Consider the following 124,871-nt stretch of genomic DNA (forward strand, 5'->3'; position numbering starts at 1 on the left):
TATTCAACGCTGGAATATAATGCAGAGATATAGTCTTAGTCCCCTATGCAGTATACTGCCGGTTAGTGTAGTTTGATGGGCTTACTCTTGTACAGTCTTCGTAGATCTTCTAAAGGCTTGTAGATTCTCCTTGTAACCCAAAGTAGAAGTCTCCGTCTGATCCTGTCTGCCTGCTCCCCGGCTGGAGCGCCATGTCCGGTGTTGAATCTTCTCCAATGGATCTACAGCTGTCAGGGTTTGGTAAGGGAGGAACTCAAGTGCAGACAGGGATCACAACACACAGGGTTTATTAAATACAAAAGGGGAAAACAAAACCCACGAGGGGGAAAACAACGGCTAGGCCAGAAACTAAACAACTTAACAGGACAGGATTGACACGATAAACAAACTCTTAAATACTAACTACAAACAAATACTCATGGTATACAAAGACTTCAAAGGTACAGAAACATCTAGAGACAATCACGATCTGGTAAACACTCACAAATGTGGAACAATGAACCGACGAAAGACAGAGCACACTAGGAGATCTAAATAGGGGAACAATTAAGACATGACAGGTGGCACAGATAGGACAATCACGACAAGACTAGGATAACAAGGGGGGCGGGGCAAGGGAACGAGACAAAACAAGCACATGGCCCAAAGACCTTGTACACAAAACACGGGTCTGTCATGATCCTGCCTCAAGACTAAGGAAAAATCAAGGACACGAGGGCAGAATCATGACAGAACCCCTCCCTTAAGGAGCGGCTTCCAGACGCTCCTCAAGGGAACATCAAACACGGGACATGACTGACATGACAGACTGGGACACAGACACAAACCAACAAGACATGACAAATAACAACGAAGGCTGACGACGAGGGGTCCGGGCAGGTCTGGGTGGTGAGAGGTGGGGAGGGGTCTCGGGACAACTGACAGAGGACATGACAGGAGCAGACACAGGACGCGGGGCAACACTTACGGGACACGGGGCAACACTTACGGGACGCGGGGAGACGACAGCTGGACGCGGGGAGACGACATCTACGGGACACGGGGGGACAACAGGACACGGGGAGACAACATCTACTGGACACGGGGAGACAACAGCTGGACACGGGGAGACAACAGCTGGACACGGGGAGACAACAGCTGGACACTCGACGACATCAACGGGACACGGGGGGACAACATCTACTGGACATGGGTGGACAACATCTACTGGACACGGGGGGACAACGGCTGGACACTCGGGATTTCTGGGGACAGGGTCTGGGGACAAGACAGGACTGACGGGGACTTCTAAAATCTGAACAAGACGGGACAAATAATCAGACAAAGACTTTGCAGCAATAATAATGGGCATCTCCTTGCGAGATCAGACAGACTGTAGTAAAGTTTCTGCTGCAGAGTCGGCCGCGGCTCTCTCCTCCGCCCTCACGACTGCAGACCTGAAAACAGTTCTCTTATTCGCCGATTCGGGTTCAAGAGTCACCGCTGCTGGCTCGGGCACGCTCACCGCTGCTGGCTCGGGCCCGCTCTCCGCTGCTGGCTCGGGCACGCTCACCGCTGCAGGAGGGGACAGAGTCGCAGGACCGGGAGACCCCTTCTTCCTCCTCTTCCTCCTAGGCCGCGGTGTAGAGGTCACTGCTGGGACAGAGACGGGTTGGGGAAGTTCGGTCTCAGACAGGGCAGACTCTGACGCCGACGATTCTGAGGCTGACTCCCACGAAAACCGTCTCCCTCGCTTATTGGGGAGACTGAAGGTAGTGGGAGGTGCCTCAGGATTCTGGGAGGGACTTGCCTGATCCCCCAGGGTTGCCACAGCTAGGACACGACCCTCTGGGATCGCTGGCAGCTGGGCTATCGGTGGGGACCTCGAGGGGAAAACCTGCGGCTCTCCCTGGGATATACTCACCCATAGCCGGGCATAGTTTTGAAGGATCCACTCACCCTCGGGCGAGTATGGGAGGGTGACCCCCTTCCTGTCAGTGGAGGATGAAGTCCAGCATTGCCTCCGGAACTCCGCCTGTCGCTGAAGCTCGGAGGCCCTCCTGCCTGCTGAGTTCCTTGGGGGTCGGTTCATTCTGTCAGGGTTGGCAAGGGGGGGAACTCAAGTGCAGACAGGAATCGGGTTACACAGAGGATTTATTATATACAAAAAGGGGAAAACAAAACCCACGAGGGGGAAACAACGGCTAGGCCAGAAACTAAACAACAGGACAGGATTGACACGATAAACAAACTCTTAAATACTAACTACAAACAAACACTCATGGTATACAAAGACTTCAAAGGTACAGAAACATCTAGAGACACTCACGATCTGGTAAACACTCACAAATGTGGAACAATGAACCGACGAAAGACAGAGCACACTAGGAGATCTAAATAGGGGAATAATTAAGACACGACAGGTGGCACAGATAGGACAATCACGACAAGACTAGGATAACAAGGGGGGCGGGGCAAGGGAACGAGACAACACAAGCACATGGCCCAAAGACAAGGCCATGTGCTTGTACACAAAACACGGGTCTGTCATGATCCTGCCTCAAGACTAGGGAAAAATCAAGGACACGAGGGCAGAATCATGACAACAGCTGGTTTAACAATACGCATCCGGAATCCTCTGTCCACCATGTCTCTAGTTGCCTCTGCTGCTGAGTTGTAGAGGCATGTGTCTTCCTCATAAGCCGCATTTCCACTGTCGGGCTAAAAGCAGACGTGCTAGTGCATGCCAGGGACAGTCGCGTTTCCACTGTCACTTCCGGTGCATGATCGTGCATCGTCTGGGCTTCCTTGGGGCCAACGGCAAGGTTTTTTTGGCCCGACGAAAACCTTGGGCCAAAGCGGGCCATCTGGGGCTATAGAAGTGGTTATGAACAAAGTCAGAGTTTCTCCACGTCTTGAGAGCGTCAGCGGTGTGGATCATTTCAGAAAACTTTTTAAAATAAGTTGAGCTCAAAACTCACTCTTAGTCAGCAGCGAGTGTTGGAAATAACTTGATCCGGTGTGGATTATAATCACTAAACAATGCATGAATATTTATAAGCGATGTAAAAGACTATGCACGCTAAACATTAAGGTTACCATAGTAAACATGGCAAATATCACAATCGTGTATTTAGTAACATATTATCTGTCTTAAGTCTTGTCTCGAGATTTTAGCTCCTTGTAGCCTGTCATAAAAATATAATAATGTTTTTTGTTCGGGAGCTTTATAAAAATAGAGATATTATCATTCATTCTAAATGTGATAATATATGCTACTGTGGCTACAAATGAACAGAAACAGACTCGACTGAATAAGCAGGCTATTTTCATATGCGTTAAAAATAAATAAATAAAATAGAAATAAATGTATTTCTGTGTGATTAATTTTGAGTCCTGATAAATTAATTCATTATGATCAATGTATTACTTATTCAATATTAAAACATCAATGCTTTTGAATTTTAATATTTAACAAACCATGCAAACAAACGGACATCGGTTATTAGCGGTTATTAGCCCTGCCGGGCCCGTTTTAAGCCCTGGCTCGCACTGGCCCGACAGTGGAAATGCGGCTATAGAAAACACGAAACTTTGCGGGAAACAGAGTCTGGAATCTGATTTTGTTATCTCTCAGTACTCTCTTTGCTTCAGCGTATTCCTTTCTCTTTTTCATCACTTCTGGTGCGTAATCGTGATCCACATACACTCGTTTCCCTTCGAAAAGAAAACCTTTTTTCTCCCATACTTTCTTGATAATGTCCTTTTTACATTTGTAGCTTGAAAATGTAGCTACTATGGATCTTGGTGGAGCATCATCGGATGGGCAAGGTCACAGCGATCGGTGGGCTCGCTCCAGACTGAGCTGGTACGCTGGAGGCAACTCTAGCTTTTCTCTAAATAAACCTTCCACAAAAGCCCCCACTGACTCTGCATCATTTTCAGCCCCCTATTTGATCCCATGCAAACAGCCTCGCCCACTCCTGACAGCGAAATGGATGGATTTACTGATTAAAACATGTTAAACACTTAATTGTGAGAAGGGCACTGTTTTTTTCACCTGCCCCCTAAAATGTTTGTGCATGGCCTTAGACAATAGCAACAAATTGGATGTGTTTTATTAAACATTATCTTGTAAGCTTCTAATAAATAAACTGCATGGGGCCTGATTATTATTATTTTTTTACTTGGTGAGAATCTACATTTTTGTTTGTGGGTCAATATCATAATACATAACTAACTCTGGGTTCTTTGGGAAGCTGAACATGGTAAACCTTCCCTCACATCTAAAAACACACTTATTTGGAGAAATTCTCAAACTAATTCTATGCAGCACTGCTGACGATTTTGAAGCGTGTTGATGTGCGTGGTCTCACTCTCCTCTGGTCAATGTGTGCGCGCTTTTATGGGAGAAATGCTCATATAAGGACCGATTCCGTCTACGTCATTAGATCCAAGATTGAAAAAATCGTCCGAAACTTGTACTACCCAGAAGTAAGATTTTTTTTACACATAAATTCTCCGTCATTCATCCAAATTATTTTTTTTTTTAAATTTGCCCATGTTTAGCATGAGAATCCATCTCTTTAACAATGTGAACAACTCTGAATACACGAAACACCATTGTAGCCCCCCTTTAAGATTTCTGTCTATTCCGTAGTAAAATTTTGTCTCAGCAGCTTTGTGAATAGCTTTTATGAAAAAATCTCTTAGCTAAAAACTTTTACTGCTATTTAGAAGAACTCTTAATGGTAAGATAAAATGTTTCGTGAATACGGGCCCTGATTTTCACCAATAAGAAAAAAGTGTTTTTGTTTTGCTGAACATCACAGTTATAAATGACATGAGAATAAGGCCTGGAGTTAGGAAGACCATTTTAAGGAAAAGACCATTTTAAGGAAAAATAATTAATATTCTAATTAATATTCTCATAATTTTGTCTGTGGTGTAAAAACACTCCTGGCCAAAACCCCTCAGAGGGCATCACTTCCCACTTTGATAATTACTGCGGAACATCACATCCCTTCTTTTTTCCCCAGATGTAATGGACGAATAAAAATATTTGGACTTTATAAAAATTACCTCAACCTAGCACCAGCAAGCTTGTTAGCTTGACAGTTAGCATCAGCTAACAATATTTACTTATTTCCAGTATGGTTATGAATTAATATTCGTATCTGTCTACTCAGCTAGTTGTTGATAAACAATCTAAAAACAGACGTCACATAGGGCTAAATGCTAAGTATTTTAATAAAACTGTTGACATTACGGCCTGTGCTATTGTAATGTTTTGTTTAGTGTTTTTTTTTTTTTTTTTTTTTTTTTTTACGTAAAACAGAGAGACACTGATTGTTGTGTTTGCATCATCTGCATTCAAGCATTTCAGTGGGCTTGAATAGATCACTCTTTATATCAGATTTAGTTCACAAACAACTGACAGTTTTGACCTAAATATGATTTTCAGTTACAATAATTAATCCTAAATTTCAACATTAATAAATTACTTTTAACAGCATCAGACGCACGCGCGCTCACAAGATCTCCCGGGTTGTGAATTCAATTCACTGGAGATTTGCACTAAATGGTTCATTTGAATCAGTGAGCTGTCCACTATAGAACAGCTGCAATCGGATCATTCTAATTCGTAAACGAATTGTTTGGTGCGATTTGTGATCAGATTTAAAATGTTAAAGGTCCCCTTCTTCGTGATCCCATGTTTTAAACTTTAGTTAGTGTGTAATGTTGTTGTTAGAGTATAAATAATATCTGTAAAATTCTAAAACTCAAAGTTCAATGCCAAGCGAGATATTTGATTTAACAGAATTCGCCTACAACGAACGACCCGTTTGGACTACACCCCTCTAGTTCCTGCAGTAATGACGTCACTAAAACAGTTTTTTGACTAACCTCCGCCAACATGAATTCACAAAAAGGGGGGCGTGGCCTTGTTGCGCTCCGACGGAGAAGAAGGAAGAGCTGCGTTTTTGTTTGTCGCCATGTCGTCGAACCGCTGTTATTTTCATCTCGGGGTCCAATCATCTTTGTTTGGGCTTCCCAGGGATGCTGTACTTGGAGATTAATGGTTACAATTTATGTTTAACTCGGTTATATATTATGTTATATTTATGTTTAACTCGCGTGATATATTATAAGGAGTAACGATATGTTTTATGAAATGCAGTAAAGTAAAAAGCAGTGCACAAATTGAATCAAGTCTTATGGGGGTCCCCACCATGACATTTGTATTTATTTGTTTGGTGGGGGTTAGTCTCACAATATACAATTTAAATACACAATATATTTGAAAATAATATGCATAAATATAAACTTTTTATAAAAAAAAGGCTTACATAATAGAATAGGCTTCTGTTTTGATAAAGAAAAATCAGTCCAATGCTGCATAACAAAGAGAGATAAGCTATTCTTCTTTTAAATGGATTTCTCCAAGAAATACTGGATTTAGAGGGTGACAAAGCAGCAGACCCAAAAGGGAAACTATATGGCAAATATACCAGGGGAATTCATATATATTCATATTTTTCTTGAAGATCCGTAAAAGCATTTGACATCAAAATACATTGAAAATTCTCAAAAACAGTATAAAATATTCAGATGGTTTTCAGACTCACTGAATTATATTCAGATTCAGCAGTGGTACAGGAATAATTATTTCATAATGTCTCAGAGAAAAGTAATAAATGAGTAGTCAGTAACTTCATATAGACCTGTTTAAGGACCAAAAGGATGGGAAAATGCTATCAGGCTGGAATGATAAGGATGAGATTGGGTATTATTCAAAGAGTGCAAGACAACTGGGCAAACAGGATATAGTCTTTATAATAGTTCATGAGTTTAACATACTCAAAAGTCAACTCATTTGTCCTTAACAGCTCTCAAGGTGATGATCGGTGGGTGAAGACATAAACCAATGTTGAAAACAGTTGTGTACAAATTGTGTTCAGGATTCTTTGACGAGTAGAAAGTTTAAAAGAACAGCATTTATCTGAAATATAATCTTTTGTAACATTTTAAATGTAATTACTGTCACTTTTGATCACTTCTGAATAAAATTATTAATTTATTTCATTTCTTTCCACCCAAAAAACTAATTAATAATTACATTTTTTACTAACCCCAAACTTTTGAATGGTAGTGTATGTTACATATTATATCTATTTCAGATAAATGTTGTTCTTTTGAACATTCTATTAATCACAGAATCCTGGAGAAAAAAAATTTTTTACACAACTGTTTTCAACAGTGATAATAATCAGAAATGTTTCTTGAGAACCAAATCAGTATATTAGAATTATTTCATGTGACACTGAAGACTAGAATAATGATGCTGAAAATTGTTTACTATTGCATTATAATTATTTTAAATTGTAATAATATATCATGAAATTACTATTTTTACTGGATTTTGGATCAAATCAGTGCAGGCATGGTGAGAATGACTTTTTAACAGTAATGTACGTCCAACAGAATAATTCTAGCATTATTTACCAGTGTAGTTTTTATTATTTCCCCTAAAAACGACTGGATGGTTGACACTGTGATAATAATGTTTGTTCCAAAAGACTTGTTTAAATGCAATAATCTAGTTTATTAAATAATAAACTAATAAACTAAACTAGTTTATTGAATATTTAAAATATAAATTGTGACAAGACCGGCTGCCAGTCTGTGTTAGTGCTGTGGGGATTTCAGTGCAGTATATAGTTCAACCTATTCTCACTCCCAAGGCGTCAAAAACTGAAGCATGGAACTGAAGACATCAAGCTTTTTCTGTGGTTGGGCCTCGGTTATGGAACATTCTGTAGCTTGTAATTAAGTTCCTTTTAAAAACACACTTGCTTGATCTGGCCTATTAATATCCCATTCTTATTATGGTCTTGATTATCTGTCATTTCTTTGGTTTTAAATTTATATGTTTTTTTTCTTTGTGTTTTATGGTTTGATTTTAATGCACAGGTCAATCTTGTTGCTGTTTTTAAATGTGCTTTATAAATAAATGAACTTGAACTCTTTCCTATCTGTGATTTCTGAGTTCTCCATAGCAGTAGCAGAGTGGCAATCCGGAGAGTCAGGAATTTATTGAGAGTAAATTTTCATTTTAATTCAAATTAATAAATGGATGCCACCCTATTGGGACAAAGCCCTCCCTACACCTACCCTGTATTATTTTCAACTTTTTGATTATTTACTTCATTTTCACTGAAAATTAATGCTTTTCTGATGTGATTTGAAATTTGAAAAGGGAGAAAAAAGTTTGACAAAAGGCAGATTCAACCCCGGTCAATCACGGCAAAATATGCATGACACAATTTTGACCTTCTGCGCCACTAGAACTAGGTTAAGGAACGTCTTTGTAATCTTGACTAGCTGAAAATACCACGTTTGGTGGGTGAATTAGGGTTGTGCCGATGATAGTATGGTGTATCGACAATAGTCAGAGATATCGAGGATAGCAGATGTCTCTATTGATAGTGAAGACGATATTAGGCTCATTCTCCTATTAATGTATTAAATTATTATAATAATAACTATCATTATTTTTATTAGGCGGCCTATTATATTTCAGCTATCAAACTGCCCAGCTATTTCACTTCAGCACGGCATTTCACACACACACACAAAATGAAAGAGATAAATATCGCGGAGTTGGTTTCCCACACATTTAATGGCTGCTACACGACAACACGCTCTTCTCATACATTAGAGAGTAACTATTTCTTGGCATCACAAATAAAGTAAAGACAAATAATAACAAGGTGGCAGAGCGACCTTATCATCCATAGTGGTTCTCAAGTCATCACCACATAGTGTGCGTTATAAGTTAAGTGACCAGTCTCTTAAAGGACACATAATAATGTGATGCATGCAAAATACATAGTTTCGGCCATTACAAAGTCTCCATCCTCAAACAGACGCTCATCGTCTGCAGATATAAGGGATTTCATTGCACCTTAACAAGTAATATGAACGGCCTATATATGTGCAATATTTTAAACGAGCCCTCACTAACTGAGATTAATGTCACAGTTATGCATCTCATTCTTGTTTCTGTGGAGGTGCCTCGGTCTCGTTATAAGGCGTGCGGTCTGGAGCGCTGTATGACTGATGCAGCAGTTCAATTCAACTTTACTTACCTGTTTTGAATACTTTATATTTAACGTGTTCGTGTATGTCCAATATTAGTGTTAAACTGTTGGACTTTAAATGAAATCGACTATTGATTTTTCACCGTTGACTGATTTTGCAGAACATTTAGACTGATAACTTCCGGCGCAGATGCAGCAGAGGACGCAAGATAGTTGTGTCCAACTATGAACTAGCTGATTTAAATACATCATTTTTATATTTAACGTTAGTTTATCAGTATGCTTGAAAGTATATTTTTTCGATTATTGGTTATTCCATAAGCTCTCTCTCTCGCACCTGCGCCGTTTACACCAAATAGTTATGTTATGACAAGAACAAAGAGTCTCCCTCTTGCTCCACCCATGCACGATAATATCGTGTATCGTCGATATCATGGGCTCACGATATGATGATTCGAAAAATTACCATATCGCCCAACAGTACTGTGCATAATACGTGCACGTTTATGTTTTCACAAACTTTATAAGTCCCACTTGTGATTATGAGCTGGAAAACACAAGTAGTCGACTTCACCTTGCTTTTGTATGCAGTTTTTCATCTTCATCATGCCGTCCAGACTCCTCTGAAGATTCTGCAAGCCTTCAGAAGAACATCTAACAAACTAAACACGAGTGCAAGATTTAAAGGGTTAGTTCACCCAAAAATTTAAATTCTGTCATTAATTATTTCAATTATCACTATAATAATCTTCACAACTAAGCTTAACAGTTATCTGTTACTTTAAGTGACTGTTGAATGTGGATGGCTAATAATTACATAGGAAGCAGATAAAAATATATAACAGGGCAGCCTTGATGGATGCCTCTATTTTAAAACTATGGGCAGTATCATGTTGTAATTTGATTGAAACATTTCCATTATAATAATACAACGTTTGATTTGAGTTAATACAATTGAGGCCAAAACCAAAAATATCGAAAGACTTGAAAATGAAAGGAAACTCAATGGAAAAATGGATAAAACTCAAGAAAAAGCAGGAAACTGTCATCGCTTCTAAACACGTTTGCGGAGCACCTGCACAGTATCAAAAGACACCGGAAACAGCTGACGGACCGATCCACTGTCATTATAGGGGTAACTATGAGAACGATTGGTATAAGTTCATTCAGTCATACAATATATATCCGTGATACAACTTTGTGATAGAAAGATGTTAACAGAAGATTTTATTCTTATGATATTTTTCATTTGCTGTTTGACAGCTTGAGCGTGTCCAACAAAAGTGTGTGAAGTTCACACCGACTTGTCATCAGATGGTTCAGTCCGAGGATGGCCGCTGCTGTCGGTGTAAATAAACAGACGAGCGCAGCAGCGATGGAGCCTTGTGTGAGACACGGCCGCAGTACAACCGTTAATGCGGTGAAGGTATGACGCATACGACATAAATAACCACTACACTAGAGGTTTAGCTCATAAAAATCATGTGGTAGGTGTTATTTTTTGTCCTGCCGGAGTTCAGTGAGCTGCTGCAGGGCGTTAGCACGCTAATGATAGCAACATTCAAAACTGTCACTGCGTTCTTTGTGTTAAACACCGCTATACACTCGTTTATAAACTCATCATGACACTTTAAACATTAATTTGTAATGAAATATTGTGTTGTATTGATAAATGTACAGCTTTGAAAGTAATGGCACTAACTGAGTTAGCTGGCTAGCTAAATGATCAACCTGTGTTCGGGTACTAGAGAGGCTGTGTCTAAAAACCTAAGGTGCACATTTAGGCTCAAATTAGACTTATTTGAGAAATTGTAAAGCTGCTGTTATGAAATTATGGATAAATTAGTGGTGCTCAATCAATGCGTATTCATGTATAACAGATATGTATGTTGCTGCAAAATAACATTGGACTAGATATGATTGTAATTTACTGATCATGGCAAACCATAGTGGGATGTTTAATTCGTGCTAATTTGTATATATTAATTCAAGTCTTAGTTATTTAAAATATAAATTCAATATGTATATTTTTTATATTCATTTTTTTTATTCCAAAAAGCATTTAGACACCCAAGACATATGTAAATGTGATTCAATTAGACAACCAAAACCATGCCATATGTGTAATTTTAAAGAAAGACTGCACAAGTAAACCCCTGCAAGCAAAATATATATTTTTAAAGCTTTAGTTTGCATATGTTTGTGCTACTCTCAAGGTGTTGGAGTGTGGTGTTTGCGAGGATGTGTTTTCACTGCAAGGTGACAAGGTGCCGCGTCTGCTGCTGTGTGGACACACGGTGTGTCACGACTGCTTGACCCGTCTGCCTCTTCACGGCAGGGCAGTGCGGTGTCCCTTTGACCGACAGGCCACGGAGCTGGGTGAGTTAAACACTGCCTTTCTATTCTTCATTTAACAGTATAAGCCTAAAGAAAGGAAAGCGATGTCTCACTCCATCTGATTTGACACTCCAGGAGACTCGGGTGTGTGGGGCCTGAAGAAGAACTTTGCTCTGCTAGAACTGCTTGAACGGCTGCAGAATGGGGCCAGCAGTCAGTCGGGCATGTCTGAGGATGTGCTTCGAGAGATGGGAGAGGTTAGAGATGGACATTTTTTATTATGAAATGGGTATTTTATATTCTTTATAATAGTAACGATGTTAAAAATAATAATGCTGTTAATAAGAATACTATTAATACTAATAATATTTTTTATAATTGTGATGTTTTATTACTACATTTAGTTCTATTATACAATAATTATTTTATTGCTGTGGCTCTCTTTATAAACTATATATATATAGATCCTACACAATACTGAAGTTTGCATCATGTCTAATTTGAATGAGCAGTGTTTTGAGTTACGAAACATTACTTCATTTGAAAGTGTAAAATCAATTAATGTCACGTAATGATGAATTGTTGATGGGGGATAATTTTATCATTTTCTGGAGTCATGATTTTGTGAAATGTGAAGGTTTTTTTCTTTCTATTAGAAAAGTATTTATTAGGGATGCACCGAATCCAGGATTTGGATTAGGATTCGGCCGAATACTGGGCTGTTTGACGGGGTTCGGTTTCGGCCGAACCTTAGGTTTTTTTTTCACCGAACCGAACCCTAGGCTTGCGTAGCGCTGGTCGACGTCACACGGCCGTTGATTTTGTGAAGTTGTTTCTATGAGGAGGAAAACAGCCTGATGGTTCGCTCTAAATTAAACTGTTCAGGAATCTTGAGTGGCTGGGACGATTTATACCGTAGCAATACAGAGCCAGCCAGTCACATCGGGTGCTGACATGGAGATAAGCGTTATTTTCGGTGAGCCTTTTGATTCCTCTTATAGAGGACCTCTTCAGTGGTAGAAGACAAACCAGCAGCGATTTCCAATTCTGGCAAAAATCTACCTCTGTGCCCAGTGAAAGACTTTTCAGTACTGCTGGGGACATTCGTTCCCACACTCGCAACCGGCTGACACCTCTTAATGCAGAGCGTCTTGTTTTTTTAAAATTAAACTCTCATTTCATGTGAAAGATTACAGGTTTTACGTTAATGTAATTATGATGCAGGAGATGTGTGTGATCTTCCGTAATATTTTTCTGAATATTTGGCTACTGTTCTAATCGAAGCCTATCCTACTGTTATAAATGACAACTAAACAGCGTACTATCCATGTTTATTGAGTTAATGTTCAATAACTTTAATATCAGTTAAGTCACCAAACATATTCAGATTTTTAAAAAGAAAAGAAAAACACTTTTCTTTGCATTGCTGCACTTTTATTGAAAGGTTTTGGTTGTTTACGGGTAAGCATAAGCTTGGTAATTGTCAAAAAAGTTATTCTCACTTGTCATCCTGGCATAATGTTGCCTATTTTATTTATTTATTTATTTATTTATTTTTATTTTTTTTATAGTTAAAATAAAATAAAATGAAAAATGCATTTCTGTGGACGTTGTTTACTTCATTCATGTGTTTTACTGACTACTGTGTTAATGGAATAAGGATGCGAGTAGGATTCAGTATTCGGTTTTGGATTCGGACGAATCTTAAAGGGGGGTGAAATGCTATTTCATGCATACTGAGTTTTTTACACTGTTAAAGAGTTGGATTCCCATGCTAAACATGGACACAGTTTCAAAAATTAAGTTGTACGTTTGAAGGAGTATTTCTGTTTCAAAAATACTGCTTCCGGTTTGTCACAAGTTTCGGAAAGTTTTTTTCGAGTATGGCTCTGTGTGACGTTAGATGGAGCGGAATTTCCTTATATGGGTCCTGAGGCACTTCTGCCGGAAGAGCGCGCGCTCCCGTATAGCAGAGCACTGAGAGCACAACAGACTTCACTGATCAGAGCGAGAGCGTCGCGAAATGTCACAAAAGAAGTGTGTTTTTGGTTGCCAGGGCAAGACAACCCTGCACAGATTACCAAAAAAAACCCAGCATTAAGGGACCAGTGGATGGAGTTTATTTTTACAGAGCATCAACGGAGTTGTGCAAGTGTTTGTGTTTGTTCCCTGCATTTCGAAGATGCTTGTTTTACAAACAAGGCCCAGTTTGACGCCAGATTTGCGTATCGTTTATTTCTTAAGGACAATGCAGTCCCAACGGAAAAGAGTCACAATCGTGTGTTGGAACCGCAGGCGGTGAGTAAAACTGCTTCACATATCTCTGCCTCCTCCTTAGTGCGTCCGCCTCCCATGGCGGAGACGCGGGTTCAAGCCCCGCTCGGAGCGAGTCCTTGCTGCTGCTGCTTTCGTTCAGTTTCAGCCTCGGGATCTGATTCTGGATCATAAATAAACGTCTGAATCTGACTGTAAGCCATGGTTTGTTTTGGATGTTTTTTTCCTCACGGTAATGTCAGCTTCCAAACGCTCTCAACCAGTGGCGTAGCCTAAAAATAGATGCAGAATTATTTTTTATAGTCTCTCACACCCAGAGTCTCTTTTCTGGCTACGCTACTGCTCTCAACGCAAAAGCCTACTCGCGCTCGTGATTCTTTAGCTCCACCCACACGTCACGCCTCCAGCCGGTCGTGTTTTTCCGGGAAAAATCGGTACAGACTATCTTTCTCTTATGAATATAATAAAACTAAAGACTTTTTGGAGTTATGAAGGATGCAGTACTACTCTATATGTACTCAAGATTAACAGGATATTGAGTGAAAATGAGCATTTCACCCCCCCTTTAAACAGTGGATTCGGTATTCGGCCGAACCCCAAAAATCTGGATTCGGTGCATCCCTAGTATTTATTATTAACAGCTGGTTGTCAAATTAGCTTTTGCATGTTTTATAAGTCTAAAGTTGATTGACTATAATCTTGCTCATTGAAATTTGTCATGATACAAGTGTGTGTACTGTATGAGCTCTATATTTCATCCAGCACACCTACAGTTGATTTGGGTGTGCTATATATTATGAATAATTTTTTATGAACACAATTAGGTTGTGTATTATATTGATCTTTCTTTTTTCTCATGTCTCTATTAGTGCATAATCCGCTGTGATGAGGATGAGACTCACACTGCTTCCATGTACTGCACGGTTTGTGCCACACATCTGTGTGCGGAGTGCTCCCAGCTCACCCACTCCACCCGGACACTGGCCAAACACCGGCGTGTGCCGCTGGCAGACAAGCCCCATGAGAAGATGCTCTGTCCACAGCACCAGGTGCATGCCATTGAGTTTGTGTGCCTGGAGGACGGCTGCCAGCCGGGGCCGCTCATGTGCTGCGTGTGCAAGGAGTACGGGAAGCACCAAGGACACAAGGTGCAGAACTTTAAAGCAGTATAATTCAAAACCACTTGTTAGTCTTTAGGCTTAGAATATTGGCTTGGATATTTTTATATACTTTGTTTCTTATTCACAAATTTTTGATTCAGGTTCAGTCATGATTTAAGTCTTGAAGCAGATTTTCTGATTTCATTCATTTTTAGGAATTTAACAATGCAGTTATTTTTTAGAGGCATTGTTTAATGTTTTTTTTTAAGGTGCTGATGCAACTGGATTTATGTATTTGAGAAATATCTTGAAATCAATTGAAATAATTTGCAATCGTGTTGTTTCAGGTGCAGTAACACTGAAGAAGGATTATTGTTAAATTATTTTTATATTCTCAGCTTTTATTTTAATTAAAGTTTTTAATGTTTGCTTTTGTAATTTTTAGTTTTTTTTATATCTATATGTTAATTTTTATTTCAGTTTATACTAATGAAAAATTATACTTCAGCTATACTAAATCAAAATGAGAACTGCTACTAGTTGAAAAAATATCTTATTTCTGCTAATATTTATTTTATTCAAAGTAACACAATGTTTTTTTTTTTATTACTGAAATTACTCTGATTCAAAGTGTTAAAGGGTGGGTGAAATGCTCGTTTTCACTCAATATCCTGTTAATCTTGAGTACCTATAGAGTAGTACTGCATCCTTCATAACTCCAAAAAGTCTTTATTTTTATTATAATTATAAGAGAAAGATAGTCTGTACCGATTTTTCCCGGAAAAACACGACCGACTGGAGGCGTGGCGTGTGGGCGGAGCTAAAAAATCACGAGCGCGAGTAGGCTTTTGAGTTGAGAGCGTTTGGAGCGTTTGCTGTTTATTTTATTGAATTTAATTCAGCTGTTCTCAATTTAGTTGAATCAAATACTATGCCAATGAATCTAGAATCATATCAGTTCACTGTCAGTCAAACAATTTGTACCCATTAACACATTCTGTCTTATTGGAAACAGGATATTTTGTACTGAGTCTGATTCACATGTTCAATCTTTTCTCATGAAAACACTTCCCCAGCATGCTGTGCTGGAGGCTGAAGCCAACCAGATCCGAGCATCTATTCTGGACATGGCACACTGCATCCGTACATTCACAGAGGAAGTGTCGGAGTACTCCAGGAAACTAGTGGGCATCGTGCAGCAGATCGAAGGAGGAGAGCAGATCGTGGAGGACAGCATGGGCATGGCTCACACTGAACATGTAGGAGTGTGTTTTGGGTTTTCATATTGCGTTTGCAATCTAAATAAGTTTGCACTGAACTCTTCCCTGGTTTCCACTCAGGTACCAGGAGCTGCCGAAAGCGCCCGGTCTTGCGTTCGTGCCTATTTTGCGGATCTCCACGAGACGCTGTGCCGTCAGGAGGAGATGGCTCTGAGCGTGGTGGACGCACACGTCCGAGAGAGGCTGATCTGGCTTCGACAGCAGCAGGAGGACATGACCATACTGCTGTCCCAGGTGTCCACTGCCTGCCTGCACTGCGAGAAAACCCTGCAGCAGGTACAGACTCAAACACCTGACACAATCACTGGGGTCCTGAGCACTTCAGGCATTTGAGCTGCTCTGTTGTTCTGTTTTTTCTCTAGGATGATTGCAGGGTGGTTTTGGCGAAACAGGAGATCAACCGGTTACTAGAAACACTGCAGAAACAGCAGCAGCAGTTCACAGAGCTGGCCGACCACATTCAGCTGGACGCAGGCATCCCTGTTACCTTCACTAAGGTAATTTGACCTTTTTGTGTCATAGCACGGTCAGTTCTGCTTGTAAAATGTTATGTGGTGCAATTTGTATTTTACATTTTTTAGCTATTGAAATAAGGTGACCGTGCATCCTGAAAATGCCTGTTTTTTGGTTTGTTTTCCTATTATTTTCATACTTGCTGAAGGTAATAACTGAAAAGTAGTTGGATGAATGCATACCAATAGAAAAACTAAGGAATTTTAGGCATTTTGGGAATCCCAGTCTGGTGAAACAAAAGAGGACCTTTCATCCTAATTTAACTGACGAGTGCATCTTTTCTCCAGGACAACCGTGTGCACATTGGTCCAAAAATGGAGATCCGGGTTGTGACTTTGGGGTTAGATGGAGCTGGCAAAACTACTATTCTCTTCAAACTGAAGCAAGATGAGTTTATGCAGCCCATACCGACCATAGGTATCTACTTGAAACTACAATACAGGATGTATACAAATCCAAACACGCCTTCTCGTATGAATATTTAGAGGTTTTACTTTCTGTTTTAGGTTTTAACGTGGAAACTGTGGAGTACAAAAACCTGAAATTCACCATTTGGGATGTTGGTGGCAAACACAAACTCCGTCCCCTGTGGAAACACTACTATCTGAACACACAAGGTGCAGTTCACTTTACTGTGTTGTTGAAACCCACACAGACACATTACTTGTATAATGAGTGAATGTGACTGAAACTGTTGTTCTGTCGTCTCCCAGCGGTGGTGTTTGTGATTGACAGCTGTCACAGAGACCGGCTGATGGAGGCTCACAGTGAACTGGCCAAACTGCTGACGGAGAAAGAGCTCCGAGATGCTCTGCTGCTCATCTTCGCCAACAAACAGGTGAGAGATCTGACAAATGTTCATTTCAACTAGAAATTCTGAGTGGAGGGACATTCATTACAAACACATCTCAATAATGTGCCTTATATGCATATGTATGGAAAAAGATGCTGGTCCTCCTTAAAGAGACACTCGCAACTTAAATGTCCCTAAAGCCTATTAAAAATTAGTCTTAATGTATTTCACAATACTTCAGCATGTTACCGTATTTTTCAGACTATAAGTCGCACTGGACTATAAGTCGCATTTATTTAGACCCAAGAGAAAACATTACCGTCTCCAGCCGCGAGAGGGCGCTCTATGTCTTCAGTGTAGACTACAGGAGCACTGAGCAGCACAGAGCGCCCTCTCGTGGCTGGAGACGGTAATGTTTTCTCTTGGTTCATGTCTCTTAGCTCATTTCTCTTGGTTCATGTCAAATTAATTTTGATAAATAAGTCGCACCTGACTATAAGTCGCAGGACCAGCCAAACTATGAAAAAAAGTTTGATTTATAGTACGGAAAATACGGTATATTTATTAAGTGAGGGTCATTTTTTTTTTTTTTTTTTTTTTTACCCAAGCAAAGTCTCTTAGAATCTGACACCTTTTAATTCTTGAGTCTTCAGGAAGATTTCAGTTCTGGAAAATAGTGGCACTGGAGACTAAATGGTTCTTAATAGTTTCACACCTAATTCTTCACATTAATTCTTAAATCTTTTGCAGTTAACATATGTTTTCTCTTCTCCACCGTTTTTTTTTTTTCTGACCTCACTGACCCAGTGAGCATTTTGCTGTCCATTGCTCATGTCTTCCCTTTCAATTTGTGTATCGCATTAGTTTTGAATATTTCTCATGGGGATTTAATCATTTTTGATATCTCCGCCTGAGTTAAACCTCTTTTTTGGCAAATTTTATGAGTAAAGGTACACTCGACTAATAAATCTGTAAAATGTGCTTAAAAAAAAATATCAGAAATTCAACGTGACTATTATACACATAGTGTACATTATGTATTTATCAGACTATTGCATTTTGCCAATATGAGTGTTCTCTTTGTGAATCAAATCGTTGACCTTGAACTCATAACAAGATTTGTCTCTCTGCAGGACGTTCCCGGCGCGGTGTCTGTGGAGGAGATGACGGAGCTCCTGAGCTTACACAAACTGTGCTGCGGCCGCAGCTGGCACATCCAGGGCTGTGACGCCCGCAGCGGCATGGGTCTACACGAGGGGTTAGACTGGCTCTCACGCCAGCTGGTGGCTGCAGGAGTGCTGGATGTGGCCTGAGGGACGCTTAACCACACTTAATAGACTTATGACTTAACTAAAGCTGGACCATGCCATTTGCACAGTCACCCTGCTCCTGTTTACCCACAGTACCACGTCATACCATCATACATTAGTAGACTGGCTGCTGTGTGCGCTCATGGCTCAGTGGTGTACATAAGTGGAGCTTAAATAGGAGGGATTGAAGCGAGGACTCCAGGTTAAATACAAGGCAACATGCTGCCGGTTCCCATCAAGCATCATTTCAACTCCGCTCTGGCAGTTGCTTTGGTTGCCCTGTAGACATGCTTTTTGTTGGATAGTCCCTGCTTGGGCCCCTATCACAGAGATTGTAATCAAAAACTTTTGCAGATGCTGTTCATTAATGTGTATTTAACCTGGACTGTTCCTTTAAAAACAAGTTGATGGACATTACAAACTAAACTCTGTCAAAACAGTCAAATTTGCTGAAAATGTACTCGCTCTCAAGCCATCAAGATGTAAATGAGTTTGTTTATTCGTGGAAGCAGACTTACAGTAGTGTAGCATTACATCACTTGTTCACCAGAGGATCCTCTGCAGTGAATGGGTGCCGTCAGAATGAGTCCAAACAGCTGATAAAGACATCACAATAATCCACTCCAGTCCATCAGTTAACATGTTGTGAAGCAGAAAGCTGTGTGTTTGTCATCAAAATCCACTGATGTATGTTTACAGCTGTTACGGCTTGTTTTTGATCTGTGCATATTTCTTTCCTGATTCAGACAATACCTCAGGTTTCACTGGAGGAAGTGATATAAATTAGTTTTTGCAAACAGATTTTTGCTTCATAAGACATTAACTGATGGACTGGAGTGGATTATTGTGATGTTTTTATCAGCCTTTTGGACTCATTCTGACGGCACCCATTCACTGCAGAGCATCCATTGGTGAGCAAATGATGCAATGCTACATTCCCCAAATCTGTTCAGATGAAGAAACAAACTCCTCTACATCTTGAGTACATTTTCAGCATTTATTTTCTTCACTTTTGAACTATTCCTTTAACATGTAGTTTATGATGCTCACTTTACTCATTTTGATCATTTGTGTAATAGTGACTAATGCCTAGAGATATTTTGCACATATATAGTAGATGTGCTTAAGCAAAATATAGTGGTCATTTCTGTACAGACACCCTCATGAAATCCCAATAGTGTTGTGTGCAAACAGCACAAGGTTTAGATAGATCTATTAAATGTTTAATCATAGGAAAAGCCCCTGAGGAAAGGAGAAAACTAGGCATCAGTGACCAGATTTACAGTTTCTGCAATGTGAAGTGTCTGTTCATGTGTCAGATTAGCTACTGAAATAGTGAGAAAAAACGTGATCACATTCCAATGCCATTGTTCTAAAGTTACATGAAAGTAGTGGGGTGAAGTTCACAAAATCTGATAACATGAATAGGTCATGCTTTCCTTTAATATATCAAAGAAAAAAAAATTATATATTGGCATTAAGAAACCTGTTTTAGGAGCATTAAAAATTTTCTTTACAATCAAGCACATCTTACCCTCATATTCTCATTAACGTAATGTAAAAAAAACCTAAATCTCATTAATGTGAAATGCTACACATGGTAGGATTGGCTTTTATGGATTCATGTTAAAATAAATCGTAGTACAGTAGTGAAAATTATAACTGGGAAGAAATTTCGACACAATTTTATGGAGTATAATGTGCTTCATTGTTATGAAAATTACGAGAGCTAAATCTTTGTAAAGGTTGAAAAATAAGCAGTATAGGTTTTTTTTTCTTTTTTTTTTCAGTTATGCAAATTTAAATTGATTTTGGGGGGAAATGTGACTCGCATGCATTTTTGTGAGATTCACCCAAAAGCATACCATTATTATTATTTTTTTTTTATGGCTATTGTGACTCTTTGGCTTTGAATGAGCCTAGACATATTTATTGAAATGTACATTGTGGTCTTAAGACTGGTGCATGGTTGTAGGTGTATTTTCACCATGTTAGGAGAGATGGACGTGTCTGTGGCAAAAAATAATGTTACTGATATTTATATTTTAGGATTGTAGTTGTCATAAAATGTACAAACTCGCTCCCAGTTCATTTGTCCACTGCTTATTAATATCTGGCTATATCTCATTTGTAGATCAAGTATTTCTTCGCATCTTAACTACAGCAAGAACCGTTACATTATATGAATATTGGTTCATCGGTGAACTTCAGCTATAACACAGATGTGGCTGTATGTAAACGCTCCATTATTTGACAGATTATCCGCATTAGTCGGTTTTAGGAACCATCCTTTGGTTTGAAACAGTGATCCTCATTGCTATGTGATGTTGCCTAACTGTATTTAGATGAAACGCATGTGTGAAGCCTTTCCTGGTCCCCTTCGCAGGAGGATCTGAAGTTGTGAAAGGCTTTGTCGTCAATGTGAGTTTTGAAGCCTCTCAAGAAGCACAGTGCACACATTTGTTGTTGATTTGATGACGGCTTTTTGTATAACCATTCATAATGTTATGCTATTAAAAACAATGCTGAAAACACACTTTGAATGATGCATGACTAATGAAACCGTATTATTATTATTAAAAAAAAAGATACTTTATTTAAAAAAAAACTGAAGGGAACAGCTCAGGCGGCACATCTATTTGACGGTGATGTTTATGATGCTGATGTCTTCATACGGTTTTTCGGTTTTGGGGTTGACTTTCAAGTTGGAGATCCTCTGGACCACCTCCATACCTTTAGTGGTCCTCCCAAAGACCGTGTGCTTGTTGTCCAGCCAGGGCTGATTGGAGAGAAAATTAGATCAAAAGTTAGTTGAACTGACTCCGCTCAACCGATGTAAGCTCAAAATGAATAACTTGGTGATTTTCCCAGATTCATGGTAAACTACAAGACATTCACAAAGTGACAATGGTGTGACATTCATTTTATGACCACACATTAACTGAATGACCTAATTGTGTAATTGAGCCAATTTTTATTATGTTTCCTGCCTCTACTGCTGAAACTAGAGCCCAATAAACAAAAGAACCTTTACCAAATCATTCAAAAAGATTCACAAGCTCATTTGACTCAGTATAACATAACCTTCAAGGCAATATTTTAATAGAATACATTAAAGTGTACATAAGCATAGAAGTAGATGAGACAATTCTACTGACTTTAATTCTGTAATAATTTTAGGCTTTTGTTACAACAGTTAACATTATTTGCAGTTGATTCCTGTCTCTATTAAATACTGTATATAGAAACAGAATGGCATCGTTTCATAATTTTGTTCTGTATAAATTTACAGCAATAACAGAGTGAATATTAATTTTTCATAAGCAAAATGGACACTGTAGCTGGTTTATTAAAGAAATTTAATGAAAATATTTGTTAATGTTTAACTTTCTATTAAAAGAAAAATTACCCAGGTTCTTAATTTTAATTTTATTTTATGTTGTTTAAGCATCAAATCAGCATATTAAAATATTCAATTAAAATGATTAAATATTTACATGATTTGAAAGATCATGTGACATTGAAGATTTGAGTATTGATGCTGAAAATCTAGCTTTGCATCATAGAAACAAATTACATTTTTTTATAAATTCAGCCTTGGTGATGAGACCTTTCAAAAACAACAACAAAAACAAATCTTACTGACCATAAACAAAAACCCGAGACAGTTTGGAGGACTTACAGTTGGGACGACCGTGATGAAGAACTGCGATCCGTTGGTTCCCGGGCCTGCGTTAGCCATGCTGAGGGTGTAGGGTCTGTCGTGCCTCAGCGTGGCGTGAAACTCGTCCTCAAACTCTCCTCCCCAGATGCTCTCTCCACCCATCCCTGTGCCCGTGGGGTCTCCGGTCTGGATCATGAAGCCCTACACAACACAAGAGAAATCACCTGTTCAATCACATCCTCAAACCTCCGGAGGAACACGTCTAAACACTCGACCGGAGCTCACACCTTGATGACGCGATGAAATATGTGGCTGTTGTAATAACCGTTCCTGCTGTGGACGCAGAAGTTCTCCACAGTTTTGGGGCATCTAAGAAGAAAAAGAAATAAATGAACAAGCATTCTGGCTTCTCAGGCCAAACTGCTGTTAAACGATGAAACGAAACGTACTCCACAGGAAAGAGCTTGATATGGATGTCGCCCATTGTGGTGTGAATGATGGCGCTGTCGGACACTCTTTTCGGCCCTTCTGCTTGTGTGGCTGCCATCACTTCCTCTTTAGACGGCTTCTCGTTGAAGATGTCACGGTCAGAATCGGCGCTCTTGGTGTCCTCTGGCTCTCTCTTTGTGAACTGTTCAAAATAAACATATTATTAAAGCCCAATCACAGCAAAAACAATAACGCTGAAGTTTAAGTAGATGCGTTTGCTTCTTCATCTGAACAGATTTGGAGAAATGTAGCGTTACATCACTTGTTCACCAGAGGATCCTCTGCAGTGAATGGGTGCCGTCAGAATGAGAGTCACAACAGCTGATAAAAGCATCACAATGAATTAACGTCTTGTGAACTGAAAAGCTATGTTTGTAAGAAATCCATCAGGACATTAAACTGTTGCTTTGCACATATCAAGCGAAGTCAAAATATTTATTAACATATGTAAGGGGATTTTGATGTGAGAGGACAGCGGGATGGACATTTTTGTTTATTATGGATTCAACTTTTAGCTAGAAATGATGGTTTAAAAACTTAAATGATGGATTTGTTTCTTACAACCCTGAATTATTGTGCTTTTGGACTCTCTTTCTGACGGCACCCATTCACTGCAGGGGATCCATTGGTGAGCAAGTGATGTAATGCTACATTTCCTCAAATCTGTCCCCATGAAGAAATAATCTACATCTTTGATGGCCTGAAGCCGAGTAAGTTTTTAGCACATCATTTTTTGGGGTGATCTGCTCCTTTTAAAAACAAACTCACGCTCAAAATTATTTTTTACATAAATCCAGCTCCCATTTATGATCAACAGAACATTATCATCCTTCTAGAGTCTAAAGTGTGTCAGATTCTTCTGGATCTCACCATGTAGAAGCGGTTCTTCTTGAAGGCGGTGCAGAAGATGGTGGGGTCTGGATCAGAGCTCTGCAGCGCTGGGTTGTCGGAGGCCTTCATCTCAATGGTTGGAGCGGCCTGCATGGCCTTGGCTATTCCCTGAAACAGACTCAGCTGCACCACACGGATGTTCTCCTGTTTGCCCAGGATCCGCACACACCTGCACAGCAAAAACAGTTCAGACACAGTTAAAAAAAGATTCAAAGTAATGACTCATGTGGAGCAACCATAGACTATAAAGTAATAACAATCCCCCCAACACATTAGCTCTTATAAATAAGGACCCCCTTAGCTGTTATAAATTCGCTGTAAACCACAGCTTCACAGGGATTATTGCTTTTATAAAACAGTTATTCCACATACATAGTAAGGTTTCACAGAATAAAACAGAGCAAATGCAGTGTAATGATATTAATATAAACAGTATTCTTCCACCAAAGAATGAAGTTCCTCAGAAAGATACCGAGCAACACACAGAAGTAAACAGAGGTGTGTGTTTATAGAGTAATTTAAAAAAAACAGCTTCGAACGCAGCTCAACCAATCAGAATCAAGGACCGGAACGATACGCTTTATTATATTTTATAAGGGATAATAATAGTAATGGCAAACAAACTAAGCTTCATGAGAAAGACTTTATTCTTTCAAATGAAGCTTTTCTTTATGATGATATTTGTTGTGCCACCTCGACAGATTATGCTCCCTACAAAAAAATCATTTGGGAATGACAAGCATCTTCATCACAGAAGAGGTGTGTTTATTGTGTGCTGCGTGTTCTCTACCTGTTCGTCTCCACGTTTATGACTTTAATGCCCAGCATGGTGCCGTACAGCACAAAGTGTCCGGTCTCATCGAAGATGATGTTGGTCAGACGGATGCCGTCCACCTTCTCCAGCTCTCGCTCCACCGCCATCCTGCGGCCGAACTCCATGTCAGGCAGCTGCTGCCTCATCTGCTGGAGCTCGGTGAACATCTGCCATCCAGTGCACAGACACCACAAATGACCTCACCTTCTTCCAACATGCATTTGATCCTCTTATGAGTAAATATATAGTTATTAAAATGATAAGTCCCTAACTTACGGTTAATGATTCGTCAAACACCCTCATCAGCTTCCCAGTGAGGAAACGGAAAATCCTGACTTTGCGGTCGGTGGCGATGGTGGCCATTTTCTTGCCATCTTGGGAGAACGCCAGGCTGGTGGGATACGTTTTGCATTTGGCAAACTCATACAAGTCCGTGTCGGTCTTGAAGTGCCACTCCACCTGCCGTGGAAATTTGAATTCGCTCGGGAGCCCCGTCCAGTACTCCAGCATCCCCGCTTTATCAGCCGACACTATGACGCGATACTTCGGATTCAGCCGGATCTGAGACAGTGGCGTGGTGTGCATCTTCTCAAACGTGTGCAGGGGCTGATTACTTCCCCGTCCGTCGTATACAAAAATCTTCCCCGTCGATTTCTCCGAACAGGCTACGGTGGAGATGGCATCTCCCGGATTATAGATCCACTCACACTGGCCTGGATGGAAGCTGGGAAAAAAAGAAACTTTATTAACACTCGGACGGTCTTTGATCACTTTAAACTAAGAATATATATATGTTTTAAATGTTTTATGTTATCAGAATAGAATAAAACTATGTGACTTTTGTGGCATTGCTTTATGAACACACAAATAATGGACGTTATAAAAAATGGAATGGTTTTAAAGAAAAAAAAGTCACACTTAAATTTTTTTTTTAAATAAATTTCTCCCACCAGATGACAGCAAACTGCTCAGTATTTTTGCTTATATATTTTTATTATTTTATATTGAAATAAATTATGCATAATTTGAAAGTATCATCTATGATCCATAAATATTTAATACAGAATATTAAATAATATATTTTATAAAAAAATAAGTAAAAATAAAGCAAAACAGATAAAAAATTTCCACACAGAAGAGCAAGACTTTACCCGAGTTTGAGCATGTTGATCATGTCGAAGTTAACGACATCAAAAACTTTCATGGCCTGATCATCACCCACGGAGCAGAAGAGCGCTCCCTCCGCACTGACGGAGATACACTCGATCACTCCTGCAAACCAGAAACAAACTTATTTACAAACACTGTTTGGAGATATTTTCTGAAAGAAAGATCCACTCCCACAATGCTAGGCGTGTTGTGGATCACTGTCGCTCTCGTTCTGGACGGTTTGCTAGGGTTTTGCTCACCAGATGTAATAACAGGACACCTACCCAAATGGCTGCGGAAGTGCTTGACAAACTCCACTCCTTCATCCTCTTTCTTCTTCCAGAATTTCACATGCCCATCTTGACTCGCTGTTATGATAAAATCAGTTCTGGGATGGTAAAAAAAAAATCACAATCAGGTCAAACAAATGCACTTGTCTTAGGGCTGTAACATCGATGAATCGCTTCCAAAATAAAAGTGTGTATCCAACTGTATAGTATGTTCATAGTACACATACCTGTATATCATGCTGATAGTATTTAAAATCTGTAAATTATGTCCATAATACTTCCTTATTTGTAAATTTATTGTACATTTGTAACATATTGTAGCCACTGTATATTCTGCACTTACTGTTTATTGCACCTCTGGTTAGATGTTAACTGTATTTTGTTGCCTTGTACCTAACATGTACAGTGACAAAGTTGAATCTAATCTAATCTAATTAAAACCACTGGTCTGACCAGGCATGCAATAAAAACAATTTAAATATATTATTAATATTCTGATGGTGGCAAGTCTGAGGGAACTTACTTGGAGCACACAATGTGTGTTATCACATCCCTGTGCATGTAACTTCTCTCATACATGGAGGCAGAGGGTAAATTGTCCAGATACAGTCTCTCATACTCCAGAACTGCAGCAGAAGACATATGATGCATTAATAAAACATATCTCAGCCACCAAACAAAACAGCACCCTGCTATGAACACAGAACACATCCAATATTTGATAGAAACGGCTAACTGTGTCTCGAAAATTAAATCTCTTACACTTTAGGCATATTATTAGGGACTATAATGCCCACAAACGCTGTCTAGGGCTCTGTAGTTAGGCAGCTCACTAGGTTTAGAGACACAGTCATAGACACTTCCGGGTTTTTGAGGCATAAATCCAGTTACCGTAACATTACCTTTCTTCTTTTTAGTTTGCGAGGCCTCGCTGGGAAGAGGCCCGACCCATTCGCCTTCATCTTCATCTAGTTTGCGTTTATTTTCAGAAGCATCACGGCTAACGTCGGACGCCATTTTCAAATGAAGTTAATATTTCTTCTTCGATGGTGGTTTTAAGGTAACCAGCGGCTCTCCTTCCACACACCGCCGACTACAGGACGGGAGAGGAACTGCAGCTAGTAGGCACTCCACCAAAATAAAGAGCATTCTCATCGAAACACCACACCTAACATTGTTTTCTTCATTTACGTTAATAATGGAAAATTCTTGTCATACTCTACAACAGTAAGTACAGTGATAACCCTGTTATATAGAACTCTGCTCATCTGTTGAGTGGTAAATTTATGTTTTTCCACAGGAAATGTAAGGGTTAATATGAAGCAATGTGAGTGATGTAGGCTGACACATGAACACACACAGGCCTATAGAAGTTTATGTATCAAGTGCAAAGTATTGAAATTAAAATTAAATGTGTATATTTCTTTTACATGATGCCTATGTGTGTCTCATCAGGTAATCAAACTTCTACACATTCTTGCAGTCACACCAACTTGAAAACTTGGGACAAATGCAGGAAATATGACATTTAAGTAAACAAAAGTCAAATGCAAATGTAATTTTTGTTTAAAAAAAATGTATTAACTTTAATTTTAAATGTATATGACATGCACTTAATATTCACTTGATTACCCAATGGCTGTGTTTTCTTCTTCTTCTGTGTTTATATATTATTGCTTATTAATTTAAAATTTCTTACATTTTCAACATATTTAGACATATTTTCATTGGCCTGAAACTCTCTCAGTTTTTTTATTTTTACATACACTAGAATTTGTTATATTGGAAATGATCTACACAGGACTCATAACCCTCAACAACTTTCCATGAGAGGGTCCACAGTTTATTAATTCCAAACGTTACTGTGTTTCTGCAAAAATAGCCTCACACAACTCACTCATTCTTAAATTATATTCATACCTGGCAATGTGAAATTGCTTTATTTTGCATTTGCAAAGTATTTAATTATTATTATTTGTGGGATATGATATTTAACTTATTAACATATAAACTATCAACATATAAAGAATGATTATAAGTATGTATATGTGTGTGTGTGTGTGTGTGTGTGTGTGTGTGTGTGTATATATATATATAATGTATGTAGGCTACATAATTTATTATTTTTATTTTTATTTTATTACGATTCCTTTATTTAACCAGGGGAAATCATATAGATTTTTTTCAAATGGTCCCTGCCAAGAAAAGCAGCAAGTCAAGTCAAGTCAAGTCTGCTTTATTGTCAATTCTTCCACATGTACAGTAGATACATACAGAGAATCGAAATTGCATTACTCTCAGACCCCCGGTGCATACAGATAACATTAACAGTAGAGCCTTAAAATATAGATCAAATATAACATAAGATACAGCTATACAATACGGGAATGTAAAAAAAGACCTGTAATAAAATTGAAAAAAGTTACATAAAGCAGCGCAAGGCACATGTCAGATAGAGTGCAAACCAATGAAGTGAACAAACAGTGCATATTAAAAGATTTTTAGTGCAAAAAAAAAGAAGTTTATTCAGTCTGATTAAAGTGACAAAGCACTTAAAAATGTAAATATAAAGTAAAAATAAAAAAGAGAAACCTCATCTACAACAAACAGAGCATACCAACTTACATAATTACATATCAGCATCACATAAACCATACCACAACACATGTTAAAAGTCAAATACAGCAACAAACAACATATAAAACAATAACATAATAACCAAAACATCCTACTACAGACAGTATGACAGCCACATGATGCTACATACAGAAATCAAAACAGAACAACAGCCTATATACAATCATACTAATAGCTGAAGGTTTCTGTGACATATAATTTAAAACCATTAAGTGGGATAATAGTGCTTATCAGTGCTTCAGTTTTGTATTTTTGTATTTGCAGTAAATCAGTGCACTGTCACATAGTCACCTCAGGGTGTCGCTACAAACTAAGCGACAAACCGCAATCAGCGAACACACATCCAGCGAGGCGAAATACCACTCTCATAGCACTAGACGATATGTTTTTGTATACTACATTCTATTTTAATTTGATAGGTAATGACATTTACAAACTCTGGTTTTCTATTCTGTTGTTGATTTACTGTCTGAGCCACTGTTGTATCACATGTCTGGAAAAAGAAAACACCTGCGCTTCAGATAACCATATAAAAATTTTTTTAAAAATAAGTTCAAAAAATGACTTGACAGTCTAACCAATCGACACTCGATTTTATATATATGTATTAACATTTATTGTGAAAATAATGTTAAATTAAATTTATTTTCAATCCCATTTGACTCTAAATAGGACTTGTTGCATGCCTCGGAAAATCTGAATGTTAAGCATAAAGATGCTTGTTAATCATTTGTTGGAGGTTTGTGTTGTTACCTGCTTCACCTGACGATCAGGCGCGCGCGCGCCCCGGCAGGCACATCTGCAATGACGTCATGGCGAACCTCCCCGGCGGTGTTTGAGTTTGAGTGCTGCCTCAAATCCGGCTTCAGTATTAAAGGCTGCAAGTCTCTGATCAGCTCTGCTGTCCTGCGTGCGCGCGCCCCGATGTGCGTTACTGTTATTATTCATCTCTGGTCAACCAAAGAGCACGAGACCAGACAATAAGCCATCACACACGCTGGAAACTTAAATAGTTAAACATGAGCTGATCATTAACTTATTCATCAACTTTTTCATATTTTGGAGTCTTCCCCCCTGCATTGCTGATGAAGTGAGTTCATGAAGAGCTTTTTTTTTCTGTACAAGGACACAACTACATTTGTTGGCATGAGAATGGCTTGAAGCGAAACGAGAGATTTGCTGAAGAATGCACTGAGGTGGACTCAAATGAAGATTTCTACTGTCTGCATGTGCTCTGCAATAAAAGATGAAGACGGTAACTATCATTTCTTACGGTCTTTCAGACAGGAAGGATAGTCTGGGCTTTCCCAGTGGAGTTTGCACAGAAGATTTCAATGCATGTCAATATAACGGAGTCTGTTTTTAATAGTAATCCTTTGTGACGGCTTTATCTGAGACGTTAATGAAAAGATACTAAATAAAAAAAAAGAAAGAGAGTCCCTTGGAGCGCATTAGTAGTCTTCTCATTGGTCTGGTGTGTTTTTATTTCAGCGGTCAGTGTAATAGTGTTGGGCTGCTGCCAGCTGTCTGGGTCAGACACGTTTTAGACTCGAGCTGCTGTCTGGAAGAAGCCTTTTATTAAACTTATGAATGCATGTCTGCACTTTTACCGCTTCAGCTTCTGCTGCGATAGTAAGAAACGCATGAGCTGACACACAGGATATATATCTGCTGGAACTGGCATTTGATTTGATGTTCATCCGGTGAGTTTCTTCTGGAGTTGCTTTTACTGTCACACAGAGCTCTATACATTGAGTCTAGCAACTGTACTGCAACTCAGTCCTGCTTTAGTCCTAGATAGATAGATAGATAGTTTTGGGAAATGCATCATTGTTGTTTTGTCCATGCATTTTTTGTTAGTGTTATTAGTTGTCATCAAAACGGTTTGGTTACCAGTTTTCTTTTTTTTTAGAAATGCACACAGGTGAGTTAGTACTCAATGACATAAGTGTTGTTTTTATGTGAACTGTCCATTTAATACACACTTAAAAATGTAGTGAAAAATGAAGTGCCATGCTGTGTGTTTTTATATTACGAATCTATTGAAATACACTGTTCAAAATGAAGAGAAATCTGTATTTTGATGTCAAACGTAAGCGGATTGAGTTCTGCACCTGTGTAAGTCTGATAGGACACTTGTGTGAAGTGAACTCGAGGAGAACTGACTCCACCAAAAACCATCTAGAGACCAGCTGGTAGTGCTGCAAAACTGCAGATGCAAAGCTGTATCTGCAAAAGAATGGTTTAGAGAAGTCCTGAGAGGAGCTCCAGGAGCGTTTGAATCCAAATGACGCTTGATTTCATGGTTTGAAATCAATGCTTGTTGATTTCATTCACACATCAAGAATCTGGAATAGTTGTAATTGGCCGGTGAAGCTTCAGTCTGATCAGCTACCAGTCGAGTTATTTGCAACAGGTCTTCATGCCTCGAGTCGGAAACAGGCAGGGCAGCTAATAGTCAAGTGCAGGTGTGAAAATGATAACCTGAAGTTACGGCGTCCCACTCAACACCTATGAGCTCAGCGTTATGTGTGTGCGTGTCTGATCAAACCGGTTCAAGTCCAGATGTTACAGCTATGGAATTGCAATCTGACAAAGCATGCTTAGTATTTGCAGTTAAAGAGCTATGTTCAGTCAAAGTCCATTTTATGATCACAAACTGGCAATTTTCCCCTGACAAGTTTTTCCCCCCTACTTTCATTCATTTCCAGGCAAACAAATGGACCGTTTGGGACAAGCTCCTAAAATAGATCTGCTGTTTTGGAATAACATGAAGAGAATTCATACGGATTCTTGCCCTGCTCATGGCTGACAGAGGTGCAGGATCAAGTCACCTTTAGGAAGATCTTTAAACCTGGGATTAAGTGTGGACTGAGATTCAAATGTGTCGAGGATGCTTGTCACGGATATGTTATGGTGCGAAGCTGGATTGATCATATCGCTTTAATCCACTTGTAGCCTCCCCCAGCCCCCCTACCCCACCCCATGTCAGATCTTTCCTAAATTATGGAAATTTTTTGGAAGACGCTGACTTGGATATTTAGCCTGGTCTTGGCCGCTGCTGAAGCTCAGATCCTTTCATACAACTCTCAAGGTAGGTTTAATAATGTATGGACAAGAACATATAATGATGACTATAGCAAATTTCACCAGCAGCCAGCCATAATTCATTTCTGCTCACAGTGACTCTCAGCTATACCAAGAGGAAACTTTTTTATTGCTCAGTTATGTTTCATGTAAGTGTCGAGCCCATCTCAGATGCTTCTTCTTAGGAGAAATAAACAGATGAACAAATGAGACGATTGTTGACATGCAGCAAGAGTACAGAGCTATGAAATAAATGTGGGTAGCATAACTCCGATGATTTGATCTTGGGAAAAAATGAGTTCATTTTGAGATCTCTGGCTGTTCTCTGGCAGACTTGAGCACAGTGCGAGATGTTTCTGAGATCTCCGCTGAAACGCTGTAGGAGAAACATCAGAGCAGCAGATCTACTAATGTCTACACCTAGGAGAAACAATAGAGACAAAGAGGCCTTTACTAATTGTGTCTGCTACTTCTGATTTTTCTCCTTGAGGAAAAGAATAATCTTGTGTGTTTCCACCAGATTCCAAAAGAGATCTCAACAATGTCTCAAACTGTGCTCCGGTTTGCCAGTCCAGTGCAAACATTTATTTCTTTTGCAGAAGATGGTGATCTCAGTTATGCTTCCTTTGAAGTATCACCATTGTTGCTCCTGAAAAACCTCAAGAGAAACCTTAAGACTTCTGATTTTAACTATTAAAATGTGTCCATATTTTGAAACTTAGTTTTTCATCTACTCTGAAACATCAAGAGGAGGCACGTTTGAAATAACTGGGAGATATATCCGAGAAACAGAAGTGTAACTCCCTTTGAATGTTGAAGGAGAAACAATGGAGACATTCAAGAGTCTGCAATCCGATTTCTCATCAGATTCTTCCAAGAGCAAATCATCTTAGCTTTACTGTCCACATTGATTTGTGTTATTTTTGTTTCCCCAAAGCATTTTTAGGAGAAACGTCGGAAACAAAGTATTTACAGGATTTTACACATAACCGAAACTCTTCTAAGTCTTGATAGAGCAATCTCTGCGCAACTGATCTTTCCTCTGAGCACACCTGCTACTTACATTGCTGAAATTGCAGATTTTTGGTTTCCCATGATTACCCTCTGCTTTGTTTTGCTCACTGTTATCTGCTTCACTTTATTCCCCAAAACACAAAGCGGAATTCCTGTCCACGCTGGAGCACTACCAGCTAACAGTACCAGTGCGGGTGAATGAGAGGGGCCAGTTCATGAGTTACACTGTGAAGCATTACAGGCCCGGTCGACGGCGACGTGGACTGGACCAGACTGAGCTGGACCACACTGAGACCAGGCTTTTTTACAAACTCTCAGCCTACGGCAAGCACTTTCACCTGAACCTGACACTCAACCCCAACCTGGTTTCTAAACATTTCACGGTAGAGTACTGGGGCAGAGACGGACTAGACTGGCAGCATTCAGTGGTCGATAACTGCCACTATGTTGGATACCTACTGGATCAATATAGCACTACAAAAGTGGCTTTGAGCAACTGCAAAGGCTTGGTGAGTACATCCGTCTTTGAAAATGCTTTTGGGGGTATGAGAGGGTAAGTAACATTTGCTTTCTTAAAAGAGCCTTCTGATTTGTCCGGAATTTGTAATATTTGTAGCAAGCTGCTTCCCCCCCCCCCCCCCCCCCCAAAATACCTCAGGAAAAAGCACACTGTTTTCTGCATAAAAGACCAGATTGGAAATTGCACATTCAGGGATACGAAAGCATGCTGGCCAAAGACATGTGGAATATGCATTGCATTTTATTGCCCACATATCTAAAGATCTTCAGCTGAAGTGTTTACTTTTTTTAAAGGGCCACATACTTGCTGACTTCGCTTTCTTGATGTGACTGATACGCTGTCCTCACTGTGGTTGATTATTTCTAAACCATGTGCATTGTTGCGGAGATGTGCTATTACTTTTAGCAATCAAACTTTTAAGTTTATCCTGGCAAAGAAATAGGTGAAGAAGGGACCTGAGCAGTGTCTATGGACTAGAATATCATAGAGACTTGGGTGGGCTCTTTTGAATTGGGCTTGTGAGCAACCAGCTAGCACCCACCCACCCAGAACACACAGTTTAATAAGTGCTGCCAATCGATTAATAAAACAACTTATCAATCACACTTTTTTTCTGAAATTAATCACAATTAATTGCGATTTATCCCACCCAACATTCGTTTTTAAATATACCTTTATAATGCAATTTTACATTCAATCTTTCAAATTAACATAGAAACAACATAAAGAAAGTATATGTTTACCATTTGTTTAATGCCATCTTTTTTACGAATAAAGGCAAGTATCACTGCTCGTCGATGTTACTAGGAAGTTGTTATTAAACTATTGACTATACACATCAACTGTTGGATATTATTTCAATGTGGATGGATCCTGAAAACTCAAAAAGTTATTGATTTCCTCCTTTTCCATTTGTTGTTCGATTAACAGACATCACAGCAGCTGGGTTATTAGATTATTTGGATGCTATTACTTTAAGAGCAGCTGCTGCTCAACCTCGTGAATCTGATGCACATGCTTGTAGTTTCATTCACACTTTCATATGAAATGATACAGGCTACAGCGTGCACGGTCGTATTTGTGCATGCAATTGAAGAGCATGCACTACAAGCACAGTATAACAGGACAGAACAGGAAGATTCATTTTTACTGATATATGTCCTGACCAAATTTCATTTGACCGCAGTTCACTGTTGTTCTGCTGAAGTTCCTCTTTACCTGTACCATTTCTGCGCTCAATTGACTAGTGCCTAATGCTGAGGGGAAGTGGAGTGTGTGTCCGAAAAGTCTCCTGTTTGATGTGGTCGTAAAGACATTCGCCATCCAAATAAACACAATTCTTGTCAAGAAAAAAAGACAGAAGCAGCAGTTGTGAGTCTGGTGACCAACCATTGCTTTGCCCCTGCATTAAATGTGTTAAGTATTTTTAATGCCGTTAAACTGGAAAAGTTAATCGGCTGCATTAACATGCTAATTTTGATAGCACTTTTTAAATGCACTTTAAATTAAATGCATATCAAAAAATAGTTAAACCTGAGCACTCTATTGGTTGGACAAGCAGACAGTCCTGTCCCCAACTCACGCCATTGGTCGAATCAGTGTTGGAATGCTGGGAAGCTCAAACAAGCAGAAAAATGTTTTGATAACACCAAATTGTTCACACTTTTTGGGAAAATCAGCCAAAATGTTGCATTTTAAGCTCAGATAGGTGAAAGGGTTTTAACCATGAAAAGTGTCAATATCGATGTCTTGCTCAGCAGTTTAACAGCAGAGCTTCGTGCCAATGAGTCAGCATGTCCACATCACATTAATAAAGCTTAGGCAGCTTCAAGAAACTTATGCCTCATGTGTGACTAACACGAGAGGGAGAGAGAGCTTAAAGCGCCTCGTCTGTTTTGCTGCCAGAGTCCTTATCTCTGTCCCTGTCTCTGTGTACACGGCTGCTTCTGCTCACTGTTAAAGTGACTGCTGAGTGACAGCAAAATATTAGCTTAGCTGTCTCTCCGCATTGGGCTTGAATCCCTCCTGCACCTGCAAGCCCCTCGCCAGCTGATTCCTATCTCACGCTGAGCATTTCATCTGGTGGGGACTTTGATATTGCTTAACTAAACCGCACTCCTCACGGTTGCTGTGAAACGTGGCTTCCTGTAATGCAATGCGATTATCGAAATGTTAGATCACGGCTCTGGCTAGTATAAACTAGCGTGACCCTGCAAATTTCCTTGACAACTCACTTCTGTAACTTAACTGCAGAAAGAATCCATTCATTGTGTTGAGGTCTTGCAGGACATGTAGCATGTTTATTTGTGAACAATTCGGTTGAACGCTGCTATACGATATATATATATATTATAAATGAAACCATTTTTTTTAATTCTAGAAGAAACAGACAACAACATGACTAAATTGTGAACTATTCCCTTGAAATAGCTTTAGCATAGTTACATTTAACTACTCTTCCAAATGCTTTGCAGCCATAATGCTGTTGTTGAAGTACTTTAAACTACGAGTAGCTTGTATCTTGGCAAGATTCAGTTTTTATAGTAGCATCCCCATTCCCCATCACTGGAAGCTAGACTGCTGTCGTGTATGTTGTGTCTTTAATTTGAAGAGAGACTGAGAGGAAAATTCCCAAGAGATCAGGCACTGTGCAATTACCTTAAACTGGGGTGTTCATGTGGGAGGAAAGGCCTCGATATTGGATTCCACCCTGGTATCAGCAGCACCCTTGTATAAATCTATGAGAATTTAGAGTGGCTCTGCTGGTCCTGAGGCATTTCCTGCAGCCACAGTGTCTGCGCGCAAACACAAAACCTTACCTCTACACCACCGGGCAGACCTATAGTTTCAGGAGTACAGTAAACAGCAAGCCTGTTGAGATCTTTACTTGACTCCTCAGTTTGATATTGCAAGAGATGATGCAATGATGATTTAAAGAATTTTCAATACACCTTAGCACCATTTGTGACAGTGCTGTTGATTACAATGGTAATTTATTTTTCAATCATTTATAAAAACCATCTCAGTGGCAGTTGTTTGGCTGGCACATGACTTACATTTAATAGTGTTAGCTTTTGTAAGAAGCTTTTGAATTTTGCCAGTTTTCAGAATGTCGAGAAAAGTCGTTTATATGATAATATAATAAACCAGTTCAACAAGGTTATTAACGCTGCGCTCTCTCCTCTCGACTCATATAATACATCTTTTTAATCACTTTAAAAAATTCAGTTGTGATTCGTGCCTAAAAAATCGGATATTTTAATTTTATTCTACACATGATAATTTGTGCAATTGTGTAAACTATGGTAGTTAGAAACCATGGTTAATTTGTGGTTACCATGGATTAACTACAGTGATCATGGTATTTGTGGCTTCTGTAGTTAAACCATGGTTAATTTATCGTAAGTTTTGATAACTGATATCATCAAGTTTGATCTGTCCCAATGGCTGGGCTAAAATGGAAGTAAAAGCGACGCTTTTACAAACATAATGTTCCACCTTTGCCATTAAACCAACCAGATTACCAACACAAAAGCTTTAGGCTGTAGTCCACAAGAAATTTCAAACAGCTTTGCTTTATCAGGTCTGTAATATTAGGCTTTTTTCCACAGTCCTCCTTTAGTCAGAATAAAGAAATAGACAGTTGTAATGATGCTAAAATGTTATATTATGATTGTTGCGGCCAAAGGTACTGGCTCACCATGCTTCATAAATTGAGATCTCTGCGTTGCTTCAGTCATTTTATTGAAACCAAAAATGGAAAAACAATCCTTTGAATGCCTCAGCATTTTTCACCGTGCATCACACAGCATACGGCTTATATCAACTGTGCTTTTGTTTTGCGTGCACAGCGTTGGCTATTTCTTTGTAAAGATTTAATTGGTCTCATTGTGGAGTTTTACAGACTTGGAGAACATGCCAGCATTTTTTTCCCCTCTTCTTTTTCTATAAACACATTTCTGAGGCTCTTTTTGAATTTATGTTAAATTGGGGGTGTTCAAGGGCGCAGGTCTGTGTGCTTTGGTTCCTGTCCCAGTAATTACAGTGTTGTTCTTTATGTAATTGGTGGTTTTTGAGTGATTTATCTCACTGATTTGTATTGTGGCGTGTTTTTGCATTTTCTTGCAATGCTGAATGATATGAATTACTTAGTAATAGTTATCTTGATTCTGGTATGTATTTTAACAGCATGAATGTATTTGTAGAGATGATAAGCGTGTGATACGGCCATTAAAATGCATGAATTTACAACCTTGTCCTTGACACTGCAAATGGAATATTTCAAACCTTGTCAATGGACATATTTTCTTGTTTTTCCAATGTGCCTTTTGCGTAACCTATCATTTTCTCTTTTCTTATCAAGCATGGCGTCATTACCACAGAGGACGAGCAATATTTAATAGAGCCATTAAAAAATATATCCAGAAATTTCAGTGACGTCAACCAAGATGGACAACCACATGTTATTTATAAAAAGACTTCCATTCCTTCTCTGCAAGAGCCAAGCGAGGAGCTCAGCTGTGGTGTTTCAGGTTGGTAAACCTCCGTTTGGCCACACGGTGACATAAACAGCTATAGATAGCAGTTTAGGAAATGATGGTCAGTGGTTCAGGTTTGGCTGGACGTCTCTGCAAACAGCTTCAGCATAAACGTTGAGTTAAGATCTACTTCAGCTAAACCTCATTTTACTATCAATTGAACTGCTAATGAATCACTTTTTGATGAAAATGTGAACGATTTTTGTTTTCCCAAGACCTCACAGTAACCAGGACACCCAGCTACGATACCAATCCCGAAGCATACACACCTTACCCAGCCACCGAAGGCAACAGCTCGATGGGTGGCCACCGCCAGCGACGCTCTGTCAGCTCTGAACGCTTTGTGGAGACCCTAGTGGTGGCGGACAAAATGATGGTCGGCTACCACGGTCGCAAAGACATCGAGCACTACATCCTGTCCGTAATGAATATTGTAAGTTTGGTCCTGCTTTTCTCATGTGTATTCATCTCCGATGTGCAATTTATTATTTTTTAAGAGTACGAGAGAAGAACTCAAACAGCATTTGGCTGACTTTGTGTCTTTTCTTCTTTTCTGGAGGTCAGGTTGCCAAACTTTACCGTGATGCCAGTCTTGGAAACGTTGTGAACATTATTGTAACCCGACTGATTGTTCTGACAGAAGATCAGGTGAGTGTTGCACAAGTCGATCGTTGTCCAAAAATGACAATTCTGTTATTGCTTACTCAACCCCATCAGCTTTCACTGTAAGGATGAAAAACTGGTACATTATTGGAGAAAGAAAGTCATACACGTTTAGAATGGCATGAGGATGAGTAAACAATAAAGAGTTTTCGTTTTTGGGTGAACTATCCATTTAATGGTGTAATTCTTCAAGAATAAACAGTTTATAGTGTACAGCTGCATTCTGGTTTTGCTAAAGGTCAATGTATTTCAGTAGTACTTCTTAAGACTAGACTGGTGTGATATATTTCCCTAGTCTCACGCACATGCACGCTATTCATCGTTCTTGTCTTTCATCTGCATTAGCATTAAATGAGCGTGAGCTCAGAGTATTTTTAGAGGCTTAGAAACACACCTCACGGTAGTCTGCTGTTTTATTGCCCTGAAAAAGACAGATGGAATCATGAATCGTCTGACCACTTTTAAAGATAAAAGTTATTCGAACAGATATGCCTAGACATTGTCCCTGAGGGAAACTTTGTAAAAGATTTTACGTTAATGTCTTTAATGAGAGAGCCAGGGCGTTTGTCTATGTTTTTTTTGTACTTAGAAGAGTCAAATAATTCTTCCCAGACTGGGAAACCAACCAAAAGATCCAACTAGCTCTAAAACTAGCTACAATTTACATTGTACCAGCCAAATAATATATAAAATTTTAACTAAAATATATACACTTAACATGCCGAAGTGTCCTTTGTCATATTATGACTTGTCAACTTTCTGTGGATCAGATTTTGTTGCATTGATACATTGAATTTTTTTTATTTTTTATGTTGCAGCCCAACTTGGAGATAAACCACCATGCAGACAAATCTCTAGACAGCTTCTGTAAATGGCAGAAATCCATTCTTTCTCATCAGGGAGATGGAAACAGTATCCCAGAGAACGGGATCGCCCATCACGACAATGCTGTTCTCATCACAAGGTCGGTTACTATTATTTCCATCTGATTTCTGAAGCACTTTGTGGTTGAGGTTGGGGATATGGTTAGGATTGGGTTTGTTTGAAAGGAATGTTGTTTCAGGGCCAAGATGTTGATTCAGGAACACATCCCACTTGGTCACCAACACTTCATTTGTTCAGAATCATGATTGATGACAACTAAACTTTACTGTAAGGACCAGTTCACACTATTAACTAGCATGCATCACTAGCACATTGGGTTTTTATAAGTACTTTTAAAGCATATATTAATTCCTTTTAATGCATGACCATATTTTAGATCCCTAATCCTACCCCATGCCCAAACGTAACAACTACCTTAGTAACTTTTAATAAGCAGCATATTAGGAGTTTATTGAGACAAAAGTTGTAGTTAATAGTTAGTTAATAATGAGAACGGGATCTTAAAATAGATTATATGTATTCAGTGCTAAGTAGTTTATATAGTTGCCATTCCACAACCTAAATAATGTTATCTACTACATGTTAGCTGTCTGAAAGTGCAAATACTTAATTTTCACACCTCACTTTATAAAATAGTTTCATTTGCTATTCAGTCTGACTATAACATTAATTAAGAACCTCTGTTTAAACTACCAACATCACCTTGAATTGTTGCAGTTGCTTTGATATTTTTGATATTTTGACGGCGTAACCCAGCAAACTTAATGTGTCTTGTTAAAAATAGCTTTTATTCACTTGAGGTAATCTTTTTTTGTGTTTATGTGTGTTTGTTAAATACATACCCTTCTGGAATCCCTTCCTTCATTATATTTATCCAGGAGCTCAAAACGTCTTACAGTAGTTGTTTCAGTGATTAGTTTGTGGGCGATCTATCCACTAAACTGCGGACAGCTCTGTGATTTAACATTTTTTACTAACTTCCTCAATTTAGCTGGAATTAGACAAGAACGACTTGTTTTAGGGTTGGTTGACATTTTGGCATTTAGGGTTTGACAGTTTGTACTGGAAGCATATATTGGGTGGGTCGTTTACAACTGAGACTAAACTGGTTATTAATGTCATTGTTAATTGGTGTTCAGTGAGGCATGACTTTGTGGTTTGGACAGGTGCAAGCATTGACACCGTCACACATAGAAGTTGTTTAACTTCGTAGTGTTTTTGCTAAACATGTGGAGCCCAAACAACTTTTCGAATTGACTGAAATGGGCGGTGCGTCTGACGCTAGTCTACAGAAAGTTTCATCTTAAGTTTATTTCTCCAGAACAGACACAAATCTGCCAAAGTAAGCCAGGCGGTAAACAGCTAGCCGTTGTCCTGCTAATTTCTGGCAGACTGGTTTTGAGTCTGGCAAACAAACCCCGCTAGTTTGCCGCTATAAATGGATTTCATTCTGAATTAAGTGCAGCTTTAAACTTTAGTCAGAGAATTTTCCTTTCAGAAAGAGAGGGAAACCTTTGTGTTATGCTAAATTTGTTGGAGGAATTGACATTTCATATTTCAGTTAAATATAAATGACTCCAAAGCTCATACTGTATTCTTTGGATCCACGGCTGTTGTTTTAAGAGATCCGTTCTGATTGTTTGAGGCTTTACTCAAGAAACGAACAATAGTCAAACGGTGGATAGCTATTATATCCCAAGCCAAAAATATTCATTAGATCTTAAGTCAGTGTGTGGAACCTGTATATAGAAACATGCAGTTTTTTTGGCATTTGGATTTTTTTATTTATTTTTTATTTTTTTAAGAGTCTGGACTAAGTTGCAGTTAGTTTGAAAAGTTCATATCGAATTTACTTAAAGAAAGAAATAACTAAATGTATTTATTTTTTTCTCATCATTCTGGATTCATACAGTCGACTATGTGACATTTACTTTTATGACATTTATATGGCATTTACTTACACTATTTATATACTGAATGAGTCACTGAGGCAGTTATTTAGGACAAACGAGTGTAGTATATCCGTGCTTCTGAGCGAAATGTCATGATAGACATAAGCAAAGGCAATATTTCAGTTTTCTGTCCTCTCTTTCCACATTGTGAGAAAGTCATTTTACATACATCAGCTACACTGCATTAAAGAACGGATCAGATTTCATCGGTGGTAAAATGACAGTGTAGTCAGTCGGTTCTAGATTAGATTTGAAAATCAAATTTGATTCGTGTGCAGCATGAACAAAGCCTTATTTACGTGAAGGCTAATATGCTGATTAGCTTTGTGCGGTTAGCTTATTGTTGAGTACTGCAGGAGGAAGGTGCCCCTGCAGCGATGTGATTTTATGACCATTTGTACTAGCAGTGCTTAGTTTGGAGACATTTATGTGAGGTGATTTCATATATGACTAATGATAGCCTGAAGGAGAGCTTAACAATCAGAGTGATGTTTCCTTGAAAGCCCGTTCAAGTAAACTCACCAGCATACCATACAAAGTAATGTCTATACTCATTAGCTCTCTAGCCAATTATGATTATTTGCTTATTTTGGTAGAAATCAGTGCTAATCAGTCATGCTTTTGATTGTTTTTGGTTTGTGATTGTTGTTTGACATCACGCATTGACTTCTACTATTTTTTTTTTTACAGTGTCCTTGTTTCACATTACAAAAGTTATGCACATATACATAATTTAAAATGCAACTAAACCAAATCTTTACCCTTACCCTATAGTAATTACATGTTGATTATTATTACTCAGTACATGTACAGCAATTACACTGTACCAAGGACAATAACATAAAGTGTAAGCTAAGCTTCTCATAGTTTGTCGCAAAGCAAATGTGGTTTATGAATTTTACTGAATGTATTATTGTTGCAATTTACTGCACAGTGTTTACTACAATATCAAACGCAATATTTTACAATGTTTGTAAAATTGTAAGTAGTTTATAATGTGATTTTTACAATAGTTTATTAAGTTTATTGTAATATATTTAACTATAATGTAATAATGGAAACAACCACAACATGGCAACTTAGGTAAACCTTGTAAATGTTTCAATTATTATTATTTTTTTTAAGTAAATTTTAATGAATGCAAAAAGCTTACACTAAACTTCAAAAACTGTTGTAACTGTGAGAATAAGAAAATGTTGTAAACTATTCCAACTTTTGAAATTGTTTAAAAAAATTGTGACTATAGCAACCATTTTAATCAAATTTGTAAACTGCGGCTACTTTCACAGTCGTAGCAATGTACAGCATCACTCGGACTTTTAAGTATTTTTCAAAGTTTCTAAAATTTACAGTTTTGTCTAAGTTTTTATGGTTTACTTAAATGACCCAAAGTGTTCATATTGATAATTTATACAATTTATAAACTTTACTAAAATGTAAATAATTGCAGTCATTTACTAAATGTAGAAAATTGTGATCTTTGTACTTTTTGTAGCTTACTAAAATAGATATATTTGAGTGATTTTACATTTAAAGGTGTAACAGAAAAAGGACATAATTATTGCAGTAGAAATAATTATAGATCAATGTATCTGATAAACTATATACATACATACTGAGAAAAAAAAGGTAAAGCCTGAATATATGCGCTTTGGATAAAAGCGTCTGCTAAATGCATAAATGTATCTGTTGTTAAATGACTTTCACGTCAGCAGAGGTCACATGGACAGTTTTCTGTGGTCAGCTGTCCCTCTCATTGGGTGGCTCAGAGATGCAAACATTTAGACAGAAGCTCTCGGGTGATGGCATTTGCCACATTTGCTGCAGTATCTCTGCTGGTACAAGAGAAAGAAACATTAATGGGATAAAGACTGCGTGATGCAGACACATCATCCTGACGGACGGTCCATCCTGACCTCTTCAGCAATGTTTTTCCAGTCCTAGACTTTTGGCCGGAGCATGGCGGGGGGATGCAATATTGCTTGTTTGGAACACGATCCATTGTGAGAGCTGGGGGAAATTAAAGTAACTAAATCAAAATAAATCGATGTCCAAATGAGGTCAGCTTCTCGACACAAGTTCATGAGACAGTACCTAATGCTGGTGGGTTTGCTCTGCTTGGGGAGTCATGGAATGAGGAGGGAGTGAACTGAAATTGAATTTGCATTGTCCTTGGTTTTTTAATACATTAAAAGCCCGTCCTCAAGGCAGACCTTGTTTATCATTCCGTGTGTATGCCTTTCTTTTTTTATTATTATTGAATTACCAGTACAGTACATACATCAATTAGACATCAAGGGAAACACACGCATGCATGCGCACACACACACACACACACACACACACACACACACACACACACACACACAAACATATGTACATAGGATCTTCCATTTAATTTACTCTAAATTTGAATGTGTAATTTTGTTTTGTTAATTTATCTTATTTTGTTAGATTTAGCAGTGTGATGCAATGCTTATATTATGTAGTTATTCTTAGTTGTGGTTTCTTATGGCAATATTAATAAAAAAAATATGTTAAACTAATGATTTAAGAAATATTCCAGTTCAGTACAAACTCGGTCAACGGAATTTGTTGATTACCCCTAAAATTAAGTTTCCTGTCTTTTCTTTTCAAAATTGAGAATCTCAAAATACCCCACAGATCATTTTTATGGCTTGTTGAAATTGCCACTTTTAGGGTATGAGGTTTTTCCCACCAGTTTAAGTGACCCCAATAACATGATATTTAGCCCCTAAAATGCACATTTTACCAGGGGAATCCCACCATAAATGTGCATTTTATCCCAACGGAATGCGATTTTCCCCGGGAGATCCCCCTCAAAACATGATTGGGCTAGGTTTTAGTAGCTATTGGGAGGGTTTTGTTTTGAAAACCTGGCCACCCTGATGGAGCTTCAAGAGCTCATGATCGCGGGCATACAGGTGTTATGACCATGTTACTGACGTCACATTGCTTCCAAATGCAATTTTTAATTACCACATTCCTATTCACGATCATTCTGGTAGCACATGAAGGCAGCATTATTGAAAACAGGCAGAGACAATGGTAGCTTTAGCAACATTAGCCTTACAGAGAGCCAAGAAGCTCTTTTGGAAAACAAAATATGATGTGTGATGCTTACTTTGTCTGGAGTCTGGATGTTTGCGCACAAAGCCCTGGTATCGATCCCTCTTCAGAAGCCTTCAGAAGCAATCTTTGCCCAACTCCAGCGCTGAACTGACCCTTGTTTGTGAGGCAGTCCGGAGTAAAAGTTTTTTAAAGATCGTGTCCTAAGCGGTCTGTGGAGTCTACAATGTTCGTTTATGCATCCCAACACACAACACTTTTAATGGCTCTTTGGTGCTGACATTGTACCTCCAGCAGCTACAGCAAGAGAACAGTAATGGCGGACCGCAGCTTCTCATTCAGGGCTGTGTAAATGCTAACAGAGCAGAGAGCATCACAAATGGGTGGGACTTTCCCTGCCTATGTCGTCATAGTAGTGAGAAATGCTAGTGTGGAGAGACTGTTTATGAATTATGAATTATGAGGATTATAAAACATTGAGTGAGTGGATTTGTACCATTATAGACTGTTTGTTTTCACACACTGTGTTCAAACACCTTATAAAAGTTATTTAGCATTCTATGGCACCTTTAAAGAGATAGTTGACCCAATATTTATTTAGTCACCTTCACGCTGTTCCAAACCTTCAAACTTTTTTTTTTTGGAACATAACAAAAATAATTTGAGAAATGTCTCAGTGGTTTGTATTTCCATTCAGTAAAAGTAGAGGGTAACCAAAGGTACTTAGTGATCAGCATTCTTCAAAAAAAAAAAAATATATATATATATATATTTTTGTGATCTGCAGAAGAAAGAGTCATGCAGGTTTTGATCAACATCATGGTGAGCAGGTGATAGCAGAATTAAAATTTTTGGGTGAACTATCTCTTTAAGGTTTTAGGTATTACATTACAGTGGTAAAATTGTTGGATATCATTTGGATATAACATGTAAACAGAAAACGTTAATAAGAGTTTTAAAGGGACCCTTTTACACTTTTTCACCTTTCCTCTTGTTTGTAAACCTTCTCAGTGTCATAATTGTGCAAAATTGACACCATTGTAAATATATTGATAGCTGAGCAGATGAAGCTTGTGCTTATGGTAAGGGGCGTGGTCGGTTCACCAATCACAGCGCACTGGGCCAGCTAACCAATCAGAGCACATTTCATTTTCGAAAGGATGGGCTTCCCCGAAAAAGGACCTAAATAGTGTTTAAGACAGACTGGTAAGAGAGGTGCAACTATTATGTAAAATATGTGAAAAACAATGAGTTTTTGCAACGAAAAAGAAGGAAAGCCTATTCTAGTACACCCCAAAAACCAAATCAAGACTTTGTACAAAGGGATAATAGGCCCCCTTCTAATAAGAGATTGTTTTATTGTGACTATTCTGTTGAAGCAGTGAGTGTTTTAACACTTACCAGCTGGCTCCATTCTCTTCTTTTGTCAGTGCCTCTCAAATCTTAAAGAATAATAATAATAATATTAAGATTTTTTGTGGTTATCAACAATATGCCACAAGTGCTGTAGATTGAGCTTAACTGGTATTGAACCATGTATATTATTTTAAAATATGACAGGTAATTTGTGCTATGGGCATTATACCTCAAAACACATAGCTTGTTAAATAACTGATGATGGTAAATTAAAAAATTCCATAGAAACAGCTGTTTTGACTAACCACCTAGCAATGCCCTAGCTACTGCACTGCTGCACAAAACGCCCTACTAATTGCATTTCATCTCACTTGCATGGGCAGGCACTGCTCACATTGTCCTAAGAATGTTTTACATGAGCGCGATCTCACAATGAGTTTACATTGTTTCACATTTGTATAAAAACTGTGCAAAGGAGCACAAAGAGACGCTTGTTTTGATTATTTCTTTTTTTGGCTGCAATGTTCCAGTATGGTTTTCCAGATTCAAAGATCTTTTGGCTCTTTTGACCCTTTCCAGTTGCCACAGTAAACAGAGCACATGGATATCTTCAGATCGACACCACAAGAGAAGGCCGATAGAAACGGCCGGTCTGACTGAATATGTGCAGAACGTCTGCGCCGTTCCCCTCAAGCCCCTGACGCAAAACACAAAGCTTCTGAGAGAGTTTAATATGATTCCGATCAGGCACCGTGTCTTTCCTCTGTGCTGAAGACAATGTCAAACAAAGCCTGGCTGCCTGCCTTTGGCCAGACTCAGCAGCCCAAACTGCTTGTGATATTTTTCAGGAGGTGTTAAATGCCCCATTTGGGGAATAAGAAAATATTTGGCATTCTTTCATATAGGCCTGCGTTCGAAAATGTCCGCAGACTGACGAGAAGTCCCAGTGGGGAAAAAGAAAGAGTTTGGGTTACAAAACAAACATCAATAAAACTAAATAAAAAGAAAACTGAGGCGAGTTGCACAAACTGACAGTAAGTTATAGTGGATGCTGTCAATAAAATATGGGTCGTAGATTTGGATTACATTGGATTAATTTGACGTTTTAAATTTGAATAATTATTAAACTTCAAGGCGTGTCTTTTTTCAGCTCAAACATGTTGAAAGCAAGAACAGATCAAATGTAAATGTGGACCTTGTTTATGTTAATGTAAGATTATGTGTTACAGACATGAACCATAATCGCATACTAATGCACTAATGTGCTAATACTTACACTTTTAATGTGCTAGATGATAAAATAGGTAATAAAAAAAAATAAAATGAGTGGACTTGCATAAAAGGAAGGATTTGAGCCATACTGTTTCATAGTTTGGTCCTTTTGGTTACACTATATATTTCAATAGTCCACTTTAGACATTTTACGAACTACTAAGTAACTTTGCAACTACATGTCAACTTACTCTCATCGCATTAATAGATTGTTAGGTTAGGGTTAGTAGAATAAGTTCACATGTACTTGCAAAATGACTTGAAGTCATTACAATGTCTGTTGGGTGACCATCAAAATAAAGTGTTGGCAGATATTAAGCTGACAGTCTACAAATATTCTAATGACTGCTAATTGACAAGTAGTTGAGAAGTTGGCAGAATGTGTAAAGTGGAATATCAGAATAAAGTGTGGCTCCAGACATTAAGCATCCACCCAGTTAATGTATACTAATTAACGTATAATAATTAACGTTTTCTTTATATGTAACACATGGAGTTCTGATGAATTTCTGTCATACAAAGACCTTACATTTGGTTTCTTTTCTCTTTTAGGTATGACATCTGCACCTATAAGAACAAACCCTGCGGTACTCTCGGTAAGTATATGAAATGTATCCTTAAACTAAATTTTCTTTTGATTTAAAGAGTTAGTCCCAAAATGAAAATTCTGTCAATATTTATTCAACCTCATGTTGGTCTAAGGGCCCTTACATAGTCAACGCGAGAAACGCGAGCGACGCGCTCCCTTTCATAGTCTAAACAGTGGACGCAAGCGTTCTGTTGCTGATTTAACATCAGCGGCAACAAAGGCAACGCAGAGATAAATGTGGATGAATACGTATAAGTTCGCATAATTTTTCCTCTTCGCCCTCCATTGTATTCAAACCTTCTTCTTCTGTAAACACAATATACATGAATTAATGTACAATACTTGCAATGTCGCCCCCACCGACAACGCATATTATTGCGTGCATCGGCGCGTCGCGTATCAAAAACTAGGACGACACATTTGGCGACGCACCGACGCATAATGGTGGCCGAAGTGTAACGATGCGTAGCCTCCGGGACGCGTATGCGTACAGATGCGTTGACTATGAAACGGCCCTAAATGCAGAGAAATTGTGTCCATCTTCAGAACAAAAATTAAGATATTAATCAAAATCTGAGAAGTTTCTGTCACTCCATTGAAAGTGTATTCACCCAAAATGTTGATGCTTCTAAACATTCATAAAGAGATTGTAAAGTAAATCTATACATATAGAGTGGTTTAATCCAGTCTTCTGAGGAGTCACAATCACTTTATATGATAAACATCTAATTTAGACTTTTAGTCACATGTAAACCCTAGTGAAAAAGAAATATTGTACACTACAGATACATTTACATATTTATGTACTTTTACCTGCAATAGTACTTTTGCTATACTAAACTGGTATACTTAAAGTCTACAAAATTTGAACAACTAATTGTGTTCTTTAATTGTGTGAAAATATAGCTGAAGTCCAACTAAAGATATACTGAAGTATATTTGATTGTGCTAAAGTGGAACTATTTCAAGTATACTTCAGGTACTTGCATTTAAAGACTGCTATTATGCAAAGATCATTCAATCCTCATCAATAGTGACATTAAAACACATTTTAAGGCTTAATATAAAAAAATGTGCATGGTGCACAAATAATACTCCAAATAAAGTTTTAATTATCATTTTTAAATCAGTTTGTCTTGAGCAATATGGCAGTAAATATGTTGGTAGATTTCAAATAGAATTAAATAAATGTATTTTAAATATATAACAATTTTACTAAGGAATATTTATTGATCAAAAACTCAACCATGCTTGCTTGACATGCAAGAAAACCCTCAGTGGTTCTTGTGGAAGCTCAAACTAATGGTGTGACACACAAGAATGAACCTCACTGGCTCTTGTGGATCAAGCAAGTATGCTTCAGCTTCCATAATCAAATTTGAATGGAATTGGATCAGAAAATGAACAAATTTCTGGCACTTCTGGAACGGCGTGAGGGTGAGTAAATGATGACAGAATTTTCATTTTTGAATCAACTAAACTTTCAAACGTACTGTATGTCACTGAATGGCAAATGCTACATGCTTCGTTAAACAAATAATTTGGTAGGATTTTTGAGAAAGACTTTGCTGCCCCATCTTTATAAAGCTGTTTGGCTCTTGTTGAGCTCAAACATGGCTCAAAGCCTCAACAGCCGCCACTGTCTCTTGTTTAATTTCCAAACATTCCCACTCCTGTCTGCTACGGGACCGAGGTGTTTACCCCTCCCCTGGGCAAGCCAAAAAAGAAAACCAGTGACTATACAATATATAACAGAGAACAGCAGATAAAAGAAGAAATAATATGTTTAAAAAAGACGGGATAACTGAGGAGAAAGCAAACACTGGTGTTTTTTCCCCCTTAAATGGTCTGCAGGCAGTGTCAAAGCCTCGTCTTATCTGAACCAGCCCCCTCCAGTGCTCAACCGTATATCTTAGAAGTAATATTGTGACTCCAGGGGTGGTTTGACAGATTGACCGCATTCGTCACATTCCCCGGGTCCCTTTAATTGCCCTGGCATCTGCTCTGCTTCCTTGCTGCCCCCCTCCTCTTTCTCCACCTCCATCTCCACTTCAACACCCCCCCCCCCCCACTCACCTAGAGGCACCATCGTGATCTCGGGTCAACGTGTTGCCCTCTGGGGGTCACCGGGTAATCGCGGAGCGGGGATAATATCAACGTGACCCTTGGCTTAGGAAAACAAGCCCCACCAATGAGCTTTCGACTCAGCCTGGGCCCACTAGCCTTTTTCCATCCTGTATCTCTTTCCTTTTTTACCCTTCTTGCCTCCAGTCGGTGTCTTATTAGCCTTTGATTTGCATGTCGGCTCTTGTTTGGGCCTCTGGATAAGGAAGATAACGAGGGCAGAAGTGCTTTGTTGGAGCGATGGTTCCTAAGCAGACACAAGCTTCCCTCGGTATTACATATTCTTGTGCAATATCTTTAATATTATTTTGCCCACAGGGAGGTCAGGTTTATACCTTTCCAATACTCTTTTGTTATATTATCATTTTAAAGCATTAGTTCAGCCTCCATGAATGTTTACATGAATCAAGTCGAAAATGTCAAGGTGATAGTTTTCATATTTAAATGAAGGGGAAAAGCCTCATAAAAAATAAAAAAATTCTTAAGTAGTCTGAAATAGTCTTTTATTGTTGTTTCTTAGAAAAAAAAAACCTGCCTATTCATATTTAGAAAAACATGACAAAAATAACATAACAAAAATGTCATGTTGTGCAACCAACATGCAGACAAGAATTAAAATAATTAAATTCTTAAGAAGTCTGAAATAATATTTTAGCGTTGGTTTCTTAGGAAAAAAAAAACCCTGCCTATTAATATTTGGAAAAACGCATTGTGGTGCGACCAACAATGCCATGTGGTGCAACCAACATGCAGAAAACAATAAAATAAAAGACATCCCCTGCAGACTCAGTTTTATTATTATATTCATTATTATTATTATTATTATTATTATTATTCATTATTATTATATTCGTTCCTGTAGCTCAACTGGTAGAGCACTGCACTAGCAAGCAAGCAATCGCAAGGTTGGGGGTTTGATTCCCCGGGAACACATGATATGTAAAAATTGATAGCCTGAATGCACTGTAAGTCGCTTTGGATAAAAGCGTCTGCTAAATGCATAAATTTAATTTAATTTAATTTAATTTAATTTAATTTAATTTAATTTAATTTAATTTAATTTAATTTAATTTAATTTAATTTTTAATTTAATTTTTAATTTAATTCATTATTTAAGGCAAGATTAGTACAGGTTTTAAAATGTCAGATCGTGCAACTACACAAAATTGGATATTTATGAATGAATAATTCATTGATCCACACATCATAATATATTTCCAAAAATCACCAAGCTGCTATTTTCCATATACAAATTAAAACATAGTCTTTAAATTTATGATAGAAAAAGGACCATAAGAGTATAATGAACTGAGGCCATAAAACTTATGGTATATATACTGAGTCATATATGAGAAAAGCTCTCAAATTCTGTAAGCGGCAAGTGCATTTTCAACCTTGTGTGAAGACACGTTATACCAACTCTCCATTGGCTCTTACATGTCTTGTAATTAAATGTGGCATACCAGTGAATACAAACATTCTTCAAAATATACAAATTTACCCCCAACCCCCACCCCAACAGTTAACTTATCCAAGACTCAATAGTTAAATTATGGACTTTAAATTAAAGGCTGAGGTGTCCTTTGTGTTTCTGAGTTTGCAGAGGTAAACTACCCACCATGTGTCTGATCCAACCAGAGACTAGAGCAGGCTTCTTGAATCTAGGATGGTCCTCCATGCATCTAGCTTTAGGGTTTTGTGTTTTGCTCCCACCAATCATCAACAGATGTAATCTGGTGAGAATTGTTCTGCTCTCCCAGGCTGGATAGATGGGAAAAAAAGAGCTAAGAGACACCTGGATTTCGCAAGAGCCCTTTTCTCCACTTCATAGCTTCAAGGGAACCCCCTCCCCTTAACAGAAGCAGCTGGCTTTGAGAATGTGAAGAGTCAATCTTTGGTCCATCTTCATCTTTGTCAAGAAGAAACATCTAATATTTTTGTAAGACATGAAATGAATCCTTTTTTAGGAGAATCAAAAGCATAAGCTGTTAAATGCTTAGCTATCTTTTTACTTCAGAAAACATGGAATACAGTGTACAAGTGTACTGTAAAACAAAACAAAAAACCCTGTAAAGTAATGCACAGTGTACTGTATTAAAATGAAGGGATTTTCGTGTATATATTTTTTTTACAGTTGTCTAACCTGTTCATTACATTGTGTTTTATGGTTAACAGAATTGTCCGTAAAATGAATAGTTAATTTTCTATTTATTTATTTATTTTACAGTGTATGAACTACTGTTCTGGTACTTTGGTGCTCCTTTTGCATCCTTTTTGATGCTTAAAAGCCCCATTTATTGTAATTGCGAGGAAAATAGCAACCATTTCCTATTTTTTTCCCCGCAGAAAAAAGTATCAAATCATTAATGTAACAAAAATGCCAAGCCAATAGCTTGAATTTTATTCAGAAAATGTGCTTCTTGTATGTATTTTTATACATATTGGAGTAGCATGTTGTTAGGTCAACCTCTAGCCAAACTTCAGCTGTGAGTCGGTTCTTCACTGTACTTTGTGAAATGTTGAGTGTTGTTTGCTTGACTTTGTTGCTGTTGTGTTGTTCTAAATGAGTCGGTTCTTATGTTATATTTCAGTCATCAAGCTGCATATGTAGGCAGTGTAGAGACAGATTTGTGCACGTTTTGTGGGATCCAAGTGCTCTATGTCAGTGCTGCCACACCGAGGTGGCTTGCTACAAACATTGCTACATAAAAACAGAGAGTAGATTTAATGTTTCCTTCATTCCATACCAATTAAATAACAGGCCTGTTTATTTATAGCATGGAAAATGACAGTGCAACATAAAGCTTAAAAAAGTATAAACCTCTCAGAAAGCCAAGTCCCTATAGGCTGGGGACTAAAACACCCTCAGTAGTAAATTTCAGCTTATGCTGGTTTTATGTTAATACCCCAAAATTGTCAACTAAATCTTATTTGGAAGAAAACAGACATAACAGGATTAAGAAAACAATGATTTCTTTCACTCTTTTTGCAACTCTGAAACCTTGAATAATAAAAACATCTAAATTTTAGGGCCACAAAGTGATGTGTTTTCTTGAATTCCGAGCTCTGGCTTGAATTACTAGGTGGTCCCTTGTTACCAGATGTAGAATTTATAAATCTAACCCCCATGTCTAGACATTTTCCAGCTACAACATCAGTTGTTTTTTTATTTAATCATCTAGCCTTCAGTGTTGACCCACCCCCTGGTGATTTAAAAAAACTTTAGCATAAACTTTTCACCAGCTTCAAATTCAGTGGTGTCGAGGTTAATGTGAAGAATCTGATTTTATGGTGGTGACTCAGTGGAGCACTTCTACACCTTGACCTGACCTTATGTGTGTGTGTTTTTGTGTGTCTGTGTGTGCGCGCTCAGGTTTGGCATCCGTAGCTGGAATGTGTGAGCCGGAGAGGAGTTGTAGTATTAATGAAGATATAGGCCTTGGTTCAGCCTTCACTATTGCTCATGAGATTGGACACAAGTAAGTCTATTTTCTCTTTCTATTTGTCTTTTTGTTTCTGTCTTAATGAATAAATGTGAAAAGTCTTATGGAATTAGATTGTAATATTTTAATTGCAGTTAATTGGTGGTGTTTGCTAAGGCAGCCATCATTATTACAGTTTGAAACCTAAAGGGAGAGTACACCCAAAAATGATAATAAAAAAAAAATGATGTCATTGAAGTCAGAAAGTATAAGTGATGATGAAATTGTAATTTTTGGGTGGATTATCCCTTTAAATAGTCTTGTTTACAGTGAGTTTATATTCTTTCTGGTGCTTTTATGAGAAAATGTTCGGGAGAAAAGGAAACAAGAATGTTGCAAGCCAGATTTGAACTCACTTTTCTAGTTTGAGCACCACGACTGAATGTTTTGATAACATAACGAAGAGAAAAAAAACTATTTTGCTATTATCGCCCAAGAAAAACTTATTTGAACTTATTTAAAAAAAAAAAAAACAAGTTTAGTTCAGGCTGTCCAAATTTTTTTTTTTAATAAATAAATAAATAAAGGGCTTTGCCGAACTTTTCAAGTTTCAAATTTTCCAGGTAAATTCGATCTCGTTTGACACCTGTTTTAGAGCATTTAGTATCTAATTAAACTGGATTGCGGGTAGCAAGTGAAATACAGCACACAACAGTAATGCAACTGTTCAGTGAATTCACCCGTGAAAGTGTAATGAGATGGTCAGGACCTTATTAAAGCCCTTGTGGTTGAAAAATTGCTCAGTATTCTCCATGTGACGTTTTCACATCTCTTAATATATTTGTGTCTGGATTGGTTTTATTGTGGTCATTACTATTTATAATCCTCCAGCCAAAATGCAAAGCATGAGCTGCCTGCACACACATCTTTATGCAAATGACAGTCTGGACAAATGAACCCTATCCCGAGCGCTTAGAAAAATAACCATGATCTATTGGTCTATGTAGCTTTTCGGCTAAGTTCAGCGAGATGGCAATTTCCTCTATTATGTCTTGCGTCTGCTTCTGTTGTGGAGCAGTTGTAAAAATAGCCCCGGCTTCTTGCGGGGAAGGTTTCTCCCATGCTGATTTATATTGAGAGTAGAGTGAAATGTCATAAATGTGCGCCTTAAAAAAACACAGAGGAATTGTGTGATGTGGTGGGGGGTATGCTATATGCATTAGAGGCTTACTTCTGCTTTTGGAAAGACCCCGGCCGACAACGAAAGCTTCGAGGTCTTGCCGTAAGGTGATCTGATTTTTTCATGCAACATCCAGACAGATATATAAGGGAGCAAAATTTGCACGGCTCAAATGATGTATTTGTGGAGTTGCCGGCAAGGAATGTGGCTGAATGCTTCAGCAGTCTTGTACACCGATGAGAGGATGACAGCAGCTTGGAGGACGGGGGGAAGCCGGGCCAGGTTCATTAAGAGATGACTGCCCGATTGAGGTCTGCTCAAACGTGTAATTATTGATTGACAGGCCTGGATCAGGGTGGTGATTACAACTTTCACGTTCCTTCAGAGCTCCAGACAGCCTCTGGCCTTTGACCCGTCTGTCCTCTTCTCACAGCTGTTACCGAGCCAGAGAGAGCCTCTCTTTACAGCTTAGCTGAAGGAGATGTCCTCGGCTCCTGAGCTTTCAGAGCTGCCCAAGCTTGTTTGCTTAAGTGAGACGTGATTGACGTGATCCGGCAAAGTTCACGATCTGCTGCTTGTCTCACAGTTTCGGCATGAACCACGATGGGATCGGGAACTCCTGTGGAACCAAAGGTCACGAGACAGCCAAGCTGATGGCGGCCCATATCACAGCCAACACCAACCCCTTCTCCTGGTCGGCCTGCAGCAAGGACTATATCACCAGCTTTTTGGAGTAAGTGAAAAGAGCATTTGAAGAATGCTTGCCCTAATTCAATCACATACAGTATAATATAATCCATTATTTTGTCTCACTTGCTGTTCTAAAGCCCAGCTCACACTGCACAATTTTGTTCATCTGAAATGTCGTCTATAATCCCAGGCTAAAATCTGAAGTCTTTGATCGGTGGTTTGACATGTTTATCGACAGCCGATTAATGGCTGCTAAGAAAATTTTTACCTCCGATGAAATTCTGGCAGTGGCAGAAGATTTGGCGCAGAGTCTTGCAGTTTGACTTCTCCTATGATGCACGTGACACTGTTTTTGTTTTTCAAGACAAGATCAGAATTAATGCTAGAGATTTCTCCCATCCCCCGCTCACAGAATTAATATGTTGTCTTTGCTATGATAATCAGTGGTCGCACCACTGTTTTCATTTGGGTTTAAACTTTCAAATGATTTCCTATTTAATGAATTGGGTTTTCATTTTGGCTTAAACTATTCTTCTTAAATACGCTGCTATTGCCACCATTCAAATCATTTTCATGAAAGCCCTGCATGTAATGCAGCTCGCAGTGAATGTGTATGGGTTGATAATGTAATACTGTGTTTTCATACACTGGATACACTTAACCCAACTCTTAATGTTGGTAGAACCAAATGCAAATCTTACAAAAGTTTTGCAGAACACGTTTTAAAAACTAGATGCAACTTGTAAAATAACACCATGGGTAACACTTTTACTTTAAACAGTCTACCGACTATAAGTACTTAACTTAACTCAACTTAACCCTAGCAATATCTCTAACCATAACCAGTTTATTAATACTCAAATGAAAGCGAAGCCCAAAATACTTCATTTTTATACACGTATGCTAGCATATGACTGCAGTTGAATGCATAGCCTTTTAAATTGTCCATTTGATAGCATGCTTGAATGCAGGCGGTGCCCTAGAATGTTTCATCTTTGTCCAGTGTCCGCTCTATTTTTCTCCAGATGTTATGACTGATAAAAATATCTTTGAAATCTTTTGAAATAAAGTTGTGACTATCTCTTAACCCTCTCAAAAAAGTGCTCTTCAGTATAGGCATTTGGTATTGCAGTTTCGGGCATCTTGTTGTTGTTCCATCTTTTTTAGTTTCATTTTCTACTGTGAAGCAATGGCCCGAGCCAGTGTTGCCACCTTGTGGAAAAACGGATTATTGCAAAACAATTTCAGTGTACATGTGCGACCTGCACGTACCAATTGTGTGGTGCATGTAGAGTATGCGTGTACTATTCTGGTGATGAAATCTTCATCACACACACAGTGTATGGACCGTCGCATAAAAAGTGAAATATACTTTGGGCTTTAGTTGACAATGTCTAAAGTTGACTGTCAAAATAGTGTAACCACAACTATTAAAGTTATATAACATTTAGGGTCAAGCGATTCTGAAATCGGACATTTTACTATTCAAGTTAGTAAGTTTACAAGAGTTTTAAATGTTTGATTTAGGTTAGAATAAAACTTGTCCTTTTTTTGCAGTCACATTAAAAGCCTTTAATGAGGAATGTAAATCAGATTGGTCTAGCATGCATGCAAGTTAATCAGACTACAACTGGACACAGAGTTTTGTGAATGCTCTGAAAAAAAGAGGTGACGCATGAAAATTTTTATCAACTGTGTCAAGTGTAAGATTTGAACACATTTACCTTTTTTGGTGAATTTTTGCAGGTAACAGTTTTTTTAGGAATCTATATAACTGGCAGGATGAAAAATGTGCATCGCAGATTTCACAACAATTTCAGATTGGTCATGTGGGTACCTTATATTGATGAACAGAAAGCTCCTTAGTTTGAAAATGACTTCTGTGTCAGCATTAGATTGCTAAACTATTGACAATAGACAATAAACCTTTTTTGTCCATAAAATATTGCCAACATTTCCTTAATGTTACTCCACTTTTAGACAAACAGATAAATACTGAAGACTACAGCTCAACTACACACACAAAAAAAAAACTGCTGCAGATTGATTATAGCTGCCCATTAACTGTCCACTCTCAATATCACTCAAAGATTATCAAAACATTGGCAAAACTAGTGGCAATTTTTTCCTTGAAAGTGTTCATTGTAACCTTTCATCCAAGTGGATTGATAGAAACCTGTGCACCATGACTCAAAAATGGTGTAGCAGCAGTCCAGGCAGATTGGCCTTTTCCCAAATGAGAAAATATCACTTTGAGAAAAAGGATGTCTGTGAGCACCCTTCTAAAACCTAAATTGCCAAATGTTACATTTTAACTAACTTGGTTAAATGTCTAGTGTGCAGTTAGATGATTACTCTGATGGCTATTTTATCACTGATACATAATGCCACTTAACAATGGACTTAATTTTTTATAACCACACAAATGTGCTGGATTTAGAAAAAGTCTGTTCATGGCTAGAGGAGAGTGTGGAAGTTGATCTGTAGTAGGCAGTCCTAGGCAAGTCTGTGAAATGTTAGCCTAACGTAAAACGAAAGAAAATAATAGCGGTTGCCATGGCTGTCAAAAAGTTTTCCTGGTGAATGACCTCATGGAAGAAGATTAACATCACAGCCATCGCTGGCATCAGAAGCTTTATCATCGTGTGCCAACTTCCCACACAAACACAAAGAAACGCTGCTCTGTTGGTTTGGGATGAACTCCCTGTTGTATAATCACACCGTGTCATCTGTGACCATTTCGGATTGAGGCTGAATACCAACCTTCCTTTTTTGGATTTGCTTAGCGCCGAGCAATTCATCAATAATGGACTTTCTCTGAAATCTCAGGTTGATGTAATCTTTGGCAGTAAAACAGCTCTGCTATGATAATGCTAGTCTATTACCGCAACATCCCCATCTAGATTCTGTGGATGCATCTTTCCTCGCCAGAAACCCAGAAACTGGTGTCTGGCTGTAGATTTGGATTTATTTTAGTGTGCTTGTTTGTACATGTACAGTAGTAACCTTTAATAAAGAAAGTGGCTTTTGGAAAAATGGCTAAAAGCTATTTAGGCTTCTGTTTAATGCAGTCATTATTACTGTCAAACTCATTGGACATGCTAATTAATTGGCAGAAGTACATGCACATTTTGAGATAATGTGCCTTTTGACCAATTGGCAATTAATTGTGTCAGTTTCAAAAGGTATTTTTCCATTTTGTCAATGAACCAGAAAGTCAAACACAGTCAAACTGAGCAACACAAGCATCTCTGTGCTTTATACAAAATACCAGCACACGGCTTGTCTAATTAGATTTGAAAAATAGCTGTTCTATAAAAATTGTTATCGATAGCACACAAAGTTTAGACGATTGCTGTGGACAAGCTGTAATCTGTTTAGCAATTTCCTATTTAGATATTTGTTTTTGTGCTGAAATATTATAAATAGTTACTAAGTTTCCTTTTTATTGCTGACATATCTGCTCGCTGTTATGAGTTTACCAAAGGAAGTCAAATAAACATGTCCATTTTTAAAGTGACCATTTTTGTCTTTCTCTAAAGAAATAAACAGTCTTTGTTTGTGTATTCCAATACAAGGGCACATATTCAGATTCGTCTTTCTCCCCGGCGAGGGGATTATTCTACCAAAACACATGGGAAAAAATAGAAAACTTAATGGATGAAACTAAATACAACATTGGTTACCCCCTAGGCTAGAGCTTATGTGTTTCTTTCCTTTCCAATGTATTTGGTTTAGTTTTTAATTAGATTAGACTTCCAGTATTGTGGTGGGAAGCCAGAGATCCCGGTTTCATCTAATGCTTCCCCTTGAATGCACTACAGAAACCAGATCCATAGGATGCTTTTTTTTAGACATCTAAATATATTTTTGAATACCCTTTTGTTAAATTAATGTAAGATTTTATCAACCACATTTGGCTTATTAAAGGAAAAACAGAGCTGATTGTCAAACTGTTTTCTCTAGTGAATATTACATTTGCATTTATTAATTTCCCCCCTCAGGAAAGTGTTTTTGCATACATGTAAAATATTTTATAATATTAAAAATAGTATATAAATAATATATATTTATATATATTTGCAAATTATGATGTTGTAATTTTAGTTTGAAGGCTAAAATAAATGATTTAGTATTATAAAACTACAAAGAATTTAAGCTCCATTGATAACTATCTCTGGCCTCCAGTATATATTTTTATATATATATATATATATATATATATATATATAAATTGTTGTCATTTAAGTTTTAAAGTCACGCCTTCCCATTTTTCCATCTTCAGACCAATAAATGTGTGAGTTAGACACATATCCCTTGTAGAAAGTGTCTGAAAATGTAATGGCATACCGTCAGAGGGTTAGTGTGTCTTGGCTGATGCAATGTAAACTCACTCTCTTTAGAGGCACTGTTGCTTTTAGCAGCGCACGGTGGGGTGGTTGGTTAACATGCTTTAGGTTGCGAGTTCAGTTGCAGCAATCATGCAAATGCCAGACAGAACCTAGAATAGAGCCGCCTGCTCTCCAGCAGTATGAAATGTTAGCGTTTATGTTGTTAGCGAGCCCACTATTCCCTCAGAGAGAAGGAGAGCGTATTCCGCGGCATGCTGCTGGAAAAGCCAGCGGGATAATAATTGTCTGTTTTATTCCGGCGGACAGCAGCGGCGTGGGGCGGACACGTCTCTAAGCCGCTTGCGCACGCCAGGGAGGGGGGAAAAGCATCCGTAACGGGGACGCCGAGAATAAAACAAGATCCACTTCTGAACCCAGAATAAACACAGCCCAACAAAACATGCACCGCCTGGCCTCTGCTTTGGCTCTATTTTTTCACTTTGTTCATTGCAGACAGAGCTGTGGCCCTTTTTTGAGGGTTTCTTGGGAGCGTTCATATTTCTAGCTGACTAAACAGACTAAACACAACTTTGACTGGAAGCGTGACCTCCAGTACCTTCTGCATTTTTTTTTTTTGCTCGTTCAGTTTCTTTCGTCATTTTATTGGCTCTTCAAAGGATTCCATAGGCACACCGCAGTACCATATAAGTCCAAATCTCAGCGTTTTATGACCACTGTTTGTCATTCCCGCTTCCCTCATTTCACCTTCTGTATTTTCCAGGTACCTCGCTTGCTAATTCCCATTAACAATATGCCTTTCCTTTCCCTTTCATGTGAGATTTTTTCTCTTGTTGGACATAGATGAAACCTCTGTACAGAAGCCAATCCCATTGAAGGTTTGTTTTTTTGACAGCTCAGGTCGGGGAACATGTCTGGACAATGAGCCTCTGAAACGAGACTTCCTGTACCCCACTGTGGCTCCAGGGCAGGTGTACGATGCAGATGAGCAGTGTCGTTTCCAGTACGGCGCCTCCTCCCGTCAGTGCAAATATGGGGTAAGAAGGCTGCAAGACACTATCGTGCTCTGGGAATGTCATGCGTGAAAATTTCGCATTTTTTCACATTTTTGCCATTTTTGAGAAAGAATGGGACAGTTCTGCTTCAAACATGTATCATAAAGTGTTCATCAAAAGTAAAAATTACAACCTTTAAAAGTTAATTGGAAAAAAACTTAAGTGGAATATATCTTAATTGTGCCACTATTGTAAGCAAAAGTTATAGCAAAAATAATACCTGTTTTACTTCCATCGCAACAAGCACAACTATTCTGTGGATGCTTAAAAGTCATGAGAAAGTTAATCATGTAAAACATAACAATGGTAGATGTTGGATTTTTAAACATTGCAGTAATGTTGTTAAAATCCCTGTTGCCAGCTACCGTATTTTCCGGACTATAAGTCACACTTTTTTTCATAGTTTGGCTGGTCCTGCAACTTATAGTCAGGTGCGACTTATTTATCAAAATTATTAATTTGACATGAACCAAGAGAAATGAACCAAGAGAAAACATTACCGTCTCCAGCCGCGAGAGGGTGCTCCTGTGTCCTCTCGTGGCTGTAGACGGTAATGTTTTCTCTTGGTTCTAAATGAATGCGACTTATAGTCCAGTGTGACTTATATATGTTTTTTTCCTCATCATGACGTATTTTTGGACTGATGTGACTTATACTCAGGTGCGACTTATAGTCCGGAAAATACGGTACTTAAAATGGAAAGTAGGTAAAGTATGCTCACGAAATGTTGCTAGATGGTAATATACTGTACCAGCGAGTCTCGGAAAGTAGGATTAACCATATCTAGTTTTATAGATGGGATGGTATATAGGTTTATAACTTTTATCGGTATATATTGGTATAATCTCGCCTAGCGACTACAGTTGTTACTAGGAAATTCTTTTGAAAAAGTTCCAAAAGGGGATTTTAAAGTCACAAAATCTGTAAGTCGCTAAGTTGCCAATGCTGGTTACAATGAGCCAACAATACAGTGGTTGTTGTTTAAATGCTTCATTCAAATTTACAAATTACGTTACATTAAAAGCTGGTTTTGGTATGGTTTTGTTTTTGATGTAAATACATATATTGACATTTTGAGTCTATTTAAGGAAAACCATTTAAAAAATGTTACAGAGATGTTACCTTAACCATTGCAATTAAGCTAAAATCACAAAATTTTCGATGAAAACACGAATTTTGGTCCTAGTCAAACATGCCAAAAAAAAGTAAATGGCTGTAACATTGCGAACGCATCAAGTGTGATCAGATATTTTCTACATTATTGATAACTGTGAAGTTAAAACCTGCTGTATATGAACTAAAATCTAAGAGCTGATTTTGATTCAGAAGGCAGTCTGGACATAGAGAGCAAGACCGCTACTTAAAGAACTCTGAGGAGACATGATGCCGGAGGTCAAGCAGTTATTTTTACCGCTGACCCAGAGGAGACTAGCCAAAGGACATGATTTGTTCAGCAGGCAACATTACGAGAAGAGCTCTCTGATGTACAGAGCAGTGAGGGGGAAAATGTGCTATGAGTGAGTGCTATGGTGTCTCATTTGGACTTGTAAAGAATATATCGAGTTTAAGTTTTTGTAACACTTGCCCTGATTGTGGAGAACTTTTGGACGCTTTGAGAAACACAGGTGATTGCAATCAGCTTAGATTATTTTCACTTCCTTTGAGGGCTAGAAGTGAGGCTGCCAAGTCTATACTCTCTTGTAGTAGGTCACATGATGCCATAAATGTTGTCGAAATTAAAGATCGTTGTTTTATCAGCACCTGAAACGAGCTTCATTGAGCACGTTTGAAGTCGGGCCACATATCTTTCAGAGAAAGCCCATATTTGAGGTTTGTTTCTTTTCCTGTCGAATCCCCAGACTTTTGGAAATGATAATGATTTTACCCAAAGAATAACAAACTTAAGCAAATAAACTGACACAGGAGGAAAAAAAAAGGCTTGAATGAAGCCAGGAAAATTAATGATCAATAAGAGATGGTGCTCTGCTTAGTACAAATATGCGGCTTTGCTTTCTACACCAGAAAAGAATTAAATTACCCAAGATTACAGAGTTCTTTTGTTTCATTGAGAGATATATCCGACAGTGGATGAACGCATGCCAAAGAGAGAACCCTGTAATTTCTCTCTTAAGCTCATAACTGTGGTATAGATCAGCATGGAAGACGGTCATGTAAAGAAAAAAAGTCTTGCATTCCCTTGGCTCAAGTTTAATACAGCGTGTAGTGTTAGTGGATTCTGACAATCTTATTTTTTTCTGCCAACCATCTGTTTAATACATGCCTTTGGAGAATTATAACCACACCATTGGACCAGAGGCTTGAATTTGGTTTGGAAAAACTGTTACGGAGAGATAAACACACACCCGGGGGGTAGACGAAAAATTTGAAACCTAAAAATATATTGATATCAAAGACCTAATAAGGAATACGACCACCTTTTGCCTTTGATTCTTCCTGGAATTCTGTCATATATTTCCTGAACGATGTGGAGTGGAATTTACCCCCATTCTTCAAGAAAACTTGAGCCTGGGGGTCTTTAGGACAAAGCCAGTGGAAATCTATTTCTAAAACTATTCTGCTTCAGATCAGTGGTGTTTAGATCAAGTGACTATAGAGGATGTGGGAGCCATTACACTTTATCCTGCTGTTTATTAAACCACCAATTAATCAGCAGTGTATATGAGGAGATTATCACCATGGAACATGGGAACATCATAAAGGAAAATATTTAGTGGCAGTGGAGAGCACCTAGTATGGTAAGGTGGTCTCAACAGTTTCTGTGACTGGATAATTTTGAGATCGGACTTTTCAGATATTAAGGTATTTGTTTGTTATTTGGTATTTGTAGTTATTAGTTTGAGTGAACCTTTAATCTCCATATGCAAAACATGGAAAATCATGGAAAAAATGGAAAATAGACTTAATAATTGTTACATTTTTTGTACATTACTTGGGTCCTAGCTCTGGGATGATGATGGATGGTAAGTGGGATAAAAAGCTGGTGGCGGGATCTTCCTCTACATCACCCACAGTAAAACAAGATCTGACGACCAACAAGGTGAAGTGGATGTACTCCGAGTTTCTCCGAAGCATCACCAGGCAGATCTTGTCATCCAATCCAACCCAAAATCCATCAATGAGCTAATTGTCGCTGCAGATGACGAGGTGGCTGGTAGCATGAACTCCTCCACATATGCCTCCAGGTTCCTTGGAAAATAAATACTGTAGCCCCATTGGGCTCAAAGGGGTTCCCCATCAGGCCAAAGATAATCGAGGGCAAACTTCCTCTTTATTAAGCCCCTTTCACACTGCCATTCCGGCAAATACAGGGGTAACGTGTTCCTGTAATTGTTCCCTGGTCGCTAGATTTAGCACTTTCACACTGCCAGTGATGACCCGGTATATGTGCGTGCTTTCACACACAACCCTTGAAAATCCCGTAACGACACGTGACATCAGCGCGTGACGTGTAATGTACGAGTCACCAACGCTTGGCACGTTATACTTTAACTGAAGCAAGCAAACGATATCAACGTCAGCGCGGAAAGAGAGGAACTAACTGATCTCTGCTTCATTACAGTTTGCACATATGTTTTCGTCGCGAATGTTGATCTTCCTTCAAAACAGCCGGTAAAAGAGTCGCGCGATAACGCGCGTCATCACTTCGATACGGAATTAGATCTGGCTTTTGTTCACACAGCGCTCGTTCCGGATCGATTACCGCAATGTTACTATGTCCCCGACCCGGGTTCGATTCGGTAATCAATTCCGGGACGTGGTTGCTTTCACACAGAAGGCGACCAGGCAATGTTACGGGAATATTGCGGGTCCGACGTGCAGTGTGAAAGGGGCTTTAGTGGGTCTTTTATTTAGTCACGTTTAGGTCAAAGAATGACAAAGGTAGACAAAATAATTTAAAAGAAATGTGTTAGATTAATCAAAGTGAATCCAACCGAGAAGAAACACAAACGAAACAGTATGTAAAACACAAAACGACACTAACAGACAAAGGATTAAAGAAACTGGAACTAATGAAATAATTAACTACAGAAAGTTAAGAAAGTGGGTAATTAAAAAGATGGAGAAACTAGGTCAGATGACAAAACAAGAAAGACATAACCAAAACACAATGGAAACCTGAAACTAAAACTAAACCAAAGTGTTACATAGATAGAAAGAATTACTAGATATATTTAGAGGATATTTCCATCAGAAGACCAAAGCTATGACCTTAATGGAACACTTTGTAAAAATTAGCACAGATGGCCACAAATCTAAAGATCCTTTATATGCTTATTTTATATTGAAAATCTTATTCCAGCCACTTAGTGCCCCACGACTTAATTTTTTTTTTTTTTTTTTTTACTGTTCGATAGCAGTAATTACTTTGGTCTTAGTGAATTTTGTCCATTTTTAACCTGCACTCCCAGCTTAAAGCCGTCAGTGCTGGGGTCTCGCTGGTCAAGCCTACCCCTCTGACCTTCTCAGCATGGGCATCTTGAATGGGCCAGCAGGAAACCTTATTAAAACCAGCCGCAAAGCTGGAGCTTTTGCAACCTGAGAGTGGCAGTTTGCCGCCCTATTTAATCTGGATGGGCTGGGCAGCTGAGACTTATTTACTGACCTGGGGTCAGCGGTGGTGCTCCCTATCGTAAGTCTTTTTCATGGGGGCACTTCTCTGTCCTATAAATCCTGTGAAGTTCAGGCTTTAAAGGGAGCTGGTGCACTTTAATGAGAAATCTAATGCGGGTTCTACAAAGCTACACTTGTAATGTACGGAAAGCCTTATGTCTTCCTATGCTCAAACTTCAGACCCCAGCATGGTTCCTTTAGAGCATGTGGAAGTTAGTTCACTGGTGCATTTGTCAAATACTTATAAGGCAGCTCTAAAAAATTAAAACTGACAATTTCAACTTGATGGAAATGTGATGGAAATTTAAGGGAATCAGAAATCCTATTGATTCGCAGACACATTTATAGCAACAAAATACCATGTAATAAAGCTAGGGCTGCTGGTTGACCAGTAGTTGTTCATGTTGAGCTGTTTGTCGACTAGTCGCACATTTATATTAATGAACCATAAGTAATAGTTATGAGCAATTAATTGCATACGTAGCGCACGAATGAGGTTTGCCACACAGCACACCGCCATAAGTAATGATTATGAATGTATCAGGAAAAACAAGTAAGGAGACTGCCTTAACATTTTAATAATTCGTTGATAAACAAATAGTTGTTTTCCATCTGAAGTGGTTTGTTTAAAAAAAGACATTTCACTTTCTATATATAGGCCTATATTTCTTATGCCTAAGGCTAGTATACACAGAGTTTAGTTTTATTATTTGACGCAATCAAGTTCAAAGACCATGCTGAAACAGCAGAATGCACATTATTGCACTTTCTTTATTTTACAAAATCACAAAAGTTTTTTTTTTTGTTATTGTGACTGCACATAAATAAAAGAACTGTTCTCAAGCTTACAAATATGTGTAACTCCTATTTTTATGACCAAAAAATGCAAGTGATCACACTTAACATATGACAGACACATTGGTGATGCTTTTGTGTATTTAGCCTTTTCTCGTCGACTAACGATTAGTTAACTATAATAAAGCTTAGATACTTAAGGTGTGGTCACATTAGCGAAACTTTGGCTAAATTGTGCAAGATTAAGTCCAAACCAAACATCTTAATACTGGTAAACACAGTGAATTTGTGTATTAGACATTCAACAAACTTGAATCCAAGTGAAATCTGTGCATCTAATGTGAAATTCCTAATCACATGGATTCCTATTATGACTGCATTTCACCTGTGTAATTTAGCAGTACAAAGGTAAATCTGACCTCACCTTAGCACATACATTTTACCAGATATTTACTAGACCTGTTGCCATGTAACCACCATTTTTTTCCAAACGAAGCAATAGTCGTATGGGATGAATTGTCAGTAAAATGAAATAAAACGTCATTTCTGACTAAGTAGTATAAATCTAGTAAAATACTAGGTCATCTGGTCAATATGTTAGTACAGCAATTTTGCTGAATTGGTGAATTTTTTTCCGGATGATTAGCATGCTAGCATAAAATACTGGTTTACCAAGAATGCTTTGCTTAACAAGTCAAAACACTGGTTAAATCAAATTTAAAGTTTTCATAAATGGCATTTTTAATTCATGTATTATACTCTTTTAGCATAAACTGTTAGCTACAGTCTAAAAATTACTGGGTTAAAAACAACCCAGCTTGGGTTATTTGGCATCCCAGTGCTGGGTAAATATTGGGCAGAACACATGCAGGGTTTTTTTGACTCAGCTGGTTGGGTTAAATGTTGGGTTGTTCTATTTAAGTAAACTGTTGTTTAAAAATTTTTATATTGCTGGCTAAAAATGGACAGGAAAGTTAAAATCCCACACAGAATTACTCAAAAGATAATCAAAAGATTTACATTTATTATTAAGCAAGAATGCATACAAAATACAAGACAAATTGAATTTATTTGGGTGTATACACAGCGGCTTTTATGCACAGCCTTTTAGACAGAAAACAATGTAAAATTTAAAAGTAGTATTTTGTTTTAATCAACCATTCTCTGTAATTGCTTTTTACCAAACTAGTGCTAATTCTTGTGCAAGTGTGTTGCCGAAATCTGAGTTGATTTATTATGTTCAATCAAATACTCTATGCCACCGACCAGCAAGTCGCTTATTAGCAATGGTGTTACTACAGCCTATAGGCTATTGAAAAGGTGCAGGTCCTTTCGGAATGCACCACCCAAACATCTTGTTTCAATGCAGATATGAAGCAATTTCATGCGGCCTTGTAAAAAGTCTGGTGGGGAAACCGGTCCACCACAGTATGCTGGTCTCGTGTCTATTTTCTCTGTCCCTTGAGAATTAATCTATTCTGACCAACTTGCTTTTGCCTTCTTTCCTAGGAAGTGTGTAGAGAGCTCTGGTGCCTTAGCAAAAGTAACCGCTGTGTCACCAACAGTATCCCCGCCGCAGAAGGAACCCTGTGCCAGACAAGCACCATTGAAAAGGGGGTAAGTCAGCATCCCAACATCAGAAAGATTAACGTAGTGGGGAAGGTTATAAAATGGCAGGTAGTGGGAAACGGACTCCTGACAGATGAGAGAAGAGAATGGCTCCGGGTGAGCGTTTGTCCCTTCTCTCATTGTACCATATGGGAATAAGAAAGCCTATTCCCAGTGTTCACTCATGCACACAGCGTTTGGGTCATCAGTTCACATTTCTGCCGGTCCAGGTTAGAGAGACAGTACTAACAAAGATTAGAGTGGCCATTGTCCTCGTTGGTAGGATGGCTCTAGAGGAAGAATGGATGAGGACCACGAGCTGTCAGTATTTGTTACCATTCGCTCACTGGATCTATTTACTGCCAAGCTCTTGTGCGTTGTCTTGGACAAGCAGCGAGCCCCAGGTTGAGCCGCTGTTTTTTTTTAGCGGGTGGCGTACTTATGTTTGCCCCTGGCTGGGTCCGCATCAAAGGAATACGAATGTCAGCCATTTCTCACCCAGCGTGTAATGGAGTGGAGGCCCTGCCAGCTCCAGAAAGTCGAGGAATGGAAAGACAGAGAAAAACGGGGTGACCACACATGCTTCTGAATATGCTTTCCACCAACGCCACTGATAATGACTTTGTCACGTCATAAAGAATGTCTTGTCGAACACTTCAGAAAGCACAATGCCAGAAAGCCGCCTGTTTTAAGACAGAGATTATTCCTAATCTGTCACTGAAGGCATTCTTCCACTCTTTGTTTAAATTAAAATAAATTGAAATTTTTTTTAAATTTAATTTATACATTTAGCAGACGCTTTCATCCAAAGCGACTTACAGTGCATTCAGGCTATCAATTTTACCTATCGTGTTCCCGGGGAACCTTGATAGCGCAATGCTCTTCCAATTGAGCTACAGGAACACTAAACACACTTTGTTTTAGGCCCCGTCTACACAGAGACGGAGCTTACCCCAATCCGATCTTTTTTTTCCTCGTCTCAAGAAATATCCGCGTCCACACGAAACCGCATAATGATGTAGTATACATGCCAGACCAGTAAGTGGCGCTGTAATTCTGCCACAGAGATACACTAAAAACAGAGAAGAAGACTTGGACTATGCTCATAAACCTTGCGCGTGGTACACAAACGAACATGGAACAATACATTTATTGATCAGTGTTAATGTTAGTTAATAAAAAGACAATCGTTCAGTGTTTGTTCATGTTTTGTTGCTGTTACGTGACGTAGAGGTGTCGGACTAGGGGGGAGACGTGGGCTGATGACGTCATCGTTTCAGAAAATATACGGATTAGCCATCCAGACGAAAACGCAAAGACGGCGTTTTCAAATGTATCCACTCTGGGACCCGGTTTCAAAAAATAGCGGTTTCACCTGATGAAAACACCGGATCCGTGTGGACGAAACGCCTATCCGATAAAAAATGTGTGCTTATTCACAGAAACGTGTCTCCGTGTGGACGGGGCCTAAATGTGATGTGACAACATGAAATCAAAATGGACTCTCTTTACTTTCTCAATAAATGCACTGATTTATCAGTGTTTTATAATAATAGTGACAGTAATAGTAATGTATAATATACTTTTAATGATATACTACTAGCCAATTTATTGTATCAGCATTGGCCAACACTGGGCAAATTAACAAAATTGCCTCTTCAACAATCTGATGACACCCTTGTCAAATGGTTATCAATTATTTATGTACATTAAAAATTTCAATGAATTTTAAATACATATAAAATACAATTTAAGATTAAATGAGAATGTTGAGGTATTATTATTAAGATGAATTATTATTGTTATTTATATGATTAATGTAAAATGCAAAAAAGTTTTTCAGTATATTTTAAAAGTCCATAATTTGCTGAAAGACTCATAAAAGAATAACAATTTCTATATTACTTTTTAAAATTAATTTAGAATATTAAATTAACATTAAAATAGTGAATATGAATAAAAAGATTTAATGTTTTATGTATTCATTAATGTAATGTTCATATTTTGTTTGATGTATTTAAATTAGGTGTTCATATAAGGATTTGTATGTATATTATAGGGCTGCACAATTAATCAAGTTTCTAATCGCGATAACAATTATTGATGCCACAATTACGTAATCGTTGAAAGCGGCAATTAATCGTTCAAAGTCCACTTATGTTATTCTGCATGCTTAAGATGCAGTTTTTTCTTTCTACTTGCTATCTTAACGGTTTTTCCCGTTATTTTAATGTTAGTTGTAGTATAACATTATATTACCATTCATATTTTTAACATATTTATAAATATTTATAAAAATACAGAATGCAGTTGCATCAAACAATGGTGCGAACATCATTCAGTTTAAATTGTGATAAATAATCATTTACAATTATTAATAATCGCAATTACAATTTCAAGGGAATAATTGACATTTATGATTTTTGTCATAATCGTGCAGCCCTATTATAATATATTATATTATATTAATTGTTTGTGTGTATCAGCATTATATAAGGCACTTATTGCTATTATGTATCTATTAGTTATAAGCAATTATCCCAGTAATATATTTACAAATCATTTAGCAATAATTATCACAAAGTAAACCATTTTTGACCTTTCTGTAAAGTAATGTATCTCTTTCTTATTTATAAACTATCTAATGAACTATTAAATTATTTATATTATGTTATATTTATATGTATTTTACATTATTTATGTCACTTGTTTCTACTGTATATTATTTATAAAAAGAATGAATTGTCAAGTTTTATAGAAGTGAGTATGAGTATTTGCTGCTGCATTGGGACTGTTGTGCAAAAACAAAGTACAGTTTGTTAGGGAGCAGCATAATCATGCCTCCTACTTTTTAAACAGCCTTCAAAGCATGCGTATGATACACTACCTTAAAATGATGCTGCCAGAAGCCGCTCGCTAGGCTTTACAGCAGCGCGTCTGTTAGATAAGACATTCTTTAAGAGGTTATTTTGGACCTGCCTGCTAGTGTCTTAGCACACTACCCTGATTTCAGACACTGGTAGCTGAGGACACAGTCTTTCCCTTGCCAAGTTCTCTGTCTGCGGACGAGACACGAGAGAAAGAAATAGAGTCTGAGAACAAGAACAAACCATCCAGATCCCATCCAGAGGGAGAGAGTGAGAAAGAGCCAGAACTTAACCTACTGACACAGTTGCACAGTGACGACAGTTTCCAGCGTCTCCGATCCCTGTCCTCGTGTTCCCCCGGGCGGGATGGATTATGAGATCTTGCCTTGTGGCCCTGAGGCATTACAAAGCCTTGAGTCTGTTTTTATTCTTGAGTGAATTCAGATAAGGGACAGTAGGTGAAGACGCTGTTTACACAAAACAAGATTTAGCCTAGAGACATCTCTCAAATGACAGCTGCGCTTTGCTTTGGTGGACATAACGATTACAATAAGGTTCATCAATCCTAACTGTAATAATGAGCAAGAGAATGTTCTGTAACACTTTACTTGAATTCTGTGTGTTACACTTTATTTTAAGGTGTCCTTAAAACACTATAATTATACATTCAAGTTCTGAGTAATATTAATTAACTACATGTACTTACTATATGGTTAGGTTTAGGATTAGGGTTTGGTGTAGCATGCAGTAATGCATTATTAATTGTTTTTATATTAGTAAGTGCATGTAACGTGTAACTAGGACACCTTTAAATAAAGTGTTACAGCATGTGTATATAATGCATTATAAAAATATTTGATCAACTATGTCTTGTAATGCACCTCACAAACCAGTTATAAAACATTACAACTTAACTGTCTTACCTTATCTTTTTTTATCACGTCCATTTATAAAACTGCACTTTGTGTATTATTGCTGTGACGTTAAATTGCAGAAAACTAGTGAACACTACATAATATGACAGCAAGTTTGACATCCATCTCTCTGCTAATAAATGTAATCAATATCTGTACTTTTTTTCCCTCTTTTGGAAAAATGAAATTGATAAAGGGCAAACGTGAACACAAAAATTATATATATATTAGGGGTGTAACGATACGCGTATTCGTATTGAACCGTTCGGTACGAGGCTCGGTTCGGTATGCGGTACGCATTATGTTCATTGGACTAATTAATTATATTTGAAAAAAATATGATATGCGTTCAACAAGGTAGCCCAATAACCCAAACGACGTAACAGGAAACGCCCCTGACACTCCCGAAGAAGAAAAAAACACCAACTTATAGTTATATGTTTATGTTAGGCTACTCAGTCAGGCGCTCGATCACTCAGGCTCGTTGCAAAATGGCCAATGCGTTTAACAGACCAGAAATAGAAGATCCTCCAATAACCAACAGGTCTGGTGTTTGGGTGCACTTTGGATTCTCTGTAAGCTATAATGGTGATGGCAAGAGAGTGGTGGATAAAAAAACAACGGTACGTCGCATCTGCTACATGACAATAGGGTATACACCAGCGGGAATAAAAAAAAAAAAAAAAAAAAAACACCAGCGGGAATACTTGAAACATGTCAACTCATTTATGCCGACATCACCTTATTGTGTCAGTATCTGGGAAAAGACGAAAAAAAGGAGAAACATACACGCAACAAACTATCCCCGCAGCATTTAGACACCGGTACATTTTGCAACGAGCCTTCAGCGCGTGCTGAGTGAGCAAGCGCCTTAGGGGCTGTTCACATATCACGCCAAAAAAACGCGTGGAAAACACTAGTCGCGTCTTTCTCCTCCTTTCCAAAGCGCTCGGGCAGAAGCCCCCTGAGGCGTCTGTCTTTGCTAAGCAACAATGACGTGCCCTCTCTATGAGACGCGGAAATTTCAGCGAAGGATAAATGGATTTGCAGCTCTAAAAATTGCTTGCAGTAGCTCTGCTACTAAATTTATTTCAAAATTGCAATCCATATACAACTATGATCAGCTGTTCCTTCATCTTGGCTGAGCTTTCAACGTTGGTACAAGGATGAAGCTGATTGGTTAGTTCTTGTCACATGACCCGCGGTGCACTTGCGGCATTCTGAAAAGTTGAGATGTTTTTACATTTTGCTGTATCTAAAACGTACCGATCCGAACTGAACCGTGACCGAACCGTGAATTTTGTGAACCGTTACACCCCTAATAAATATATATATATATATATATATATATATATATATATATATATATATATATATATATATATATATATAATATAATATTATTATTATTATTATATTCACTACTGTAGAATTTTTCCAACTGAGAACACTGGAAATTTGAAAAATAAAAAAGTTCCATAGCATTCATGATGTACCAGTTTAAATCTAGAAATGCAAATGAAATCCTACAGCAGAAAACGTTTTCTTTAATGCTGATTTCTGGATCTCTGTGTATCAGTGGTGCTATCAGGGTGAATGTGTGACGTTTGGGACGTGGCCGCAGAGCGTGGATGGGAGCTGGGGACCGTGGACCTCCTGGGGCGAGTGCAGTCGTACCTGTGGCGGCGGCGTCTCCTCTTCCATGCGACACTGTGACAGCCCAGCGTAAGTAGGCAAAGTAAGCCAGAACAAAACTGAACGGGTCCCTATTTAGTCCGTCTCACTACAGCTCACACTTTCTGTGCTTAAATCAAGACTGGACTCATAACGCAACTTCAGTAAAGACACACTATTTAGGTGCAGCTACATTTACTGGTGTTCAGCGGTTTTGTTTGTTTACTTTTTTGTGGGCAAAATCCATTCATTTTAATAGGAATTCATGCAATCTGGAATTTTCTGCGAGGTGTGAGAAATAGATTCCAATAGTGGGGCTGTGTGAATCGATTCCTAAATCAAGTTATTGAGAGTAGACTATGAACCTTTTTTACCCACAAACCTTTGCAAATGTGTCTGCACTGATAGGGTTAATTTGTAAATTAGTATGCATCAACCCAAGTGTTGCAGGTTCAGGTACACTACCAGTCAAAGTTTGAAATAATTATGATCTTTATTGTTTCTGAAAGAAGTCTCTTATGCATACCCAAGCTGGATATTTGGTCAAAAATATTAGTCAAATATTATTACAATTTAAAATAAAAAAAATATATTTGCATATATTTTGAAATAGACTTTATAAGAACAATTAATATAATCAATCAGCATCAAAAATTATTTGATAGGAAAAGGAAAAATCAGCTTTGCCTTCACAGAAATAAATTATATTAAAAAAAATATATATTAAAATACAAAACAGTTATTTCAAATTGTAAAAGTGTTGGAAGATATTAGCCTTGGTGAACATAAGAGACTTCTTTAAAAAAAAAAAAAAAAAGTACTTATTCCAAACTTTTAACTGTATTTTAACTGCAGTAAAAAAACATAGCATGCACAGGCACTGCATAAAAAAATATTTGTAATATTCGAGCTTAAATATTAAATGTTGAGATGATGAGAAAACAAATGCTTAGGAACTCCAGGCACTGTATTAAAAATGTTTCTATGGTTGTACAGTGGATACCCAAAAATGAAAATTGTTATCATTTACTCACCCTCATGTTGTTCCAAAACAGTATTAGTTACTTTCATCTGTTAAACACAGAAGAAGTTGCTGGTAGCCTTTGATTTCCATGGTATTTTGATCCATACTGTGGCAGTCAAGCTATCAGCTTCATTTCCAACATTCTTCAAAATATCTTCTTTTGTGTTCGACAGAAGAAAGAAACTCATACAAGTTTGGAACAACACAAGGGTGAGTAAATGATGACAGAAGTGTCATTTTTGGGTGCACTATCCATTCAATATCACAACCCAAACTCCAGTTTGTCATGCCAACATAATAGATATTTATTGATCTTGCCAGTTTCTCCAAAGATTTCATAGATAGCCTCAGGACCTCAAAATAGGTTTGGATGTAGATGTAGTTTAGGTTTCATTCCCGGTGGTTGCAGAAATGTCTATCCTCACGCTCTCGCTGCAGACAGTGGCAGGAGTGTGGCCGGTGTAATATGTAACACCTGTGTAAGATGATCGGCCCTTAAAACCTGGCTACCAGAGAGAAAGGAAACCCAAGCACTTCAAGCCAAGCTGCCCTGGAAAGCATTCATTAAGAGCGGGCCCTGAGAAAACAGCACAACCAGCAGCTCTCCCAGAATCACCTAAGCTTTGGCAAACCTCATTACACTGCCCTCCTGGGTCAAAATAACCTGCTCAGCCGTTCACTGAGAGAGAGCTGGATGCATGCATCAAGTTTTTATAAGACAATGAGAAAACGTGCACGCTGACCTGCTGGTCATAACAACCTGAACAGACCTGGAGATCTGGAGCTCTCTGTCAAACAAACACAAAGGGAAACTGCTTTTCATATTTGCTTGTGGCTTGAGGAGTTTTCTGAATGTCCATTTATGGGACTGAAGTCAACCTTGATAGAACATGTGGATACTCAAGGGGCTTATTAGGGGCTCGGTTATTAATTTTGGGGATTATTGTTTATACAATTGGAAATCACTGGCCTGAGGGGCATCTTGCTCTTTAACAATGGAACTCCACATAAGGCTGAAATTACACATTACTTTTATATCTTTGATTTTAGCTGAAAGAAACTTTTAGTGATTCTACAATGCAGAGATGTTTTGCTTCTTAAATGATAGCATCTGGATTGCGTATATTTAAAGGTGACAGGCATAAAGCGGAATTGAAAACATAAATATAGCTGCGAGCAGTGATGCCAAGCTCAAGAAAAAGTAATTCATGAGAGCATGCATTTAAGTGCATAAATGTAATAGGACCTGTAATAGCACCTTGTTTTAGCATGCTATTGACTAAATGCAAATCACATGAGCCCCATGGAGGAGTTAATGACTGCTATCTTGAAAGAATTTCGGAAGATTATACGTAAAACTGGAATAAAGTGTGTGTGGATGTGTCTGTGAGAAAGAGGGGTTGCTACAGACGTTGTACTACAATATACAAGAATGTATTTACTCACATGTTTCAAATAATTTGACAAATCAAAATTATTTTGATAAATGTTTGTAACATGAGTCTCTAGATGATGCATAATACCAAATTTCATGTGACTTGACTGACCTAGGGGTAGAAAAACATGCTTGAAAAATTCCATATGGCAATTAATTATAACTGCAATTCTGTAATTAATAATCCAATTAAATTACAGTGCCAAATTAGCACCATTTATTGAATTATTGTTTACAAACAGTTTACCAAAAACTTCTATCGACCCTGCCTTTTGATTTTTCACTTGTCGAACAAAATACTCAAAAAGAAAAAAAGAAAGGTAATTGCGACTTTTTATCTCACACTTTTTTTTATTATTGAACTTTTTTAGAATTGTTATAGAAATTGTGACGTTAACTCATATTTGCAATCTCATTGCATTGAGTTTGTCTCGCCTTTCTGACTTTTTTCTCAGAATTACTTGAAAAAAAAGACAGAATTGTGAGACATAATCCCAGAATTGCAAGTGAAAAATTCAGAAGGGTGAAAATTAAGCGTTCATATATTTCAGATAGCCCCGCCCCCATCTTACGTCATTGGTTCAGACAGTGTTGGGAAAATGTTTTTTTTTACACACATTAGCTTTAAACTGATCAGAGATCAGAACAGAAGAGCAAAGTCAACGCAGATCTGAAAGATGGCTGCATTTGTGTGATCTGATGACCCGATCTGATCTTTTGAACACTAAACTTCTACAGACGACTTGGAAGTATGTGTTTGCGTGTCGAGGTTGAGCTTACTGGACCATTTGCCCTGCTCTGCTAAAGCAAATGCAGTACAGATGCTGTCCGGTGTTGACTGGAATGGCGTGTTGATGCATTTTTACCTCGATTCCCTCTCTCTCATGATGGTACCTCATGAGCCTTTTTATTCCTCCTCTTTCAGGCCGACCGGCGGAGGGAAGTACTGCCTCGGAGAGAGGAAGCGCTACAGATCGTGTAACACTGACGTGAGTCACAGCTCTTCGTTTTCCTTTGTCTGTCAGCAGCATTATTTCGATTTATTGTTTAACTTTTCAAAGCACCAAGAATCGTTTATGTAAATACACTTTAAAATAACTGTTTTTTCTATACAGTGTATATTTCTATACAACAGTTCGTTTACATTTATTTAAAAATGGAATTTACCCCAGTCTTTAGTGTCGCATGGCGTCCTGTTTCAAAGGAAATACACCAGCACAGGATTTTTATGGGGTCTTTAAGGTGAAAATTGAGCTCGTCAGGCAGCCTTTCTACCACAAATCTTAAAAATAACAGTCAAGCACAAGCAGCGAATGTGTACTTTGGAGAACAAACAGCACCCCCAAGCACTGAAAATGAACGTGCGTTGTCCAACACAAATGTGTTGTGGATATGCTCTATTGGTGACATCCGATCAGATTCTGAGGGCTTTCGACAGCAGCCCAGCGCTAGTTCAGTGCTTATTAAACAACGACCCCATCACAGATATAATGTAATTAGTTCTTTGACCTCCTGGAATCCAAACTGAGCTTTTGAAGGGGACAACCAAGGGTTGAGGACCACTCTCTGGCGTGTTTATGTGGGGCATTCCAGCGTCTGGATTTATTATGGCTGTGGCTTTGAAATTATTAAGTCATTGAGGATATGGCCCCCCTGTGGCTCTGGTTCCAGCCACGGCCATTGTTCAGTACCAAGCAAAGGTCTGCTATCATTTGTTTTACTTCTCAAAACAATGAGCTAATCCGCACCCCTTCGCTCACTGCTGACTCCATGATCCTCCAGTTTACATGGTGACTAGGGTTAATAACAATGCTGCCATGGAAAGGGGCCAAGTCGAGTCGCATATTAAAGTTTAATTGGATTTAGGGCAATAATGTTTAAATAACATTGAAAGTTCATTACACAATGCACATCATGTTTAACATCATCCAGGTTTTTTTTTTATTATTTTTATCACAAGAGGCAAATGTGATCATATGTGTTCACAAATGAGTCAATTCCATCAAAAGTATGTTTTTATTTTATTTTTTTAAATTAATATTTTACTTTTAATACCCATTTCCTAGTAGTTTTTTCTTCTTTGACTTCTTAAAATCTAAATATAGATTTAGATATATATTTGTACAAGTTTTTACAGATTTAACCTTTTTGTTTAATCAGATATATATTTTTATTTGTAGACATTTATGACTTTTTTAAATCGAGTACTATATGTGTATGTAAAAAGTTGTTATGCGAGTGTAAGCCGTATCCAAATGTTTGAATGCCTCAGTGAGCACACTTGGTTTCTGTTATCACACAGAGTAAACAACATCAACGTTTCTGAAACTGCCATGAAAATATCGTTCATTAAAACCAAGTTGAGAATGGAGTAGAGGTGCACCGGTCAACCATATCAAGAGCTCTGCACAACATCGACCTGTGTGGGATTGTGGTACAAAAATAACCATTACTTAAAATGAACCTTGTGCAACCGTGTCTGGAGTTTGCCAGAGAGTATTATGTCAACCAATGGAGAAAAAGATCATGTGGTGAAATGAGACCATCAGAGTTTTTAGCCAAAATTAAATATAATATGTCTGACTCTAGTGCCCAAATAAGACTGGCAACCTCAGAAAACATCCCCTACATTACCTAAACTCTTAAAAATAAAGACTCCTAATCGGCATCTGTGGTTCCATGAAGAACCTTTAACATCCGTGGAATCTTTAAATTCTGCAAAAGGTTCTTCAAACGAACTGTTCACTGAAAGGTTCTTTGGAACCACAATGTTTCATCTGACGGATGGGAATCTGTAACACTATTCCATATCGTTCAGTGTAGGATCAAATGAAAGTATTATAAGTACTCTATAAGTCGATGTAATAGAAATGAGAGCACTATCTGAAAGGCTTCAACGGTTCATTCACTGCCAGTTATTTTCTTGTTTGATCGCAGGCTTGTCCAGCAGGATCACGTGACTTTAGGGAGAAGCAGTGTGCCGATTTTGACAACATGTCTTTCCGTGGGAAGTACTACAACTGGAAGCCGTACACTGGAGGTAGGTTCCCAGCCCAGCACCCAGAGAGCGATGGGCTACAGAGGGAGCCGCTCTCTCCCACAGCCTTCCCAAAGTCTGGGCTTCAGTGACAGTGTACATACTGGCTTGCTTTGTGTATCCTGCTAACACCAACTCTGTGGAAGTCTCTTTGATGGGCTGAAAATTCTTCGGATTCCAGCTAGAACACCGTGTATCGCTAGTCTGTGTGAGTGTGTGTGTATGTACACAGTTTCTCAGAGAGATCAGATCTGTATATTAAAGTCTGACAATTAGACCTGTCGATGTAATGCAATAGTCCAATTCTGCCATCGTTTACTCACTGTCAGGTCAATCCAAACCTGTATGACTTTCATCTGTGGCACATACACGTAGTTATTGGGGTGTTATTTTGTACTTACTTTACATATGTATGTATGCATTGATTTGATTGATTGATTGATTGATTGATTTATTTGATTGATTGATTGATTGTTTTGATTGGTTTGTTTGATTGATTGATTGTTTTGATTGGTTTGATTGATTGATTGATTGATTGATTGATTGATTGATTGATTGATTGATTTGATTGATTTGATTTGATTCGAACCCAATAAACAAAGCAAAACGGCAAGAGATCGAGAGGCATTTCCAAAACATTCTGACAGGAAGTTCACAGTCGCCTCAATCATCTCCTTATCCCTCTGCCCTGTAATAAGCATGATCATTACCAATTGTTTGGCTCTTAAAACTCATTTTGGAGGTGAACTTCGCTTGTAAAGTCTGCGATAACCTTTGTGGATGTCTCCATGATTTTTGTTGGCAGCTCTGTTAATCTCTCCCCGTGTCTTTGCAGTAATGATGTCAGGCAAAACGTTCAGATTCCACTATGAGTAATGCCTCTCTTGTGCTCGAGTGCTTTGACTGGATTGTTAATATCAACAAAGGCATAAAAGAAAACCGTGGGCCCCGTCTGAGAGCCCTGGCTCGAGACAGTTGCAAGAAAAGCAGTCTGCGAATCACTTATCAATGCACTGGTGAGGCGAGAGATTGACTCGGTTATTGCATACAGATTTTCGGTTTATCGCAAGACATAAATCGTGGCCGCCTTTTTGACACTGCTGGGCCGTGAAGGAGTTCTTGAGGACCTTGGGACCTATTAATAAACTGATAAAAGGTCCAAGTGGTGTTCGAGAGAGTGACATCAGTTGTTTGACGATAAACTCACTGTGTTTGTCAGGTGGAGTGAAACCGTGTGCGTTGAACTGTCTGGCTGAGGGCTACAACTTTTACACCGAACGTTCTCCCGCCGTCATTGACGGCACGCGCTGCCAGGCCGACTCGCTGGACATATGCATCAATGGAGAGTGTAAGGTGAGTCTACACCGGCAGTGCCTGAAGAAAATCTGACAATGTACTGTAGTAAGTACCATGCCATTTTATAGTGCTCAAAAGCCACATCCCAATTCCCATATGCATTCAACTCACTCAAGACACGAGTGAGGGACAGCAGTTCTGAGATGTTTATTACATCTTGATTACATCTGTTTGGCATGTTAGCATTAGCATCCAGCTAAAGTTCTTGCATATCGTTACCTAAAACCAGAAAAATAACATTTGTGGTGTGTTTGCCCTTTTTTTTTAACAAATGATTTTTTTTTAAAGAAGAATAGAGACAAAAGCATGCAATGTTGGGTAAAGCACGCAAGATCTGCTACAAGTATTATATTATCAGGCCTCCTTTTGCATACTATTATCAACACACTATCTAGCGCACTGTGCACTATACACTGACTGCTACTATTTAAGGCAGGACACTACAGACAACAACATTGTTTTATCATGCACAGGTCTGTTTTGGGATTTTTGCTTCCATAACTTGGAATGAAGTCATCTAAAATATTCTCTAAAATTGCATTTATTGTATTATGCGCATCATCAAATTATTTGTGTGATTTTCTTAAAGTGAGTATTTTCCCGTGTACTGAGCCAGAAAGGTCCACTTCAGCAGCACTTACAAGCATCAAACATATCTTTATTCTGAAGGGTTTTTCAAGGAGTTTGTTGATTTTTCTTTTGCCTGATTTATAACATTTTATGCCTGGAAATGCGGTTCAAAAAAATTCACTGTATTGACCTATGGTGCCTTAAAAAGATAGTATGTGAGATAGAACATTAAATTATTAATAGATGTTGCCAAGAATAGATGTTGAAAAATAGATGTTGCCAAGAGAAATATTTCAAGGAGTAGTGGCCTACATTGTTGTCGAATGACATTTTATTTACTTGTTTTTTAGAAACTAAAAATAAGCATTCTTGGTAGCACAAGCACTACCAATGTCATAAGTTTGATTCCCAGTGGATAACTGATACGTGATTTGGTGTAAAAGCATCTGCCAAATCCATAAATGTAATGTAAAAATGTGCAGAGTGGCTTGTTTCTACAATATTTCATAGATTTCTGTTTCTATGTGGCCCTTGGGGTCTAAAATGTTGCATTATCTTTTGTTTATCAGACTTTAACGTCTCCAATGTAGCCAATCACTAACACAGAACAATGAAGCCTAAATAAAGGCTGGTGTTGAAGGGGCTGAACCTCTTATCAGGACAGTACAGTTTGGAATCGAATTGTGTTTTCCAAGTTAGTTAAAAAGGCGGGTGAGCCGCTGGAGAGTGATATTTAATTCACTTACAATACCATTTGTATAACAAACCAAATTTATGTAATAGTGCTACGCTTTGTTTATTTTAGTGTGAAAATGGATTTTGAACTCTGTGTAGAAAAGATTTTGTCTAGAGTTCGGTATTTGTTAGTCTCGCACATTGTTGTCCGCATCCTTGATTTATGTGGTTTAAGATACTATTTTAATTGATCCCCGAGGTTTCCTCTTTGATCTGATCTGGAGCGATGAAATGCACACAATGTTCTTTTAACCTCAAAGGAATCGATCTGTGCTGCACCCAACAACCTCTCATTGCGTTTTGGATGAGTTTCTTACCGTTTAATAATAATGCAAGTAAAGGCATGCACAGGGGTTGCAGAGGGAATATCCAAAACTGTAATCAATCTTATGTCTAGTCCAGTGATTCACAGCTGGTCAGTCAAAACCCAAAAATGGGTCACCTGTGTTTTCTGAGCAAGGAGAAAACAATGTTCAATTTAGTTCATACAATGCACCCTAGTGAAAATTTTATTTTGTGCTTAATGCACTTTAATTCATCACAACATTATAATGTGAAATGTGAAAAATCTTCAAAAACCAAATTAAAAATGCATAGTTCAAACATAATCATATTGATATTTTCTAAAAAATGCCATTAACAGTGATAAATTACCAGTGTTTGTTTTAGTTTTTTTAATAAGCATTGGATGAAGCTAACTAAAATCAAGCATGCGCAAGTAATTATTCCATATCAACTGATACTAATAATTAAAATACATATAGATATCCACAATATTGGTGGTAAACCAGTATGGTACTAATTTAGTGAATATTGCCATTTTTATACATCAGCGGTTGTGGGTCCAGTCAGGCTCAATGGTATTTTGGCACAAATTCACCTGTAATTAGTTTGAAGCCAGTCAAGTTAGACAAATGCCAACATGGACAGGTTGCGTGACATGCCCTCATGAACAAAACCATGCAAGATGAAAGAAAATTTCACACAATATGAATAAACATGGTTTGTGCCGACCACAATGTGTTTTGTGTGGTGAATTATTGGCTGCCGAGAGCATAAAACCAACAAAATTCAATTGACATTTAGAAACAAAACACTAGAAATATAAATACTGTTACTCATGCTTCTGCTATTGTTTATGCACATACAAAAATGTCAATTTTCATAATCAGCCTGTCATATCAACAAATTTCACTGTTTGATTTAAAGGACATTTTTATTTAATTTTGTGCAATGCTGTAAAAAATGTTGTTGCTGTGTTGATGTCCAGTGTAAAATCACGGTCCTGAAGCAAAACCAGAACCATTCATCTTTTCATGTCATATTCTGACTCAATACAGCTGTGTGGGAATGACATGTTTTTCTTTGAATCAGACAGTCACGGTCTGAGAACGCCTCGACCGTGTTCCCCTGCACTGAAACACCCTGCCTATGTGTCTTTCCAGCATGTTGGCTGTGATAACATCCTCGGCTCGGATGCCAAAGAGGACAGATGCCGTGTGTGCGGAGGCGACGGCAGCACGTGTGAGGTCACCGAAGGACTGTTCAACGATTCGCTTCCAAGAGGAGGTCAGGAGGTCACTGATTGTACACTCATCGTCAATAACACTTTTTCAATATTTTACCATTTTGTATGAGCAATTATGTATTGACATGAGAATGTGTTAAACAGCCTACTAGGTAAGTACTGGAGTCAAGTCAAGTCCACTTTATTTATATGGCACTTTTAAGCAGTATTAAGTAGGAAAATAGTGTGTCAATAATACAAAATGACAATAGTAAACACTACATTTTCAGTTAAAGGCAGTTCAACATTAAATTCAGTGATGTCATCAGCCAGCTCAGTTCAAATAGTTTAAATAGTATCAGTGCAATCAAGTCGACGATATTGCTTGTAATTAAGTGAACCCAACTAAGAAAGAGGCGACAGAATGGAGAAAAAACCTTGGGAGAAACCAGGCTCAGTTGGGGGGCCAGTTCTCCTCTGACCAGACGAAACCAATAGTTCAATTCCAGGCTGCAGCAAAGTCAGATTGTGCAGAGGACTCATCTGGTTCCTCTGGTCTTGTCTCGGTGTATTATAAAACAAACATTGGAAGGTTTGATCACAGGCCGCATTAAACCATGAACTGGAGAGTTACTGAAGGCCCCCTCAGGCGAAATCGAAGAATGAAATGGTGTGATGTCATTTGAGCAAAATCAGGCCAAACCGAAGTTCGTTTGGAGTTTGTTTCTGTACTTAGATACAGCTTGCCAAAGTTAACTTTCCAGAAAATTACGAAATAGGTAGGTGTTATCCACCTTGACGTGGAATGCCAGGTTTTTAGCTTTGTTTTTGACATTGTTCATCTACTGTCGTCAGACGTTATATGTACATGTATTTGCATAGGTATGACAATTATCTGTAGAACCAACATTCTTGCATGCCATGTTTGGTCGATTATATACAATGCCTGGATGCTATCAGTCAGACTGTTTTCAGTGAGCATGAAAACATTTGAAAACCCTGGACATTTCAGGTCATGTACAAATCCTGGCCTGGGCATGTCTGGGAAAAAAAACACATATGGTCATGCTGCTTAAAAGCAATGCATTGTATAATGTGCTGTATAAATAAATGAAATGTGCAAACATCCACTTCATAAAGATCAGATGCTTTCTTAACTGCTGTTTCTCACCACTGTGTTTTTTTGTTGTGTGTATATTTTGTGATTGAGAACAAAGTGCACAGAACAGACTTAGTAACACAAGTTACGTAATCAGATTACTTTTTTTTCAAGTAACTATTGAAGTAACGTATTACTTTTAATTTGACTAAATTTTCCCTGGCTTCCATTTTTTTGTAAAAGATATTGGGAGTTAAGTATAGAGCCACTTCCTTTGGCCTGAAGCTCATTAATTTCACTTTTGTAGTGAAATGGCATTTACAGTTGTCAAAAATATAACTTCAGGATTATTTAAAAACAAATAAGCGAGCCCAGCCCAGGTGACGTAATTCGTTACTTTCTGTAAAGAAGAAATAATGCACTTAGTTACTTTTTGTGAAGTAATTCAATAGCCGCGTCACTTCTGGTGCCTGATCGTGCCTCGTCTGGGCTTCCTTCGGGGCCAATGGGCAGGGTTTTTTGGCCCAACGAAAACCTTGGGCCAAAGCGAGCCATTTGGGGCTAGAAGAGTGGTTATGAACAAAGACTGAGTTTCTCCGCGTCTGGAGAGCGTCAGCGCTGCAGATCATTTCAGAAAGATAACAGCTTTAACACCAGTATTAAAAAATAAGTTGAGCTCAGAACTCACTTTCAGTCAGCAGCGAGTGTTTGAGATAACTTGATCCGGTGTGGATTATAATCACTAAACAAGGCAGAAATATTTATAAGCGATGTAAAAGACTATGCACGCTAACGTTAACGTTACCATAGTAAACATGGTAAGTGCAACCACTTGGAGAAATCAGACGTCAGCTTCTTATTCTCTATCACAATCGTGTATTTATTTAATAAGATATATTAACTGTCATAAGTCTCGTTTCGAGAGTTTAGCTACACGTAGCCTATAATAAAAATATAATAATGGTTTTGTTCGGGAGCTTTTGTAAAAATAGAGATATTGTCATTCCTTCCAAATGTGACGTATAGGCTACTGTGGCTACAAATAAACAGAAACAGACTCGACTGAATTAGCAGGCTATTTTCATAAGCGTTAAAAATAAATAAATAAAATATATATATTCTTTTTCTGTGTGATTAATTTTGAGTCCTGATAAATTAATTCATTATGATCAATGTATCACTTATTATATAGTAAAATATTGATGCTTTGGAATTTGAATATTTAACAAAGCATGCAAACAAACGGCAGCTTTTATCATGTTTGTGTGTGATCGCGCTAGTTCCAGTAATTTATTTCTTAGTTTTCTGATAACTCGTCTTTGTTGGTGAAATGATGATTGTTCCTGAGAGGCGTGTAAAGGGCGGATTTTAGGATTTTTAGTGCAGCGGAGCTTCAGGCTCGAGTGTGGAAACCCTGCGCTATTCTGGCTTCGGTGCTACTGGCGTTAGACTATTAGCCCCACCCGGCCCGTTTTAAGCCCTGGCTCGCACTGGCCCGACAGTGGAAAGGAGGCTAATAATGTTATGCATTACTTTTAAAAGTAACTTTCCCAGTAACACTTTAGTATATGGACCAATTCTCACTGTTTACTAGTTGCTTATTAGCATGCCTATTCTTAACATATTGGCTGTTTATTAGTACTTATAAAGCAAATATTCTGCATTCCTACCAAATTGCAAACGTCTTTTTAGCCCTAAGTGAAGAACAAGAAAACCCCTATCTTAAGTATATCAGGGTCTTAAGATGTCCTGTCCTGTTGAGCGTATGTTTAGGGCAACTGTCCCTACAGTCAGTGTTCATATTGCATTGAATTTCTGACATTTCTGAAGCTGTTCAAAAATTTAAAATACAATGTGGCAAAATCCACAAGCCACTGCTGAGCTGTATGAAAGAAGAGGAGCACCACGACCAATCTCTCCCTTCAGAATCCCATTCCAGAGAGTGCACGGCACACTTGCCAAACGCGACAAGTTTTTAATCGCTTTCCACTAGAGAAATCCCACTTGAAGAAAGCACAGCACAAGCGAGTGGAGGAACGCATTGTCTTTTGGCAGTGGCTCCTGTCAAGGGGCCAACGGGTGCTTTGGCCAAGCTTGACATTTTTCATGGAAATGCAGTGGGGTTTTTTTTTCATCAGACAACCAATGATAAAGCTTTTGTTTTTGGGTCAAGAAACAAGTTGTCAAAATAGAAGTGGTAACACAATATATGAGTATTAATTGCATCATCCAGTGAGAGAATCAATAAAACCTGTAATATTGCACACATTGTCGGGCCTCATCCAAACGTACTCTCTGTAGTAAGAGACTGTTTTCTCCTTTTAAGGTATAGCTGGTAAATCATCTGAAACTTTAAGGGGGAGTTAAGGGTACGGTGTAGATCCTTTCCCTGTAATGAATTTGCTGTTGCTAAGTTAGTTAGATTTTCTTTGAACATGCTGGGATTCTGTTCAAATTCTCCTTGTCTGAATATTTTGCAAGAAACTCTAGATGCAACTAATAAGAATTAGTCATTATTAAGGTACAAAGATGGGTTACAAATTAAGATGTTCTCGGAAGTAAAAATGCATGAAAAAGTTTCAAACAAAACTTTTGATTTTCTTTTTGGAATAACAGAGTTTGCACAAATTAAATAAAAAAAATTCAAAGTTTTGTGGTTAGATACTCAAAAAACAGTGTAAGATGAGACACTGAATGTGCATGCTGTAGTTTAGGTGCTTTACTCTAACAGAATGCTAATGCTAATGGAAGCACAGCATGCTAATATAAGTGAAACTACAAATATAACAACAAAATGCTTATCTTTGGCTGACTAGTTGATTAGGCAATCATCATGACCTGGCATTGTGGTTTTTTTGGCACTTGTGATGCTAAAAACATGCTGCTAAAACAATATGTACATTTATGTACATTTACAGACAACTACAAATTGTGCTGTTATATGAGCGAAATTCAACTTTTGCTTCATTTTCTAAACCAAATTGTGCATTTTGTAGGTTATATGGAGGTTGTCCAGATACCAAAAGGATCGGTTCATATTGAAATCAGGGAAGTGGCCGTGTCAAAAAACTACATTGGTGAGTGTTTGTATTTATCTTCTTGGAAGCTTTGTTCATGAAGCCACACTAGGTACAAAAGTGGTGAAATTGTTTGTTTTAGGCTTTGTTGTGGGTGTAAATCTCACAGTCTCACAGCCATCCTCGCTCTCATGTATTATATTTGTTCATTGTCATGATTTTGCCTTTTGTCTTTTCCAAACCGCAAGCTGAGTAAAACCATCTTATGGTTCTCAGCCATGTAACTAATTAAAACAATCAAACAAGCGGGTCCAATTAAGTTGTTTTGAGTGCAAACATAAATATAGCTAGTGTGTATGACAGCTTGTTGGGTTTTGTTGTCTATCATGTTGATGCAGAGGTTTTTCTCATCGTTTGAAAGGAAGATAAGTTGTCTGATGTTCTAGCACAGCGGTGGCCAACGTTAGTGCCAAAGGGCTTGCGGAGCAACGTTTTTAAGAAAATTGTAAAACACATTTTGTCTCCTTCAGACGTTCACATGCATGCCACATTTGTCAAATATAAACACATGGCCCTGTTTAAAGTGAGAATCTTTTGAAATGGCCTTGAGATCCTTAATGTCTGACAAATATTTGGCTAATAATGAAAGCAAGCTTGCAGAATTTGTTCATTTGATGTTTAACATCAGTCAGTTCTTTTAATTTCGAAATAAAACAACTGTCTTGTTATCTTTGGTTGGTTTTGCCCAACGTGTCATCAGTTTGAGGGCTTACAATTCCATTATTTTCAGTTATTTCAGTTCAAAGAAGAGGTTTTGAAGAACTCTTTCATGTATGGTGAATGCTTGTGCAGTCATATCAAAACATGTAATGTCACTTTTAATTAAAAGATTTGCGAGAACCAATTGCCATTTGGTATCATTGATATCTTACCCTGTTATGACACATCTTGACACACTATGTTTAAAAATTTGAATATTAAGTATTAAATTTGACTTAAACTTGACTTTTCACACATGTACAAATCATACTGTTTTTATATTGCTTTTTTGTCCCGTTTAGAGCTAGTCACTATTTTCATGCATGGAAAATATCAGTTTAAACATTCTGCCAAATGTCTTCTTTATTGTTCTCTGGGGAAAAGAAATTCATGCTCATTATTTTCTTTTTATTTAATTCACAAATGATAGTGTGCTATCATTTTTTAAACTTTAGCCAAATATTAGTACCAAGATAATATTTAGCTATTTGGAGCTGCCCAATGTGTAATAAAACATCCTAATCTTCAATGTTAGTGTTTCCATTTGAAAGATTTATTAAAAGTACCATTAATTTCTTTGTTTGAAAAATACTTTGTGTATGTTTAAGAAAAATAAATGGTGTCTTTTTGAGCTGGAGTGAGTAAAAAACATCTAGGTTGTTCTTTTACAATTTGGCCCCATCTGAATCAAGAAAAGAGTGAATATTTTGAGGTGTGTTATGCTTTGAGATGAGATCTTTGTTTTGACAACTGAGCAGTTGCGGCATCGGTAACGAAAGAAGACTTTCACCTGAACTTGGTAAGCTAGATCTCCAAGCTGCACAGCGTCTGAAAGCGAGAGTGAAAATTGCCCATGACATCAGGAAGCCTGAGCTCCTCTGTAAGACGATGCTCATCATGTTGATGAATGACAGCGATGACATCACTCTCTCTGCTTGGCAGCATCAGGCTCGTGTCAGGTTATTAACTGGAGCTCTCGCTTGTCACAGCTTTGAAATCGGAGGAGGATGACTATTACATCAATGGAGCCTGGACCATCGACTGGCCCCGCAAATTTGACATTGCAGGAACAGCCTTCCACTACAAGAGGCCGACTGATGAACCTGAGTCACTTGAAGCTTTAGGGGCCACCATTGAAAAGTTGGTGGTTATGGTGAGTCGAACTTTATTTACTATGAAGGATACAGTAGTGTTTTTAGTGCTGGTGTTTTAGAAGTATGTGTTGGATATGTTCAATTCAATTCAAGTTTATTTGTATATTGCTTTTTACAATACAATCATCATTATAAAGCAACTTTACATAAAATTAATTTTCTACAATATTTAGTAGAAGCTTATCAGTGGTGACTGTCAGTTTGTGCGCGTATGACAGGATTTTCCAGAAAAATTAATACAAGACGTAGTCAGCCAGACGATGAATATTATTAACAGCAATTATTATATGACGCAATCACACTTGTAGCAATATTTGTTAGTTTCTGTTTGTTGATTCAGGGTTAGCATCATCTGAGGTCCTCTGAGGGGTCAGCATCATCTCTTCTCAGGTGTTCTGGATCCAGACTGGAGCTTGTGTAAATCCTAGTTGCGCAAAACATAGAAACAAACAGAAGCATCATTAGCATAGCTGCTGTTCCAACAAAGTAAAATTTATTAGTTTAACCCAAGTTAAAGAATGAGAATGCACATTTTATCAGATGCAACTGCAGTCACAATTTAAGAGATACATTATTCGAATGCTTGGCGAAAGAGATGTGTTTTTAATCTAGATTTAAACCGATAGAGTGTGTCTGAACCCTGAACATTATCAGGAAGGCTATTCCAGAGTTTGGGAGCCAAATGTGAAAAAGCTCCACCTCTTTTAGTGGACTTTGCTATCCTAGGAATTACCAAAAGTCGTTTTGTGACCTTAGGGTGTGTGATGGATTGTAACGTGGTAGAAGGCTAGTTAGGTACGCAGGAGCTAAACCATTTAGGGCCTTATAGGTAAGAAATGATCATTTGTAACTGATACAGAACTTAATAGGTAGCCAGTGCAGAGACTGTAGAATTGGGGTAATATGATCATATTTTCTTGACCTGGTAAAGACTCTAGCTGCTGCATTTTGGACTACCTGTAGCTTTTTTATAGAACAAGATGCAGGGCAACCACCTAGAAGTGCATTACAATAGTCCAGTCTAGAGGTCATGAATGCATGAACTAGCTTTTCTGCATCAGAAACAGGTAACATGTTTCGTAGCTTGGTATTGTTTCTAAGATGGAAGAATGCAGTTTTTGTAACATAGGAAATATGATTTTCAAAAGACAAGTTGCTGTCTAATATAACACCTAGAGAAGCAGTGCATCCGTCTAGTTGCAAATTGTAATCTACAAGATTCTGAGTACAGTTTTTTGGTCCAATAATTAATATCTCTGTCTTATCCGAATTGAATAAGAGAAAATTATTGGTCATCCTATCTTTTACATTTTTAACACTCTCTGTTAGCTTACATAATTTAGAAGTTTCAGTTGGTCTTGTTGAGATATATAGCTGAGTTTTATCAGCATAGCAGTGGAAACTAATCCCATATTTTCTAATAATATTACCAAAGGGCAACATGTATATTGAAAATAGAAGTTGACCTAGGACGGATCCTTGTGGCACTCCATATTTTACTGATGATAAATGAGATGACTCCCCATTTAAATAAACAAAATGGTAGCGATCTGACCGGTAGGATCTAAACAATCTTAGAGCCTGCCCTTGAATACCTGTATAGGTTTGTAATCGATCTATGAGTATGTCATGATCTATGGGGATATATGATATATGTGGCCTACCAGGTTGGAAGAACACTCATGTGAGAGTAGCGTATGTCCACTTTTTCTCTTCTACATGTTTTTTTTCCTGTCACTTCTCCACTTTCTTTTCAGTAAAAAAAACACAAGTAATTAGTGACCTCATTAAATTTTATGTGAAAAAAATCTTTTTATTTCAATGCTGTTGTTTTACAAATACATTTATTGCATTTGCATTCGTTACTGAATTTGAAGTTGTTTGTTAAAACGGCTGACCAAATTTTATATTTTTATATAATTTTAACAGAATTATGCAACATTTTTGTTTAATCAGTTATTACGTTAAAATGTAAAGTTTTTGAAAGTATATACTGTAGCAGTTATTTGGCAATGATTTTTTACTTATTAATTATCTACAGTTTTAATGTTTTAGTAGAATTGTATTTTTAAAAAGTTGTTTGAAATACATAACGTAAATATCCAGCAATGTATGATTAATTAGTTATTAGTTGTTAAAACATGCAAAGTTAATTACTGTAGTTATTGGTTATCTAAATTTTAAAGTTTTTTGTAAAATGTATTTTTACGTAATGGTTAGTGTTTTAAAACACAAAGTTTGTAATTAACATAAGTATTCAAAAATTGTTTGTTTGATCGGTTATTACTTAAATCCCCTACATAGTGAAATTATTTGTGACAGTGTTTGTTTAGTTAAAGCTGTTTTTTAAGCACATAATGCAATTGTTTAATTAGTTATTAGGAATCTAGAATTTTAAATTTGTACATTTTGGCTAAAGTTTAAAAAATATGTAAAATAATTTAAGTAGATAAACATATTTGTGTAAGAAGACAATTAAGAAGCTATTTCACTAAAGGTTTTAAAAAAACACATTAAATGAGTTGTGTTTCATATGCAATATTCAAACATGTAACATGGCAACATTCGTATGTTCAAATCATTGAGTTTTAATGTGTGTCTGTAAAATGTTTACATGCTATGGAATTTTTTTAATACATAACATTACTTACATGTACAGAATTCAATGATATGGGTGACAGTTTTTAATTATATAAAAAAAAGTTTTTATGTAAATTTATTTAATGTTTTAAATAATTGTTATATTCTAGCTGCAACGTAAAAAAATTATTTATTCGAAAATTAAGTCTATAGTCGATTTCAAATTGGAGTAGGCTTTTACACAACTATTCAGGCCTTGCCTTTGAATTATTGTCAGACTATCAAATCTCACACAGTGAAGTTGTCTTATAGTAAAGTCACTGTAGTGTTCTGAATGTGCAGTTTGAAATTGCTTGGCTCATTCTAAATAAAGTCCACATCTGTGTACAAACCTCAAATGAACTCTGGCTCGTGGTTTCAGAGTTAACCGTTATATATGTTTGCACTAAAAACCTCTGTCTGGCCAAATGAGAGTACTCATTTGCACATGCTTTAGCACGCGTGTGTGTGTTCATTCTGAAAATCCCCGTCTCGGCAACCACAATGGCTTTCGCCTGGACAAAAGTGCTGGAAATACCAGTCCTGGTCGCAGCGCCGCTGGAAAACATACAAGTGGCCAGTGCACCGCAAGCCATTCCATTGTGCCCCACACTGGTTAACATGGCTTTCCAATTTATAACACACACACAATTACAGCTCTCTGACTAAGTAATTCAGGAGTGAAGCTGATGTGATATGCTAAATATCTGCTTGTTCAAGCTGAACTGAGGTTGGGCTCATCCAAAAAAAAATCTACCCTTCTTAATGATTTGATTGCTCTGTTTCATGCATTTTTAAGACCTCAGTATTTGTCTTTCTGTCACCCATCCAAGACCAACTTCCTTTGCCAAAATCCTTGGGGCAAAAGACCATGGAGGTCTATAATACCTGAAGAAATTCCTATTCATCTCAATGACAGTTGCTTGGTTGGTGCATCCATCTTTTCCCATGGACACATTAAATTGTTCTACTTTTAGCCAGTCAGACAGGGAAATGACATCACAACAACACTGATTGGCTGATTCCACCAAAGAATGTGCACTGCCCCACTATGAATAACTCTAAAATTCTATCTATAAGTAATATACAGAAATGTTATGTCCCTCAGCCTGCTAATTGCCACAATTTGAAAAAAATTCATTTTACACAATTCATTTTTAATCTTTCAGGTGCTACTTCAGGAACAAAACGTTGGCATCCACTACAAGTTCAATGTGCCGATCCAGCGTACAGGAAGTGGGGACAATGAAGTGGGCTTCTCCTGGCACCATCTGCCCTGGTCTGAGTGCTCAGCAACATGCGCGGGAGGTAAGACAATCAATTATTCACATCCTTATTAAGAAAATTTGTTACACCTATTGATCATTAGCCATGTTTCCATCCAAAGTTGTTAAAGGGTTAGTTCGCCCAAAAATGAAAATTATGTCATTAATAACTCACCCTTATGCTGTTCCAAACATGTAAGACCTCCTTTTATCTTCGGAACACAGTTTAAGATATTTTAGATTTAGTCTGAGAGCTCTCAGTCCCTCCATTGAAGCTGTGTGTACGGTATACTGTCCATGTCCAGAAAGGTAAGAGAAACATCATCAAAGTAGTCCATGTGACATCATAGGGTCCGTTGGAATTTTTTGAAGCATCGAAAATACATTTTGGTCCAAAAATAGCAAAAACGACGACTTTATTAAGCATCGTCTTCTCTTCTGTGTCTGTTGTGAGAGACAGTTCAAATCAGAACAGGATATCCGGTTCGCGAACGAATCATTCAGTTCACCAAATTGAACTGAATCGTTTTAAACGATTTGCGTCTCTAATACGCATTAATCCACAAATGACTTAAGCTGTTCACTTTTTTAATGTGGCTTACACTCCCTCTGAGTTCAAACAAACCAATATCCCGGAGTAATGCATGCACTCAAACAGTATCTGACTGAACTGCTGTGATGAACACCGAGCCGAGCCAGATAACGAACAATAGACTGACTCGTTCACGAGTGAAGAACCGGTTGCATCGGTGTTCGGATCACCAGTAGTTCTTTCGGACAGTTCGATTCAATAAACTGGTTGAAGAAAACGGTTCACCGGTTCTTTTGCGCTCAACGTAATGGCGTCATTTGTGATGATTGCCCTTGATTCAAGCCTTCGGTTTACCCGCGCCCATAACACTAGCACAGAATCAGTTCAGAATCAATCACCAAAAGAATCAGTTCAGTTCAGACGCTCTGTGTGTCGGTCTGCTTCACGCTGAATCATACATGCGCAGTGTCATCAGCTCCTCGGTTCACGAATCGGACGCGTCTGACAGAAACGGTTCTTGACTCGTGAACGAGTCAATGTTTTGTTCGTTATCTGGCTCGGCTCTGTGTTCATCTTCTGTTCTCTCTTCACAGCAGTTCAGTCAATGTACCGTTTGAGTACATGATATTGGTTTGTTTGAACTTAGAGGGAGTGTCAGCCACATTAAAAAAGTTAACAGCTTAATTCATTTGTGGATTAATGCGCATTAGAGACGCGAATCGTTTAAAACGATTCAGTTCGATTTGGTGAACTGAATGAATCGTTCGCGAACCGGATATCCAGACTGCTTTGATTTGAACTATCTCTCACACAGACACGAAAGAGAAGACAATGCTGAATAAAGTCGTCGTTTTTGCTATTTTTGGACCAAAATGTATTTTCGATGCTTCAAAAAATTCCAACGGACCCTCTGATGTCACATGAACTACTTTGATGATGTTTTTCTGACCTTTCTGGACATGGACAGTGTACCGTACACACAGCTTCAATGGAGGGACTGAGAGCTCTCAGACTAAATCTAAAATATCTTAAACTGTGTTCCGAAGATAAAAGGAGATCTTACATGTTTGGAACAGCATAAGGGTGAGTTATTAATGACATAATTTTCATTTTTGGGCGAACTAACCCTTTAAATTAACTTACTTGCAAAGTTTCCTTTCCATGTGTTCAAGAGAACAATATTGTCACTTGGAAACAGGTGAAAAGTATTGATAGTAGCACTGAAAGTTGCCTCATCATGTGGATCTTTTTCACTAGGCTTGCATAATAAATCAGGATTTCTGATGTTTGGGAATACAGTCTTGTGAGACAGTTATAGGAGGTGATTATACTAAATAATTTTGATGACGGATTTTGGCTTAATGATGGTCATTTGAGATGGTGTTTGATTAGTTATTCCGTTAAAAAAAAAAAAATCACATAATTAGTTGAGGCAAAGTCACATGACTTTTTTCTGATGCGCATCAATTTTTTTATTTAGTAAATGGGTTCCCATTGTAGTTTAGTCACATGGTAAACAATGATCAGACTCAATTGAGCGCAAGTTTTTTTATGCACAATTACATGTACATCCTGGGGTTCCATCAAGTGTTTTTATGTGATATACCAACATTTACATAAAAATAGATGAAAATGTGACGTGGACAGACAGACAAAAAATTTTCTTGATAGTGTCCTTGCCAGGCTTCATACCTAAAAAAAAGGGATATTTCACCAAAAATAGCAATTCTGTCAACAGTGAGTCCAACACAAAAGTTTACATTTCGAATAATTTACTGGTCGTTTTTTTTCTTTTCAGTTACAGTGAACAAGAACTGAGTTTGAAAAAGGAGAGTTCATGAGAAAAGCAGCAAAGTCTTGAATAACTGATCTTTTAAATTAATCAGTTCATCCAGTTGATTATAATTGATTATTCATAATCAACTGAACTGATCTGCTTCATAGTTATCAGCGAATACCAACTGAAGTTTTGGTTTGGGCTACTTCAATACTTTCATGGTGCTGTGCTTTTATGTTCTTTTTGAATCAAGAAAGCTCTATTTTGCTTTGCTATATCTTTTTTGTGAACTGTATTGGCTGAAAACACCAGAATGAATTTAGAATCCAAGTCATCTTTTTTTTTTATTAGTTATAAGATCCAACAGAATGATAAAATATGTATTTTATCTGACATATGACTATATGGTCCATCAATTTGTACTGCTAATGTACAAGCTATGCAGTGAACAGAAAGGCTGCCTCTTATTTCAACATCTGAATGTCATAACCACATGTAAATGTGAGCCCACACCTCAAATATGACCAGACTGTTCAGGCTGCCCCGAAATAAATGGCTTTCTTACAACAATAAATAGTTTTCCTCTCTGCTTTTTTTAAAGTGTGGCCATTGAAAACATTCAAAATACTTGTTATATTTCACCAAAATATGCAAACATTGCAGGCTAGTCCATGGAGGGTTTTCTCCGGGCTCAGTGAACTCGACCTCATTTGTTGCTCAATTCATTTGAACACATTGTAGTTTATATGGAAATACCCCAGAGCAACACTTATGTCATTTGTGAAATTTTGTGTTATTAATACAACTCACGGCTGTTCTGTTGGCAAGCCACACAGGGAGCATTTAAACACAGAGTGAACTGCCATAAAAATTCTGCAATATTCTTTTAAATATGATTCTTTACTCACACCGCTACAGATGCTTGGACTTGATTCCTGCTTTTCTACAAACTCCCATTAAATTTAAATGTTGCCGTCTTATTTTTTTTAAACGTTATGTGCAACAGCACTGATAATGGTCTTACATCATGAACTGATGTCATGAGATTTTACATTTACCCCCTAGTTTGGTTTCAGCGAATCAAATCTCTTTTCTCGAAAGGGGTCATCGGGCTCCCACCTGAGTATTTCATTATTTCAGTTTCCCAGTCAAGAATGTCGTATTGGCAGCTATTAGATCCACCTCACAAGGTGGCCTTGCGCATTAGCCAAGCTTGGCATAAACCGTCTTAACTGGAGGCTAATGTCTTTCCTTATGGGCCCCAAAGAGCCCCTGCACCAAAGGATCCTAGCACTGAGGATATAGCGTAGCACACTATTCTGCCATTACTGTGGTAAGGCTCACTTTTCACAACCAAGAGCCAAAGAAAAGATTGGCTTCTCTGTAAAAGTCATTCACTAAGACACTCACTTCAACCGAGGCATTTACACACCTAGATATAATACTGAGGGAAAAACAATATCGCCTCCGTGCCTCCATCCACACAGAGTGCTCTGTCAGCAAGTGGACCCCTAGAGACGAGACAGAGAAGTAGTTTTACCTCAGGGATCGACGCCGACCACACGCGCGAGCTGCTGAAGTGTCAAGAGCGATCTCCCAGCCGAGAGCGCCAGGCAGATGAATGAAATGATGCTTTATTGTCTTTTTGTAGGCTCGCAGAAGCAGGAGGTGGTGTGTAAAAGACTGGACGATGGTTCTGTGGTCCAAAACAGCTACTGTGACCCAGACGGCAAACCACCAGGGAACCAGCGACCCTGCAACACTGAGCCGTGTCCTCCGGAGTGAGTATGGCAAATTTGAGGAGTAATTTGAATCTTAATCTGAACATTTGTGATTTATATCAGGAAAAAATGATTAGGGGGTGCATGATATATATTGGCCGATGATTAATGCGCATCTCGTCAGTAAAACCGGTTATCTAATCAGTGGTAAATTCCATCAGGTGCTTGATTTCACACAGAGCAGCTGTGGCAGATATATATATCGTGCACCCCTAAAAATTATATAAATATTAAATAATTAAAGTAAAGCCTATTCATAACCATTACCACTACTGAAAAACAAAGCAAAACTGATTTAAAAAGTACATTTTCTAATTTTTTAAATAAAAATGTTCTTCTAAATTACTGTATTTTTCAACAAAAAAAAATCTCAATTCTCATTCAGTCATTCTCATTTCGGTAATGACATATGAAAAATAATCTGGACAATTTTTATTATTAAATAAGTATCAATTCAGTATAATGAAAACTATCATCATACTTTCTTAGAATTGGGATAGTTCACCCAAAAATTAAAATTCTATCATTAATTAATTAATTACTCACTCTCATGTCGTTCCAAATCTGTATGACCTTTGTTCATCTTTGCAACACAAATGAAGATATTTTTGTTGAAATCTGAGAGCTTTCTGACCCTTCATAAACTGCAATGCAACAGAAATATTCCCAGAAACATCGTTCTCACTATGTTAATGTTGTCCAAGTGACATCACTGGTTTTCTGTGTGGGTAGAAAACGCAAATAATGACTTTATTCAACAGTTCTCCACAATGTACCACACAGTACCACAATGCCTGAGCGTGCTGTTACTGATGTAGAGCATGCATGCGTTGCTCCTTGCACTTTTGTCCACATTAAAAGTGAAAATCCTGAACAACATGACAAAATTTCAACCAAGCAGAAGATATTTGATGTACAGTTATGAGTAGTGTAATTACGAACAAGAACAAGAAGCAGGGCTGCCCAGCGTGACGCCGTAGTAAAAGAAATCAAACATCTATCAAAATTTCCTGTCACTTGTCACTTGTAATGGTCACAGCTGGTTACAAGATGTAGATTTTAATGAAAAAGCTGTATTGCATCACATCACGAGACTCTGTTGAAGTATACTACTGAGAAATAGGGTTTAACTCTCAAGAAATTAATGTCACAGTGTTGAAAAAAATCTTAATGTTTATAAAAACAAGGTTTTTATTTATTTCATACAAAATCAACTTATATAATATACTATACTATATATATATATATCATTTTCCTTGAATCCCGAGGTGAAGTATATCTAATTTCCTAAACCTATGGCTCAAAATGTACTCAAGATTTTGCTCTCTTTGCCAGCCTAGGATGAAAAAATACAGAAATTTTATTGTGTTTTGATGAGCCTTATCAAAATAGCACATAGCTGCCCGGCAATAAAAAGCCTAAAAGGCCACAACCCGTAATGTTTAATTTGTCTTCATAGCACCCCGGCCATAAAGAGCCTCTTTGAAGACGACTTAAAAACTAAGCAACATGATTTATTTCTTCATATGTTGCCTATTTTCATTTGGACTTTGGTGCCAAAATCCTAAAGGCGTCCAAAAAAAGTATGAGTGATCACCTGTGTTTAATTGTATTGGCTAGCGCAGTTTATGAACCCTCAAGGGACAATATCCATAAACGTGTGGAGTATGCGTGTGTGCGGCAGCCAGACGCACTTAGCGCTCATTTTCAATGGGGCGAGCAGCTGAGCAAAGTTCACTTGTGTCTGCAAATCTTAAATTGGAAGGAGGAATTAAATGGTTTTGGCCTCTGCGCTCTTGCATCTTGCCAGAGGAGGGTTTAGTGAACCTGAACCCTAAGATGGGCATCGCTAATAACATCATCTACAATCTATTTCCATCTCCACCTGATGTCAGAGGAATGCAGTCTCTGGCCCAGAAAGGGTCATGATGGTCATTCGAGAACACCCTGTTGTTTTCGGGGAGGTAATTTTCTCTAATGATCTTGCAGATAATGACAGATTTTATTTCATTAATAATTGATGTCCAACTTTAATTTTATTGTACTTGTGGTGTTTCATAAGACACATCATCCGTTGCTTTATCAGAGCATCGCCAAGAGAATGCAAACAAACCGCACGGAACTTAATTCAGCCGTAACAAATGATAAAAAGTCAGACATTTATATAAAAATGTCTGTTTTCCACAGCCCAGCTAAAAGTGTAGAACTCATTTAGCCAAAAATGAAGACAAATTGAACGCGAATTTGGAATTGTTGTTGCCATTGTGTGGAGTTCACAACCCGTTGAACGTTGACAATGAGTATTTGCAGGGTCCAAAAACTAAATGAGAGTGCAAATATGGTTTTGGCGAGTAAATAAAATGGCGTTTCAGGCCATTTATGCCAGAAGTTTGTTTTCCCAGTAATTCCAGACTGCCATGTGGTGAGAGATTATTTGCGTTGAGCCCCTGAAAATAATATATAAAAATCAAAATCAAGATCTTGATGGTTTTATTCAAGGATGCTGGAAGTGTGGAACAGTCTCTGCTAAGGAGAATCGATTTATTTATTACTATTTGTAATAAGGGCAACAAAAATATATTTTGATGAAATAACGCATGTACAGTTCTGTGGTTGGTAATAAACTTTTGTGAATTTTTGTGAAAACAGTCAGAAAGATTACCATCACTCCAGTCTTCAGTGTCACATGATTATTAAGAAATCACTCTAATATGCTAATTTATTGTTTTAATTAAATTTTTTTGTGTGGAAACAATGACTTTTTTTGGATTCTCTAAAGTAAAGAAATATGAAAAGAACAATTTACTTGAAATTTATTTTTTATTTAAAAGGCCTAAAATCTTTTTTTTTTTTTTTTGAGCATATTTCACCAAAGAAATATTTTATAATGCAGAATACAGTTCTGTGGTTGTTAGGGTATATTTTTTGCATCAAAAAGCACATTTTGGACTGCATTTATTTGTGTTTCAGGTGGTTTATCGGTGACTGGTCAGAATGTGGGAAGACCTGTGATGGAGGCGTCCGAACACGCACTGTTTTGTGTATCCGTAAAATCGGACCCGCCGAGGAAGAAACCCTGGAGGACAGCCACTGCCTGACCCATCGGCCAATAGAACAAGAGTCCTGCAACAATCAGTCCTGTCCGCCCCAGTGGGTGACGCTGGACTGGTCTGAGGTGACTTGATGTGTTTGTACATATTTGGATTTCCTCTAGAATGCCTGGTAATCTTCTTCTTCTAATAATGTTGTGTTTTTGTTCATAGTGTACCCCAAAGTGTGGCCCTGGCTTCAAGCACCGCATAGTTCTATGTAAAAGTAGCGACCTGACCAAAACCTTCCCACCAGCGCTCTGTTCTGACCACAACAAACCTCCAGTCCGTATGCGCTGCAGCCTTGTTCGCTGTCCGCCGCCAGGCTGGGTCCCTGGAGAATGGGGACAGGTAATACAAGTTTACTCATCCACAGTTTTATTCATCCTGATGAGGACAGTTTAATAGAAAGGTTGCAGGTTGCTTTTGGTTTGTATCTGTTCATCTGTATGCTAGGAGTCTTATCTATATACAGTCTTGATTTTCTGCGAAACTCTGGACCAAAAACACTGAGTCATTCATTTACTCATGGACATACAAAATCTCCCTCCGATCAAATTGTGTTCTAGGGACACTGAGATCGGACTGAATTTGCACTTTAGCATCAGCAATTAAAGGGCCAGAGGGGGTTCGAGTCTCCAGAACCCGACTGTTCTGCTCTTTAGATTCAAGTACCATCCTACATTTTTCTCTGATTGAATATCATTTCATTTAAAATTGGTTGCGAAAACAGTTTCAGATCAACTGTAAAATGCAATCGTATTCAGGCTTGAATATACATATTTGAGATGTCATTATGGTTTAGAACAAATAAAGAAAACACACTATTTATGAGTATTTTGATGATATAAAATATTCCTGCATCCAAAGAACACTGATTTATGGATTTTTACACCCCAGCAGTAGTTTTGTGCATAATTCTGAATGTACAAAATAAAGAAAACTGTACAGCAATCCCTGGTCTGAAAATGCCAAGGCTGAGCAAAGACTGTTTTAATACAGCGTGAAAAAGACCATGTGTTTAGTTGACGTCAACAGAATTTACACTCGCATGATAAACTAGTGTCTCTGGAAAGCCAGTGACGTGTGTTTCCGTGAGTGACAGCGAGTATAACAGCCCAAGAGTGTGGAAGTGGTAGTAATATCATCCAGATTGTTTGAAGTTTATCTCTGGAGTAGACACGGTTTTCTGTCAATGCCAGGAATATGTTTTAAAAAAGACAAAACACATCACTTTCCGACAGATCCTGTGGTTTCTCTTTTTAAAATAATGTTACGATCATAATAACTGTGGTGACTTATAGTAAATCTTTTTAAAAATACCAAAAACAAAAGATAGACAGGTAACATGGTATTCAATATAGAAAAAAAATGTAGGGCAGAATATGATCTTATCTTTCAGGAATTGATTGAAATGAACAATAAAAATTAGTTTGTTGGCTTTTGAATGAATTGCAGAAAATAAAATCTGTGCCCAGACAAATGTTTATGACACGTTTTAGTCATTGTGATGATCTTCAACAACTAGTTTAAATACTCTCAGCAAACATCGGTTGGAGTACTGTCATCACTTGAATATCAGCCAATCAGATTCACACTCCTCTCAGCCAATCAGATTCACACTCCTCTCAGCCAATCAGATTCACACTCCTCCTCTCAGCCAATCAGATTCACACTCCTCCTCTCAGCCAATCAGATTCACACTCCTCTCAGCCAATCAGATTCACACTCCTCTCAGCCAATCAGATTCACACTCCTCTCAGCCAATCAGATTCACACTCCTCTCAGCCAATCAGATTCACACTCCTCTCAGCCAATCAGATTCACACTCCTCTCAGCCAATCAGATTCACACTCCTCTCAGCCAATCAGATTCACACTCCTCTCAGCCAATCAGATTCACACTCCTCTCAGCCAATCAGATACACACTCCTCTCAGCCAATCAGATTTGAGGACTGGAAAGTACTGTTGTATATAATAAAATATAAACCATCAATATTGACTTCATGTACGATTCTACACCACTTATAAGTGATAATGAAAGTTAAAAAATCTATAATTTTATGATCTGAAAAATATATTAAACTTTCAAAAGTCCAGATTTTTCCTGAATGTACCTGAATGAAGCTACAACTGCTGTTGTACAAGTTTCGCCATCCCATGATTCCCGCATTGAACTGGGACTCGCATAATGGAGAGGCTGTTGAAGGGTGCTGTGGGCCAAAAGGTCACTGGTTCAAATCCCACTTAAGGCCCTCACTGACATATGCCGTCTTTCAGGGCTCGCATTCTAATAAATTCTGTTTAATTTGAAGGGGATGAAATGGGAAGACTGTTGGAAACTCATCTGAGATGTCTGCACTCCTTGTCCCGTGAGGGGTCCTTCACTGTGGGTCTTACATGACTAAATCCACATCAGATCCTTGTCTTGGCATGCGACGTCAACGTTTCTGTGGCATTCACACTAGGCGCTACAACAGAGTGACTAATGAGTGAAATTTGTGTATTGTATTGGGTTTCTAGGCAACTCTTTGGTTTTCCATTGAATCACTGAGCTAGATCATGGTAGGAGACTACTGGAATACATCTCAGTTTCACTTCAGACAGACGCAATTTACTCCCTCCAGCAACGTCGAGACCTCTAATGTAGAACAGCTGACAGTAGTCAGAGATTCAATTAAACTATTACAATGACATTCCACAAGTAGCTCTCGCTCCTTCGTTTTGGAGCATTGATTTCGGGCCAGAATTCACAAGCTTGCCACAAACCGCCTGATACACACAGCACACAAACATGCCAAGTGCAGACTAAAATCACTTATACCAGTCTGATTGGTTTGGCTTCTACACAATGGACTCTATGCACACTACGATCTCAGAGCCAAATGAGTTTCTGATACAGAGTTCTCCCATAGAAAACTGGTAATAGCAAACTCAAATTTTGAATAACTGTCGATCACAACTAATTATATCGTATTTATATATATATATATATATATATATATATATATATACACACACACACACACACACACTGTATAAGCAACTGTTTTAGGCAACATTTTAGTAATGAAGGTGTGAAGTGTGAAGATAGATCATATCAATATTGCTATGTCTTCTTCCTCAAGACTTAATTTTGCGCTTATTTTTTCTCTTATTTTCCATACACTGCACTGCACTGGAAGCTGCGGTGAGCACTGAGTGCCACTAAACGCGGAAGCAATCATCTACAGAGTGCATTTATAGAAGGCAACATGTTTTTATGATTATAAGAAATAACCAGTTGCTAAATTTCCCCGTGGTTCTGGCATTGAAAATTCAAGAGAGAGAGAGAGTTTTGTTTGAGATACTTGGTAGAAATTATAAGATATCCTTGAGAACACCTTAGTATTCAACTTTATTTCAGAATTGAATTTGATTTCAGGTTTGCTTGCCCCTTAATACTCTGTAAATCAAACTAAATGTTGTTGGTAACCATTGTCCTGTTTGAGTCAATGGTTTTCGGCTAGAATAGGTTGCAAAGTGGACAAGACATCCACTAGGTGAAGTCTAACTAAATTGGCTCATTATGGCAAAGTGGCTCAGAATATATTAACCTTGCTTTTGCTTATTCTTACATGTGGCCTCATATTTCATCTCAGACATGCTCTTCACTAATTGTTGCGCCATTTCAAACAACTGATTTTATTATTGTATTCAACTTTTAATAGAAATAGGAAGAGCTGAAGAATGTTAATATCAGTATCTGTATTAATATCTCTGCATGCCCAGTTATGACATATGTACTGTATTAGAGGCTGTACTAAAGGCTCGCGTGTGTTTTTGCAGTGCTCTGCTCAGTGCGGAATAGGGCAGCAGAAGCGTCTGGTTCAGTGTCTGTCATATACGGGACAGCCTTCCACTGAATGTCAAGAGTCACAACGGCCCAACATCATGCAGCAGTGTGAAAGCAAATGTGACTCTACACCCATCTCCGGTGGCGACGGTAAGTCAATCACCCTTCCGCTAATCCCGTGGTTTATGAGCGTCTCGTATGAGCTGCATCTGGCTTTGATCACAGTGTTGACATTTACAAAGTTTGTGGCCTCTGCGTTCAATTTTGAATTAACAAAGGATTATATTGTTCTGTTCTTGCCTGTTATTAACTACCTCAGTTTGGAATCGAGACACTATTTAGGCGATCCTGGATTCAATAAAACTTCCATGACCCTCACGAAATGGATCCCTATTCAGATTCCTTCACCAGGGAAGCAGCGTTAGATTATCTCTACTAATGGACCCTAATAGGATTAGTTGTATCCTAATCAACAGCAGTGACAGAATGTCTACTTCCATTGTCATCAGCCATGGCAGTTTAGAGAGTCTAATAAGGAAAACACATTAATTGAGGGAGGGCCAGTTAGCACCATCAGCACACTGTCACGCTAATGCAGATGGCCGTCTGCCCGTGCCGTGAATCAGGTCGCTCTGTTTTTACGCTTAGATGCTGTAATTACTATAAGAGGCTTGTGTCCAGGCCCCGAGTCATGGCCTCTTTTGAAGGAGAATTTAGAGTTTTGGCTTTGACACAAAGGAAGTCTATTAGCTTTTCGGTGCTGCAGGGTCATGCAAGATTCTGTCCCTGTCCTACAGAATCCCTCTTGGACCCGAAAATATCTTTTAATTGGTACTCTATTCAGTGCCTGTTTAGAAATGCCACAGAATAACCTTTTCATGCAAATGTAAATACATTTTTCACTGGTTAACAGATACAGGCATGTCTTTGTGATGATTTCCCCAACAGCACAGTGTCACATTTGCGATTTTAGAACAATTAGTGGAGTGGCTACCAAGCTGCTAGATTCAATGCAGATTTCACACCTAACCACAGGAATACCTTGGCTAACCATCTGTCCATCATATTCACTCAAATGTATGGTCCTATGATTATTGCGATGCGGAAAACATGGACGGAATCCAGTCATAAAAATGGTCAAACGTGGAATGTCATGGAATTTGTCAAATGTTGTGTTAACCAAAAGTAGGTCAGTACACTTCGATTAAAATGTGATATGGACTAGTGTCTGTAAATATTAAGCTGAAAAAATACAATGTAAATACACATCCTACATGTTCTGCGTGTCTTTGTGTGAATGAATGGCGCTGACGCGTGGTTTCATTTATTGCACACATACTTAAGCGTGCGTGACCCTCTCATTGTTTTTATTCGCTGCCTCATCAATATAAGAATACATGAACACGTGAACATCTCTAGAACTGCTCTGAGAGTCACTTCACTCACGTAAGACCTTCGTTCATCTTCGAAACACAAATTAAGATTTTTGATGAAAACTGAGAGCTCTCTGACCCCCCATAGACAGCAAGGGTACTACCACGATCAACACACAGAAATGTAGCAAGTACATCTGTAAAACCTAACCCTAACCTAACCCTAACCCTAAAATAGTCCATGTGACATCAGGGGTTCAAACCATAATTTTACAAAGCTACGACAATCTTTGTGTGCAAAGAAAACAGCTATAACATCATTTATTAAAAAATTCTCCTTCCCAAGTAACCATCTTAACACAATTTTGGAGAGCCCCCAAGAACGTAATAAATGAAATCAGCATTGTTTACGTTCAGTAGACAGTTCATGGTGATTACGTTGATTACATTCGGAGGTACTCTCCAAAAGTTCTCCATCTAGCCTGCTACCTTCCCTGACAAAATGTGATTATTTTACTACAAATATCATGGTTAAACTATTGTTAGTGTAGCAAAACCTTGGCTAATTTGTGGTTACCATGATCTACACTGTTGAAAAATCCAGCATATGCTGGTTACATTTTGTTTTAAGCATCTTGGTCATGTGCTGGTCCTAAGTTGGTCCTGAGCAGAAGCGTGTTGCTTAGGACCAGCTTAGGACCAGATAAGAACCATCTTAAACCAGCTCATGACCAGCAGCCATGCTAAACAGGGTAACTATATTAACCATATAAAAAAAATTGTAGTAAAACCATGGTTAGCTTCTTTAAGGATTAGCTTATTAATTATTCTAATTATCCTTCTTGCTTAGAGTGTCTGCAATTTACCAAACTACTACCACTTATGTGTGCTATTCACTATTTGTAGCTACCTCTGCTACAAAATGATAACTGGAAATGCTAATAACTGGATTAACAAGATGAAGGTACTATAATAGGCATAGAATCTTACGCAACAACAATTCTTAGTGTAAATTTGTCATGTTGCATCTGATTAGGACAACATGTAACAAGGTTGGGACAGACTGGAAATAAACATTAGCACAGGCCGGGTTGTAAATCATCATGGGCCGCTAATTATGAAGTTGACATATTTTAATTCTTTCAATTGCCGCTCCCTTTCACTAGCATATGAAAACTTGAGCCGCTCACCCATGCACTGATTACCACCTAGATTCACAGAGACATCTGAAATATGACTCGCATTCGAAGAACCCAAAAGATGGTCCTCCAAACATGCTTTTCATTAACAACGATGAGGAATATGAGTAAAAATTTCTTCAATGTAGTCAATATAGAAACTCAAAAGACTAGTTTAATTACTGGAAGCTTGTTCAGTTTCAAAGTAGCTGGTGTTTATTCCAACGAGGAGCTCATGAGAGATTTAAGAGAGAGAGCTGGGCCCAGTTGTAGATCCAGCAGTCCCTGGGTTCTGATCAAAGTCCTGAGTCACTTTTCCACACAGACTTGCCTATCATATAATTGGATAGTTCAACCAAAACTAAAAGTCTGTCATGATTTACTTGCCTTCATGTCATTCTAAACTCATCTGACTCATTTTTCTTAATGATACCTTTATTCTGATTTCGGAGCTTGACAGTCCCAACGAAAATTAATCTTTTGTTCCACTAGAGCAACAAAAAAAGTCATATGAGGGTGAATAACTGATGGCAGACTTTTCATTTCAGGGTGAACTATGTCTTTAAAAACCTTTCAAGTTTCCCCTTTGTGGTTCCCCAGTATCATCCACTTACTCACTCCTTCACGTATCCTTTCTCATTCCACCTTTTTTCTCTTCCCCTAGAGTGCAAAGACGTAAATAAGGTGGCATATTGCCCGTTGGTGCTGAAGTTCAAGTTCTGCAGCCGTGCGTACTTCAGACAGATGTGCTGCAAGACGTGCCAAGGACACTGACCCCGTGGAGAGAAGCAGAGACAGATGCTGCAACGAGGAAAAGCGAGAGAAAACTGGCAGAGAGAAAAGTCAACGCTGGGCACAGAAGAAGGAAGGAAGGCTCTCTCTCGCTAATCAACACACACACACAACTGTTTTTAGCCCTGTGGAACCCAAACCACTGCTCAGCACTGCGCTGACACCTGTCTTATTTTCACTTCTGTGAAGTGGGAATGTATAAAATTATCATTATTGTTGTTATTTTTATAATAATAATAATAATAATTGCTATTGGTTATTATTATTATCAATGTCTTTCTGTTGTTATAATCCAAAGTGCTGGACACAACACTCACAGAAGTACCACGGCAGAGGTTTACTTCAAGGCTCCCACATAAGGGAGCTCGGGACATTGGTATAACCCTGGGTCCTGCAAACACACTCCTAACATCGTTCTGTTGGCAACACTGCATTCAGGAGCATTCAAACTGACAATGATTGCTGGCAGCATCAGAGCGACTGGAAATCATTTGTTTTGAGTAAGAGTTGGCGATTTGAGGCAACGTGAGTGTCAGAGACAAAGTACTGTAACCAGCAACCGGAGTGCAGACACTGTCATTCATGTGATCCGGCATCTGATACAGCTGTCTAATAGGAACATTTCCAAACATGGATAGTACTGAAATTTGGTGACTGCACCATGCATTAGGTTTAAGGTAAAAATAACAATCCAAATGTTCCACCCAAATTATCTTTTTCGCTCCTAAAGTCAAAGAAGTATAGATCAGGGATAACCAGTCTTGTTCCTGGAGACTTCAGTTCCAACCTACTCCAACACATCTGCCTGTTGATTTAACTAAACTCTGCGGGATGGTTGTCCCCCATGAGCAGGGTCAGTATATATTTAACAGACCAGGTGTGTCCAATCCTACTCCTGTAAGGCATAGGTGGAGCGTGTGTAAGGCTGGGGAAGGCTCCTGTACGAACAAATTAAATATATTGCGTTTGTTGCTAACAAAGTGAAAATGAATATAAAGTGTTGATTGTGGCATTAGATTAAGATCTGCTCATGTTGCACCAGGGTTACCAGGTTTTCGCAAACAAAACATGTCCAACTTCTACTGAAAACTAGCCCAATCGTAAAATACAGGTGAAACAATTTTTTAAATACTAGGTAAAAATCACATTCTAAATACACGTTTTTCAGCGGGGATCCACCAGTAAAATTTGTATTCCAGGGTCTTAAAATCACGTTATTGGGGTCGCTTCAACCTGCGGACATGAAAAACAACTCGCAGTTTAAATAAATCAACTCCATAGCGAATTCCAATTGATCACATGTTTAGAACGTTCCATTTTAGCCCATTACCATGATTCTGCCAGCAGTGGGCATTTGTTCAATATGATCAATGATATACATCCAAATCAATGAGACTGATGAAGGTTAGCAAAGGAAAGGACATAAAAAAACAAGTGTAGCCAGTGTAGGACAGTGGCCCTCCTGGAGCAGGATTGGACACCCCTAGATGGTTAGGCAATGTTGTTCAGCTTGTCCTGTTGCTTTTTGCGGTTAGATTGAGATCATACTAGATATGCATGTGGTTTAATTGAAATCCATCATTTGGAATTTCTACAGTATGTACATTTATTCACTTGGCAAATCCTTTTTCCAGAGCAACTTCCATTGCATTCATAGTTTACAACCCTTGACCTTGGCATGGCTTGAGCCAGGCTCTACCAGTTGAGGAACTTCTAAACTAAAGTTGTTTTGACAGTAACTTTCCAAAGTCAGATAGAGACCCAAGGGCAAAAGACCAACAGGGTAGTGTGATTGGGTGCTTTGGTGCTGAACTTCTGCAGAAGAAATCTCAATTAGAGCTTCAGAGTCCAGATGTTCAGTTGAGTTAGCCACCTGTTTAACTGAGCTGAATCACATGACCACGGGCCAAAGAATTCCACCATTGTCTGACACTCGAACAAGGCCTGAAAATCAGATCAGTTCCGAAGGGACGTTTCTACTATTGTGTCTCTAGAATTATTGTGGACACCAGAGAGACATTAATTGCTATTCTGACGTGATTCTGCTTTATGGATCCATATTCTGCTTTAAATTCTAGGGTTCTGACATCTATGCGTCTGTTCCGGGGACCAGCATGTTCCAGACGCAATAATTTTCACATAAAATGCGTGCTGCAGCCACACTCCGCCACATTATCAGCAGAATACACAGACAATCCATCAGCACAGGGATGACTTGCTTGGAGATCTCCAGGTCTGTGATGCTGATGCATTAGTAAAGTTAAGTGAAGGGCCAGTGCCTGGGTAACCTGCCAGACCCCGCAGATCCGGTCTGCCATCGACTACCTCCAAAACACCCCCTCTTCCTCCTTCCCTGAGATCACAGTGCTTCCAGCCCACACTCTTAAACCCTCCACACTCCATGGTGCTTTTCTTTCCTCGGTGGAGGACTGTTTGTTCCACTGCCCTTCTTCCGCTCATCTTTTGAGTGGGCGGCTCTTCTGGCCCCATGGTGCTATAAGACCTTGATGCTTTCTGGGTATGCGGTCTGACAGAAAAGCAAAAATACTTAAGCTCTATTCCAAATCCTAGTGAGCTCCCTACCTAAACCATCTTTTTAAGGAATCATAGGGCTTTCTGGTGCAATGGTCGTTCCAAAAAGTAGGCTGTTCCTTTTTATGAGACCTTTTTTTAAACACATTTAAAGGCAAGATAACGTTTATTTTGTAAAGGCAATCCCAGAATGCATTGCTCAGCATCGGACAAAGTGGAAAGATATGTGCTATGCATTTTTATGCTTGTTTTGGAATATTGTGTCATTAGCTTAGCTACTGGAATCAATTGTGCGTCATGTTTACTGTGCACTTTACGAATGCTATTTGTGTGGCATGTGGGGTTGTTGCCTACATAGTGTTTCAAATCCGACAGTCGACAGGTCCTATTCCCATTACAATGCTGCTTTAGGCCTGAAATATACTCTACACAACCATACAAATGCAAATTCTAGCTAAGCTGGATATCACATGTTGCATTACAAAACATGTTGGACCACGTCACATTCGTAGCATTGACACATTCTAAGTCATGTTTCTTGACATGGAAAGCATATGACTAAACCACACAAAGAAAAGCAGCTTGCTAGGTTTTGGAACACAGCTTTTGTGTCTTTCTTTCTGTCCTTTTACTTCACATTGGTTTATGTCTTGCATTTTTCCATCATCCATGGCTGAATGACTTAACCCTGGTCTCTCTTAGCCAAGGGAACATCAAATGATACAGAATCAATTTTAGATCTCAGCATTGTCACGAGACACAACTGATTATTGAAATGAGGAGTTATGGGACATTTTGATGTTTTTTTAATCATACAACCATTCTACTTTTGCTGCTGCTACTTTTTTGTAGCCACAAATACAATATTAATCGATTATGTATTATAAAATGTTTATATTGGGATTATTCAACAGTGAACATTGAACAGCGGAATTGTAGGCCCAACATGCTGAGCATCCTGTAAATCCTAAGGCTTGAAGTACAAGTTTACTGGCTTTTGGGACATGGACTCTCAATAAGACACTCAATGAAACTGGTACTGATCGCTGTGAACTTGTGTCTTTGAATGTCACATTGTTTAACCTGTACCTATAGAAGAGAGGTTTGCATTTTTTTTTGTGAATAGTTGCTTACATTTTATATTCAGTATTATTAATGTTGGTACACTGTTACTAATTTCTTTTTTTTTTTTCATTTGTAAATTATATGCTAATTTATTGCCATGTGTCACTTGTCTTATGTATGTTTCACTGCATGCAAACTGAAATCTAGCCTAGTGAAATCGATGCAGTGGAATAACACCCTTCACGATCTTGTTTTAGTCTTGGTAAAATGTGAGTTTGAATGTGTCTTATTTGCTACTAGAGCGCTCTTAAAACTGTGTCAGAATGCTTTTGTGTGACTAGGTGCGTTTGAGTGTGTGTTTGTTGATACTGATGATATTACTGCACTGTTTCTCGAGGGCCAGTGCTCACAAAAATAATAATAATAAATAACGGTAAATGGTGTCGAAGTGTAAGGACAAAAATATTCCCATAGTAACTTTAACATTCTCAGTCCTTTGGCTTGTACCCTTGGTGAATCCAACAATATGTAATGGATCCTGAATAAAATGACTTTAAAGGGGTTGTGTTTGCTTAGAAGTTATTTTCTGTGGTCTCCCACAAATGGGAGATGTATATCTATATATATTACATTTATTTTAAAGTTTACTGCCTGAGAACAATGGGCTCTTTCATTAAAAGGGATAGTTCACCCAAAAAGGAAAATTCTGTCATTTACTCAACCTTGTGTAATTCCAAACCCAAAAGACTTGCTTTCTTGGGGAAGTCGTGGCCTAATGGTTAGAGGGTAGGACTCCCAATCGAAGGGTTGTGGGTTCTAGTCTCGGGCCGGATGGAATTGTGGGTGGGGGGAGTGCATGTACAGTTCTCTCTCCACCTTCAATACCACGACTTAGGTGCCCTTGAACAAGGCATCGAACCCCCAACTGCTCCCCGGGTGCCGCAGCATAAATGGCTGCCCACTGCTCCGGGTGTGTGCTCACAGTGTGTGTGTGTGTGTGTTCACTGCTCTGTGTGTGTGCATTTCGGATGGGTTAAATGCAGAGCACAAATTCTGAGTATGGGTCACCATACTTGGCTGAATGTCACTTCACTTCTTTCATTTTTTCATTTTTTTTTCAGTTGCTGAATTCTGAAATTAGTTGCCTGAATCTTTATTTAAAGGAAACATAGATGTGTACTTTTGAACGTCTAGCAGAATATAAACATCCCTTTGCCCAAATATTGTGTAATTATATGACAAGTACTGGCTAACGGGGCCATGCCCACAGGCCAAATCTTGACCCCCTGAAGGAGATGGACTTGATTATGTTCTTCACAATGCTTCATGGAATCCACTCTACTACAGCAGTTTGACTGACAGGCTATCTGAGCAATCAAATGACCAAAACTGCTATAACATCATGGACTTGAACTTGTAAAATTGGTGCACTGTGATTGGCCGAATGCCTCAAGCGTGTGAGGGTTCATAAAAGAGGGTTCATAAAAGAGGGTTCATTACCAACTTTATTTAGACCAACAAGCATATCCGAATCACAATGCGAAGTATGATTATGAAGTTATGTGTCTGTTTTCTCCCGAGCGTCTTATCAGTATGTGTGCTGTCTGGAGCCTGTCTGCGCTGATCTTCATTTACAAAAACGTCATTAAAATGAAGTGTAACTCCGGGAATACTCAACGAAGAGACATGAGAGAGATATCTATAGAAAGTTTGAAATTTCTACTTTAAAACTAAACAAGTGCTGCCGAAAACAGATATTCTGTGATAAAGTAATCCATATGAAAACAACTCGATGTCTGTTTTTCATGTCTCCCTTCGTTATATGTAATGTGACCACGCCCCCGCGTGCTAACTCATCGTTTACCGTGAAGTTGTGTGCGGAACAACCAATCAAAACTATGTCAGTTGACCAATCAGAACACAGTATGCTACCGAAAGGTGGGGTTTAAGGAAACTGAATCTTTTGAACAGCTTTGCGCGAACCGTTTGGGGATCTCTGAGAACTGAGGTAATTTTAAAATGATATTTTGACAAAATGACAATGTTTTTTAACCTTGGATGGATTTAAACATAATGTACAGGACTTATAAACAGTGATAGGAAGCTTAGAATTTTCATCTTACTGGCTCTTTAAAACGATGCGTTTTAGGAGGGCGTGGATGAGTCTTAACGTTTATAAAGAATATCTCTTTGGGTTTGAGACTTTAGTGTATGCAATCTTATCTATTCACAAACAGCTTTTAACGCTCCAAAGAGAAAGGAAAACTTAAAACAGCATCATATGACCTCTTTAAGGAGCCACAAAATGCTATTTATTGATTACATTTATTGACAAATTAAAATATTTGAAAGCTGAGACTTTGTTTCATACAAAACAGTAACCTGCTCTGTGTTGTCTGTCGGAGCAGTGTCAACTTCCTCGTTGCTCTGCAAGGTTTTTCATTGTATGAGAACATGATGTGAGGTGTGAGAGAGGCATGGCTTGATGGACGTAGCAACATAAACTAAAGGGGGCGGGTCATTGTGAAAGATCAATCGGGCTTTGCTGCTCAACAATTTGGTGTGATTTCTGCTCCCGGCAATTTCTCTGATTGGTAGTATGGGTAGTGTAGTCCTCATTGTGAATTTGCCTATCAATCAGGACACTAGAAACAGATATTAAATAATATTCACTGTTGTCCGTGGAAGTGCTGAACGTCAGACTTATTTCCTCTGTAACTGACACTGCTGCTACTTTCATGTCTCTTCTATCATTCCATAGACGTTTCACTTGTTTCATACAAATTGCTGTCATTTTTTAATAAAAGATTAGTTCACTTCCAGAATTAAAATTTCCTTATATGTAACCAGGTCAAAAGTTACAAAAGTTATCACTGGACTGATTAGTAAAAGCTTGATGTTAAGGGACTCAGCATGTATCACACTGTAGCATGTTCCATCCAATACGCTAGCCCTTTAAGAAATGTGAATGTGTGACGTTCTGGAAGTGTCGCGAGATTCGCCTGTAAACAGCGCGTTTTCATAACGTGTTTTGAATGCTGCTCATGCGGTGGAGCGTCGAAGCCATAAAACTCCGTGTTATTATCAATATAATGAGAGAGATGCACATATAGTGATTGGAAAGCCTTCTTTAATATTTTGTTCATGCGGATGGCTGTGTATTGTGCTGAGTGACCGTGATTTCTGTCGAGACACGTACCCATGTGACGAAATCAGATCGACAATAGATCTCGAAGCGTAAGTGTTGAACTATCATCAATGCCAGTTTATTATTGAGATAATTTTGTTGTGCATGATGTGATTTGAACATTAAGTGATTAGTGGTCATCCTTGATCGATTATAGAGGGGAGAAGAGAGCTCTGTAGGCCTTCTGTTTCCTCAGGCCGAGTGTGAAGCAACAGAGTGAGTGTTATTAATTAATCCATTCTAAAAATTGTTTAATACTCATGCATATGTGTGTTTTTTTTGTAACCAGTAGATTGTTACAGTTGTTCTGGTGTCGTGTTTTCCAAATGTTAAGAACCAGTGTTGTATTGTGTCTATTACTGTCCACAGAGGGGAAATTGAGTTCATCATTGGCTGTGAAAGCGTGTACAATGCTATGGTGATGCTATGATGATGAACAGTAAGTTTGAATTAGTTGACGTTTAAAGTGTACAAGTGTTAATTTACTGTGATTTGAGATTGAGTGAATATTAGCCAGTGTAATGTATTAATGTTACTGGGAAATGTGGCTTCTAATTTCATTTTTATGCATGTTATGTTACATAAGCAGCCTTATTTGATCTTCTATGCATGCTGACAAATCTTGTAACACTCTGTGTATTTGTTTTTCAGTATAAGAGTCCACTATCGTTGTCTATGTTGGTTATATTCATGTAATTGACCTGTTAATGTGGTGACTGAGAACAAAGAGACAAGAGAGTTTGATGTAAAGAAAAAATAACATCTTTATTGATTTCAACCACTGTAACAAGCCTTACTGTGTAACACCCTTAAGATTTGCATAATTAACGCTGCACTGTTAAGTGCAGTCTGGAATAAACGATCCCCTTAAAAAAAAAAAAATAATTCCTGTGTCCGGTGTAGTCACTAACATTCACACCGGGCCACAGAGAATTTTGGTACCAGGAGTGGGGTTCCATTGCTAATTTTGGGGTGACAGTCAGGTGGATAAGGAGAAACATAGACAACGGTAGTGGTGAAGAGGGGTCGAGTTAGCGGTGCCAAGGAGGTTGACGACGTGAAGTGGGACGTGCCTGGAGAGCCTGCGGTGAAGCACGGGACCAGCTTTCAGGAACGCAGGAGGGTGTTCACTTCGACGCTGAGATCGTTGACAAAGGTGACCGCAGAAAATAGCCCCTTCAGGTTAATCCGCTGTGACTGTGACTGTGTTTTGTGACTGTGTGCCATTCGAGGTAGAGACATTGCAAGAGCATGGACCAAGACGATGATGTGCCAGCGGCTCAGGCTGGAGCCAGCCGTGATATGGACAATGCTGAGGCTGTGGGTCATGATGATCTAGGTAATCCAGTGGCAGAATTGCAGTCACAAATTTTGGAGCTAGGTCGAAGACACGACCAAGTCATGTCAACCCTTGCTAATATGAGTAATGTTGCCACTAGATCTTATGTTTACATTCCAAGGGAACGTCAACTTATGCCATTCAGTGGTGATCATGTTAAAGATGGTCAGTCTGTAGATGAGTTCATTGATGAGGTTGAACGTGTAATTCGGGTAAGGGGTTTGAACGTTGATGACCAAGTTGATTTCATACTTTCACATTTAAGAGGTTCAGCCTTAGATGAAGTTAAGCTGTGTATGGGTGGGGAGACCAAGCAACCCAGTGATCTGTTTTCATATTTGCGGGGGGCATTTAGAGAGAAACGTACTACACCACAGTTGTTACATGCTTTTTATGCACGCAGACAGCTAGAGGGAGAAGACTTCCGTGACTTTTCCCATGCTCTCTCTCAGCTTCTTAATTCTGCTCTCCAACAGTCCCATTACGCTGTGTCTGATTCCCAGCTGGCTTTAAGAGATCAGTTCATCGAAGGCATAAGAGATGCGACTCTGCGTAGAGAGCTGCGCAAGCTGGTCAGAGAAAAGCCTCAGTCCACCCTGTTTGATGTCCGTGAAGAGGCCATGATGTGGGTTGTGGAGGACAGACCCCGTGGTGCTAATGTGGCCAGGAGTCGAAATATCGTGAGTACATGTTCTGGGGAGATGTCAGAACATTTAAATCCCGCCAGTGCTGCACAAAGTGACATGGCTTCAGCTTTGCAAGAGGTAGTAAAAGTTATCACGCAGCAGGGTAAAGCTATTGGAGAACTCACTAATGCAGTTCGTGAACTTGCTGTACAAAAGGGTGGTCCCAGTGGTAGCCAGAGTGGAAAGCCAAAGTTCAAGCCCAAGTATACAGATGACGGCCAACCCATCTGTTTAAGATGTGAAGGGGTGGGACATGTAGCTAGGCAGTGTCCTGTACCACGTAGTTCCAAAGACCAGTCCACTGCCACCGCAAGTTCTGCGTTACAGGGAAACGGGGTCCCTCCGTTGCTGTGAGCCGAGCAATGCGGGGAAAACCAGAAGGCTCGAGATGTAGCAAGTTAACAAAAGAACGGTTCTTAGAGCGTGCAGTTGGCAAGTGCCCTGAAGTTGATATTCACATTGATGGTGTTTCAGTTAGATGTCTTCTGGACACGGGAAGTAATGTGAGTACCCTAACAGAAAGCTTCTTCAGAGAAAACCTCCACGGAGAAGACAAGGACCTTCACTGCACCTCTAAGTGGCTAAGAATAACTGCAGCGAACAAGCTACCCCTGCCGTACCTGGGGTATGTTGAATTGGACATCCAAGTGATGGGGCTTACTATACCTGAGTGTGGGTTTCTGATAGTCCGTGATGGGGATTCTTCAGAGCCAGATTTAACTCCCCCTGGTATCATTGGCATGAATATCACCCAGAGATGCAGAGAGTTAGCACTGACTGAGTTTGACACCACTTTAGGAGGAAAGCTGGAGTCCGTGTGGAGGGAAGCCTTCACTCGCGTACAGGAAGTTGAACTAGGAAAAACTATGTCAACAGCCAGAGTTGTTGGTAAGGGCAAAGTCCATGTACCAGCATCCTCTGTAGCCACAGTTTATGCCAGAGTAAACAAGAAAGCCACTGACACCAATGCTTGGCTGTTGCTGGAACCAGGAACCACCCCATTACCAGGTGGCTTGATCCCTATGCCCACCTTAGTGTCATCCAGAAGTCGAGTGTTTCCAGTTCAAGTGGTCAACTTCTCCCAAGAAGATGTTTGGCTGCCCCCTAAAGTTCGGCTTGGGATACTTACCCTCTGTCAGTGTATTGAGAGTGACGCCTGTGAGGCGAGATTCCAGCGCATCTCTGCCGAACATAGAGAAGTGGGAATTGATCAGAAAGATAAAGCAGAGTCTGATGCTGACCTGAGTAACCTGTTAAGTAGACTGCATATGGGAGGTAATCCAGAAGAGCAAGCAATGCTCGGTGCATTAATTTTGAAGTATGCAGATGTGTTTGCTGTCCATGATGAGGACCTGGGATATACAGACCGAGTGAAGCATGAAATCCACTTGACAGATGATACTCCTGTAGCTCAGCCATATCGCAGGATACCACCGACCCAGTTTGAAGAGGTCAAAGAGCATATCTCAGGTTTACTCCGGAAGGGTGTCATCCAGGAAAGCTCGAGTTCCTATGCTTCACCCATTGTTCTGGTGCGCAAGGCTGATGGAAGTCTCAGGCTGTGCGTGGATTATAGGAAACTAAACTCCAAAACCAACCGTGATGCTTTTCCATTGCCGCGTATTGATGAGAGCTTGGATGCACTGGGCGGAGCACAAGTTTTCTCGACAATAGACCTTGCTAGCGGTTACCATCAAGTTGCAGTCCATGAAAAGGACAGACATAAGACAGCCTTCACCACGCCGTTTGGCCTCTATGAATACCATCGGATGCCTTTCGGGCTATGCAATGCGCCCGCCACGTTCCAGCGGCTCATGCAGGCTGTAATGAGTGACTTTGTGTTCCAAATTGTGCTTATCTACTTGGATGACTTGTTGGTGTACTCGTCCACCTTTCACGAACATCTTGTGCGACTTGAAACTGTGTTTAGAAGGTTGAAGGAAACTGGGCTGAAGATTAAAATAGAGAAGTGTCATTTCCTGCAGCCGGAAGTGAGATTCCTGGGCCATCAAGTTTCATCCCAAGGCGTGAGTACAGACCCTGATAAGATAAGTGCAGTTCGGGAGTGGCCAGTCCCCGGCACTCTCAAGGAACTCAGATCGTTCTTGGGGTTTTGTAGCTATTACAGGAGATTCATCGAAAGTTTCTCCCAGATAGCCGGGCCGTTGCATGATGTAGTGAATGCGTGCCTTAGGGAGACAAGTCACGTCAAGGCAGCTCAACTGTATAAGAGTTCCTGGACTTCTCAGTGTCAGACGGCATTCGAACGTCTCAAAGACAAGCTTACCAGTGCACCAACGCTGGGGTATGCTGATTTCACTCTTCCCTTTGTGATTGAGACTGATGCGAGCAACCTTGGGTTAGGAGCAGTCTTGTACCAGCATCAAAAGGGTAAGAAGACAGTCATCGCTTATGCCAGTAGGAGGTTGAGAAGGGCTGAGAGAAATGATAAAAACTACAGCAGCATGAAGCTGGAACTGTTAGCTCTTAAGTGGTCGGTCACTGAAAAGTTCCGAAGTTATCTGCTGGGGTCCAAATTCACCATCATAACGGACAACAACCCCCTCTGCCACCTCGGGACTGCCAAGTTGGGAGCCATTGAACAACGCTGGGCTGCTCAACTCGCTGTGTTTGATTTCGATGTCAAGTACCGCCCTGGACGATGCAACACTGCTGCTGACGCCCTTTCCAGGATACCAGGATCCGATGAACCAGACTTTGAAAGTGAAGATGCAGAGTATGATGGCTGTGTGGCAATCTGTAACTCCCTCAGGACAGGAACAGCTCTGGGACCAGACCTCGTAGCAGTAGGAGTTGAGGGTGGCAAAGTCTGGCAGTTAAAGGCATCTTTGGCAGGAGAAGAGGATGTTGGGTGTGAGAATACCCCCACTTTGCCAGGATATTCAAAGTCAGAACTTCGTCAGTTTCAGGAGTCTGATCCAACTCTCAGTGTGTTCAAGAAGTTCTGGAGCCGTCAAAGGAAACCTACCAAGCAAGAGAAGTTAGGTTTGTCCAGGTCTGTGCGTTCTTTGCTGAAACAATGGCCAAAGATCAGAGAGAAGGATGGTCTCTTATACCGTGTTATCGATGACGTCCACACTGGAGAATGTCATCAGATGTTGTTACCCACCTGTCTGATAGAACAAGTCCTGAAGAACGTTCACGATCAGATGGGCCATCAGGGTATAGAGAGGACATTAGCCCTGGTGAGACAGAGATGTTTCTGGGGAGGAATGTATGAGGAGGTGGAAAGGTGGGTGAAGCGATGTCAGCGCTGCGTGTTAGCAAAGATGCCACAACCCAAGATCAAGGCGCCTTGGGCTTCATTCTTGGCTTCCCGGCCACTGGAGGTTGTAGCAGTCGACTTTACAATCCTGGAACCAGCCACGGATGGGCGAGAAAATGTTCTAGTGGTGACTGATGTGTTCACAAAGTTCAGTCAAGCATTTCCCACACGGGACCAAAAGGCTGAGACCACTGCCAAAATGCTCCTCAGAGAATGGTTCCTGAAATATGGAGTGCCGCAGCGTCTGCATTCTGATCAGGGCAGAAATTTTGAAAGCGCTGTGATTGCGGAACTCTGCAAGTTGTACGGAGTTAAGAAAACTCGGACGACACCACATCACCCCCAGGGCAATCCTCAATGTGAGAGGTTCAATAGAACCCTTCATGACCTTCTGAAGTCTCTCCCACCCGAAAAGAAGCGCAAGTGGCCAGAACATTTATCAGAGCTGGTCTATGCATATAATGTGACGCCACACTCATCCACAGGGTACTCACCGTACTATCTGTTATTTGGGGTTCAGCCGCATCTGCCAGTTGATGCTCTGTTGGGCCAAGAGCCTATAACGGATGACAAACTTGATTGGTTAAAAGTACACCAGGAACGTCTCCGAGATGCCCATGTTCGAGCAAAGGAATATGCAGAAAGGAAGGCTGTGGAAAGAGCAATTCAGCATGAGGAGAAAGTATATTGCCCCACGGTAGAGATTGGACAACATGTGTACCTGCGACACCGACCACCAGGAAGAAACAAAATTCAGGATGCATGGTCTTCCACCGTTTACAGAGTGGTAGAGGTTCAGGGGACCACATACACTGTGGAGTCTGTCGAAGGGGATATGGTAAAAAGAGTGCACAGATCCAACCTCAGGCCCTGCAATAGTCCAGTCCCAGTGCCCATTCCAAGGCGTCGGAAGTCCCCTGTGCTGGAGGTACCTACCTCACCTGCAGAGTCAGAAATCCCCTCATTGGAGACAGAGTGCGTTCTGGTGGAGGAAGTTCTGTGTCCTGGGGAGAAACTGACGTTAGTCTCAACTTCGGAGTCTGCAAAACAGCCCGTTCCTCAGCTCGGAGACTATCTCAATGATCAGGAAGAGGAATCTGGTATGAGCGGTGACTGGTCAGGACCAGCGAGTCATGAGACACATGATGATAACCTGGAAGTGACGCCAGTATTTCGGGAGCCAGAAACCGAAAGTGTCCACTTACCTGCTGAGAATCCAGCGATGAGACCGGTGCCTACCCCTAGAAAGAAAAGAGAAGAGTGTGTTAAGCCAGAAGTGCCTTATCCTGCTGTGCGTAAAACACCTAGAACAACTGCAGGAGTGCATAGTAACCCAAACCGATTACCCAAGTCTACATGTAATGCAGTGTCTTTTAGTCCTGATGTGCTCTCCCAGGTGCTAGCTGGCATGGTCCTCTATACCACAGGGAAGCTTCAAGGGGGACAAGATGATTAGGGTTGGTAGTCACCGGGGACGTCGACTATCAGCAGGGGAGAGTGTAACCAGGTCAAAAGTTACAAAAGTTATCACTGGACTGATTAGTAAAAGCTTGATGTTAAGGGACTCAGCATGTATCACACTGTAGCATGTTCCATCCAATACGCTAGCCCTTTAAGAAATGTGAATGTGTGACGTTCTGGAAGTGTCGCGAGATTCGCCTGTAAACAGCGCGTTTTCATAACGTGTTTTGAATGCTGCTCATGCGGTGGAGCGTCGAAGCCATAAAACTCCGTGTTATTATCAATATAATGAGAGAGATGCACATATAGTGATTGGAAAGCCTTCTTTAATATTTTGTTCATGCGGATGGCTGTGTATTGTGCTGAGTGACCGTGATTTCTGTCGAGACACGTACCCATGTGACGAAATCAGATCGACAATAGATCTCGAAGCGTAAGTGTTGAACTATCATCAATGCCAGTTTATTATTGAGATAATTTTGTTGTGCATGATGTGATTTGAACATTAAGTGATTAGTGGTCATCCTTGATCGATTATAGAGGGGAGAAGAGAGCTCTGTAGGCCTTCTGTTTCCTCAGGCCGAGTGTGAAGCAACAGAGTGAGTGTTATTAATTAATCCATTCTAAAAATTGTTTAATACTCATGCATATGTGTGTTTTTTTTGTAACCAGTAGATTGTTACAGTTGTTCTGGTGTCGTGTTTTCCAAATGTTAAGAACCAGTGTTGTATTGTGTCTATTACTGTCCACAGAGGGGAAATTGAGTTCATCATTGGCTGTGAAAGCGTGTACAATGCTATGGTGATGCTATGATGATGAACAGTAAGTTTGAATTAGTTGACGTTTAAAGTGTACAAGTGTTAATTTACTGTGATTTGAGATTGAGTGAATATTAGCCAGTGTAATGTATTAATGTTACTGGGAAATGTGGCTTCTAATTTCATTTTTATGCATGTTATGTTACATAAGCAGCCTTATTTGATCTTCTATGCATGCTGACAAATCTTGTAACACTCTGTGTATTTGTTTTTCAGTATAAGAGTCCACTATCGTTGTCTATGTTGGTTATATTCATGTAATTGACCTGTTAATGTGGTGACTGAGAACAAAGAGACAAGAGAGTTTGATGTAAAGAAAAAATAACATCTTTATTGATTTCAACCACTGTAACAAGCCTTACTGTGTAACACCCTTAAGATTTGCATAATTAACGCTGCACTGTTAAGTGCAGTCTGGAATAAACGATCCCCTTAAAAAAAAAAAAATAATTCCTGTGTCCGGTGTAGTCACTAACATTCACACCGGGCCACATATAATTTACTCACCCCCATGTCCTCTAAGATGTTCATGTCTTTCTTTCTTCAGTTGAAAAAAATTAAGGTTTTTGAGGAAAACATTCCAGGATTTTTCTGCATATACTGTAGTGGACTTCTATGGTGCCAATGGTCAATGATCACAGCCGAGGAATAAGGGCTTTATGTAGTGAAACAATCGGTCTTTTTATTATTATTATTATTATTTTTACTATAAAAATGTATATACTTTTCAACCTCAAATGCTCATCTTGCACTAGCTTTGTGATGCACACAGAGTGTCTTCGCACACTGCGTAATCACAATGAAAAAGCCATGCATGGATAGTTGTTCATCTGTGTACCTCAGTTCAAAAAGGTAGGGTAGGAAGGGTATAAACTAAATTGTTAGACAGCTGTTTTATGTATTTTTGTTTTGTTTTTTGTAAAGGGAGTTTGACTTTCTTTGCACACTCACTTTATAAACACTGGGTTGGTACTTCCAACCTACATCAGGTGCGTGATATTGTAAATATGTTATGCATGAGGTTGTGTAAGTGCAAGACAAGTATTTGTGGTTAAAGAATACATAATTGTTTTAGAAAATGACAAGACAATGTTAGATGAGACCCTTTTTTCATGGCTGAAGAGTGAAGAGCCATTTGAAGCTGCATTGAAACTGCAATTTGGACTTGCAACCCATTGGCCACCATTGAAGTCACTATGTGAGTAAATTTTATTCTAGAAGTAAACTAAACCTTTAAAAACCACAGTGAAAATTACCTCAGATGACTTCAGTATTAATATTACTGCAATATTCTTGCTGTGGTCATCTTGTTTTTTTCTAGGATTTCAGCTTTAAGATATTATTATAAAATAACATTTTGTGTCAGTGTATTTACTTATTTTGTGGGTAGCCACATAATGTATGAAATAACTCTTTATTTATAATTTGCAATAATGACCATCTGACAGTAGATTATTCCTTAAATAACAATCTTGTATTTCATCAAGGATTAGGTAAGATTAATGTATATGTAACTTAATTTTCACTATAGGCCTTTTGTAATTACCACAGGTGAAAACGAGGAGGTTGTGAGGGGGCGACTTACCCTCGTCTTTTCAATGGCAAATGGAGTTTCTGATTAGTGATTTATTTTATATATAAATACAAAGCATTTGCTTCTGTCTTGTTTCCATTCCTGTCAAAATTTGCTACACTGATTAATGTCTATGGCCAAAATGAATAAATTTTTCCTTTTTAAAAAAATAACACCAGTTGTGCTATTTGAACACAAATGCATATACTTAGCGTGATGCTAATGCTAACGAATCACAGAGTGCAGGTTCTAGCTGCTCTGTTTTATCAAAAGCAACTGCTTTTAAATACCTGAAAGACTGCTTGGGCTTCTGTCTCGTTTACTTGGAAAAAGACAGAGAGCGATTGAAACAGAGACTGAGAGAAGATTAAGAACGTCTTAGCAGCTGGCTGCAACTGTCAGCTACAATTCGGCTGTTTACATGTCGACTCTCAGCATAGCCACAACAAAGATGAAGCAAGACAGCAGAGACACTTGCCAAGAAACAATTCCATTCTTTATCTCTTTGTAAACTAAAGAGACAGACTGAGATGTCAAACGAAATAATGATATAGCATAACAAGGCAGCCCTATGTATGTATGGAAGTCAAAAAATGGCTAGTTTAAAGCCATTATGTTACAACAGCATGAATGAAAATCAACACATTTCTGTCGATGGCAACATGTTGTGAACAGCATTTGGTTTTGCGCCCCCAAGAGCCGAGTGTTCTCATTGTTAGCGTAAGGGGGATGTGCATAAGGCAATGGTGATCAAAGACATGCTGATGGCAAGATTGCACTTGCATTTTGTACTTACCCCAAACAGATGTTTATCTTTAAAGCTTCTCAGAGAGGAACAAAGGCTTTGTTTACTTGGGAGTATGTGGCTGAGTGTTTTGCCTGAAAGTTCCTGACCTCAGGGGGTCTGGTTTAATGGTGTCCCTATGTGGTCTTACCCTAATGTAGACTGGCCGGTGATGTGGTCTTCTTCACTAGAGGGGCTAAGGACGACAGTTTCGAGCTCAAACACTAATCCATCCTCCTGTATCACACTTAAAATATTTGCACACTGGGTTTATAACAGATTAGGCAGAATAAACAAGCTTTTGAGACAAACTTTCAATTCTGGCTCATGTGAGGAACACTATAACAATGACAAATAACAATAGTTCTGTTCCAAAACCTAGTGAGCTCCCTAAATAAACAGCATTTAAGTTGTGTTCTCAGCTGGTCCAAAAGTAAATAATAATGGCGCTTTCACATTGCATGGCACTGCACGGTACGGTTCGGTATGGTTCACTAGTACCATTAGTAAACCGTACCATTACCAAATCATAGCGTGTTAACTCTGCTGATCACTGATTGGCCAGAGAGACTCTTCACTACCCACATCACTGAACTTGTGACACAAATACAACAGATTATAAAATCAGCACAGCCATCAAAGGATCGAACTCAACGTTTTGAACGAGCGCACCTTTTTTTAACACCCCAAAAATGGCTGTTTCGTTATCTGTTGAGGAAGTACAGACATTCCTCTCGTTGATATCAGAGGAGCGGATCCAGTGAAAGCTTTATGAGGCGATGCAGAATGAAAACGTTTTTCACGAGTCGCGGCAGTAAAGGCCGCACAACAATAACGACATGTGAATAATCCCGCCCACTCTAAAGTGGTACTAAACTGCAGTGGAAATGCAAACAAAGCCGAGTCAAGCCGTGTCGTACTGTACTGAGCCAAGAATGCCACAAGATACCTAGTTTGACCAAAGATAGGGAAATCCCAGAATGCATTGCAATAGGATTATAGTGGAAAACAATGCAGACATACTGGTTTTATACTCTATGTGTTGTTCAAAACCAAAAGGTTATTGATAAAATAGTTACATTTTATTATAAATTAAGGCGACCACTCCCAGAGACACATTCTGCCCAGGATTTCTTAAATTGCCTAATGTAATCAGGAGTTGGCTGTTTGCACTGCACCGATCGATCGTTGCATGATGTCAAAGTACTGCAGAACATGTCCCTGGGAAGTGGCACATATGGTCACCTTATTATAAATGTATTATTTAACCCAGTATTTGTGTGTGTTGGGAATTGTTGTGTATGTT

General features: G+C 38.7%; 4 protein-coding genes across 4 annotated transcripts; 3 read left to right on the forward strand and 1 right to left on the reverse strand.

Annotated features, from left to right (window-relative positions):
• The first annotated feature begins 10,360 nt into the window (after positions 1-10,360).
• LOC113109631 (E3 ubiquitin-protein ligase TRIM23) lies at positions 10,361-21,224 on the forward strand. Its single transcript, XM_026273313.1, has 11 exons — positions 10,361-10,509; positions 11,300-11,462; positions 11,556-11,677; positions 14,564-14,842; positions 15,871-16,053; positions 16,135-16,350; positions 16,437-16,571; positions 16,875-17,004; positions 17,094-17,204; positions 17,301-17,425; positions 18,514-21,224. Exons 1-11 carry the CDS (start codon positions 10,414-10,416, stop codon positions 18,691-18,693), a joined length of 1,740 nt encoding a protein of 579 aa, XP_026129098.1. The 5' UTR covers positions 10,361-10,413; the 3' UTR covers positions 18,694-21,224.
• Positions 21,225-21,260: 36 nt separating this feature from the next.
• Positions 21,261-27,041, reverse strand: LOC113109630 (peptidylprolyl isomerase domain and WD repeat-containing protein 1-like). Its single transcript, XM_026273312.1, has 11 exons — positions 26,890-27,041; positions 26,511-26,613; positions 25,982-26,085; positions 25,700-25,820; positions 24,825-25,272; positions 24,525-24,715; positions 23,714-23,903; positions 22,804-22,985; positions 22,642-22,723; positions 22,373-22,555; positions 21,261-21,469 (listed from the first exon to the last, which is right to left on the reverse strand). The coding sequence occupies exons 1-11, from the start codon at positions 27,002-27,004 to the stop codon at positions 21,326-21,328; spliced, it is 1,863 nt and encodes a 620-aa protein (XP_026129097.1). The 5' UTR covers positions 27,005-27,041; the 3' UTR covers positions 21,261-21,325.
• A 2,469-nt stretch (positions 27,042-29,510) lies between these two features.
• On the forward strand, positions 29,511-111,007 carry LOC113109629 (A disintegrin and metalloproteinase with thrombospondin motifs 6-like). The gene is made up of 25 exons (XM_026273310.1): positions 29,511-29,879; positions 31,336-31,718; positions 32,870-33,234; positions 37,609-37,777; positions 37,999-38,216; positions 38,348-38,431; positions 39,265-39,410; positions 47,554-47,597; positions 53,088-53,193; positions 54,903-55,049; positions 60,251-60,392; positions 67,347-67,454; positions 72,806-72,951; positions 76,285-76,348; positions 78,297-78,399; positions 79,616-79,749; positions 82,503-82,626; positions 86,660-86,740; positions 88,429-88,592; positions 92,382-92,520; positions 96,438-96,567; positions 99,538-99,742; positions 99,831-100,007; positions 103,485-103,641; positions 106,707-111,007. Exons 2-25 carry the CDS (start codon positions 31,631-31,633, stop codon positions 106,814-106,816), a joined length of 3,351 nt encoding a protein of 1,116 aa, XP_026129095.1. The 5' UTR covers positions 29,511-29,879; positions 31,336-31,630; the 3' UTR covers positions 106,817-111,007.
• Positions 111,008-114,869: 3,862 nt separating this feature from the next.
• Positions 114,870-121,655, forward strand: LOC113109441 (uncharacterized). The gene is made up of 3 exons (XM_026273009.1): positions 114,870-115,169; positions 115,434-115,881; positions 115,971-121,655. The coding sequence occupies exons 1-3, from the start codon at positions 114,870-114,872 to the stop codon at positions 120,383-120,385; spliced, it is 5,163 nt and encodes a 1,720-aa protein (XP_026128794.1). The 3' UTR covers positions 120,386-121,655.
• The last annotated feature ends 3,216 nt before the right edge of the window (positions 121,656-124,871 follow it).

This window comes from Carassius auratus, chromosome 10 (genome assembly GCF_003368295.1).
Source record: "Carassius auratus strain Wakin chromosome 10, ASM336829v1, whole genome shotgun sequence".
Lineage (NCBI taxonomy): Eukaryota > Metazoa > Chordata > Actinopteri > Cypriniformes > Cyprinidae > Carassius > Carassius auratus.

Bases quoted from the DNA above. Each gene is read 5' to 3' on its own strand.
- LOC113109631 (XM_026273313.1), top strand. From the start codon at position 10,414: ATGGCCGCTGCTGTCGGTGTAAATAAACAGACGAGCGCAGCAGCGATG. The intron at 17,005-17,093 runs GTATCTACTTGA...TTTCTGTTTTAG, and splicing joins GCAGCCCATACCGACCATAG to GTTTTAACGTGGAAACTGTG. The intron at 17,426-18,513 runs GTGAGAGATCTG...GTCTCTCTGCAG, and splicing joins TCATCTTCGCCAACAAACAG to GACGTTCCCGGCGCGGTGTC.
- LOC113109629 (XM_026273310.1), top strand. From the start codon at position 31,631: ATGGAAATTTTTTGGAAGACGCTGACTTGGATATTTAGCCTGGTCTTG. The intron at 86,741-88,428 runs GTGAGTGTTTGT...CGCTTGTCACAG, and splicing joins CGTGTCAAAAAACTACATTG to CTTTGAAATCGGAGGAGGAT. The intron at 100,008-103,484 runs GTAATACAAGTT...GTGTTTTTGCAG, and splicing joins TCCCTGGAGAATGGGGACAG to TGCTCTGCTCAGTGCGGAAT.
- LOC113109630 (XM_026273312.1), bottom strand. From the start codon at position 27,004: ATGGCGTCCGACGTTAGCCGTGATGCTTCTGAAAATAAACGCAAACTA. The intron at 22,986-23,713 runs GTGAGATCCAGA...TATTTTGAACAG, and splicing joins AGAAGAACCGCTTCTACATG to TTCACAAAGAGAGAGCCAGA. The intron at 22,556-22,641 runs GTGTGAGCTCCG...TGTGTTGTGTAG, and splicing joins TATTTCATCGCGTCATCAAG to GGCTTCATGATCCAGACCGG.
- LOC113109441 (XM_026273009.1), top strand. From the start codon at position 114,870: ATGGACCAAGACGATGATGTGCCAGCGGCTCAGGCTGGAGCCAGCCGT. The intron at 115,170-115,433 runs GTAAGGGGTTTG...GCTCTCCAACAG, and splicing joins AGGTTGAACGTGTAATTCGG to TCCCATTACGCTGTGTCTGA. The intron at 115,882-115,970 runs GTGAAGGGGTGG...TCTGCGTTACAG, and splicing joins CCAACCCATCTGTTTAAGAT to GGAAACGGGGTCCCTCCGTT.